Source organism: Buteo buteo, chromosome 3, assembly GCF_964188355.1.
Source record: "Buteo buteo chromosome 3, bButBut1.hap1.1, whole genome shotgun sequence".
Lineage (NCBI taxonomy): Eukaryota > Metazoa > Chordata > Aves > Accipitriformes > Accipitridae > Buteo > Buteo buteo.
Window position 1 is genome coordinate 74,383,094 of NC_134173.1, and position 144,179 is coordinate 74,527,272.

Genomic DNA, 144,179 nt, shown 5'->3' on the forward strand with positions numbered 1-144,179 from the left:
CCTTATGACCTTAAAGGTCATTAACATAAATCTTTGAGCCTATGATGTTCTTCTATCACTTCTTCAAAGTGATCCCTGCATTTCCAGGTTTTCAAGAATTTCCTTCTTTTAGTCAGTGCTATAAGAACATAGTTTCCTATATTCTGCATTTGTGACTTCCTCTAAATTTGAGAACGCTGGAGGCCATATAATTCTGAGCTTTAACACCACAAAAATTCAAACAATAAAATCCCCATGAAGACCACACATTGTGTTTCTGACGTTCTTTGTACTTGTTGAAGAAGTTTGTTCTGAACCCTGGACTGATAACAAACTCGTGAAAGCCTGGAGCCATTTATACTGGGGTTTTTTTGCATTTAAAATAAGTGAACACTAGTCCGCAAAAGAAGTTTGTGGCCGTGATGAAACTATCATACCTTCAGTTTCAGTAAGACTCCCCTCTACAGTTTTGGGTACTTTATGCACCGGTTCCAGAAGAAACACATTTCTCTCAGTCAAGATCTACACAGAGCCAACACATACAGAGTGACTCATTGTCTATTTAGATTAAACAGCTCAAAAAGAAATCCCGGAATCCCCTATGTCGTTTCTCTACTGTGCAGGCAGCTCCACCGAGAACCCTGCTGCTCCGGAGGTGAAAGCACCACGCAGTCTGCCACCAGCTCTGTGCTTACAGTTAATTGAAACTATTACCCATGATAAATTTAAGACTCTTACTTAGTGGCTGTCACATACCCCTGCTGAGTCACCTGGAGCAAACAGGAGGGAATGGCACCACTTATCAAAGCACCAAGCCACGACTTCACCCAGTTCTCTGACGCGCGGGCGACGGGCAGCCCTGAGGCACTTCAGCCCCTCTGGGCCAACAACCCCACCGGGAAATAAGCCCGTAGCTGGCCGGGAGAAAAATGAACTCCCCCTTGGGTCGGGAAGTGTCTTCCCCGGGGCGGGGGGGGTTATCCCGGCGAGGCAGAGAGACGCGGTGAGGAGACAGGGACTCATGGAAACCCCGGACCGCCGCGCAGCGCTGAGGCGGGCAGTACCTCAGCCCTCAGCTCACGCGCCCCGCCTTCCAACGGGCGGTGGGGGCCGACGGCCCGCCGCGGCCACGCGCTGCCGTTCTGATTGGTCCTAGGTCCTCAGAGCGACGGGAGAGACAGCCAATCAGAGCGTGAGATGCGGTGAGGGGGCGGGGAGGGCTGCTGTGTAACGCGCCTGCCTGTGTGAGGGAGAGGGCGCTTTGCTCCCCTCCCCCCCCTCCCCCCCCCGCCCGTCTGAAGCGCGGTCCGGCCCGTGGGGAGGGACCGAGCGGCCCTGCGGGAAGGAGTCGCCGCGTCCCGGCTGCCGCTGCCCCGCTGTGCCATGGAGGACGTGCTGCCCCCGGGCCTGCTGGAGATCTGCCTGCTGGTCGGTGTGCCCAGGGAGCGGGTGAGGGCGCTCCTCCAGGTGAGAGGGGGTTCGGTGCGGGGAAGGGAGAGCGGGGCGGGGGGGGGGGGGGGGCTCGGCGCTGACCCGGCTGGTCTGTGGGGCAGCTTCTGTCAGCGCGGTTCTCTCCTCGGAGGTCTAAACGGAGTCTGAGCCCCGTCAGCTCCTCCCTGGACGGACCTCTTTTACCCCCCCGTACGGACTTGAGTAAAACTATTGGGTTGCGTTGCTGTTATCATTGGATAGAGCTGACGTACTTTAAAGAAAACTTGTTTTGGCAGGCGATCATCAGCAAAGTAGGGATAGTTTGCTAGTGGGGTTAAGTAATTGCACTTTTTCAAAGGTCTGAGCTTAGATGAAGAATGCAGTATAACTTTACATAAGCAGGAACAACACAATGCTTGAACAATGCATATCCTTTACTGGATGATGTCCCATTTCCCATCTTCCGTTGGAGATAAAAGCTAAAGATAGGGGAATAAAGCCTGGTAATTTGTATCCTGAGGGTAACAAGAGGTCTAAATCCCTGTGAGCTTAGTGCTCTACTTTGGCACAACCCGAGTAATTCAGATACAGCAGAAGTTGATGGGTTGGTTTCTCTTTTGAATATGTGGTTTGTAATTTGCTTATGACTATAGCCGCTTCACATGTGAGTTAACAAAATCCTCTTCCTGATTTTGCTTTGTTAAAATGTGCTGATGGTTTTGTTAGATACCTGTGAGCTGCCCCGCTGTGGGAGTAGCTGTGGTGCCAGCACCTGCTGAAAAGCCAAGCTGCTCCCAGGGATCTCGGTTGTCTTGCTTGAACTTGAATTTGATTGCGCGCTCTAATAGCATTAGATAAAGAAGTCTTTGTTAAACTTGTTGCTGCTCACTCGCTCAGGAGATGGCTTTTGCTGATGTCAGCTTCTTAAGTAATATCAGCTAAGCAGAGGCTCAAATTCCAGCATCTCATTCATGTATACATTCAACTTGGGAAAACAGTTGTGCCATAAATGTCACCACCAGACTTCTGAAATCAGTGTGTATGTGTTGTTTCAGCATCTGCGTGAGAAGTAAACCCAGAAGAAGGTGAATTTCTTTTTCATTCCAGTCTGCTCAGTTGGATCTCATTGCTTCCAAAAAACCTGTAGAAGCCATTCCGATCACGCTACAGGTTTTGAATTGTTTCTTTGCTCAAGGTATAAAATGGAGTGTCAGAAAGGAAAGTAGTCCCTACGCTTGTCAATATTAACTGTAGTAACGTCCCTGCAAGCTGTTAAACCACAGGGATTTCAATCACTGTCTTAGGGCAATTGTATAGATTTGCTCCACTTCCTTTTCCTTCTGCAGAACTATCTACATGATGAAATGGTGGAATATGTTTTGTGTCTAATTTCAGTGAATGTAGAAAGAAGAGACCTTGTTGACAGAAAATAACATTTCGATGGAAAGTAGGAGACCTCTGATGATATTTACAGATGAAACAGCAGGGTGAAAATCTTGATAGTACTTCATATCTTGGTCTTGAAAGAGTGTTTGTGCATTCTTAACTCTATTGCATTATGGAGTAATAAAGTCAATTAAGTCAGTGGGAACATATAACCCACTCCCAAAGTAGGGTGGGGATTCCAGAGAAAAAGATACAGTTTTGCACTGAAGCTCATGAAACTGGAGTTCCTGTCATCCATCAATTGTCCTTATTGCTGAGATAATTGTCACTCCAAGATTTCAGTTTGAAGAGATGACAGGCCACTATTTTCAGCTAGAGATTACTTTTTCAGTGTTGGAAGTGTGTATTTTGTAAGAATGAGGTGTATAATGGTGAGGATCATACAGCCGTCTTTGCTGAGACTTCTTTCCCCTAAGTTATCTTCATTTATAAAGCTGGGGTTTGATATGGCAAGTATGATGTGCAAGTTGTCTGTGAGATGTCTCAGATCTTCCTGTTGGCTCCATCGCTGGGTTCTGTATCTACCTACCACAGTCAGTGGTACAGATCTTATCTCTTACAATGTCTGCGTCATGCTTTCTGGCCCTGCTAATGCAGACATAACCACCAAACCAATTTTTCCTTCTTCTGTAATGCCCCCCTTGGGTGTCAAGTTGTGTGAAAGAAATGAGGTGTGATCAAGTTAAGCATTATTTAGCAGTGTGTACTTGTGGCAGTGAAAAATAACTGTGTAATGGCCTGCATCATCAGGACCATAGCTCACAGGTGAAGGGAAGAGATTATTTCTATTATTGTAATTACTCAACACTCTCAAGGTCATATCTGGAATACTGTCCCACATTTGGGTGCCTTGATACCAGAGAACTGCTGACAAATGGGAGCAAGACCAGAAGAAGCTAAGCTATATGAGCGCTGGAGCACAAGGGGGGAAGAATCTCCTTCCTAAGGGATTTCTGAAACTTTGCTGGATGACACCCAGAGCAACCTAATCTAACTTAAAAGTTGTCATTGCTTTGAGCAAAGGGTTGCACTAGAACCTCCAGAGGTTCCTCCCAACCTAATTTTTCTAAGGCTTCATACTTTTCCCTGCCCAATTATTCCTTAAAGAAGCCAGTTCTTTCATGACATTCAAAATGAAATTAACTTCTTCAGTGATGGGAAGAGGAGAATGAGATCAAGGAAACAACAAATAGCTGAGGTCACACTCTGATCTGTGGTTTCAACACACTATTTCTTGTTTGTGTCTAAAATAGCGCAGTCGTCATAAAAAGTCTGTCTCTTATCTGTGTCCTATACAGCACCATTGTTACAGGAACATAATCAGTAAATAGGGATGGAATAAATCCCTGATTTGTGGAATCTTGAAGAATTACAGGAAAGAAAATGCATTAGTGTTTATAAGAAGCTATGTGTGATGCAAGGACATTTGATAGTAAAAAGCATCAGAAGAGAAGCATTTCAAATTGAAAAAGTAACAGGAGAAGCAGAGAATATACATGTTCAAAGAATATTAGAAACAAATGAATATTGTTGTGTTGCTGCCTATTCATTATCCCTGAACTGAAAGGGTAAGAAAATATGACTTCGGCTGTAGACATTAATATGAGCTGACTTGAATGCTGATGACTGAGTCACTGGGTCAGTGACAGTGCTGACAGTGCTGTTCTGTGGAAAAAAAAAAAAGGTGTTTAATGCCTCTGTTGTAGTTCAAGACATCAAGGACCTGGCATTTTAGAGGCTGTTACACTGTGAGGCTATTAAATCACTGGCTGTCGTCCAGCTCTTTGTAGCACAGAGATGCCTTCAGTTAAGTCAGGGATTGCCCTGTCAAAGCAACTTTGTATGAAGACCTCTGCAGGGTAAATCTGCCAAGTTAAGATTGCTACTGTTTGAGTAGGTCTGTGTTTTTCTTGCATGACAGCCTCAGGGCTGAGCCTTAATTCTTAATTTCTTTCTGAAATGTTTAGCTGCATGTTGTTTTGAGAGTAATTGTGTTTGATTTATCTGCATTTCCAGTTTCTTCACGTGAAATGGATGTCTGCTTCCAGCTAAGGAAAATGACAGTTGAAATTTTTAGCATGGCAAGATGTCACACTCAGTACCCCAAACTGTAACGTGCTTTTTGAAGTCATTCCTATCTTTTGAATATCCCAGTGGATACTTATCTGAACTTTTATCTTTTTCACTCTGAGTTCTTTCTACTTCAGACACTGTGTTCATTAAGAGTGTTTTTTCACTTATTTTTATTGAAACACTTTCTTTCAAGTATGCTATTATAGAATATGGTGGAGCTTAAGGTACAGTAACTAATATGTCATGAAGGTAAATATTCCTTCTCATTTTTCCTGATGCTCAAATGTGAAGAAGACAACTGGTGGACTTACCTACTAGGACAAATAAGCTGAGACTTTCTGTTCCAAAATTTGGATGGTGGAAGATTGGCTTCAGTAAAGCAATAGAGCTTTGTGTTTTGTAGCTACTTTAAAAAGTAGGGAAATGATGAGAGATGCCAGCATTGGTTCTCAAGGAATATCTTAAATACAAGTAATACTGATGCATCATGTCTAAAGGTAGAAGCAGCATGTATGCTTCATCTGTCTTTGAATCAGTTAGCAAAAAGTTGAAACAGCTTTTTAGCCACAGTGAGGCTCAGCTTTCCTGTTTCCAAATATCCGTTGACTAAACAAAGCTTTTACTTGCTGTTTTGACCTTGCAGGAAGAATTAAAATTGCAGTGAAGTAATTGAAAATGCAGCTGCTTGTCTCTACTATATGGTCAAGAATACAAAAAGAGTTCCCAAGTACAAGGAAATCTCCTCTTTTGATCACATCCTCCACAGGTTTTTCATAGCAAGGCAGCAAGGGCTTTCAGTGCAGTAATACTTTTCAAAGCTGCCTACTAAAAAAATGTGATTTTGTATATGCTCTTGGGATGCCTGTTCCACTTAGTCACCATTGTATGGAGAAATTTTCATGGCTTCATGTTGTATAGTGTCTTAAAATTGTGTTTATTGTAACAGTGATTGCTATTTTTAGTTGTACTTTCCTAATTGCCTTATAAAGTTAAAAGTTGTCTTGTGAAGGCTTGTGTAGTGTTTTGTTTTTTTTTTCTTGTTGATGTTATTTTGAGTAAAAATGTAGCTTTTCCTAAAGTTGAACAATGACTTTTCTAGGGAGTTCAGCTGTTTTTCTTTGTTTTTATTTATTTGTTGCCTGGTTTCTCTTCCTACCAGTGTTTTAAGTACAGCTTAAGTATATCCTAACGGTTCAATGGAGGAAATATTGTATTTGATGTTTGTTAGGTTTTTTTATGCCAAAGGCATAATATTGATATGGTGCATTTTGAATGATGAAGAATGATTCTTTGCCTACTGAAAATGCCCAGACTGTTCCCCTTGCATTAACATATGTAAAGCAAGAAATTAGAGGGAAAACCCCATTATTTAGGAAGAGGAAAAAATGTATTCTAAACCCACAATTTTAGGGGTAGAGAGAAAACAGGGCTAAAAATAGTTTAAAAAAAACTATCAGGAGGAGGAGTGTCAACTTAGTGTTGGTTTGTTTGTTTGTTTGGTTTTTTTTAGGGTACTCAAAGAAAGCCCAAAAGTCTTCCTCCCCTTGATCCAGAAGTTCTTTCTGTATTTGTGCCTCCATTTATCAGCAGAGATGATATTCAGGTGATTAATGCTGGTAATAACTTGAATAAAAGTAAACGCCGGTCTTTCCGAAAGAAAAAAGAGAGGCCAAAGATTGAAAATGTCAAAAGTCTCAATGGGGAGCAGAAAGCAACTGACACTGAAGACATTACAGTTCCAGTGGACATTGATCTTATTGGTTTGCCACAGCTATGCTTCCCAGGTATGGTAGAGTTCACACTTCTTAATGACAACTGTTTTATTATATATTTGTTGACCCATAGTACAGCCAAATGTGTTTTGTTTGGTTTTTTTTAAGATCATCTTCTCTATCTCTTGTATTTCACAGTATAAAAATTGTGTCTGCTTGTGTGATGAAAGTAGCTGTTAACCTGAAGGGGATGCCCTTACTCTGTATGGTTATGTTGTGTGAAACAGATCTATTAGCAATAGTAGCTGCAACACCTGCAAGAGTGGGAAGCTGAAAGTTACTTTAGCCCTTATTGGTAAATCTTGGTTTAAGTGAAGTGCACACATGCACACACTTTTAAAATTCTTTTTTCCCCCCAGAATGACTAAGTACTCTTTCACTTTTCATTTGGTATTAAGATATACCTGAAGTAGTGACTGTCTCCTCCAGGTTTAGTTGCAGGAATTTTAACATGCCTGTCACTATTGCAGACCTTATAAATACCTTGAAAGAAAAAAAAAAGTGAACAAAACTGATCTGTTTTATTTTGCTACTTAAAATGCAGAATAATTATATAGTATTTTTGCTGCTTCAGTAACGTGCAGCTTACAGCCTTTGTAACAACCCTTAGATCAAATGGACTGTATATGTGCATTTTAATCCCTTTAAAATGAGTAATTTCTCTTGAAATTAAGTGGAAATGTGCAGTATTTGTCATGAATTGCTTTTCAAGCAGCTGTAGTTAAATATGTAGTTAAAAAAGAGGTTTCTGCCTTCATTGCAGGAGGACTTTATATAACTTCTGAATCAAAAGAGGACCACATTCATTTCCTGGTCTTCACAGACGTTTGTGGTAACAGAACATACGGTGTTGTTGCACAGTACTACCAGCCTCTGCAAGTATGTTGTTTAGCCTATGCTTTTATTAAAATGTATTAAAAGATATAAAATAAAACAAAACACTTTGAGAATAATGTCAGGTTTAATTTATGAAATTAGTTAACAGATGTGTTTTTATGTTAGTAGGAATACAGAACAAATCATACTTTATATTGCCATTGTAAATTAAGTCCATTGGAACAGCGTTGCATAAGGAAAAACTGTTTCGGATTTCAGTTAGGAGTTTTGAATATTTAAGAGCAGACTTTGTCCCTTGGACATTTTTTTTGGTGAAGATTGTACCCTGTGTTCTTTCTAAATATCTTTTGCGCTGAAATTCTTTTTAATACGTATGTCTAACTCTTGTAGGCTGACATTTTTCTGAAGAGCTTAAGGGAGCTAGACATCCAAATACCCTTCAAATTCAGAGCAAATTGGGTGTCACATCTCTTGGGTTCTCAAGAAAATATCAGCCATAAATTCATGATTAACATAAACACATTAATCTGTAGTTTTCTTGCAGGATGGCTGTACTTCCTTGAATGGACAGGCCCACTGGGACTCTGCGCAGACTGGGAAGATGCCTGTCTGTTTTGTACCATTCGCTATTTGTGTTATATCCAGATATCCATATTTTAATGCCCTTAAGGATTGTCTCTCCTGGTAAGACTTGCTATCCTGTGTGTTTCTCCTGGAAATAACTGTGCAGGTTTTAATACATTAATTTTCATTATGTGGTCAGGATAGTTATGGTGGTGTGAGATGTGTGGGAGAGGAAAAGAAGAAATGTAATGTGAATGTTACCCAGACAGTAAGTGCAAGTTCTAAATATCAAGTAAATTAGTTATGATGTGGTCTTCATTTTCTTTTAGGTTTTTGGTAAGTCTAGAAAATACTAATTTGCAGGGAACAGATTTCTCAAAGATTTTGGTTTTTTTGGAAGAGGGTTAACTATAATTTTGCCATGCTGGTGAAAATCACTTTGAAAGCACAAAAACCTCTTTATAATGCACCAAATATATATTCATGACCTTATTTGCATTAATAAGGAGTTAATTACACTTTATTCTTTAACTAAATAATCCAAGTCATCTGAGTGAGTATAATAGTTACTTGGCTGTCGTAGAACTAGGAGAGAAAATCTTAGGATACAGAGTACTTCACTGGTTAGAAACACTCAAATACTCTGCAGTGTAGACGAGTTAAAAGGTAAGTGAACATGGATCTGTCTTATTGTTTAGTAATTTAATTTATTTTGAGGTTGTGTTTTGCTTTATCGTTAAAGTGTATGTGACTGGCAGGAAAGGGGGAATGCAAGTGACAAAGCTGCATTTGGTGCTGGCATTTCTCACCATACTGGAAACTCAACTGATTAAGTTTTCATAATATCTTCTTCTGGATTGTTTGGTTTTGTTTGTTTGTTTGTTTGTTTGTTTGTTTTTAAATCTCATAATCACCACATATTTTCCTTGATACTGTTTGATAGATGATTTCAGAATATCTGCCCTTCTGTTTTGTTTTTTGTTTTTTGTTTTTTTTTTATTTTTTAGAAAAGGTATTTTACTGTGCCAGAGTATACTTAAGTGGGAGGAAAGGAAGGGGTGGAGAGGTACCATTTTTTTCTTATTTTGGTTGCGTTACTGAAATTTTTCTATATGGCCTGAAACTGCTGCTGGGATGTGTGGCTGTTCTGAATGGAATATAAGCAATTGCAGTAAAGACACCTATTATATACTTTGAGCACAGTACCCTGTACAGCTGGGGATGTTTCAGCTGTTTGTAACATTACAGAACATTGACATTGTTTTCCTGTAAGCCAGAAAGGGAGTAATTTTCATTTTGGTTGCCTTAGCTGTAATCAGGTGGCCAATGGGTTAAAAATCTAATTAAATGTTTTCGTTGACTGAGTGTACTCAAGTAGTAGTGCCTCCTATACTTAACAAATAATAACACATTCAACAGCGCACTTGTATCCTTGGTATGCTTCAGTGGTGGTTTGCAGGATGCTTCAACTGATTAATCATTCTGCGAGTCTGTGGATTTGAAAACACTTGCTGGTGGACCTCGAACCACCTATTTCTAGTGTGTAGTCCTTTTCTCATGAGAACTAGTAGAAAAATGCTATTTGTTAGTGCTAATGAAGGCCTCATGTTGAAGTAGGATCTGAAGGGGTTCTGTTTCCATTCAGGACCTTTTTGCAGCAAAACATTTCATTTTCCTCCAGAATACTGCTGTGTGTAGCTTATTTTCCCCAGGACCTGCAATGCACAGGACTGCTTATAGGTGAGGTGGTACTTGTTTTAATTCAGAACAGTCCTCAAAGGTATTTTATCATCATAAGTATTCCCAGATAAAACCTGGGTTCCTAAACTTTTTCAAATGGCAGATTATAGTAGAAATCATAACTGAAAACTGAGAGCAAACTGAGGTATAAAGGCAAGGTCAAACTATAAATCCACATAGGTGCTTTGAACTGCAAGGGAAACTTGCAAACTTTCATCATAGTAACGAAGGTCTTCATATTCTGTGCAAATAATTTTATAACTAATTCACATATTACTAATGTACAGTGCTTCCAAATCTGGAACAATTTGAATGGACCGTGTCTGTCTCTCTCCAAAGCAAGAAGATATGCATCTAGACTGTTTCACAATACTGCGGCTGTTGGATTGTTCTACATCATTATTTGAAAAGGTTCAGTTTTAAATTGAGAAGTTTTGGCACTTTGCACAGGTAGTTTTACCTCAGTCTGTTACCCTATATGAAAAGTGAAATATTCCTGACAGTAATATCTTTCTGGATAAACTCCTGTCTTGGGTGGATGAATAGGCTCCATTCAAAGGGTAAATCTTCCAACCTGTTATTAGTCCTTTCAGATGTCTTGAGAAAAGGTAGAAGTGTGCAAATAGCTCACAGCATTGAGGCAGTACAAAGGACCTATTCTTAGATGTTTTTGCTTTCTGAAACATCTGTCTGTGGACAGTTAATAGCGGTAATGGAAGGTTCATAAACTCCTTAGCTCTCCGCTTTAATGTTTCAGAGATTACTTCATTTATTTCAGCAGACATTTGCAGTGCAGAGCTGTCAGCTACTATTAAGTTGCATTAATGGGCACAGTGTACTGATTAGGGAGCTCTTACTGTCCTTTCTGTACATCTGCTGCTTTTTCAGCATCCGGGTCAGGTTGTTCCTGTTGTTAACATTTACCAGATGTGTTGATATGTGCTTTTTGTCTCACCTCCCCCCCCCCCCCCCCCCAGCCCCCCCAAAACAACAAAAAAACCCAGGTCTTAGGCCACATCTAAGGCATTGCCAAGGGTGACAGCATATGTGTTTAAATTGATGACTCTACCGTCTGGTTTTCTTTGGTAATTCTTAAAGTCCCCTCAGCCTGCCTTCACTGTACCCCTGAATAGCTGATGGGCTTTTTGGGGATATGGGCAACAGCCTAGTACACAGCCCAGGGTAGTTTCCAAATGTGAATTTAGTGAACTTAAATGCCTTATTAATGCAGTTAAAAGTTCAGTAATATATGACAGAATATTTTTATTCTGGAATCTAAATGCAATACCTGAATATGATGTCCTGGATTCTAGTATATCTCTTGACCTTTTCAGTTCCTTTCTAGACCACTTTCTTCCTGAAGAGCAGCTATTATTCTGCAGGAAACCGGTAAAACTGCAAACTGAAATAAAACCTCAAGGGAGAATATAACCATATTAAGTTCCTGGTTTCTATATATATAGTTTTGCAGACTTAAATTTCTGATTTTGTAAAGGTTTGGTTTTTGGTTTTTTTTGCTATAAATAGGCACATGGATCTTACATTGAACAAAATGCCCTTTTTGACTACAAGTATCTAACTTCTTAATTGTTAAATTTCAGAAATGCTGTTGGACTTAACAGTTTGCAGTCTTAATAGTGTGTATGTTTAAATGTTCATTAATTGATCTGGCGTACAATATAAACTGCATGACCTTTGTGGCTCTGACACAGCTACGGTAATGCAGTTCTCAAACAGAAACATTTGGCAAGTTTGCACAACTGTATTTGTTCTTCGTATGGGTGGGAACAATAGCAAAGAGCAGTGTTCATGCAGGCCTTACACTAAATATGGCTCTTGCTTCACATTCCTCTGCAGTTAAGCCCATGTCTACAACCTCTCTTTTCCTCTGATACTCCATCCCAGAGCTGATGTTTGGTGCTTGGGATGGGAGAAACACCATGGCACTATGTTGCAGCTGTGGGTGTTTAGTTCCTCAAGCAATCTCTGTAGGACACTTCCTTTAGCTGCATTTCACCTCTAGGTTTTCTTTGCCATCATGAGACCCAGTGTGCTATCTGTATCCTCTGATATATATGATACAGCAGTATTTTATGCATGGAAGTAAAAAACCCACCTGCTTCTGACACAGCAGTATCATTAAAATTAAATGGAGCTGCTAAAGTATCTAATAAACTAGAAATTAATTAGCTGGAATAATAGCTTCATTGCTCCTAATAATTTTTTTTTAATTCTTGGTTATCAGCAAAAAGGCTTTTTTTTCTGTCTGCATGTTACTATTTATAAGTTATTTTCTATAATTTAATTTCAGCTTGCTAGTGCAACTGCGACCTTTCAAGGATTTAGATGTTGAGGAGCACATAAAAGAATTCGCAGCAAAGTTATTTTTAATACCCAGCCCGCCACCAGGACCACTCCACTTGGTAATTACTGATGCTGAATTTCATAATTACTTTAACATTATGTCTTAGAAAGCACTAAGATGTTGTTTTCTATAAACTGGGGGACGTTCACTGTCAGGTCGGAGGTTGTACTTGCTGATATAAAACTGATGTCAATACCTGTGCTTTGAAAATAAGGCTATGCATTATTAGTACATAAAATAACAGTGTGACCAAGGTGCAGGCTTGGGCACTGGCACGCCAGTTGGTTATGCTGTTTAATTTTTAATACTCTGCTGGGAAGGATTTGGCTCATGCCAACTATTTAGTGTCTGAGATGATGCCTGGGTAGGTCTGGGGACAGCATAATCTAGCTTCTGGTTTCTTGAGGGGCAGCCCACAGAATCTCTACTACAAGCAGTTGGAAGCTCCAGTCTGTAACTACTCTATAAGAATGGAAGCTTACCTTTCACCTGAACAGTATGGCATTGCCATCTCACTAAATACACATGTAAAAACTCCAGTAAATCATGTAACTATCACTCAAAGTGTGGGAGTTCCCTTTCTTGTGTCTGATACCAAGACATGCTGCCTGATGTGGATGCTCATGGCTGTCATCCTGATTGTGTGATGGGTGGACGTGCAGCTGTGTGACTGAGAAGTAGTGCAGTCCCTGTGAGAGAAAAGAGGCCAAGGAAATCAGTTGCTGGAACAACACGTACAGCTCTGGACTTGTTCTTTTCTTCTGTCTGAATGACTCTGGGGAAGCAGAACAGTGTGTAGTGGATTTAATGTTCTGCTGAGCAGATTAAATGTTCTGGATTGGCTGCTGCCTGCATAAGGCCTAGCTGAGAGGAGAAACTCACATAAACATTTGTGTTTAGTGTAGAAGCTGAGATGTGTGGGCTGTGTTTTCTTCTTTATAACCCTTCCCAAGTCAAGCTAGATGTTAGCTGAGTCAGTGATTTCACCACACTCTTTTGTCTACTGAAATGGCTTCTAGGGAGGCAGTGCTTCAGCCATGGACTTCTCTTTAGCTGCTTTCCTTGACCTTGGTATGAGGGGTTAGGAGCAGAGGAAGAAATAGCGTAGCTGGAAAATTGTCTGAATGACTGGCTAAACCAGCTGCTAAGTGCTGGAATATGCAGCATGTGCAGGATCTGGCCCCCAGAGATTTGAGCTGGAGTATTTGAAACACTGAAAGAGCTCATTCATTTTGGCTTGTTCTATCTTCTTAACATGAGCACCTATGCTCAGTTATTTTGTTCATATCTTTTCTATTTCCTGTATGAGTTTTATCAATACTTTTATTTCCCAGTTTTATCTACAAATATAAATTCCGTTATTTGATTATGCTTATAACAAAGCAAGTTTAATTCTCTTAAAAGAATATATATATATTTGAAGTTTTATTCCCTAAACAACCTATGAGAATGAAAGGAGATAAAGTCCATGCTAATCTTTCAAACTAGTTATTATGTCTTTTCCTATTTCCCCTCTCTTTCTATTTCAGTTTTCTGCAGTATGCAAATACCCGTCTTCTTGTTCTCAATGTTAGTATTTTATAGTTGGAACTGAAATCCCGAATTAAATGTGTTGTGGGAACGTTTTCATTAAGAAATAAATGGAAAACATCTGTTATTACAGGTATTTAATATGAAACCACTTCAAATAATAATTCCTTCACGAGAGGATCCAGACAGTCCAATTATTGACTTGGATCTTCATCTTCCGTTGCTGTGTTTCAAGCCAGAGCAGGTGCTGCAGGTAAAACTAACTGATGCTTTAAAATGTATTAGAGATTGACAGTACTGGTAATTTGTGGTTTAGAAAAAATCAAGATGTTTAGTTACCCAAAAAACATTATAAACCCAGGAATTCAGAATAGTGCTAGTTCTGCATATTAGAGATATGGCACAATAAAATACAGTTCTTATTAAGATATTTTGTTGTGTATAGACCAGATTAGATTAAGGCATATTGGATTTTTTTCTCCTGTGGCTCAGCAATAAGTGCTAAATTTCTTAAGAGTATATTTTAAAATATAAAGACCCAAGCTGATTGGCAGATTTTGTTTTGAATTCTCATTACATGCATTTCTACAAGATTCATAAGAACCTTTTTCATGTGTAAGAAAGGGACCTGCAGGATGGATTGATAACAGTTGGCACTCTCATATAAATAAAGTGTAAATGGTGTAGAAAGACAAGAAAATACAAAAAGCTATTTGCAAAGAATTTTTTCGGTGCTTCATAGCATCTTACAATAATTTTGGCTTGGAGTGTCCTTTGTATGTTTCCTGATCCAATTCCCTGCTCAAAGGCCACCTGTGAAGTTAAATTAGGTTGCTCAAGGTCATCAGTATTACTGGTGCCACTTCCTCTAAAAAGAGCACATTGGAGGCTTCTTTCCAGGGATGATTGTAAACCTCCTCAGTCCTAAGAGTAGGCAGTACTGGCTTATTTTTTTGGATTCTGCCCACATGTGTACATTATGAATGAAATTATCTCAAATCCTAAATGGTCCTCTGCAATTGGTGCATCTTGAGCATGGAGTTTTACATGTTAGTACCTCTGTGAGATGTCCCATGTATGCTGTTAGTTGTCTTGGCTCGAATTCATCCCACCTAAGTTGAGGCATCTGAATTTGGTGGTTAGATACCATTGGGTCCCTTTCTATCAGTGGCAAACAGTGGGCGTCTCCAGATAGCTTCCTGAATTGTTCTGTGAAAGTACTGCTCTCCAGCAGCACTATGAGGAACCTGACTAGCTATCATTTGGAACAGATGTTTGGCTGAGATGTCTAAAACCTAGATTGTCTTTGTGTTCACCATCAAAGACAGGTTTGTTTATATTCTTCATCTGGGTACTTTTTACAGGCATTTTATGGTCTAATACCGTGGAAGAAAGGTGACAGGTCTTCTCAGTAATTCTAGCTAAATCCTGACTTAGTTGACATTGGTGGCAAAACTCTCAATGACTTCCACTGTTACTTAAATTTTCTCTCCTTTTCTGTTTTCTTCTCTTAGTTTTGTAAGAATCCTTAAGTGGACATTATTTCCATTTATAAACATGTAAGGTAGCTATTAAAAAATAACTTGTGAGGCTGAGTTTCACAAGCTGATGAAATATTTGTGCATATCTATTATGTTCTAGATATAACTCTTTGTAAACATTTAGCATTTTGTTTTTTTCCAGATTATGACCTGTATTTTGACTGAGCAGAGAATAGTTTTCTTCTCTTCCGACTGGGCTCTGTTGACACTCATTGCTGAATGCTTTATGTTGTACCTTCATCCTCTTCAGTGGCAACATACTTTTGTGCCTCTTCTGTCTCGTCAAATGCTGGATTTTGTAATGGCCCCAACATCTTTCCTTATGGGATGTCATATTGATCATTTTGAAGAAGTTAGCACGGTATGTTTTAGACTATTACTAGTCTTGCTGTTCACTTGCAGTGCATTTGACCCCTTACTTCTTTCAGATGCATCTAGAAACTTGCTTTTGTTATTTAGGTGTGTGAGAAGTGAAGAAATTAGAGGTAATGGAACCATACTGATGTGACCACTGGCTTATTGGAAAAAGCTTATTGTTGTATTCCTTACCTTTCTTTTCTTTGCAGGATAATATCATGATTTTTGCGAGTTCAAGTTCCATTTGGGGAAAAATTTTACTTGCGTGTCATTTGTATAGTATAAATAGTTTCCCTTCAGACCAGTGAGGTTATTTTTTGCCCAGAGTTGTGTGGGATGAATTAGGTGTCTTTTCCAGGCATTTGGCTTAAGAATTTTCAAGCATGCACTTGAAAATACTCTAATGATGCTGCTGTTCCCCATAGTGGAGTTAAGTATGTAATAAAATAAGAAAAAGCAATGTAAAGAATATAATTCACAATTTTTCTGAAGGTTTTTTGGTCTTATTTTTTCAGAATCTTATTTAACTAAGCCTCTTTCAGTGGGTAACATTAATCTTGGTTACCCAAAAAGATTTAAGAAAAACAGCTTCATAGTGGAGTGCTAATGTGAATATACTTTTGAGAGTGTCACATAGGGTTTCTGTGAGTATTCAAAATCAAACACAGCAAAATTGTGTAAATTTGTATTGGATGAATCCATCTGTTTATAAGCCAAAGTGAAACGGGTCCATCTAGGCAAGTCCAAAATGAAGCAGATAAATGTTTTATTTTAGTTAGCAGTAAGATGACGTTGCTATAAGAAATAAGTACAGATTAGAGAATGCACTTTTCTTTGATATAATTTGAAAGAATTTGTTTGCTTATATATACACTGTTTTGCAGACTCATCTTTAAGGTTATTAAAATTGCAAACTGAGAGATCAGCATGGGCTTTACCTCTATGTGACTTTTTGTGCATTAGCATGTGTTTTGGTGTTTGAGGCTAATATATAAACCCTCCCTCTCCCTGTCATTCCGTGGGCTAAGTAAGGAGTAAATGCTGAATAGAGAAAGCTTTCCAGGAGCTGCTTTGTGTACATATATATAGTTTTATACATATCCTCATAATGTATAGCTTTTCAAGGATGGGCTTAGAGATCCAGTATTAATTTAATACCACATGAAGAGCATATTAGGTTCCTAAATGTTTATGTACTGAGATTAATATATATTAATTTAATGACATTTATTTTTCTTGAAAGTAATTGTTTAATTTTCCATACAATCTTTTAGTTGTGGGAAAAAGTCAGTCCTTTTCTGCTTTACCTCCTTGCTGAAATAATTCATTGTCTGAAGAGTACATAAAGGAGAAGTAAATGTTTTTGCAATATAAGTGTATTTACAGTCATTCTATTTTCTTTTGTTAAAAGGAAACTGAAGATTTAATTTTAATTAATATAGATAATGGAGATATTACACATTCAAAAATGGCCGAAGAGGAACTTGAAATTCCAGATGTTCCAGCACAAGCAGCGGAAACTTTCATAAAAAGGTGAAAAGATGTTGAAGTTGTGTTTATCCTGGTGCATAAATCACGCTTGACACTCTAAGTTTTTATTTTGTATTATTTATTATTATATTATTTCATTCATATAAAACCCATTGTATTTGATAAGGGCAAACTGAAAATTTCAATTAATTAATATACAGTAACTTCAGTCATAATCATAACCATATTATTTTGCAACACCTGGAATGCTTGTTTCTTTTATATTACTGATATGGATTATTCCCTGAACTTTACTGTTCTTTACAAAGAAAACTGAGTGCACTGTGATTTACATGTACTAGTAGGACTTCCAGGAATCTTGTTAGCTTGTCAACACTTGCAAATCAATCTTGCACTTGCTCTAACTGTAAGATGCATGAGGCCTGAATGACTTGTTTCTTTAAAAGGTATGAAAAAAATTGTTGGTGTTAGCATTTAACTTGATAATTTTCTTTTCTGTGTAGAGTGGAGAGTCTTCAGCTGCATTATGATCTAGAGCTCTGCCATCTCCGAGCCAGCACAGATCTTGGTGAACTCCAAATGCGTAGAAGGGCTTGGCAACAGAAACTGAATACGGAAGTTCAGCAAATGACTTTGCAGTTAATTGTTAATATCTTCAGGTGAGGGATAGAGTATTTTTTATTATAAGAGCATATGGTGCTGGTTAAGACACTTCCACTGTCACTGAAATATTCTTATTTTGTCTTTCTTTATAGATATTTAGTATATCTCTTAAGTTTTGTGGGGGAATATGAGAAGGAGGTCCTGCTAGCATATCAATAATTAATGTATTCAGGTACATACACATTGCTAGGACATGTTAGATAAAACTGTTCTAATTTTGAACTTGCATGTCTTTTGTGTGAAGATTTCAGGAAGAGAATTGCAGTCCTCATATTTCATAATTAGGAAAAGCTTTTAAGGCCCAGTAAGGGATATCAGTTTCTAACTGGACATAGTCTTGGTCACTGTTGTTAGAGGAAAATGAATTCAAACCAGGACAGAGTAGAAGAGCTGAAAACAGGATCAGAGTTCAGAACACCTGGGTGTGTTTTGGCTAACTGAACAAATGCTGAGAATGGATGAAATATTTGGAGAGTGCAACCACATGAGAATGAAGGGGAGAGGAGCTGTTTAAACTCAAGGACAGAGTGTTGGCACAAGAAATGCTGGGTATTGGGTGTGGTTGAGACTGACATTTTAATAAGAATGTGGAGTAGGGTTTGTTGGTGTTTTTTTTTTTTTTCTTTTCCTTTTGAAAAACATCCAACTGTGCTAATTTTCCTTGTTCTTAATCTAATGTAGTATGTTGATACCCGCAGTTGCTTCATCTTATCAGTCTGGGTACTGGTTATAAATCCTGCTATTATTTGCTTGTATTTAGGGAGGGAATGGAAGTGTGGTAGGTGATTTGTACAAAAAAGTGCAGCAAACAGATGGCTGGTTTGCATATGCTTCGTTTCTTTTTACATAGATACTAACATACTTGACCGTGAAAATGAAACTGCCTATCTGGCATTTCTAAAGAATCTGATTATATGGACAAAGTTGTGCAAATAGTTGTGCTGATAACCATCCCCACCTATTTCTTGCTGCCTCTTGCAGGAGATGGTGCTCCCTTTTGGATCAGCTACCGAATTGCTCACACGCATGCTCCCTAGCATGTTCAGTTGGACTATTTATATAGTCCAAATACTGGGTCTCCATTAACCTACTCGATTTTGTTGGATCAGCTTAGGGAGTGTTCATACAAGTGACTGGGCCCTCCAGGAGGACAATAGCTGCTGTGTGTGGAGGATAGAACAGACTTTATAGCTAGCTGGATGTGGAAACTGAAATGCATTTACAACCTGATGTGCTACCACTGGGATTTGGTGGATTTCAGTGTGTGGCAACAATATGTTCCAGATAAAGATGAGGAGAAATGCATTTTGCTGCTAACAGCTTGAACTATTTAATGCACTAAATGCTTGGCTACAAAAAATGAACAGATGCTTTGTTCTCTAAGCAGTAATATATTTTGTGAAGTGGTTGATTCTTGTCGTACTTTCTTTCTCCTTTCCTTCAAACTTTCTTTCTTTGTTCTTTTTTTCAGCCTTGTTTCTTCTATCTTCTAATGCTATATCTACCAGCGTCCAGGAGTGAAGGAAAGTAAAATCTCTGATGCAATTGTGCTGGCACTTGTTACTGTCTTCAGTGAAGCACTGTAGTATTTTTGTGTGCATGGAGGTTCCATGTTTAAAGCAAACAATGCTAAATTATGTAGAATTATATAGAACTATGTACTTTTACTAACCATCTTCTTTATGAACCCATATGGCTTGATAAACTGTTAATGGGCTTTTATCACTGATCTGTGAAAAGCAAGTGATGTAGAGACCTGTCAGTTCTCTGCATGGGTATGAGATTCCCCTTTTGTGCTTATATTCAAATTTTAGCTCACCAACTTATTTTCTTCATCCATGTATTTTCATGGGAATTCCTTATTCCTCAATATCCAGCATGAGTAGATGAAATAAGATGTAATAATAAAAGGAGCCCTGATTTTAGCCACTTGCACATATCTAGCTTAAATAACTTACCATTTCTTACTCACAGACTTCATTTCAGAGAACAGCTTGTTTCTGAAAAACTCCCACGTTCTGCTCCTGAAACAATTTTTTCTGGCTCACCTTTAGGGCACAGAAGTTACTATTGAGGTCTGGTTTTCCAAGGATAGTATAGGGCTTCTGCTGCCTGCTGTGACCATGCATATACTAAATATGCATCAGTTCCTTATCTTGCTTTCTCTTTTATTTCAATAGTTCTGTCTCTCTTTAGTTTAACACAATTTCCGGTTGTTGCTGGCTTTATGAGCCAAGTTTGAGAGTGCAGGAAAAAAATACCTAATCTATAATATTTCACGTGCATGTTACAGATGCAATGTAATGGGATAGTGTGAGGTCAGATCACATCTTTCAAATTGCCTATGTGGATAGGTACGCTTGTCTTTTTAGTACTCCAGATGGGTTGTATGTGATTCAGGAACTGTGTATGTAAATGTAATTCTAGGGTTAGAGCCTAAGTCATGACTTAAATATATAGGTTCTCCTCTGTGGGTTACTAAAATTGATCCCACAGACTCTAAGTGAATTGCTGATTGGAAATGGCAGTCGCAGCAGGTAGCCTGTCTTCTTGTAAGAGTTTGCATTCTTTTTCTATGATTCGGTAACTCAGACTTGTTCATTAAAACTGAGTTTGTCTTCTGATACTGCAGCATATTTCTGTTTTGCCTTCTGATGCTGCAGCGTATTTCTAGTAGTAACAGTGGGCTGCTGCTACTGCAAAATTGCGACTTGCTTACAAATCTCCAAGCATATTTATCTATGTATTTATTTTTGTCTCCAGGGAGGTAAAAGACCATCTAAATTATGAACATAGAGTGTTTAACAGTGAAGAATTTCTGAAAACAAGGGCAACTGGAGACCAGCCATTTTACAAAAAGGTAAATTCAGTATTAAATATGTTGTGATTCTCTGTTATTAATCTGTATTTTAGGATTAATGCCAAATATTAATAGAATGGTCACAGTTCAGTCTGTGTGGTGGTGTTGAACCACCAACTTTCACAGAATGCTTTACGAAATTTATTTGATTTACTATAAACAGGTAAAATAGTAGACAGCATTTTGGAGAGCAAGGTACTATGTAATTCCAGAGCAAATTAAATGTAATTCCTCGGGGGTGAGATTAACCTATGGCAGATGGTCAGTAAAGCTACATCTAAATTGTATTTTAAGCACAGGCACTTGTCCAAACTGTTTGGACTGAAGCCCATACGTAGACAGGAGTTTTCAGCAAGCCTGTGAGCACAGCAGAAGGGAGCTCACGTGACAGAAATTGAAGTACCTGCTCTATCTGCAGCCTGAGCAACAGGGCATGGAGTTGGCGGTGCCTGCTTGACGCCAGCCTGTGAACCTGTTTCTCACAATGTGTCACAGCGAATGCATGCGGCTGACTCTGAGCACGTGAGTGGCACTGGTGTCCTTTAGGGCCTGCAGTGTAACAGGGCATATGGGACATAGGTTGATTTAGCTTACATGTGCTTTACCAGGTAGTATAACTGTAGCTTACTTTTATGTGCTGGTAAAGCCCATGAAGTAGTACTCAAATAGTGCATAGCCTCAGGCCAGGCCCAATAGTGCCAGAGGCTAAAGGACAACCTGAAATCTTCACATAGTTTTTCTTAGCCTTCCTGCTAACTCACCTTATTAGGTACTTATCTGAGTTTGAAACCCTGTACGGGTGTGGAGTTTTTCTGTACAAGCCCTGAGTCCCTTTTACACCTGCCCTGATAAGCTTTATCCTTATGTTAGTGTAAGCTTGATCTGCTGAAGCTCCAAAATGACTCAATTTTCGCCCAGTGTATACAGTGAACCAGGCTTTTATGAAGGATGCAGGTCTGTTGTCCTCTGGAACACAGACAGTACTGGTGCATGAGCCTGCCTTTTATGTAATGGCTTTGTATATCCTAAGGAAATGGTGTGGGTTTAATTTCTCATTAAAAGAAGAGTGTCTTGGTCACCAGGCTGTAGGATTTAGAGTGATTCTCCATGCCTTTGGTGTAGGACTGTCACTGACCATCAAAGGTTGGATATCCTTTGGGTGAGAAGGAAGGAGAAAGGAAGGGGGAACAGAAGGAAAGGAGCAGGGAGAGAGAGAGACTAAGAGTACACAGGTTCCTGTGAGAGGATCTTACAGTGTCAGGGTACTTTACCCAGAAGTGGGAAGGTTGAGAATTTCATCCTGGCAGTTGAGACTGTTGTTTTACATTAAATTGTTTGCACCTAATTAAATTAATATTTGCCTTCAAAGAATTAAACTAAACTGTTGTGTATGTGAGAAACAGAATTTACATGTTTTAAGGGTTTGTGTCTAGCCACATACAGTGTTCTAGGAGAATTCCGTCTTGACACAGCAAGCCAAAGTCCAAAGTTATAAACTCCTGTGATGTTTTTCAGTGTCATGATTATTAACCAAATAAAAAGTTTAGCTTAGTTAAATGAAAAAAATAATTGTTTGGAAGATTGTTACCCTGAACTGGGAGTGTCTATGGTCAATACCTAATTTCTGAAGGGATGCCAGACATCTTTCTCAGCTTCTTGCACCCTTTGATGCAATTTACAGAGTAGTTTTTAACACATGCTTTATGAAGTAGCTTCTTATTTTAACCAACTGTAAGACATGTGCTGTTATTTAAGTTTCTCAAAAGTAAAATATTATCTTTGCTTTTTGGGTGATACTATAGCTTGTTTAATAAACCTGTGGGTCAAAGCAAAGGTTTAACAAGGACTGTAAGAAAGTGCATCTGCCATTTTACATTTACTTTTAATTATGTTCTATGGGTGCATATGAAAGTTACAGAGGTTTCCTTTGCCTCTAGAATTTGGCAGTTGGCTCTCTGGAGTAACTGTTTTATATCTGGCAAAAAGATCTGTTAATTAGTATCAACAGGCTGTGGTTGATAACACCTTTTTTGTTTCCTGTTTTGTTTGCTACTTCAAACATATAAGAAAAGTTTCTGAACATCCATTTAAAGGAGATGTCAGTGTGTGAACGAAATGATCAGAAAAGTGTCTCATTTTGCCTAAGTGGTAGTTGCCAAACTTTGCAGACTATCTGGCAATTCAAAGATAACAAACTGATGAATCCTCAATAGGAAGCAGTGTTTGTTGGATAAAACTTCCAACACTAGCAACCATTCTTAAAAACAAACAAATAAAAAGGAAAAATTAAAAAGAACCTATTAATATGTCATCAGGAAAGCAATTAATCGGAAATGTTCTGACCAGGATTTCAAATTAATAGAAATAATTAAAATATTTTCAGTAGCACTTTCTAATGTTATAAATGAAATAGTGGCAATTTTATGAATGGAAATTTAAAATTCATTTAGAATTCAGATGTGCACATTTAAGAGCTTTGAGCAGCTGACTCACTTAAATACTATAACACATTTTGGCAGCTTTGCTTTCAAGTAAATCTTAGAAGATAACACAATATGGAGTAGTTACTAGTTGTATCTAGAATTATATTAAGAGAACTCCAGAAGCTATTACAAAGGACTCTTTCAGTTCCTGCAGCTTGTCATCTCTTGTACATAAAATTGCCAACAAAATATGCCATCTACTGGAGAAATACTTAAAAGCAGAAATCTTGATGCTTTTGCAGATGCCATTTTACAGGATGCGTTGCAAATGGATTGATAAGAGGCACCTTGAATAAGAATAACCTATTTGTTTGTGAAATATTTCTATTAATTTCAGAATACCTAGATTACTTATGAATCTTTCTCATTTGCTTTTTAAAAACATCATAGAACTACACTGATGTCTGATCAGTGGGTATTTTGGGTTGTTGGCATGGTTTTCTTTTTTTCGGTCCTGTGATAAACTCCAAGACTAACAAGGGTACTTTAGGCAAGCCTCTGGGATATATCATTCATCAAAGTAATTTTTCATAGTTACATTCAAAGATACAACTGTCTTTCTGTTAGTAAGTTTGTAGAGGCTGGAGGTTGTATAAACATAAAGACAGGATTCCTGGTTATAACAATATTGTCTCCTGATGAAGTTTGCATTTGATTTGCTGAATGGATTAGTTTTCTGAATTGTTTATTGCAAACAATACTAAAAGCCCTGTGCTAGAACTAACATTTGTATAGTCCACATGTTGTATTGCCTCAAATCCTAGCTTTCATCTTGTTCTAATTTGTGGTGGTGGGAGATGGTAGCTTTCCACTCTTTTTAATTCACACTTCGCATTTTTTATGGTGTCCTCTATCCTAAAAGTAGCAATTTGACCTTTTAGAAATTATTTCTGGATGACACCACGATAATTATGTGAGCAGGGAACAATTTTGGGGGTTACCAGGAGAAAAAATGACTCACTTGTCTTTTCAGTTTGATGGCATAATGTTAATTTAGAGTGCCACAAACTTCTTATTCCAAACCATAGACAATATTATCAGCACTTAGTTGTAGGCAGAAAACATACTGTTAAACTTGTAGCTAAAACTCTCTGTTTTGCTCAGTATTTCTCATTTTTGTTTGGTTTCATCTTTTGGAGGGCCATCTGAGACTACTGTTTGCCACTGAGCAAATATCATGAAAGTACAGAAGGTGAATGGAAACTGAGTTAGTCTTCTGTTGTTGAAGCTTTCAAATATTTTTGGTTTTGTGATTGCTAAATTGGAAGTTCTCAGCTTTGCATGTGTAAAGGTAATAAAAATGAGCAAAACATGATAATAAAAATGTAATTGTAAATGATCCACAGTTAACCAGTTTGTGTTTCACAGGTTCTAGAGACCTACATGTTTCACTCTTTTCTTAAAGCTCGTCTGAACAGAAAGATGGATGCTTTTGCTCGACTTGAGTTGAGCACCCAGTCTGAAGAGGATCGGTAAATTTTTCTCATTCCTTTTTTCTGGTTTTGAACCTCCTGTTGATGTCAGTGATAAAAGTCCTTTTGACTCTATTGGTATGAGATCAGGTCATCTATGAATAAGATTGACTAATTGATAGGCCATTTTATTAAGCTTACTGTAGAAGGGTGATATGAACATGTCTAGCCATGGCTGTTGAAATTGTAAATTGGTACTATAATTGTAACTTAACGCTATTGTACAAAAAAAAATAAATCAGTAATTTAGTGTGTATGTATACTGAATTTTAAAACTAGTTATATATTATTTTTATTTTTCTCAGATTAAATTTGATGTTTCATACTCCAAGGAGACTGACTATGGAGAAAATGGCTTCTAAACAATTTAATCCACAGTACATGATTAGTAGGCGTATGGTAATCAGTATGCCTAATCTACAAGATATCAAGCTGCCAGAGGGCCCTGCTAGAAATTCCTCACTTCGAAGAATAGAAACAAGTGTTGGTAAGGGAAGAATGTGTTGAACAAATACAGTGTCTTTTCTGTTGTCTTTATGGGTGACATCACAGAATAATTTTCACAGAAACAGTGTCAGATGCTGGAAAAAAATGGTGAGCTGAGTCATCTTGAGTTGGGGCTTATCTGTGCTGCTTCTTGCATGTTAACTCAGTCTGTAGCCTGCTCTAAGTTTTGCTGTACCAGAAAAGACTGATTGGTCACAATAGGATTGATATTGGAGAATTACTTCCTGAGTTGGTAACCATGTTCAGTCCTCACCCACCTTATGTCCAGGTCTCTACTACCTTTAAACATAGGTGTGGTGGGTTGACCCTGGCTGGACGGCAGGTGCCCACCAAAGCTGCTCTGTCACTCCCTCCCTCGCTGGACAGGGGAGAGAAAATATAACAAAGGGCTCATAGGTCGAGATAAGGACAAGGAGAGATCACTCGCCAATTACTGTCATGGGTAAAACAGACTTGACTTGGGGAAAATTAATTTAATTTATTACCAGTCAGATCAGAGTAGGGTAATGAGAAATAAAACTAAATCTTAAAACACTTTCCCTCCACCCCTTCCTTCTTCCCAGGCATAACTTCACTCCTGAATTCTCTACCTCTTCCCCCCGAGCAGCACAGGGGGATAGGGAATGGAGGTTGAGGTCAGTTCTCTGCCTCAGCTGTTTCTGCTGTTCCTTCCTCCTCAGGGGCATGACTCCTCACGGGGGAAGACCCTGCTCCAGCATGGGGTCCCTCCCACAGGAGATGGTTCTCCATGAAGTTCTCCTACATGAGTGCTTCCCACAGGCTGCAGTTCTTCACGAACTGCTCCAGTGTGGGTCCCTTCCATGGCGTGCAGTCCTTCAGACACAGACTGCTCCAGCGTGGGTCCCCTGTGGGGTCACAAGTCCTGCCAGCAAACCTGCTCCAGCGCGGGCTCCTCTCTTCACGGGTCTTGCCAGGACCCTGCTCCAGCACGGGCTCTCCCATGGGGTCACAGCCTCCTTTGGGCATCCCCCTGCTCTGGCACAGGGTCCTCTCCAGGCTGCAGGTGGAGATCTGCTCCACCATGGACCTCCCTGGGCTGCAGGGGGACAGCCTGCCTCACCATGGTCTTCCCCACGGGCTGCAGGGGAATCTCTGCTCTGGTGCCTGGAGCATCTCCTCCCCCTCCTTCTGCACTGACCTGGGGGTCTGCAGAGTTGTTTCTCTCACATATTCTCACTCCTCTCTCCAGCTGCAGTTTCTGTTCTGCAACAACTTTTTCCCCTTCTTAAAACTGTTAGCCCAGAGGCGCTGCCACTGTTGGTGATGGGCTATGCCTTGACCAGCGGTGGGTTTGTCGTGGAGCCAGCTGGCATTGGCTCTGTCGGACATAGGGGAAGCTTCTAGCAGCTTCTCACAGAAGCCATCCCTCTAGCACCCACCCCCACCCCCACCCCCCCCCCCCGCTACCAAAACCTTGCCATGCAAACCCGATCCAGTAGGCTTAGGCTTATCACTGTTTAACAAAGCAAGTCCTATAGAAACTGCACAGGGGCAGGGGGTTCCCTTCTTTTTTCTTTTCCTTTTTTTTTTTCTTTTTTTGGGTTTGGTTTTGTTTTGTTTTGTTTTGTTTCCCAGCATTGATATTATCAGATTAGGGAATATGCTGATAATGAGGATGATGAACATAGAAATATATCTGTGTCCCTAGCACACCTGTAATCTTACTTGAATTTCATGCAATGTAATTACTTGTTGCTGTGATGGGGATTCTTTTTGTTTGTAGTATTGCTGGTTGTAAAGATACTCACGCTTTTACTCACTGCTTATACTAATCAATACAGTTTTTGTTTGTTTGTTTTTAGCTGTGAAAATGCCCTCCAAATCAGTCAGTACATTCAAAATCCCAGAAATTCACTTTCCTCTGATGTTCCAGTGTGTTCACTCCTACTATACAGACTTCTTCAACCATCTCAGCAAAGCTATAAATACCTTACCACCTGATAACTCAGCATTGCTGGCAAGGTACTTCTACCTCCGGGGACTTATTAGCTTGATGCAAGGGAAACTACTAAATGCGCTTTCTGACTTTCAGAACCTAGATAAAACAGACTTAAGAATTTTTCCTACTGATCTTGTAAGAAAAATAGTGGAAACTATGCCTCCTTCTGAGCGTTTGCAAGCAGACCGCAAACCTGAGCTGAAAAAGCTGATAAGTCGAGTGATGGAAAAACAAAGAGAAGTTATGAAAATAGATGACCATGTAAAAAATTTTGAATTGCCAAAAACACATATGCAACTGGATGATTTTGTGAAGCGAATCCAGGAATCTGGGATTGTCAAAGATATAGACACTATACATCGGTTATTTGATGCCCTAACAGTAGGTGAGTATAAGATACGTTTTTAGTGACCATCTACATTGGTGCAATGACAACTTCAAACTGTTTTTTTATGAACCAAAATAAAATTTTTGTCTCCAGTTGTTTTTAATTATTATTCAGTATTTTCTGGGCCTCTAAAGACTCACAATATGTGAGCTGTATGGACAATTTTATTTAATTAGGATAATTACAGAGAATAGATTTAATGCATACAAGAATGTCTATATTTGCATCCACAATAAGGACAAGGAATCTACTTAAATGTGGGCACACAATTTATAATTTTTCACGTTGTGTAGGTGAGATAGTTTTGTGATCTGATGGTGTGTGGTTCTGCTTTGGCTTAGATTATGAGTACAGTGAATACAAGACTGTCCTAACTGCTAATGGAAAATACCTCTGTGTTACAGAACGACGAGGTAACATGGCAAGGTGGCCTTTGGTTAAAAATAAACTAACAAAATCCAGAATTAAGTAATTACAGTTAAATTCCTCTTGGATGGTCATCATAGCAAAAGGAGAGGTTACATTTATATTTGAGAGAACTTTCTTCTCTCCTGAGTGAGATTTGAATCTTGTGATTGATTTCTAAAAACATAGTTTGAGAGTGCTTTTATAAAATGCGATTCAATTCTCTTTCTGTGCCTAGTTACTCTAGTAACTGTTATGTTTTGTGGCCATAAAGCATTAAACATTGGTCAAAATAGCAAAAATATAGCAAGACTTTCTGAAGGCAGAGGTAGCATACATCTCACAAGAATTTGTGTGTGTTTGAGATTCTACTGTCTAAACAGTTGAATTCTTAGAATAATTAATTACTCAGAATACTGGTTGCTCAAGTCTTTAAATGTTACAACTTTAGCTTTTATCCCATGTTGGTAAGTATATGATATAGTAGTATTCAACAGAATAAAGAACTGGAAAGTCATAATGAAAAGTATTCAGTTCAGTAGGGAAGTACAAATCCTTTCCCATTGGCTGACTGGATTTTTGGCATTAGTTTAAAAAAGCAAGACTGACACAGTGTTTGCTCCCTCCCTCCGCAGAGCAGGGTGGAAGGGAGGATGCCAGATGCATGGGACCTGTGGCCTAGGCTAACTGCAGAGGAATCTTTCTATGTCAAGAGAAGAATTTTATCTCTTAACTGTTTTCCAGGCCTATTTTTTTTGTAGTTTTTGCACCTTGCTTACCCATTATGCTGTTAGAGGCTCGATTAGAAAGTTAGTATCTTTTTAAAGCTATCTTTCTGTGTAAATCTGTATAATAGTTTCTCACAGTAAACAGGTTTTAAAAATTTTTTAGGACATCAGAAACAAATTGATCCTGAAACATTCAGAGATTTCTACAACTACTGGAAAGAAACTGAAGCAGAAGCTCAGGAGGTGAATCTGCCACCAACAGTTATAGAGCATCTAGATAAAAATGAATGTGTCTACAAATTATCCTGCTCAGTTAAAACTAACTATGGTGTAGGAAAAATAGCTCTGACCCAAAAGCGCTTGTTCCTTTTGACTGAAGGAGGACGTCCTGGCTATGTCCAGATTGCTGCTTTCAGGGACATAGAGGTGAGCATCAAGTAACTTGTTGTTCTCATGCATGCTTATGGATATAGGCCATGTTCCATTCTGCAAAAAGATCTGTCTCTCAACTTAAAGTTTCGGTAACGAGTGTAGGAAACACCTCTGAAATCGGTAACTTATGAGTGATTAGATAAAATTCTGGGTCTTTACACCAAAAATTTCAGAGCGGTAGTACGGTTTGCTAGGTGCTAAGATGACATAGAATAAAAATCTAGAGATCATAACCTATAGATGTACAGAAATGTGTGAAGTGCAGCACATGGCGTACAGAGCTGGAGAAGTTTAATAACATGAGCATTAAGTGTGCTTATTTGACTGTGGTGCCAGGGAGCCAGCTTGTATCCACTGTGGAGCAAAGGCTATACGATGTTGTTTGGAACTTACATTTTCATAAAACCGTCTCTGCTTAACAGTGTGTATGGACAATTGAAATATTTAGTTGTAGTTAGAAATCGAGAAAGTTGCCCTGTAAGATGAGTGCTGCACCTTATCTGTGATTGCATGGTACAGTCTCCTTGTTTTCTCTTTTTCATACCTTTCCAGGATGTTAAGAGCACAACTGTAGCTTTCCTTCTTTTGAGAATACCTACTCTGAGGATTAAAACATTATCTAAAAAAGAAGTCTTTGAAGCTAACCTTAAAACTGAGTGTGATCTTTGGTACCTGATAGTGAAAGAAATGTGGGCTGGAAAGAAAATGGCAGATGATCACAAGGTATAAATATGGGAATTTCTAACCAAATTAGTATGAAGTATGTGCTTTCTGTCTCTGTTCTAAATAATTCATGCACCAATCTTAGAATTTCTAGGTGTCAGCAAACAATAGCTAAGTAATACACTTTTATTTTTGCTGTTACTTCTAAATATACTACTTCTGGAATAATAATAATGAAAAAGATTACATTTAAAAATATAGGATATTTTTTCTCATCCATTGGCATGGAACTTTTAGTTTAGTTAGTAGTTCTGTGAAATAGTTTCTGAAGTCCATAATGTATGAGAATAGTGATCTTAACGAACAGAAATTTTTCCCCACCTTGCTTCAAAACATAATGCATAGAAAGTGTTTTGCCATGCTGGAAGCCTGGTGACTATAGATCCTTTCAATGAATAGAGCAAAATATATTCTTCTGCCACAGAAACCTTGAGAAAAAGGATAATTTCAGCAGGTTTTCCATTTAAACCACATAATTCTTCATGACTGCTGAATTTAATAGTGAAAATGTAGCTCGGTGGTTCTTCAGGAAGCATTTGAATCGTTTTAGCCAAGATAAAGCATAATGCATACTTCCCTCCCATGAAGAAAGATCCAGTCTGAAAATGGGTATCCATCCTATGTCTGCTGTATGTTTTCCATCACTGCCATTCATGTGGGGTTTTTTTGCATATCCTGTATCAAGATTGTGTCAGATCTGAAGTATTCTTTCAGTGTAATGAATTAACACTGGCTCCTGGCTGTCTGCTCTGTGACCTTGCTTGAGAGTGGAACATGTGATGTGGGAGTGGGGTTTGACTGCAAGCAGCATGTATTATGCTGCAGGGCAGCAACTGGCTAGTGCTTGTGCTAAGCATGACGTGTTGTGATTATTGAACATGGAGACTTGTAAGAATAAAGAGCAATAGATAAACTACAGTAAGACTTTTGTCTTCAGGATCCTCAGTATATTCAGCAAGCACTGACAAATGTTCTCCTGATGGATGCTGTGGTTGGTGCCCTGCAGTCCTCCAAAACCATATATGCAGCCTCTAAGCTGTCTTATTTTGACAGGATGAAAAATGAAGGTCAGTCACATAGCAGTGCTACAAAGCCTGCTGTTGTTGCATCATCTGTCTCATCTTTTTCTGTTTATATTCTGGTTTTCAAACTGATTATCTGTAGAAATACAAAACCACGTTAGTCTGATTGCACTTTCACAGATGTAGCCTATTGAATAGTACTAGAAAGCTTAGGTTTTTGTTTTGTTGGGTTTTGTTTGTTTGTTTTTGTTTTTTGCTTCTGTGCATCAGAACCTTAGTTGGTATGTCTGTCTCTGTGTTGGATACTGTGTTTTTGTTTCGGTTGTTTAGACTGCTTGGGTGTTGTATGCATGCTTCTGCTACCAAAATTCATACAAATGGTGTTTGGGCTCTCCTAGTCAGGCTAGAGGGAAAGAAAAGTGAGAAATGTGAATAAATGGTGCAGAATTCTTATTTTGTAAGAATTACAGATATATTTTCAGTTTAAGTGTGTACTTCATGACCTTTTAACAAATCTATTTTAGTGCCTATGATGGTCCCCAAAACAACTTCAGAGACATTAAAGCACAAGATCAACCCCTCAGCTGGTGAGACATTTCCACAGGCAATAGATGTCTTGCTTTATACGCCAGGTAAGGTGATGTATTGCTTGCTTTGTTAGCCCAGCTTTAATTAGCCTATAAAGCATGTTATCTCCTAACACCTGGTATTATGACTGCCTGATTTTGTTCACATTCTGACATGCTTTGGTAGTGTGTTGAATACTAAAACAGAAAATCATTAAAAAAGAACAGTAATATTGCACATTAAGATACTCCAAGGCATAGCTTTCACAGTCTTAATTTGTCTTCCTGTGTGTATATGCCTTATAATAGACTTCAATTATGTGTTAATGTGCCAATTTCCCATTAAGACTTCTGCCTCATTTATTGAGCAGGGTGGATGAATGATGCTCCACCATTGATCACTATTCATTGTTATTTTTTTATTTTTCAGTAGAGTCATATGGGGTGTTTGGTTGAACCACAGTCCAGGGAATAGTGTACCACCTCTTGAAATCCCAGCCAGACCTATAAGCCTGTCACTCTCATTGTATAGTATGTGACCTAATGTACTATTCATCGCATGTAATTTAAGTCCATCCCTGAAGAAAGCAACATCAATATCCGTGTGAGCTTTTCTGTGATACTTGGCACATTTATATCTGACTAATTCAAAAAACATTGGAGAAAAAAGAAAAAGTTAAAGACTGTGTGCAATGGGCATGAATTTAGGTAGCAGATATGTTAGTTCTGGGAGTTCCTAACTCTCAACTTCATAACCTTACTAGTCTTCTGATGTAAGTTCGTACATAATTCCTAGTATTTGGGCAATTTGAGACAAAAGGGGAAAGTTAGTGGAATTCCAAAGTTAAGGAAGTGGGCAGGAGCAACTCTGTGTGGGTGGGTGGTGGTGCTTTTCTTTCTTTGTAATATGAGGTTTCTAAGTGGAGCTCTAATGGAGCAGATAGAATCCATGGATTTATTAGTTGTATTTCATAGGGCTTAAAAGCCTTCCTGCAATGCTAGTTAGCTAAGTACTTAGTCATCAATGAAAAAGGTTATCTCTGCTCTGTAAGATTAAATCATCAAGTGAGCTCAATAAATAGATGAGAGCGAGCACGAATTCATTGTGAAAATTGTGTCATTCATTAACTGGTGATGCAAGTTCCAGAACACGGATGTGTTTTGGTAGAAAGCTGCTCTGCCTAATAATGGTTTTCCCACGTGTCCCCAAAAGTGGTTTATTTTCTTTTACCTCTCTCATCTTCTCTGCTTCATTTCTAGGGCATCTTGACCCTTCAGAAAGACCTGGCAATGCTCATCCAAAACTATGGTGTGCTTTAAATGAGGGGAAGGTGGTGGTCTTTGATGCATCTAGCTGGTCTATTCAACAGCACTGTTTCAAAATGGGCCGCTCTAAGCTGGTAAGACTGACACACATACCACAATTGCTGCTTTAGCTTGATGTTTTTGTTGCTATAGCGTATATGACCCTGCACTGCCATTCCCTAAAAGTTGTAGAAAGACACTTGAGTTCCTTGGGCTTTAGTTAACTTGGAGAAATGGAGGTTTTTGAGAAAAAGGGAGAGGAGAGAAAATGAATTCATAATGAAACAAGTCAACTGGTGAGAAGTGATGGATTGGATGTTGGGAGGGCCTGCTGGCCTAATAGTCTGGGTTCTTGGGGCAGGAAGTCAGGCTTGAAACAGTTGAGGAGAAAGAGTAAGAGAATCAATATAAAGAGAAGATGAGAAGGGGACCCCTAAGAATAGATGAAAAGTCACCTGTGCTGAAGAATTGGAAATTGGGGAAAGGTGTAAGGAAACCAGATGGATGATACTGAAAGAGAGAGCGAGCACTCTAAAAGATGGCGGCTCAACCAGCAGGTTAAAGAGAGTTGTTGCCTGTTACACCTGGAAAGAGTAACTCACTTGATGAAAGGGGAAGCTGAACCAGAGCTGCAGACTGAATGAAAAACACACAGTACAGAGAACATGCAGGAAAACAGATTGGATAGGTCACTTCTGTGAAAGCTGAGAAACATTGTTGTAGATGAGTGTGGGAGAGAGTCCAAAAGGGAGAGGTAAAGCTGATGGTGAAGAGCTGGGTGAAGGGAAGATGGAAATCCAGAAGAGTCAGATACCAACTTATTCTAAAGAAGATAAAGAAAAGAGGAGGAAAGTTTGGAACTGATGGGACTCAAGAGGGAGAGAAATAAAGAGCTTCTGAATGAGGGAAGGATGTTCCAGAGACAGTAGAGAAGGCAGTATTTTCTTAGACACTACTTCTAGTTGAAGTAGGAAGTATGTTTGTATGAGACGACTGGGACGGCTTCCAATCCGGAAAAGAGAACTACACTAACTTCTGTGGTTTCCCCTGATGCCCTTTGTAACTTTTACTTTGTTTCAGCCAGGAAACACAGCTTTGAGTCAGTTACCAAGATATATTATTAATGCTATTTAATGAAGGATAAACTCGGCAAAGAGATCTGTCCTCTCTCATTATTTATAGAGCAAAGGATAGGATATTGGAGTGAGCACCAAGTCTTGATCTTGTACTGTAATCACAGAAAACTGCAGCATCTTAATATAGCCTTTTTCCATGTTACATTAAAGAGTGATTTTTTTTTTTTTCTAGATTTTATTTAATCCTACTTTTTCTCCCCAGACTTGTATGATCATGGTAGAACAGAGTCATGTGTGGATCGGTTCTCAAGACTCCATTATTTACATAATCAACACCCATAGTATGTCTTGTAATAAGCAACTAAATGATCATCGTTCTGATGTTACAGACATCATTGTGGAGAAGAAGAATGGAATACCCAGGTATATTTAATTACAATGTTTTCTTCTTAAAAATACATATAGAAGCAAACGTGAAGGACGTCTGTACCACCAGAAGAGTCATGGACAGGTGGAGAATCTTCCTGTGGGTAAACAGAAAGCCATTTTATGTAGCTAGAACAGTATTCACCAGCCTTAGAGAATTTGGCCCGCAGTGAGCAGATCCAAATTACATAGTATTATGCTTTAATTATTTGACTGAATCAAAGGTGAAAAGTTAACTTGTGCTCAAGGAAAAGGAGCCCATAGAGGAAATCAGTGAGTGATTTTCCTAGATGTTGGAAAGAATTTATTGTTTTAAATGGTGGCAAGGGGAGTTTATCCTGCTAACATAAGCCTTCATTTAACTTGTTTTTGTAGCTCTCATATTGTATGTGGTAAACTAAGAATTTCGTTTTTAAAGAAAGAGCATTATTTACTTTAGAACAAAGAGGATAAAGGAATGCTTTTTTGGACAAGGATGAGAGCAGCCAGGAGTTGGCAGCATCCAATGATGAATCAATACAGATGCAGTCTAAAGACCACTTCATTTTTGCTTTGAGCACATCATCGACTAGATGTTTACAGCATGCTTCTGGATTTTTCTTGCCTGTTTGTTTGTAAAACAAATAACACATTTATTGTTTTGTTCAGACAAAATGCTTTTGATCTTTTGGTAGTACTAGGAAGAGTGTTGGCTGGAGGCCTTAACCTGCTGTCTTCCCATGGGAGTGGCAACTCCCGGGTCAGACCAGACATCAGCCATAGCTCTGCCAGTGGTGCAGCAGGTGTGACTGGGTTTCAGGGAGAATTTGCTTGGGTGTTGTTGGAACCTTCTGAAAAAGGTTTTCTCATCTGAAGACAACACATGTTAAAGGATAAACAAAAAAAAAGATAGTACAATTTGTTTTCTCAGGTGCAGTAGCAAAGAAAAACAGTTTTGAGATATTTTTGTCATAACTTGAGAGGAAAACAGAGAAAATCCAACAGGCAACAACGTTCAGGAGAATTATAGGGAAAGTTTTTGTTCTACTTAATTCCTCATGCATGATGTAACACATGCTCTAGTTCACTTAGAGCCAGATCCTTCTTTAGGCGTCTTGGTGGGCACAGGATGGATATGCTCCTTTCCACTCAAGACTCTGGTCACCTTGTTTAAAAGAATTGAACCTGTCTAATTGTTTGCTGTTAAAGTAATGGTAGTGTCTGGCCTTGAAGCCTTTTGGACTTCAGTCCATTTTTTGTTGGAAATCATTACTGTGCTTTACTCTTCCAGTCTCTGAGATGAAGGAACATTAATTTGGCTTACCGTAAAATTGGTTATTTTGGAAGTCTCTTCTGTCTATGCACTCTGTTCTGAACATGAACGTATGCTATACTATTGTTACTATTTTTTTTAATCTGTACCAACAGTGAAGCATACTCAAGCAGTTTAGATGGAACAGTGATTGCTTGGAATATCAGCACTCTGAAAGTTAACCGTGTCTTTCAGCTGCCCTGCCAAAATCTCACTTCTATCAAGCTTCATAATGACCAACTGTGGTGCTGTAAGTTCATTCTTCAAATAATATTAAAAAAAAACCCCAAACCTTCATGTAATATGCTGTTTTATTAGACGAAACAATACATTGATCTCAAACTCAGACTTATGTGTACATGATGTTCTTCCCCCATTCTCCACTTGGTCTGTTTTGTTTAAGCAGCCTTCTGTAGGTGAGGCCTCTAAAACATTTATATAGATGGCTAGTTTGGATCACTCCTGGAGGTATTGCCTCTGCTGCAGGATGTGACTTCTGGCCACGCTGTATTTGTCTGACCTCCCCTGGCAATGCCTGTAAATTGGAATGGAAACCTTTGAGAAAGTCCTTTTAAAGTCTAGAGGGGCAATATTGGCTGCAAATTCTTTTTGGTATTTGAGCTAGACTTTACAGTATTGGTCTGACCTGGTAATCCCCAGGCCTGCATTTTGGCCACTTCTAGAAATTTGTTGTCCCCTCTGTAGCAGTTTAGATGAATAATGTAAAGCTTTGTGTTAGAGTAAAGGGTCATCTTGAAGTTGTTCCATGAATGGTGACCGATTCAAGAATTTTGCATTGATTCTCAGTATTGCCATACATAAGAGCCTGGATCCAAACATATTTTAACAGAACAGCAGCTAAAGCCTTGGGAAATTCCTGGTCCTGCTGTGGGCAGTAGCGATGCTGGCATTGCTGTGGTGGGGTAAGGATTCAGCCCTGTTAACTTTGTAGCACAGACACTTGGTCTCAGTTCTGTAAATTAAAGTAATTATGTACTTGAGAACCTAAGTATGAGATGTCCTATTTTTAAGGTGTTCGGTTTTTCTCCTCTCATGATTTTTGGACTCTAAACTAACGGGTGTATGCACTGCAGAATAGCAACTAGCATCTGGAGAAAGAACAGATCTAAAAACTAGATACTGTGGGAAAACAGGAAGAAGTACCTCAAAGATTTCGCTGTTGGTTGAGAAACAAGACAGTTGTTAGATGCATCCATTTATTTTGTCTCTTTTCTCCATGATTTATAGAGATGGAGGAAGTAGTAGGCACTTCTGTTACTAACCCTTTATCTTTAATATTGAAGGTACTGGAAGTTGCATACTTGTAGCGTCAACTCATGAATTTCAACTACAGATGAAAATTGAGCATCACCTGAAGGATGTGTGTTCCTATTTTCTCTGCTTCCAGCTCTTTCCTGAGGTATTACATTTAAATTGTTAATAGAGGTTAAAGGAAGCATGACTATGTGGCATTACAAGCCATAGTTACTTAATGCAATATACTTCCTGTCAGCAGTGCTCATGTTAAACATATCTTTCTGTGCTTTAGAGAGATGAAGTGTGGGCATCTTATTCGGGGAGTAGTGACCTGTATATTTGGAACACCAAAGACTTTTCAAGTACACCTCAAAAGATTCATCTTCAAGATTGCTCCGAGATTACGTGTATGATAAGAGTTAAAAATCAGGTGAGACACATTTGGACTGTTTTTACCTGTTGTGGAATTCTTTACTAAAGTTTTGTTTGTTTGCAGCTTTCATGGGCTGTCATTGGTTAGCTTCCTTACTGGGTGTTTGCATAGGTACTGGTTTGAAACATTGATTCTTCTTTGAAATCAGCGAAGCTAGTGACTGCCCAGCACAACTCGCTGTTACAGGTATACCCCAAAATGCATGTTAAGGCAGAAGCCTCATCAGTAATTAAATGCATGGTGACTTTTATTAACCATTGACATTTTCAGGAAACTGTAGAAACTGAAAGTTTAGGTCCCTTGATATTTAGTCTCAGGGCTCCTTAGACTAAGCCTTGGAAAAGGTTAATAGACAAACAATAAATGCCAATTAGCTGGCCTATTTTTGTAGATGACCTTTTTATTGTTTAGTTACCACATTCCTAACTCAACAGAGACCAAAGGAGCCAATGGCTTCCTGTCTTAGCATCTTGTGTCCCTGTCATTATTGGCCTCAAGCTGAGTACCTGCTTTTTCTGCATGGTGTCGGTAGCTGTGCAAATGATTGTAGTTGTGATACCACGCGGACAGGTTTAGGGTTAATTTGCAAATAAATAGCTAATATATACCTATTGGGAAAGCAACTTTCTGAATCTTTTTCTCAGGTTTCCCCTTCTCCTTTCCTTCCTCAAAAATGACTTTTTTTTCACGAAGTGCCTCATGAAATAGGGAAGCTTTCTGTGTATTCAACTCTTGGTTAGATCTGTGAACTAAAATGGAAAAACTTTTTGAGATATCCTTCCCCAGAGTAGAGATGGATATATTTAACCCCTGTTTTAAGGGAATTAAAGGATTGTTTGGAAACCCCAAGGCATTAAGCTCTCTTTTGTTCTACTTAAGAACTTTGTTCCTTTTCTTTTCCACTTATTCCTTGCTCAGCTCCACCTTAACTAACATTGTAGTTCAACTCATTGATACAAAAGGAACAATTGGAAAATATTCCTGTGTGATCCATCTCCTGAACCTGAGTGTTCAATGCACCATCTTTCAGCCTGCCAACAGCTCAGCAGCCTTGGTTGTCCAAGGGGACTGTGGAGCCTGTTGTAGTAGCTGGAGCACCCATACTCCTCTTCCACACAGCATTACAGTTACTGAGAATGAACCTGCAGCCTGGTAAAGGCTACCAACAACGCTGGTAGAGTTGTCTGCCACAGGCTTGCTTTTAAGTGCTTTAATTAAAAACAAGCCATTGTTTGTCTTTAGGAAACCTGAGACAAAACCTATTGCATGTGTCTATCTGAAATAGGATGCTTTCTGGCTGGTTAAGCGTTACTGATACACAACAGTGAGTGCTTACCCAGTACAAAACTATGCACCAGAAGACCACAGCTGTTTTCTGTTGCGCTGGACCAGGTGCATCTAACCCCATATTCTGACTCTTAACAGTGGCAATAGCAGTGCTATATAGGGAGAGCGTGTGAACCTGGCCTGTATCTGCAGTCCATTCCCCTTAAGCTTCCTCACTGTCTATGGTTCTTGTTTAGGGGAACTAAAGTGTGCACCTCTGCCTCAGTCTTTTATTATCTATTTTTGGACCCAATCTCTGTGGATCGCATCTCATTTTGAACTTGCTGGTGCCACAGTTTCCTGTAGCAGAAGTTTCCAGAAGTTCACTGCCAGCCATGTACAGGGAAGTACTTTCTTCTAAGTGAAACTGAACTCTTACTGGTTTCCACATGTGTCCCTTACTTCTCTAATTGCAGGATGTGTTGAACAGTGGTTCTACATTCTGCTTATCTGCACTTTTCTGATTTTGTAAACCTTAATGTGATCCCTCCTTAGCTATCTTCTCTCCAGCCTAAGGAGTCCTGGCTTTTTTCATCTTTGTTCATATGACAGCTGTTCCTTTCTCTCGATAGTTTTAGTTACTCTTCCCTGGATTTTCTCTGCTCTTGCAGTGCAGAGAGCAGAACTGCACACAGCACTTGATAGGGGCATGCTGTGGTTTATACAGTGGTAAAGTGACACCTTCTGTCTTATTCTCTTCATTGGGTCTGTGGAGCCAAAGGCAAGTTGAGTTGCCAAGGCAAACGGTTCTGGTTCTGGCATGATCATAGAATCATAGAATCGTTTAGGTTGGATAAGACCTTTAAGATCATCGAGTCCAACCGTCAACTCAACACCACCATGCCCACTAAACCATGTCCTGAAGTGCCACATCTATGTGGTTTTTGAACACTTTCAGAGATGGTGACTCCACCACTTCCCTGGGCAGCCTGTTCCAATGCCTGACAACCCTTTTGGTAAAGAAATTTTTCCTAATATCCAATCTAAACCTCCCTTGGTGCAACTTGAGGCCATTTCCTCTTGTCCTATCACTAGTTACTTGACAGAAGAGACCAGCACCCACCTCGCTACAACCTCCTTTCAGGTAGTTGTAGAGAGCAATAATGTCTCCACTCAGCCTCCTTTTCTCCAGGTTAAACAACCCCAGTTCCTTCAGCTGCTCCTCATAAGACTTGTGCTCTAGACCCTTCACCAGCTTTGTTGCCCTTCTCTGGACACGCTCCAGCACCTCCATGTCTTTCCTGTAGTGAGGGGCCCAAAACTGAACACAGTACTCAAGGTGCGGCCTCACCAGTGCCGAGTACAGGGGAACAATCACCTCCCTGCTCCTGCTGGCCACACTATTTCTGATACAGGCCAGGATGCTAGTGGCCTTCTTGGCCACCTGGGCACACTGCTGGCTCATATTCAGCCAGCTGTCGACCAGCACTCCCAGGTCCTTTTTTCCACCGGACAGCTTTCCAGCCACTCTTCCCCAAGCCTGTAGCGCTGCATGGGGTGGTTGTGACCGAATTGCAGGACCCGGCACTTGGCCTTGTTGATCGGCAGCGGAATGCAGGGTTTCCTCAAGTGGGGAAACCTGAGGGGAGTGGAGAGACCCGCCAGGAGCCGGCAGCTCCTGCCACAGCGGCTGAGGAGAGCAGCGTGAGGCCAGGAGCAATGGCGGCCAAGCCCCCCACACCTATAAAAGAAGCTCCAGAGGAGCGCTAGCAGCCAGAGCGGGCAAACGGGGCTCGGCATGGCAGTTGGTGTGCAGGGAGGATGCTCTAACTCTGCCGGTTTGACCAGGGAGCAATGGTATCTACCCAACAGAAGACCTTGTTCTCTCTAAACTCTGCACCTTCCTCAACTGACGCAGCTTCCCAGGCAGAGCTCCGGTGGAAGATGCTGCCATCCGGGTGTCCGTCTGCAGGCCGTGCCCTGCTCTGACACCAGTGCAGGACGGCAGCAGTGAGCACACCTGCGGGAGGTGTGCCCAGGGAGAGGAACTCCTCCGCTGAGGGACAGAGCTCGGGGAGGGGGGGAGTAGGTTAAAGAGTGTCAGGGAGTCGGAGAGGGAGGTAGATGTGAACTCCAACAGATACATATGTATAGGAAATTTTCAGTGTTCCACTTTTCCAGCTTAGCAAGAGAGAAACCTCAGTGTATCAATGTGGCACATAAAACTTCTCGACTGTGTCCTTAGACTGAAATGTAAAGTAGTGAAAATGATTTTGTTTTGGTTTGTTTGTATTCCAGATGTGGGTTGGCAGCAGCGGAAGATCGCAAGGCAAAAGCAAAGGGAAGATCTATGTGATCAGTACTGAGAAGAAGACTGTGGAGAAAGAGTTGGTTGGTCATGCTGATACAGTAAAGGCACTGTGCTCAGCAGAGGACAGGTACGTCCTTAGCGGCTCTGGAAAGGAAGAAGGGAAGATTGCCATTTGGAAAGCTGAATAGTTAAGCTATTCAACACATGTCTGCCTGTGCCAGAAAAAAGTGAAGACCTCAGGCTGTGTTTATTTCAGCATTTTGCATATATTTCAACCACCTGTCAGTGTTACTGTTTTGTATTTATTGAGTTATTTTAGTCCCTACGTTGTTGTAGAAATCCAAAATAGAAGTGAATCTCTCCTTGCACCTTGTGCTGCTCCTGCACTTTTGATAAAGAAACAGAAATGTGAATAGAGGGGTCACTGACTGTAAACCTGATGTGTGTTGTTGTGAAGGGTCAGGGTTATAGGCCGGACTGTGTGGTGCAGATTGCATTGAGAGAACTGAAGTCAGCTCAGTAATTCCACTGGAGCACTTTTTGGGCAGTGCATGGGTTGCCTGAAAAGCAGGATTCGCTACTGTCTTTACAGCTGGAAATGGTCACTGAAAAGAAAAAGCTAAGTGCATTTGTTGGATTTATGGAGTTACTGTAAATGCTGAGAATCTTTCTGAACTAGCAGCTAGATTTAGCTGGGAAGACTGTCCATTACCCCTGTATGTATATCTGTGGTGCTGTATTATTTAAAATGTAGACACAGGCTCTCCCTGATAGCACTGAAAACTCCCTGCTGGTGAAACAAGATACTTGGATATTCTTGATGACTGTTTTACTTTTTAAACTTGTCTTTTCCTTTAAAAACAATGCACAGCACTTGACATTTGTAACAGTTTGTGAAACTGATTTTTTTTTTTTTCCATTTGAAGTACTTAATTTATTTAATTTCCGTATATATTATACTTGCTTTTGGAAGCAACCTTTCAGTTACTGTACAAGCAAACCTCTGCCACTCTTCCCTTCAGTCGCAGTTTCTGTAATCAGAGCAACTGCTGTTATTTTGTGTAGAACCTACTTTATTTTTAAGTACTGCAGAGTCATCAAACTACTCCATAATTACTGAAGTGAGCATCATCAGATTGCGGTCTAGAGGATTGTCTTGAGCAGCATTTCCTAATCATTTCCTCATGTACCTTGTTTTTTCCATTGATGACAATTATCTACAACTAAAACAATAAATCTATGCAGAGTAGTTTTATCTGTATCAGTGCTGAGTAAAGTGGAATACCATATTTAAAATATTGTAAATAGAAAGAAAAAATGGGCTGCTGCTTTTGTTAATAAATATAAAACAGTGCAGGCCTAACAGAAGTGTAAGTTACTGGAAATGTACTCCATGTAATATTTCTAACTCTTTCAATGTGCTGATGAAAGGTTTTATCATATGATAGTAACAGAAATTTTAACTTGGTTGTTTTTTTTTTTTTTCCAATTTAAAATATTAAACACTATATTGATACTCTGGCCTCTTTGTACTTTGTTCTTTTTCCTGTGTAACTCAATACACAATACAAGAATGATGATTTTTAGCATTGACTTGCATCCTGTCTGTGTACTATGCAGAATAATTGCCTGGGATTTTCTCTTTACACATTCTTTATAAAACCAGCTTCTGTGGATAATGTGTCCTCCTTTGAGCCCCTCATCTGTAACTTTCAGGTTCCTTATTTCCTCCCCTGACAGCTGGCTGGCTGGTGGTGGTAAGTGAAATGAATCATTTACTGAATTAAAGGATTTCTCTGTACAGAGACACACAAGTGCTGCTAATGAAATTTCACTTGCTGCACAGATGAACCCAGCTATACCATCCTGCCACCTGCCTGTTGTTGCCTTCATTGATTTTTTCATTCCTGCCAGACTTTTTAAACCTGTTTTTGCCTTCTCAACTGCTTTGTACCCAGCTTGTGAAAATGTCAGATGACAAAATTAGCAAATGTCTATTTTTATGCTTGTAAATTCTTTTATTGATAAGACTCCAAAGTATTTTATTGAATAGGAACATAATGTATCGAGTAGATGCCTCCTTTTTAAAAACACTGCTTTAATACCAGCTGTTGAACACCAGTATATAGGAGAAGAGTTTAACCACATCAGAACCAACCGTGAGATACGAAGATCCTTCAAGAAAACTAACCCATCCTCAAGAGCAGGAGGACCAGCAATACCAATTCAGCTGACTTGAGGAGCACAATGGCATGCTGGTTTGTCTCTCCTGGTGTGACGAGAAAGCTCAGGTATGTGTTCACTTACCATTTCAGCTTTGCTCCAGCATTCCAGCTGTAGAAATGAGCCTGCAGGAACAGCGCTGCAGGATTTTGTTCAGTTTTCAGTGGATTTTCAGTTACTTCTCGTGGGCCCCCTTGGTGGTGGGAAGGCACAGGGGGAGGGATCCTCAAATCCCTAGTGGTCTTCAGAGCTCCTCTTTGCCACGATGCCTACTAACAGCTTGCCAGGTCTGGTTGCCAGTGTGCAGCCTGCACTGATCCTGCTGACTGATGCTGGCTCGTGACATCTGTGTACTTGTCTCTGTCCGGCTGCTGTTTCATGCTGGGGTAAGCTGTTTGAGGCCGAGACCATGCTTCTCGTTGTGCTCATGTAATGCTTGGCATGACGCTGTGTTGGCCCATAGCAAGGACTACTGCAAATTGCAACACTATAAATACTGGTGCTTGATGGCTTGGATTTTGTAAACCTTTTGTTGAGCCTTTCAGTTAAAAAGCAGATTGTCAGGACTCCAAACAGGCTGCCAAACAGTGGGAAAGTTTTATGCCCTACCTGAAATGGTCTCACTCTCAAAACAGTGTTTAGAGGTTGTTACCTGAATAGAAAACAGAAGTTTTATAAATATATATAAATTTATTGATCAGCCAGACAGAGCTCCTGCATCCTGCCAGCTTGTTCTCTTTTTCTCTTGCTCAGAGATTTTGGTTCCTCTCTGCCTGTCTCCAAGTAATTGCCTCCTAGAGAAGGGATAAAGTCCTTCCAAGCAGTAGGATGCCCCTTGCAGAGAAGAGAGACAGTATAAGTAAGTGAGCGATGGGTCTGAGCACACTCCGTCCCTCTCTTGTCCTAACACTGAGCTGCTGTTGGGGTTAGTCAGCCTCCGCCTGAGCCTCCGGCCAGATCCTCCCGGAGTCCAGCTTGGGCCATTGTCCCCTTTTCCTCTGCCTCTGTGAAGTGTTGCCCATTTCTTCGAAGCCAGTTGAAGTTCAAGGCTAATGTTTGTTCAACTCCTTTTTGTTGTTGATTTTTCCCCCGTCTCCTCAAGCAGGGACACTTGAGGGGAGCGGAGAGACCTGCCAGGAGCCGGCAGCTCACACCACAGCGGCTGAGGAGACCGGGGTGGTGGGGCCAGAAGCAACAGCAGCCAAGCCCCCCCCACCTATAAAAGAAGTCCCTGGGGAGCGCTAACAGCCAGAGTGGGCAAACGGGGCTCGGCATGGCAGTTGGTGTGCAGGGAGGATGCTCTAACTCTGCCGGTTTGACCAGGGAGCAATGGTATCTACCCAACAGAAGGCCATGTTCTCTCTAAACTCTGCACCCACCTCGACTGACGCAGCTTCCCAGGCAGAGCTCCGGTGGAAGGTGCTGCCATCCGGGTGTCCGTCTGCAGGCCGTGCCCTGCTCTGACACCAGTGCAGGACGGCAGCAGTGAGCACACCTGCGGGAGGTGTGCCCAGGGAGAGGAACTCCTCCGCTGAGGGACAGAGCTCGGGGAGGGGGCAGTAGGGTGAGGAGTGTCAGGGAGTCTGGGAGGGAGACGGACTACGGGAACTGCACCCTGCCTTCCTTGGGACAGACCTGTCGGGCAGACAGGACACAAGGTGTGGAGGATTCCCTGTCCTCTCCCCACCCGGCAGAAGGCGGTGACTGAAGGGATAGGGGGCAATGCTGACAAGGTCCTGCCTGGTGCAGCAGGTGTGTCTCCTCCATGACTTCCCCACCTTCCCAGGCGCCCTTGCATTATAGGTACGAGGCTCTGCAAGTGGAACCGAACAACAATGAGAATGATGGTTCATCTAGGTTGGAGGTGTCGCCAAGGTTAAGTCGGCCTATGCCCTGCGTCAAAACTGCTTCCATAAAGAAAAAAGGGCAGGTCATTGGGAATCTGCTTTTGAATGGGGATCCATGAATGTTGGTCACTTTTTAAGACCCCTGTCTTAAGAGTCAGGAGCAGACAATTCCAAAGTGTTGGAAGCCAAGCAAGTGGGGCAGAAGGCTGGCTTAGCTGAGCAGGGATCTTCTTCTAGAACTTAGGTGGGAAAGGAAAGTGTACGGACATTGGAAGCAAGGACAGGCAACATGGGAGAACGCCAGAGAGCAGCCCCGCAGGAAGAGATCTGGGGGTTTGGATTGATGGCAAGTTGAATATGAGCCAACAGTGTGCCCTGGCAGCCAAAAGGGCCAACCGTGCCCTGGGGTGCATCAAGCACAGCATAGCCTGCCGGTTCAGGGAGGTGACTGTCCCACTCCACACGGCACTGGTCCCACCTCGAGTACTGTGTGTAATTTTGGGTGCCTCAATATAAGAAGGACATCAGACTATTAGAGTGTGTCCAGAGAAGGGTGACCAAGATGGTGAAGGGCCTCGAGGGCAAGACTTAGGAGGAGTGGCTGAGGTCAGTGGGTTTGTTCAGCTTGGAGAAGAGAAGGCTGAGGGGTGACCTCATTGCAGTCCACAACTTCCTCGAGGGGAGCAGCAGAGGGGTGGGTGCTGATGTCTCTCTGGTGACCAGTGACAGGACATGAGGAAATGGAATAAAGTGGCATCAGGGAAAGTTCAGACTGGATATTAGGAAAAGATTCTTCACTGGGAGGGTGCTCAGTCACTGGAACAGGCTCCCCAGGGAAGTGATCACAGCACCAAGCTTGTCAAGAGTTCAAGGAGCATCTGGATGACGCTTTTAGTCATGTGGTTTAGTATTCGGTAGCCCTGTGAGGAGCAGGGAGTTGGACTCGGTGATCCTTATGTGTCCCTTCCAACTTGAGATATTCTGTTGATTCTATGATTCAAACCAAGGGATGGCAGTATTTACTTCTAGAAATAACCCAGCTGCGGAAATGGAAGCTGCTTGGAAATTCAGGCTGTCTTGTGCTAGCTGTGATCTCCCTGATGGGCTCCTGAGGTGAGGTAGGAAACAACCCTTCCTCTGCCTTCCAGCCTCTGTTCATGAGTTACTTTGGGTCTATTCGTAGGACTAGGCCCCTTTTTCCACCAGTACCGATTGAATCCTGCCTTTTGCTGTCAGCCTTTTAGAGCGAATGAAGCAAAAAGCCAGCATCACCCCCCTCTGCCATCAATTAATTCCTTCTGTTGCTCTTTCTGCATCCATTTCAGCTGCTGCCGTTCCCAGCCCTCTCGCCACGACTGCCCAGGGGTGCGTCACACCCCACGGCGGGGGCTGCTGTTTGCCGTGTGACATGGACGGGGGTCCTAGCTGCTGGTTGGGGGCTGAGGATGAGGTAGGACGTAACCTGCAGGATTCCCCCTGGTGTCTGGCTTTCCCCTCCACGGTGCTTTACCCCCGTGCCTCGGTACAGGTCCCCCGCTCTCGGCAGCGGGTGGGTGGCCTCGGTGCCACCCCTGGTGCCAGGATGGGGAGAATGCTGCTCAAACGCCACTTGGTACCAAGTACAGCCTCCCAGGCCCAGAAACAGAGGCAAACGCTGCCTGCTCGGGGCTAGGAGCTGGATTGGCAGCTGCCCACCACCCTCGACCCCAGGATTTGGGTCCCTGTCCTGCCGCAACGCCCCTTTCATCGCTGTGGTCCTCCAGGGCTGGTTCCCTGCTAGGTGGCTGCCCCTTTTCGGGGTCCACATGGGACCCCAACTCGAGAGTGTGTGCCCTGTATCACCCCCTGGAAGATGGTGACACCCTACGGGCACATCCCACGTCCCCAGCGAGCTCTGTGCTCGCGAGTGTGTCACGCAGCAAGGCTGGAGCTGCTGGGGAGTGGGCGGCAGTGGGTCTGGGAGCGCACGAAGTCTCAGCTCTGCCTGATGCCTGCCACCCCCCCCACTATGGGAGAGATGATACCCCGGCTGCTGCAAAACCTGAGGGATGCAAGGACTGACCCCACTGGGGCAGATTGGGGCAGGGGGGGAGATACCGGTTCATGGGTTGTTCCATCCTCTGTCCAGACTGGAAAGCAGGGGCAGCGCTGGCGTGGGCTCCTCTCTGAACTATTCCCAGCTGCTCCAAGGCCACTGCGAGCTATTTTTTAAGTGACGCAGCTCCTCTGTCCTCACCCCTTCCACACAATGCTCCGGCCAGCTCAGACCTGGCACCCTGCTCCCAACCCCGAGGAGGGACCCGGTGCCTCTGGCCAGGGATCACAGCGTCCGGGGGATGAGTCACATCTCCTGAGCCGGGCAATGTGTTTTCTCACCTCTCCTCCTCGCTAGGGACCACCCCGCAGGAACAACAGCACCAGGGAGGTTTCTGTTTCCCGCTGCTCAATCCCGGCCGCATCCTGCCACGACACTGGAAAGGATGAAGAGGGCTGCCCGTCTCTTGGCACAGGGGATAGGGCTGATACGCAGATACTCGGGAGGAGATGCGTGGGCAGAGCGGGGCTCAGTGTCATGCCTTGCAAGACCCAGCCCCAGGGAGGTTCAGGTTTATTTCTTTGGTGCTTTCACAGCCCTCTGGCCTCTTTGCTTTTAATTGTGCCAGGAGAGGACAGGGATGTAGGACAGTCCCTGCCACTTAATCCCCACTTCATTTTGGGCTCTGCCAGGTGGTTGGAGTCTCCCAGGGTGAGGACAAGCAGCCAGGGTTCTGCTGAGTGAAGTGGGATAAGAAGAGGAGGCTTTTGCCCTTTTTGCCCTTTTCCCTCAGACTTCACAGTAGCCCTCTACTAGCTACTCTGAAGAAAATTAACTCTATCCCAGCCAAAACCAGCACAACCCTTTTCTGGGTTGTCTGTAGGTATTTGGAGTGGCTCCTTCCCTGGCGAGGCAGGGTCCACGCTCTCCTCTTGGTGCTGGTGAAAAAGCAAGTTCATAGCCCAGGCCGAAAGTCACATTTATTGCATTTTATGTTTTCACTTCTTCCTCCAATCCAGTGAGAAAAGAGCACAGCTGAGCTGTGTTTAGTCAAAAACAACTTCTTTGAGCTGCTGCTACTGATTCTGAAATGCCTTCAGAAGTCACAGACCAAATCCATCAAGTAAACTGCTAGAAATCAAAGCAGGACAACCAAGTTCTTCACACTGCAAATTTAACCCTGTCAGCTGGCCTTTGTAATCTGATAGAGGTCCCTCCAGCTTTCCCCTCTCTTGTCACTCACGACAGCCCAAGCAGTTAATTGGTTTGGGTGTTAACTGCTTATGGTTATGCTTATTGGGTAGCGCTCTCGTTGATGGCATGAGAGATGATGGATTTTGGCAGCCACCACCCCTTGTGTCCTCCTGGGAATGGGTCAGAGCAACCAGGGAAAGAGCAGAGTCCGCAGTCAGGGACATACACCTCTCCCAGACATCACCAGTTTGCGCTTCCATCTGCGCTCCCTCCTCTGTTACACCTGAACCCTGCGAGTGTCAGGCGAGTTGATCAAGCGTTTGCAAACTCTACTACTTGGGGGTTTTTTCATCAGCTAACCTTTGGTAGTAGCATTTTTAGAAATATTAATTAAGCTTTGGGAAGCAGGTGAATATTATTTGTCTTGGGGACAAGGAGAAGCAGCAGCAGTGTTCAGCCTGTAGCAGGGAGCCTGCATCACTGCCAGCCCCGTAGGTGCATCACAGAAAGGCCGCGTGCCTCTGCTCACGTTCCCTACAAACAACACAGGAACGCGAGCCACCAACTCTTACTGAAATGTTTATTAAGATCGAACTTCAGAACAACGGATCGGAACACAATGTTTTGTGGAGTAGAATATTTCTAAATTGATTTTTCTTTTCTATGCATAAATGAAAAAAAATCAAGATTATACAAAAAGAACAGAAAGTGCAGAACACAATAAAACAGTTCTCATGCAACAAATCTTTTTTTTAACCTTAAAACAGAAAATAAGCTCAACAGTGTAGAAATAAAAATCATACATACATTATGCCGTCTACACACTCAAACATTCATCTGTGACATTACTTTTCTTTATCCCTTTTTCCTCAAAAAACAACATTATGTGTTTAACACATGCTTATAAACATTGCTAAACTCAGCAAGAGCTATTATAGTGCCCCAACTTAATAAGTTGATAAAAAAGTAGTTGTCATATGGCCAGTTCACAAAGGAACTAAATATTCTCTCTTTTTTTTTCCGCTATGAGATGCCTATATGCAGCTTTCTATTAATATGAGGCATTTAAAATAAGCTGGTCATTTAGCTACCGAAAGGGCTTAGTGTTCATGTTACATCAGAAAGAAAAATTAATATTGGGAACCGCCAATTTGTTGAGAGGAAAGTCTTTCTGGTTTTGGGGGCTATTTACTACAATTTGGCTATCACTAAGGATTGAATAGGTGCAGGCTAAATGAGGTGATGCCTAGTTTGGCTAAACGCTGCTAGAGCTTCACCCACAAATTCAAAATTTAAGAAAAAATGTGTCAGAGCATGTCAAATTGAACCACGTCCTGGGTTTTCACTAAAGTTTTAGCAGGTCACAAGGGCATCAAAAGCCTTTTAATGTTAGCAGATGCTCTCTTCTGGGGGTGGAAGGTATTTGTCCCTCCTGGGCACCCCTTGCTGTCCCCTGTGCTCCCTGGGGCGAGGGAAGGTGAGGTTGAAAGACAGGTGAGCCGCAGGGCTGCGGGGGTTGAGGAACCAAACAAAAATCAGTTTTCCAGGAGGTGATCTTAATTTAAATTACAGGAAAAACTGGAACATCTTAATGAGCTGATGAATGAGCTTGGCAGATGTCAGCGCCACATTATGAAAAGGCAATTAAGCCTTTTTGTTATTACCTAACATAATTTCCTAGCTGTCCGGGCTGCTGAGCCTTGAAATCAAAACGCCAGTTGATATTTGAGCTTCTGCAGCTTGCCACTGCCAATGGCTTGTTCTGGATGCAACATGAGAAACAGAAAACTTTGGGTAGCTCCACTTTTTAAAAATGACCATTTTCGATGCACTTTACAAACGTTCAGCTTTGTCGTTTAAGGAAGAATAACAGCTAGAGGACTCTCTGTAACCATAAAGTTTCTGCAAAGAAAAATAAAATTTGGTATTTCTTCTACACAGTCATTAATAACATTTCTGTGCAACATTTGGTGTTCGTTACATTTATTTGGCCTATTAAAAGGAAACAAGGACAAAACAGCTGCAAATAAAACCAACTTCTCTTTCACAATAGATACTTCAGATGCCGAAGCTGCTACATGTGCTTGGAATATCATGCAGGAGTTTACTTATTCATTTAAATAGGATACATATTTATAGCTGAGCTCGTCTCACATCGGACTAAGATGAGGGAAACCTGGAAGAACTCAGTTGAAAACATTGAGTACAGTGACGACGAGCACACAACCACCAAAGATATTTTGGCCCGAGTAGTGTGTATATAAATGTACATACACACAGATACATATACACATACATACGCACACACTTAAAAACCCCCAACTCTCAAGTGACTGAACCACAGTTTGCCGCAGGGACCGAACAACAGAGTGTTGCACAACCTGGCTACGTGTCTGGGCAAAATTGCTGAAAACGTGAGCAACCACCAAAAACAAACGCTGACCCCTGCGACACGCCTCTGGGAAGGAAGCCCCCCTGAACTCTCCTCCTGCCCGGATGCGGAAGAAGCTCTCCCAGGAACAAACTGTGACTTTTTCCACCTTTTTTTGTAAATGCGACCTCAACCCACACGGCTGCAAGACCCCGCTGGCAGCCACGAAAATCCTGCCATTAATAGTGGACGTCTGAGGAAGGCCAAGCTCACCACAAACCAAGGGTGGGCAGATGCGTTTCTAACGATGAAACTGGCGTTTTAACGAGGTACCTGGCAATAATCACTGCTGTTGTCACTGTCATTCCAAGCGTGGGGGGATTCTGATCAGACGGGAGAGGAACGAGAAAGGCTCAGCCCTCGCTTCCATGCCTCCGTGGAAAACCTCACGCAAGCCTGTTTCTTCACAGGGTCAGCATGCCAGCATCAGCACTGGCAAGAAAACCAGGAGGCTAAATTTGCAGCTGCCTCCTTTTCAGCCCGCTGTGCTGGGAATATTTCATAGTCTAGAAAAAAGGCTCCAAGTGAAAGGGGAAAAGGACATTGTGTGTTTCAAGGAGCACTAACCTCCGTTGGATTTACTGGCTTCCTCCCTCCTGATGATGAACAACCCACATCTTTCCATAACTGCTTACTGCCAGCGCTAGCAAACGACCAGATTCATGTTATTAAAAGGCTATTTAGGTAATAAATCTCTATGAAAGTCATCTAACCAGCAGGAAGAGAAACATTCCTAAGAAATTATTGCTTCTGGAGTCTCAAATTGCCATCCATGAACAGCACAGATCCGACTGGACTCTTGCAATAACCCAACGGTGCCAAATCCATGCTATGCTTTTCCGAGCGGTTAAAGTTTGAGCTTCTCTGCTCTCGTGTAAAATATTACTAGATGTGCAGCTTACTGACTACAGCACTCGAGAATCTGAGCACTAATGGTGTCTCATGTCTGAGGTGTGACACGTTACCAGGACGACTGCAGCAGAGTATGTTAAAATTGCTTACAGTATAGAGCAACACAGAATGAAACCACTAAACCTTCAGCCTACTGCAGTAAAGGTCCAAAGAGATGAATGAAGCACGCAGGATGATTTTGACCATACAGTAATATCGACAAACAAAGTATTATGCTTATTGTCACCAGGAATAAAGCCCCTTCAACTCTCTCTTGCCACAACTTCTGCAATAAACACATAAAATCTTACTACTTTACCTTTTAGTCATGACAAAAAAAATTTCTATATCAAAAGATAAGGTAAGGGACACAAAGAAATAAATCAGTGCCCACTCTACCCTGAGAAGTGCCAGGGCTAGAAAGAAAACTCTCTCAAATTCAAGAAGAAACATTACTATGAAAGTTCTCGTGAGCCCTCACTGGCAAGCACTGGAAGCCAGCACAGTGGTTTTACAGGCTGGCCAAGGTACAGAGGAGATACTTTGGCTGGGGCTCCCCCAAGTTAATTCTTCTGGCAATACTACAAATACTTGAGCGCGTTTACAATGGATAATTATTTCCTTCAGCTTTACAGGGGAGTGAAATAGAGCTTCCTGCTACAAGGCAGCGTGCATATTCATGCATTACAAATGGTAATTAAACAGCCCTATAAACAATTCCAAATACAGATTTTAACATCCAGTTCTTAGAAATGAGGCTACGCCAAATGCTGGCTAGGACAAAATGGGACCTGCCCTGCCTTCGATTGAAACCCTCTGGGTTCAAAACGTCCTTCCTCCTCCTCGCTGTCCCCCTGACTGAGAAAGCTAAAAAAGTGTTTGAGCTCATCCCCCCAAACCGTTTCAGATTCCCTCTGCTGGGCGTGAAGCGAGAAGGAACTTCAACTTCTCCTCCCTCTTTGCAGCTAGACTTTGGTCAGCTGGATGGTGCTCTGAAAGAAATCTTGGCTTACGAAGAAGGTGCTGTGTGGAATAATGGTGATTTGAAACCACACTGATCCATAAAATTCATGGGGAAGTGGGTAATTATGGCTGGCACCAGCCAGAAGATGCAGATTTTTAAACCATAGAAGAACCTTTCCAGAAATAGAGATTAAAATAAGGAGTACTTGACAGCATTTGTTTCACCAAAAGCACAATCTTCAAGGAGCTTTAAAGATAAAATATTAAAGCCACTTTAACATGTCTAATTCAGTGTGTATTTTACATGAATGCCAGTTATAGGGTGAAATACAACTCATCTCTGTTATATATGAACATCACCAGAATATATTAAATATAATTGAGATGATAAAATTCATGGCAGAAGTTCAGTTAAAGTATTTCTCCCAACTGATTTCTTCAATAAGGTCTCATATTCTTCAGTAGTATTATTCCCCTGTCTGAACACAGTTCACAGTATGTGTTCTAAATAAAAAAAATATTCACCTTAAAGGAAAAAAAAAAAAGAAAAGAAAAGAAAAAAAGACTTTCTCAAGACACTTAAAAAAAAGAAACCAAAACCAAACCCTAAATCCTGTGTGATTACATGTACTTTAGTGCTTGGTGATTTCACCAGCCTAAAAACATTGTCACCCTTGATAGCATAGGACATCAGCACCGACTGAAAGCCTTCAGCTAAGAAACCCACATATGCCACCAGGAATTCGTCAATGATGCTGGCCAAGACTGCGCATTAACTTCAAATATACCAAAACATACATTTCTTAAATACATTGACAGTTCAAGTAATTTATTAAAAAACCTGCTTTTCATTTTGAAATATATATTCTTCTTTTGAATGACTATATTGCAGCATGATTTACACATGCATTTTAAAGTACTGTAGTATGAGAAGTTTGAGGCAGCAGAAATCTTACAACGAGCTGTGGTTTGTCTGTTTAAGCACACAGATTGACTGCAGCCCACAGGCCCATGCGAAAATGAGTAAATAGCATCACAAACACTTCTTATAAGACGACAAACGGAAGTTCGGTTTCTAAAGTTGCTTTAAGTGGCTGCTGGATCTCTGAGCTGCCCATGGATTGGGGCACACTGCTAGTGATCCAAACGCTGTTCCAAATCAGATTAGCAGAACTCTTTTAAGCTCTTCACAAAAAAAAAAAAAAAAAAAAAAGTCTTTGCACTGCAGCTATGTCCTGAATCAAGGAAGGGGGCATGGAGGTTGCGCTGATGACATTGGTACAGCAGCTCAGAAGAGCTCCAGCCTACAATTCCTCCAACACAGGGACTGGAACAGCAACACATGCTAGTGGATTGAATTTTAAGGTCTAAAACCTGTTTCTGATGCAGATTTTGATATACCCAGACTGTGCCATAAAGTGACGGAGGTAGGCCTTCGGTTTACCTTGTTGTACTGACACCGTGCCTTTACCTTGGCTGCTGTGTTCCCAGCCAGGAGGTTAAACGATCATAAAAAGTGCAATTAATCAACGACTTCCTTTCCCTATGAAAGAGAATCCACACGCCCCCTCCCACAAAGCTGACCCCAGAGATGCCCTTTCTCCATGGCAGCTTCATCCAGAGATGATCAGGTTTAAATGCCAAGAAAACCCCCAAGTTCACCAGCACGCAAAACTCTCAGCTAAAAATTGTCACAGCATATTCCAATGACATTCATAAAATGCAGCACTTGTGATAAAAACCTGCGAGTGCTGGTCACCTCTCCCAATTGCTGCTCTTTCCATCTACAGTTCACATCATGCACCCAATGTCACCCTCTCTTGACAAGCAGCAGGCTTGGGAGTAGTTGTTGAACAGTATGACTAAAAGGTTTCACAGCAGTTTCTTAGAAACCGCAGCAATTGCTTTTGTTTTCCTTGAAAATGATTGCAAATAAAACTATTCTGTAGTAATTGCACTAACAAAAACATGAAGTCTAAAATTAATGTTAAAGAACTGTAGCTGTCAGACCAATAATATCATGCTTATGAAAAAAATCAATCGAGATGTCTAAGCGTTTGATTCAGCTGTTACACTAGTGAAATCTGAAATGATCAGACAAAAAAAAGCAAGAGACTATAAGTCAAGATAGCTTCCATTTTCAGTTAGTTTAAAAACAGCCGAAAACTTAATTTTTCTAACTGCTAATTGTATACACTGTGAGTCTCATGCAGATTAATAAAACTTATTTGAAATCTAAATGTATTCTTAATAAAAAAGTGTTCAGAAATGACGTTTCTAAGTTGTAGAGAAAGCAATTAGCATCATAGCTACCTGTTCAAACCTATATTAAGGACTACAGAATTTCATTTACACTTTTGCACGAAACTGCCTTTTCTTCTGCAATTTTAGCTACGAGTAGTGAAGATCCTAATTTGTTTTCCTGGAAAAAAAAAAAAGTTCTTGATCCTGCACCTGCACTCCCTGGAATGTGGGTGAACAACAAGCAACAGCCTCACACGGCTGACTCACTCTCCAGCTCCGACACAGCAGCTCCTTTGCGTGTGAGCTTCAGCACAGTTGGCTTCTCTGCACTTGTGCCGTTGCCCTCGGTTGTCTCTGGAGGACCTAGTCCTTTCTGTTCTTCCTTTGGCTCTTCGTTAACTTCGGGGTAAATCACCAAGAAGGTAGCTGTCAAAAAACCCAGGAAGGATCCCACTGAAGCCACCATGGGAATGACTCTGACCGTGCCAACCGCATCCACCACGCCACCAAGCGCAGAGGCCACGAGGATCTGGGAGATGTAAACCTGACACGACAGAATAGCGCAGTCTATGCCAAATCCTCGCTTTGAGTTCCCGGGGCTATGGTGAATGTACTGGAAAAAGACAAGCAGCGTGTTAGGAGGTAAAACCATGGATGAAATCAAATAATTAAACACTAGTATCTTCCTCAAATTTCTCAGCCACGTGGTCAACTTTACGCCATCCTTGTGCATCACACAGGCTATACAAAGTCCAGAGCAACAGCCTCCTTATCTACTTATCAGTGGCCTCCTCGTCTTACACCAAGAGGCAGATATTTACTGGGGCACTCCTAGCGTGAATTAGCTCCAAGATATGGTTTTGTAAAAAAAAATTTACATGAAACAGTGGAAATTATTTTTATGATTATAAAAAGGAATCCCCCTCCCAATCCCAATGCAGAAATATGTTAAAATAAATGATCCCCCTGTAATTTGTAATCCAAATAGAACAGTGCCAAAGAGTGGAAAATAAATCTGTCCTTGTTTCCAGCAGAATCAGTTTGCCTTACATCTTCCCGGACTTAAAGCTGCATTTCCAGACCCACCTCAATATCGAAGACTGTGAAGAACCTGAGTAATGCTAACATAACACATCAGAAACAGTAGTAACAACTAGGTATATAATAAAAACTCCAACAATTATTTCATCTCTCTTCATCTACCATATGCACCCACAAATCCTTTTATACCTCCTCAGCACGGGGTAAAGTAATCATGACCCCACTGAGCCAGCTTGATGCTAATACCACCTGATTTAAGTAGCAGCTCTTGTTATTTACTATCAAGGATGAATTTGTGCTTTGGTAACAAAGCAGGTATCTCAAATAATGGGATTTATTAAATATACTTTGCCACTGTGATCTTCAGAGAAACGTGACCGCTCTGCCTTGATTAAAATACTCAAAATATTCCACGTACCTGTTTAATATCGTGGTATTGTCCCAAAAGCGCATAGGGGCAGTAGGAGATACTCATAGAGACTATTCCCATAGTGCTGATCATTATCATGGTGACATACACGTTGGGGAACATAGCCATCACTGCAGTCCCCACAGAAAAACCCAGCGTGCCCAGGATGTAGATCACTTTTATGCTAAGGTCATAGTTGTCCAAGTATTTCTGCAACAAGGCTGCACAGGTTAAGAATAAAACATAAATATCAGTTTACTTGGTGAAGTTTTATGGTATTGATGCAGCTGTGACAGCTCAATATGCCATTTAGGACTTGGATGCTCACTGCATATTTGGCTTAGCAGCATAGCTCGGGCCTCATCGGGAAAAGGATGCGTTGCTACTCCAGAAACCAGGGAACAAATGAGCTCAAGAGACTTGCCTAAACCACACTACAAGTCTAAGGCAGAATAAAATACTCTGAAACTCAAACGTATCATGGTCCACTCAGTCCATTCATTAATTCTACCTATTTATTAACTTTATCAATGCAGGTACACTCTGAGCACAGCAGAGATTCTGTTTCTAATGCAAGCACATTCGCTAAACAAAGTGATCAGATAATTGATGTTTATAGCCACGTTTCAGTTTGTGTTCAGAAACAAGCTGCCCACCTGAACTTCAGTTTGACATGTCTCAACAAAGAGGCTGTCCCCATGATACTGATCTGTGCAGACACGCCTGCACACGTGCTGCGCAAGGCAGAATTTAGGTTTGGCAAAAGCTCTCTATTTCAGAGTCTGTATTCCAAGCCTAAATCATCTGCAGTTGGTTTATCCGTTATTAGAGAGCACAAGACTTTCAGAAATTTAGATTTATAATTTTGATTTTAAAAGCAGTTTTTGCAAAAACCCTCTTACATATGCTTGAATCTTCTAACAAGCATATTTTTAGTTTCCTGATCACTAGCTAAATGCCATTCAATATCCTTTGGTATCTTTTTGTGCTTTACGCCACTTAACCAATCTGTTTGTACTCCCACATCCACATTTGGAGGAATTTTTTAATACTGATTCTTAAAGAAGCCCCTCCCATTATGACCACATGAAATGCTTTTCCAAAATACCCTTCACTCCAAACAAGGAGGCAGATGCTAACTGAAGCAAAACTATTTTTACCTTGCAAATACATATATGAGGTGCATTCCACCGTCTAATTGTGCAGAATCTCTCACCTGAACAAACGGCAGCAGTAGCAGCATAGATTACCAGTCCCCAGCATCCCATCTGAACTCCAGCATTATAGGCATGTAACTCAGTTGAATTAGAAGGGGCCTGCAACAAACACAAACGCAAAGCCATTTTCTTGTAACGAGCACATCTCAGAAACGAGTAACTATAAGCAGGTCTGCCAATGGTAACTGTTCTCTTACCTTTGGATCACCCTGGAAGATGACCTGTCCCATGAAATCTGTATAGAACACAGCTTCAGCAATGATCGAAAACCAAGTTAAGAGGTGACAGACGCACAGTCTCAGCAGCTCCTTTGGCATCTTTAGCATTGACAACCACAAGAGTCTGACAGTAGTTTCAGTTTCCCCCTCTTCGCTCTCTGTGTCTCCACTTGAATTTGTTGTGCCACTCTGATTCCTGTGTCTGTACCTCTGTCGCTGCCGCTTCTGCATGTCGTAGATATCATTCATACTGCGTGAGGACTTTATCAAGACGATGGCGTTGGCCCGACGAAAGCGATAGCGGTGAGAGCCAATTTTTCCATAGTATGAGAAGGTGTAAGATGGCTGACGGTAGAACATGTGCCTCCGCCTTCGCATGGAGTTTGAAGTACTAGATTGCTTCATGCCTATTCTAGCATGTCCATTGAGGAACTCTTTTGGTAGGGAGCCATTCACGTTTGGGACTTTATCTTCATTTAAGTGATTATCAAGCAACATTTCTTCCTCTTTCTCATTGTCCCTGAGGAAAGCAGACAGGTGGTTGAGTTTGGACTTCATGATCTCTTGGCTTGTATTGTGGGGAGTGTTTGGATATGAAGCATCCTGAAAAATGGAGGGTTCGATGTCATGCAGAAAAAGCAGCTCCGATTCAATTTCCAACGTAGCATCGGGCATGTGCAGAACCGAGTCGCTCTTACTTCTTACAATGTTCACCTCAAGGAACTCCATATTGAGATCATGCTCTGACTGAACCTCGTCATGGAACATAGAGGCTCCATACGGCTCTTCCTCACTAATTACATTCAGTCGATTCAGAGGGGGGAGACTACCACTGAATTTGACACTGGAAAGTGTGTCTCCTTCATCATCAATCCTGTCCTGCTGAGGGTTATATTGCTCTTCTTCAATGCTAAAAAGGTGGAGAGCAACTGAAACAGAGAAAATAATGGCTGCAAAGAAGAAAAGGACTTGCTCTTGAGATTTAAAAATACTACCCAAGAAGGTCTGTGTCCAGTCCAGCCCTCCTAACATATAACCAATTGCTCCTCCGAGACCTGTGGAAGAGAAAAAATGAGAAGTGAGTTCAGGAAACATCCATTCAGTCACAACTTGGTCATCAGGAAGACTTGACAGCTGTGAAAAACATATCCACTAACTCCATACCAGCTGAAAACGCATGGATGTTAAGGGCCATGTCTTGTTCTTCACTGTCCACCACATCCAACAAGTAGGCCCGAATTGGTCCTTCTGTTGCATCAGCGCAAAAGTCCAACACCACAACACCAAGCACCGTGAGAACTATACCAATGGGCTGCTTGTCTGGGACATCACCAATAGCCAGACCTGAGGAAAAACAGAAGAGGAATCTGAGCATGTCAGTCAAAAAGGGAAAACTACTAAGAGCAAGGTTAAGCTCCTTAAGAGAAAGGTGGTCAACACACTTACTAGAAACATTCCTTTACATAATAAAATGCCAATTTCAACTCTGGCACAACTTCATAGGTGGTCTGGGACAAAGTTTTTATTTTTACATTTGTTATTTTTCAAAAAGAATTTTTTTTAAAGTATCTCTTAAACCTTTGAGACCATTTGATATTATTTCATGTTTCTCACATGCGTTTTCCTTCAAATGCTGAAGGCTGTTTTTATAAAAGACAGCCATGGTGAGAGAGGAGAGCCTCCAAAAACAAAATTACAAACTTCATCTGTCAGTTACAAACACAGGGAACTGCACTGCTGACAGCATTCCTGACATGGTGCCTAACATACAATGGTCACAGTACACCAGGTTAAAGTGAAATTTAACCCCTTCACTTTTCTCTTTGATTTTCTTAAACATTCATATTTTCTAAATCACTTTTATAAGCAAAACTTTTAAGGATGAAGTAACATGAAGGTATTTTGCATTGCAAAAAGCATCAGTCAGCTTCTGTTGATAGCACAGGATGAAATGCTTTTTGTCTACAGAGTAGAAAGGCAGCATTAGTATATAGCTGGAGAATTTTTCATGAAACGAACCATTGACAAAAGCATGAATTACTTGAATCAGAGAGATTTAGAAGTTACACATGCAAGACTGATAAAACCATTAGCATAACTGATGAAAATGACTGTGGAAGAGATGAATTGGCTAGGCCACCAAAATTCATCTAAATCTCAAGTGCTACGATTCCTGCATATTCAATCCTCACTTATACCAAGTCCTCTGAATGCTAAAGAAATTTATACATATTCCATGCTTGGCTGAATCTTACAGCAGAAAACACCAACAATGTCAGCGCTTTAGATTTGTTGGAAACCTGAACAGTGCATACAGTGAAGAGAACAAGAGTTGAGTAAGATCTATATACAGCTGTTCTCCCAGGACATCGTTGTATTACAATTAGGATTAGCAAACCTCTTTTTTAGCATGCTCTTGTGCTCCTTGTCGCCCTCCTTAAGACTGCTATTGCCAGAGGCCAGGTTATGAAAAAGGGTATGATACAATGACCACCTCAGTTTTTGTAGCATGTCCTATAGCCCCAAAGTGAAATTAGGATTGCAAGTAACTGGAAAGTAAGGATAGGAAAGTGTGAACATAAAATGGGAGGAAGACAAGACAATGAACGCATACAGGGTCCATCTAGAAGAAAATCTGGTTACAAATAAGGCCTTTTCCTGCAAACCACTGGACACCCCCTTTTGCGAGAGACTGGTAAGCAATGCCATTTCTCTCCGAAAAGTGACACAAGCCACCATTTCAAAAACATCAATTAAAGCGAGACTAATATTGCTTTATCATATTGTGCATCTGCTCTAAATAGTGGCTCAAGCGCTGTCTTACGCTGATGTCAAGTGCTATCTTATGCTGATATAAATTGAATGTTAGTGGCAAATCTCTATCTTCTAGCATGGAACAGGACTCACTTCAGTTCACTCCAGGCCCCCTTGGGAGAGGCACAGCATTGTTTAAAGTGTTTTTCAGAATGGGTTTTCATTCAAAATCTAGCACAACCACATCCCAGGAACAGATGCATAAAGCACAGAGCTCACTTTTGCAGTGCGTTGCAACAACCTCTGTGTTTCAAAGAAGTTTCATTGCACAAAAGCATCACTGGAGTATCTGGAAAGCACAGGTTTTCCAGAGAGCTATGCAACAGACTGTATTACTGTGCAACAAAGAATTAGAGAAAAATCAAAACCAATATTTTGTGCTGATTTATTAGAAGGCGAGATACTTCAAAATAACCCTATAGACTGCATACGAGGTTTGCTTGCCAGTAACAGTGGTTACTGACCTAAACTACTGTGTGGAAGTAAGAGCTTCCTATCAATGAAAATCTTGTAAGAAGGCTGCAGCCTAACATCTTGCATACATCTGGAGGAGGAGGGAGAAGTCTTGGAGACACAACAACAAAGTAGAATTGATACCATATGATAGCAATTCAAATAATTAATATTTATTGCTTGGGTAAATTAAAAAAGCATAAGCTAAATGTCATTCATCTGAACAGTTTGTCCACTGCAGTTTGCAGAAAACTGAAAACCATCATATGGCATCCCAATCTGGCTTTAAAAAGCTAACATGCTGAGCCAAGATAATGTTCCACTCATTTCCCTCAATTAGTAAAACTTTTTCACAATAGAGCTGCATCTAACCCAAAAAAAAGAGAGCCAAGAGGATATTATTAGGTGCTAAGTTCCTTTCATTTGCATCAGTCCAACCATGATGTAAACATTTCCCCGAATGTACTTTCTGTCACCTCTCCTACACTAAATTTACAAAGAGATTGTAGATTGTAGATTAAGTTCTGTAGTAAACTATGTTCAAGGGAAACTATTTTTACCAGCTTTGATGGGGGCTCAGGAAAAATTATTTTCCCACATAGTTTTTGATAAACAAATATTAACTGTGTTCTGGACTTTTTCAATACCAGGTCTAAGAAAAGCACAAGAAAAAGTGAAAAGATAATTTTTGAAATAATGCTGGAAACAGGATGTGTTGCCAGATATGCATTAAAGGGAAAATGGATCACAACAGGAAACATTTCCCTGTGAACAGGTTGCTACAATTTTCCCATGTCAAGGATCGACCAAATTCATCTCAGTGACTGCAAACATTATGCTGGCAACCATTGTATTAATAACACTGTATTACGAGTTACAGCTATGATTGCACAATACGTAGCACAGCACCGTAACTTTTGAATAAAAACATGCAAGATGGATAGCTCAAATGCAGTGTTGCAGAGATTTCTAATGATTTTAACACTAAACCTAAGTTAAATCAACTGCATATCATTATCTTTACTGCCTACATAAAAGTCTTAAAGCAGATATGTTAGCAGGAGATATACGCAGGTGATTTCCTCATTATTTACCTATAACAGAACCATTAAGGAAAAGTGCAACTCCAAAGAGGACACCAATGCAGAGAGCAAGAATAAAAGGCCGCCGGCGGCCCCAGCTCAGTGTGCAGCGGTCACTAGCCGAACCTATAAGCGGAGTGAAGATCAAACCCAGGATAGGGCTAAGGAACCAAGTGAGGCTGTAGTATTGTTCAGGAAGACCTAAAACAAAGACAAAAATTATTTAAAGGTTATGTGGTACACACCAAACATTTCACTTTATACACGAAATTTTCTTATACCTTTGAAAACTCTAAATTGATCAGTAATTTATCTATGGTAAATTCTCTCCCAAATGAACAACTTAGTTAAGATTTCTTATAAAAGGTTAAAAAAAACAGCTAAGGAAAGCACAGATCATTTATCTTTCAAATACCCAGGCAATGAGAAGGTAACAATAGGTATATTTAAGCTACTGAAATACAAGTTTAAAAAATATATCTAACAGTGGAATCACTAGTCTAGATTAGTTACTACTGTCCAAAAAAAAAAAAAAAAAAAATCACTTTTGCTGAAATTTGCTGAAGTGTGCAGAATTCTTTTTCGCAGGGGTTGGTCTCCATGAAGAAGTAGCAGCTGAGGTCTGCTGTGTAAAAGCCAAATAGCTTTGTTGCATCCTCTATCCATTTGTGGACTATAAAAACAAACATCTTTGGGATGCTTGGAAAGCTACCTGGTTGTCACAGACACATATCCCCTTCTCAACAAAACTTTTAACATTCAACAGCAGTTGAACATTATAGTGGTACTGTTCATTTAAGATCACCACCGTAAAGAGTTATTAAAGATTTAATGGACTGAGAGTGATAGACAGAATTTGACTGTCATATGAAGTGTCCCATTTCTAAGCACAAATATGTTTACTTATAAAATTGAACAATAGACAATAAAAGAAAAAAGCAATTATTCATTAACCTCTAGAGAAATCTAAGGAGGCTTGCTTATCTCTACTATCCTTGCTTTTTTTTTTTTTTTTTGAGAACTAAGGTGACTATTCATAGGATCAGATGGAAACAAATTTTTCTAGGTAATATTTACCTAGAAAAAACCACCTTGTTAAGAATAATAATTTCTGGAGAAGGAAAGAAACCCCCAAATCCCTGCTTCACACCTCTCCAGCATGGAGAGCATTGGCCTGCAGATGGCAGACTGGCTCAGAAGAGCAGCTACACTCGGGGCCTTGGAGATCTGCCTCCCTCTGGGTTTATCAGCACAGATCAGGTTAACCACTTTGACATGTTTCTTAGCAAAGCATTAAAAACAAAACAATCAATTTCTTGCAGTCCAACTGATGCCAAGACTGAAAAACTCAGTGTCTTTACCCTAGGAAGGAAAACCATTTATTATTCAAAACCATATATTGTAAGCGTGAGTAGTATTCGACATTTGCTGGTGAGATCAACCTGTACCTTGTGCTCCCTGTTCAGCACGCTGAGGCATCCATTACCCAGCAGGATTATACCAATCCCTGCCCAAAATAGCTTATGTTGCAAATTTGGAAGTCTAATCTCCTGCTGTTTAAAGTACCATCAAATCTTGACTAAGAATGCTGACTTCTTCCATGAGATAAATCAGATTTTCCTGAGACTGTTGCACGCTCTGTGGTGATACAGAGATTATATTACAGGAAAATAAGCTATTTTTTTGCCATAAATAACCAGTTTCATCATCAAGATTCAAAATCCAGGTCTGAAGCCAAGGTCTATGTGATTTGACTCACCTTTGGCTAACGAACAAGCTAACGGCCACAGCTGCCTTGACAAGTACAGAGTTATTGGAAGAGACTTGCCTCTTCTGAACTCACCTGACCTGTGTTTTTGGACAAAATATGCCCATGAACACCCTGCCCATGGGGATGGGTGGGTGAGCATCATGGTTTAGCTATCTTTCCTTGTTACAGGCAGCTGAAGACCTACACCGGAGGCCAATACTCTACATCAGCACTTACCATAGAACTATTGACTCCTTTCACGGCAGGTTTTAGATCTCCAGGAAAGGGCTGTGTCTGTACAGATGCCACCTCGTTCACATCATGGCTCAAACCATTACCTCTTGCTTAGCTTTTCCAACTGTTTGGTGATGTCTTGGCTGACACGGAAGTTTTAGCTGAGACATACTTAGTGGGGGGGAATATTAGGTTTAAAACTCTTGTTCAAGAAGCCATGGTTGTTAGCACCATTCCTCCGGACTGCAACATTTATTTGCACCACCCAGCTTCTCTTAATGACTTCTATCCTAATCATAGGTGCAAATCAGCAAGCCAGTAATCCAAATAAGGGTGCAGAGAAAACCTCCATCTCCGTGGGGTTTTAACACTCTCTTTAACTTCACCAAGTTCCACAGCCTTCCCAAGCACACAAGCAGGTTCAGGCACTGTGCATTTTAACTGGTACCTCTCCCGCTCCAGGACACTAACGCTTATCAATGCCTGAGCTGGCATATAGATGGGGTGGGAGGGGAGGTGTCTGCTTAAAAAAACCCATTAACGATGGGAAAGAGGAAACATTTAGTTCAAGGCAACAAAACTAAATGAAAGGGAGGTTATGATTCATTTAGGATGAACAATTTTTCTGCAGGACACCGAAGAAATGGCAACATGCAAATAGTCATCCCATTTTGCCTCCAGAGCCATCTTGTTGAGCAGCAGTTACGTAGCAGAAGTTGTTATTGTGTGATGTCAAGTCAGTGCAGCGAGTCTGTTTTCAAGTTAGAAGCTATAGCTTAACCAAAATCACTGATCTTCATCGTAGCGTTCACCAACATCTGAAATAATCTGATGTCATATCATTGCAAGAGGGCTGTATGTTGAGAACAGAAGTTTCTTTTCTGAATTATGTTGTGACTTGTGAATTATGAGCTGGAACAGCTCAATCGAGCTCATCCATCAGGAAACACTTGAGAGACATTGGGAAGGTTATACAGTAAATCATACAGTTGCTTTAAATAAACGCAGGGGATGAAGGCTAGCAAGAGCTCTGTGACTAGCATTACAAGCATCATCCTATCTTATATGAATAAACAACCTTAAAGAGATAGATGTAAGTAAAATGGACACAATTAAGAGACTCTCTTTTAATTTTCCAATATCCATGAGACAACAAACTTGTTTTAATGGAGACTATGAACAGAAACAACAAGAAAATGCTAGTACAGGAGGGACAAGCAATAGGGGTGTATATCCAGTGACACCAGGGGCTTGCACAGCTCACTGTCCCTCTGTCCTTGTGGCCACCACTTTTTCTGTCTCCAGTCTACAATGGCACTTCTGTGGTGTATACAAATTTTAACAAAAAAAGTTCTGGAAACACTTAACCATTCAAAATGATGACTCAGAATGACTTCTGCAGAGAATTAAAACCTGTTTACAAACATTTTTCCTCCAACTGTAAAAACTGCACATTTCTAAATTGGAAAGATAGTTATTTTTTATGCTTTATAGACACAGTTAACCAACTGTCATAAAAATGTCCTAAGATTATTTAAAAAACACAACAATTTTTACTGCCAGCGTTACTTTGACTTCAGTACTTTCAAGATCAACTTTGCATGTAATAACTCAAAATCAGATTAAGGCCTGCATTCTGGTTTGATTTTACAGGCCAGTAAAAGAAAGGAAGAAAGGGTTTTTACCCAACCTCTGTTACATGCCTACAATTAGGGAGTCTTATCTTTCCATGTATGAGTTAGAGGAGAAATTGAAATGCTTTCTTGAGAAGGCTTTATTTTCACTGATTGAAAAGGGTGATCTTCCTAACATCTAAGTATTATAAATAAAAGCCTAAATCCAAATATTTACATTGAAAATGGCTTACTTTGCAAAAGACATGAATCTCAATGATTTCAGAACGGAGCTAGGGATATAGGTTTTATGGAAGGACACTTAAAAAAACCAAGAACATTATGTTTGGAGATCCTTCTCGAGACAAACCACTTTGATATTTTTTATTGAACTACTCTTTAGTAGCCAAAATATCTATCTTTAGAAAAAGAGGCCATGATAAAAATCTATACAAGAATTAATAGCCCCATAGTAAGAAAAATGGAAGAATTTCTAAAAAGCTTTCAGTGCTCCTCCAAGTAAACAGAAAAGGGATAACTTTCAAGAGAAACACGAGCAATTCCCACAGATTCTGTAATTGTAGGAGCCATCAAGATGAGCACAACCTGCTTTTTTCTCTTGCTGGAGAAATCATGCTATATGACTACTTCTGCAACCTAAGTGGCAGGGCTTTTATAAATTGCATTCCAAGTGTAACCTAGCAGTTTGTAAAATCATCATGCGTGTTTTATGTAGTTATGCAGAATTCAAAATAGTTATCATTTATTAAGTGAAGTGTATGACTTTTCTTTACTGTAAGTATGTAAACCGTGATATCATTACATTAGAATTTAGTTGGTTACTCAAGTGGAAAACTACTGAGTGGGGTTAGAGAAGATTCCTGGCGGGAAGCTGGTGCACATGCAAGCTAAAATATAACAGCACACGAAAAATTTATTTGCTGGCTGGAGAATTCCCTCCTGAACCTGTCTGACAGACAGCAGACTCCTCACCTGAACAATGTATGGGCAGGCAAGCAAAGCAATCATTTTAGCAATGGGTAGTAGAGTTAGTTACCCAAAGCTTCCTTTTGCATTTGCTTTCTATATCTGAAAGTTGAGATGTGTTATTGATAAGCTGTAGTCTACCCAGTCAACCAGAACTCTGTGAGACAACAGTTCTGGTGCCTAGAAGAGCCTTTTCTCTCTGTATAGATTTAGCTGTCACCTCTGATGTCTGCACTCAGCACTGTTGCTGGAAACTCAGATTTTGTAAAGCTCACGGCCACGTTCTACCATGGGTCTTCCAGGAAAGAGCTTTCCGAGACACTGAGCACTACCTCCACTGTCCCAGGAAGCAAGACTTCAAAACATACCTTGCAGATGTTCTTCATAAAATTCATGCTTCATACTCACAGAGTCTACAGGACCTTGAGCATTTCAACAGTAGGTTTTCTTTAGTGCTAAGTATTTTCATATAAATGAGAAAGTTCTAGACAGACAAGGAGAACTCCAACCCAAAATACTTTTTTTCCCCTTAAAAGATGCTGTTCTGGTTTTAGTATCTTGAATGTCTGCATACATAATATGCATATTTAGGTTGGCATGTATGATTTGGCAGTAGAAGCAAAATAAGATGACTGAAAACTGAAATACTTAAAGAGATTGTGTGTATATATATACACACACACCACAACCCCCCAAGTTTTCCAGAGCTTGCTGCCTCACAAGAATAAGCTCCAATAATGAAACTTTATAGAAGTTATATCTGTGAAGGGCACTAGGCCACTGAGGAAGGTAATTATATATCCTAATGATTCCTTTCTCTGTATATACATATGCTGCTGTACCTAGAGAACTTCACCATTTTAGACAATATTTTAAAATGGGAAGACAGTTAAGAAGGCATCCAAGCCAGGACAAGACAATGATAAGCAGAAATGAAGAGGCAAAGGGAACATTTTGACACCAAGAAGTTCCTTCTGATACTCCCATCTAGTGGCAAGGACTCAGATGCAGCATGCATTTTAAATAAACTTGGCTACGGTGATGTGCCCAGCTACCAGCCCTGCAGCATCCAGTCTTTGATGTGCAGAACAGATGTACGGATGCTGGTTTTGACTAGATTTCAAGGCAGTACCGCACAGCAAGCTTGTCATCCATATGACTGCCTTGCCACAACCTCTTACAGCCAAATGTAAAATGTCCCAACTGCTGAGAGCTGCTATACCCACCTGGAACAGGCTATAACTAGGCTGGGACTGATTTTGTATGGCCAAGAGAAGTATCACACAGCATATGCCTTTACCAAAGGCTTCTGAGACTCACATGCAGACTCTAAGGCCAAAGCAGCTGTGTCCCATTACCAGTTTAATGCTGTTCCTTTATTTTGTCTGTAGTTTTCCACCACCATGCCTGCCTTGCCAGGTGAGCAGCTCTAACAGCAAACTGCCATCCACCAACTTGGAAAAGTAACCTGGTGGCCTCTTGGGGGAGGAATAACAACTGGAGGATTATTATTTAGCCTTTAACGGACAGCTAATCTGAGGAAACACCAAAGAGGAAAAAAACATATTGGATAAACAAGGTTAGTATTTGTGCTGTGAACTGAATCTGGAGCAGGTCACAAGGCAGACTCAGAAGTCTCATACAAATCAGTGAGAAAAAAAGCAAAACACAACAACAGCTTCTGTTAGCAGCGACAACTGCCACTGAGACCCTTGTAATATGGCATTTCCCAGCCAGCTACAAACAAACAGGACACTGGCTTCTAGTAAATAAGGGTTTGTTTTTTCCCAGACAAAAAAAGTGCCCAACAATAGTGGGACCAGCACTGCTCACGGTTCACAGGAAATGCTCACTGTGTCACCATCAGTCTAAGGGCTGTGTGAGGTCACGAGTTACATGGAAGAAAGATTAAGTCACATGCAGCAGTTTCTATTCAAAACCTCTTTTTGATAAGTCCTATTGGGGGAAAAATAGTTCTTTATAAGCTTAACAATAAGATCTGATATGGGAATAGGATGCTAAGCTCCTATTTTCATTTGTCAGAAATCATCACCTACAGACTTGTTTATACACTTAAAGTAAACACCATACAAATTTCTGAACTAACATAAGCTGTCATGCCCTGCAAATACTTTGTATTCCACAATTTCGTTGCTGTATAAAGTACTGCATGTTGCTAAAAATATTTCACATTGATCTGTTGAAAAATGCACTGCTTATACAAGTTGCTTTGTTTAGACTATCTTTTTAAAGAGTGTAGCAAGCAAAACCAATACTTGTCAAAAAGCTGTGAAAAAGTTAGAACCCCCAGTATCTGCTCTTCATTTTGTTACAACAGAATCGTAGAAACCATTGCAGACTCAACCATTTTAGCTTTGGAGTGTCTATATGAGGAATAGGGATTTCAGAATGCAGCTGCAATCATTTCATAAATGCACCCTGATATCCACTCCCTTATATTTAAAATAAAAATACAGAGTTGCCACACGTTTGGGTCCCACAGAGAAACTACAAACAAGCTGCGTGCCTATTTTGACAAGTGTATGACCACAAAACTTGAACCACAAATCCTTTTGCTTCTAGCTATCTCCCCTCAGATTTTAAGGCTTCCAATGGCTTAGAGCTCATGTGGGACTCCGAGCTGCCAAAAAAACCATACCTGAGCCAATGTATGTTGAACCAACACACTGGAATAGGCTTGACTGGTGGTCTGAGTACTATTGCAGTACAGTCAGCACTTGTACATTGAGTTTATTGCACCCATGAGAAACCACCTTCTACCTTCTGAATTGAAATAGGAACTCTGACCAACAGGGAAGGGATATGAAAAAGCACAGTAATTTCTCCTGGTGCCCATTACCACTATTTGAGCAGCTACCAAATGTGGGACTACAAGCTTTTAAGGAGGAAATTTTAAGTACTACTTGAAAACAAAGTCTGATATCACATGAGATGAAAGCACCTCTAATTTACACCTGTAATGCTACAGTATCTTACAGCTGCTGGTGTGAGAAGAAATGAAGCCTTATACTGGACTTCATTTTTATGTGAAAATTTTGCTCTTCATTAAGTTACACCTGCCCAGCCTGTATGACAAGACAACACCTGCTCAAGCCAAGCACTAGTTTAGAAGTCACTCTGAACAAGCAACAAAGAGCACAACAACACTGGAGAAAAATTGTACTGACTAATATGTGTGATCACAAGACTCCATTTAGTTGCAGGAGCGCAGGTGGAAAGACTCAGAACAAAATCGGTACTGTGAGGTTTTTAATTGCTGCTAGCTTTCTACAGAAAATGATAGCCTATCAAGTTGTCAGGCATCTTTATTCACTCAGTATCTTAGAAATGACCTATTGCAATAAACACCATATAAAATAAGAGCAGCATCAAAACTGTGGCTTCAATCTTCCCACTGGTAGAATTCACATCCTGAAAATTCTTCTTGTGCCTGTCAAATAAGAGCTCCTCTGCTTAGCCTGCAACATTCACAAGCTGTCAGCACCTTATATACACCTTACAGGCAGGAATATGCGCGCTCTACAATCTGAACATACTTTTCTGGAGCACAAACTATCACCCACTTGCAAGAAGTCTATCTTCTCCTTCCCTCTCCTGTTTCACTCTTGTCAGCAGGGATGTCTGCACAACGGCTGGGAGTGCTGGGATCTGCCTCACTCAGCTGGTCTGTTACTGCTCCAGATGGTATGAAGCAAGGATAGGACTGCCTCCGTGGTGCAAACGAGGAATCAGCTGTGGGACGCGAGAGTGGAGGGATAAAGCACGATTCCTCCATTTGGATGGGGTTATTAGCACTGAGAGGAGTGATAATCAAGAGAACAAATTAACAGGAATATTACAAGGACATAAAAAGTATGGTACTTCGAAGAACTGACATCCAAGGGCAAAATGCAGAATATTCTTTCCAAAGCTACCAGCAAAAGTCAGCTGCAGCCCAGCCTGAATGCATCAGGAAAAATCCACAGGACCAAAGAGACACTTTGCAGGGGAGAAGACTAGAGCACTGTCTGTCTTCCTCTTCCAGGACACGGATCCGCTACCTGCATTGCTGTGACATCCAAGACTTTTGCAGCAGAATCATGTCTTTAAAAAGTGCCTACATTTCTGCTTTAGTCATTCCCTGTCTTAAGGACAAGATTATAGATGAAAGCTGGATCTAGATTCAAGATATATGAACAAATAATTAATAGGCATATTAAAAGGATGAAATTAGGTTAGAGATGCTGGAAAAAATGTTCCATATTTCCTTAAAACTTGTATTTCAAATTTTAAATTTCCTTAGTAGTTGGATGCAAACAAGTCACACTTTCACAGCAGAAAAAACTTCCAAAATTTGGAAACCATTACAACTGTTACACACCATGCCTACAACTAGAGCCACCCATTTTGAAAGAACAACTAAACTGGTAATAAAGCAACGCTCTTGCTCTTCAACAGCTTCAGTACAGAAATATTAGTGCGGTGTTTCACGTACAGAGTTCTGGAGGTGTTTTTAAGCTGTAGAAGAGTAATATCCCCTTCTGGCAAAGCCATTCTGCCTTTCGGTACAGCAATAGCTTTTGAAATTACCCAGGCAATAGCATGCCAGCAGCAACCACGTTGGGTTAAATAACACTTCTGAAAAATGGAATTAAGGAAATAAGTGACAGGCCTCTTAAAGGATTTCATCATCCAGTTTTCCCATTTTCTGTCTCTGCTCAATTACTGCTTCTCAACCTCCTACGACTGTCCTCCCCTTCTCATATTTGGCAACCATGGGAGTCATCAGTGTTTCATTAAGCTCTGCTGCTATACTGCCATTCTGCCAAAGTTGCAGAAAGGTTTATGTGGCTTCCCTGACAATTTCTAGTTTATAACCCAGTTTTATGGTGCTGTGTCAGGAAAGAGAAGCATATGTTAACAGAAGCGAGCCAAAGGTACGTGTGGAAGGGGGAGAGTGGGAGCAAAAGCCTGAGAACAGCTGAGGTCTGAGGCATCAGAGAAAGAACACATGCCCTGATCTGCAAGCAGGCAAATATGATTTTCTTTTTAGTGTGATCACAAATGCTGTCAAGTAAAGCTTTTAAAACTTTAATTATTTATTTTAAAGTTTCTAACCCTCCTACTAACCTACCTCCATAGGCGTAACCTGTAGTAATTCAGGTAGAAGATTATTTCTAGCTTACTGCCCTTATAGCAATCCAGTTTTCTACTTCCTTATCCAACATATCAAGCAATTGCTAATAGACATATATGCCAACATTAGCTACTCCTGCTGCTGCTGAAGAGGAGGACTCAAAGGCAACACATATGACACACCCTGCTCAAGGAAAGACCAAAGAATCAATTGCTATTGTAGATTTTTTACTATAGTAAAAATGCTTAGCAATTCCTATAGGTTGCACAGAATCATATCCTTACTAAACTATGGTATTTATTTTTGCCAGAGTACGTACATTCAGACCAGTGAAAAGTGCCAAGTTTGCTTAAGCCAGAAGCCGAACCTTTTATACTCAAACACTGACAGTGCCAAACAAGCTTTCTCCATGCTGCAGAAGGTAAGGTCACTCCAGAGAGAGCAAGGGAACAGAACATTGCCAAGAGCTCCTATCAACTGCTGAAACTGATTCACTGGAGTTTTCTGGGTTATCTGTGCTGTCCTTGTTGGCTCTTGGGAAACTTGTTTTTAACTTTTCTTCCTCTCTCACTTATTAACCAATATTTAGAAATATATCACTTTGACACTAATAAGAAATTTGCATCACAGTGCTTAACGAGCCGAAACTGAATATAAATTAAATCTGATGCAACTTCCAATGTGCTGAACCAGCAGTAATAAAAGAATTTCCTTTTTAACCTCCACCAAAGAGCAGGTTTAGGGATATAAGAAAGGTGTTTACACCAAATAAAAAGCTGAGAACTTTCCTCGTGGTCCCAGAAAAACACAAGTTATATTCAACTATACATATGTATCGGTATAACCAGCCAAGGCTAACTTCACAACATCAGTGTATTTATTCCCAGGCTGTAAATGCTGTCTCCTGTTGCTGGCCAGTTAAGCACGCTGCAGATACAGAAGGACTCAAAGGTCACACGCAACTACACCAGCGTCCATTTCCCATCACTCACAAGTGTCTAAATGTATGCGGACATATATGAATGCAGCAATCAATAAATTCTTTTGCCACACTAATCCTTCCCTTGCCTTTACGGGATGTAATTAAAATGCATCAGCTGTACATGATGCCCCACTTCGACTCCCTGCGCATTACGTAACACTGCAGCACTTCACCGCCCCGTCTCACTGCGAGATTAGACATCAATTACAGTGACGTGTGTCGCCTGAAGATATGCAGCATCCCAGTTTATCCAAAGCTCAATAGGGTTTTTCGTCACCACTTCTAGAGTATTGGCAAATTTATAAACAAAGGCACTTCAGCTCAAATGCACTTTAAAATCCCCGTACTCAAGAGACTCTTACATATACAATAGAAAATCTTTCAGCACCAACTCGCAAGCCTGTTACTGTTAATCAACAGTGGAGCTTTTGTTGCACCGATTAACACATTAATACCCCAGAATATGACTATCTACTTATACAGCTGAATCAAATCCTAACCAAAACCTGGTGTTAACACCTATTTTTACGTCCAAGTAGAGCCAAACCTGAACTGTTAACTCTGGGTGTTCAACCCAGACTGAACTGACCCCTTCCCACTCCCTAAAAAAATCTGGTTAACGAACAACTTTTCTGTTCTGCTTAAGAAATTTTCAATTAAAATCATACTTGCTTAATGGGGACCTATTCAATATGGGGCTGCAGGCAGCTGGGAAGGGGCTGCCCAGGAGCTTCACAAGGCAGCAGTAGGTGCAGCCTGAGCCCTTGCTTGGGTGCTCTGGTCCTGTGCTGCTCTGCAGTGCAAGGATTTTGTGTCTCAGGGAAACTCTGACTACCCTTCCGAACTGCTCTAACCAGCCCTCGAGCGGAGGGAGAAGCATGATTAACATAACTAAGCAAGGGCAAGACGAAGAGCACGGCTAGGACATCCCAAATTTTATGAGACCCGCTCAAGGTTAAGACTTTTGAAATACCATTCTAGCAAACAATGGGCTAGAAGGCATCACCTAAACCCCCGTTCACTCCAGCAGAAGTTTATTCCTGATGTGTCCGTTCTACAACACCAACCCCCAAGCCCTAGGAAACCATAAAGAATCTGGTTCACACCGCCAAACAAATGACTGGCATACATGTAGCCCAGCATGGCATCTGGTCAGTGTATCCAGGAACAGAACTTGAAAAGGAAGGCAAACAGACTTGAAAGTAGCCAAAAAAGTATTTTTTGTTGAGCAGGCAGCCAGGCAGAGTATGGTCAGCACAACATTCGCACCCTTGAATTGCAAGCAGCAAAGAAAACAGTTCATTTCCAGCCTCAAGTTGCATATATTAGAAAATACAGTAAGTGCACAGCAGAGTAAAATGCAAGGAGTTGGTCTTTGCACATTGAGAAAAATCAACCTCTTCTTCCTCAATTTTTAGGCTTGACTACACACTTGGAAGCCATGTGAAAACAGTGACTCAAGAAGGTGTTTTCTGGCCTGCGTACCCTTGCAGCTACCATCTGAGATCCTTCACCTTCCCAGGGATTACTGACCAGACAGTTGATCTTTAAATTTCAGCCGGGATCACATTTGCATAGTCCTTTTAAGGGTCAGTAAACGGTGCAGGCATCTGCTTCTATAATTACCCTAAGCTGACCTAATGCAAAAAAATATAATAGCTAATAAACATTATAGGTACCTCAAACTTCATATGCTAAAAGCCATTTTTTCCAGCTAGAAATGCTCAAAGTAGTCAAAGGGGAAAAAAGCTGAATTGATCCTACCTACACTCCTTAGGCCATTCAAGTCATGCAGTCTCAAAGTGCTTTACTCCCCTTTTCAATACTCAAAGCCTCTCAAAAAGCCACCATTCCCATAACAGGCTTACAAAAAGTTTATTGTTAATTGTTACTACACTGCAAAATCAACCTTCTGGCCCTTCTAAAGTCTTTAGGACTATAGGTTTGTTTATGATAGGTATAAACACTCTGTCTGCGATCATTTTTGTCACAACTGTGCTACTGGGAAGCCCTACCAGCTAAACATCAGCAAAGAACAGTAACACTGCATTCACTTTTAAATTATTTGCTATTTTAAAAGTGTTGCTGGATTATACATAAACACACTGATTCTTCTAACTCATTATTCATTGTTTACTTTAAAAAAAGAGGAATTTTGAAAATAACCCATACTAAGCTCCTAAAGAGAAACTGCATGCCTCTACGCAGTTGCCTTTATTGAGGTTAATTCCTCATGTGGCTATATCAAGAGAAACATAAATCCTATTAGCGCTTTTCCTATTTGCTTCAACAAATCAACTGCAGGTTGTAGTTTGCAGGCATGGTTTTCCATGCAGACCATTGCTCCAGGAAAAACCCTGCAGTTCACCAGTTGTTTCAACAATCTCCAGACATACGAATGCTGGTAACAGGACTACGCAGAGAATTTTAATCAACTGAGGGTTCCCTCGACGCCCCAACCGCCCCCCCCCCCCCAAAAAAAAGGTGGTCCTCCTCTATAGCTATTTGTGCTACCAACTGCCTGCCTTGTAGGTAAAGCATTACAGAAAACCATCTCTCAGTTGAAATTATGGGGGCTGATTAAAAAGATGGTGTTGGTGTTTATGTAGCCTGCCTCAAACTTTCCTACACGCCTTCTCCTGTAAACTTGTATGTTTTGGCTTGAACATTAACTTACATGAAACACGTTCTACACGTGTACCAGAGAGATTTAAAAGCAGAGCTGTTCTCATATTGAAGTCTTCTATGCTTTAGCTATATAAAAATTTTGATCATAGTATTTTGAGCTTGCAGGATCACACTACGAATTTGCAGACACAGGAAATTTTGGTAACTAGAGCAGAACTGAACCCCCAAGTCTCAGGCAGCACTCCAAATAACACACTGCGTCCCGGAGGAGCGGCTCCCCCACCCTTACTGAGCTGTTTAAAAATTATACAACTTCCATTTCTACATGACGGATAATGAGATCCATGGAGTCACTTTGCACCAAATAACTGGAATTGATAGTTTAGAATAAAATGTAATCATACAAGATGAAAAAGACTTCCTACTGCAGACTTTTATATGCAGTCCTTACTCGCACATGTTACGTTTCACAATCAGTGAGGCTATGCATGGAAAGATAAATTTACCAATAAAATCTGAAGTTAAACAAGCAGAGCACACCAGCAAATAAGTCAGCAAACATTTCCTTTCCAAATGTGCAAATTATGAGAATTAGGCCCTCATGGGGACAAAGTAGAACAGAACTCTTCTCCAGACCACCAGACAAGTATTTTTATCGTATTGTGAAAAGCAGTTTTACATCACTCTGCTTGTAACCTTTTTCTTGTCATTTGAATTTATAAGAGAATGGAACGAGTTACATACGAGTCGCAGGTCTAGTCAGCAATACAGCATTATTCAGTCATCCAACAAAAGAAACCTAAATAGTTTTTAAGATTGAAACCTAAATAATTTTCAAGATTGAATTTGGCAATACTTTCATATCTGAAGGCAAGGAAGTTGTACCAAACCCCTCTCCTGAAGGTTACAGCTTAAAACCTTTGAAAACTTATTTTAAACACATTTGCCATGTCAACGAGGTAGGAATCTATAGTGCAGAAAAAATAACCTTCCCCTTCATTTATCTGAATAACCTCTCACAGACGGTGACTGCTATCCAAACGAATGGAGTCCCTGGCACAAGATTTATGACCCATGACTTTGACTACTTCAGAGAAGGGGAAAGCACTTACTGGACTATTCCTTAATTAAATTACAGAGAAAGAGGCACCCTCAGCTTTTTAACTGATTATATAATCTTATTTTCTCATTCTATCCCCAAATATCCTGAAACATTCCCCATGCACTTCTTGAGCTTCTCCACTGTTATAGAGCGTGTCTGTATCTGGAGAGAACCAGCAAATCACTAGGGAAGGGATGTCAAGACCACTGCTCACCACAGGTCACTAGCAATAACCTCTGAGATGCTAGCCAGTTCAGGTTTGACAACTGTGTTTCTTGCCCACTGTTATTTGTTGAACCAAAAAAAGGAAAGAAAAATTTTTAAACTCAGTTTTCATTTCAGACAGATGACAGTTTCCTTCTGCTCTTATTTAAAGTCATATAAAGTAAGCATCATTCGATTTATGTTGCAAAGGCATTAATATTAGGAATATATCCCTCAGTGAAAAAAACCAAACCCTCCGAATAAGCACTTTTTCTAAAGAGGCAGATACAGTGCAGAACCACTACAGAAGTGATAAACTGACACCAAAGTCTAGCAACCAGAAACCTATTTTTGTAAAGTTTTTGGAATAATGATTCAAGGGGAAAAAGGAGCAGAACACAGTGCATCTGTTCCTCATTTCTGTTGTAGCTTGGAACAAAACACCAGATCAGATGTTTCCAAGGTTGCAGCAGCATCCCATCACTACATAAATTGTTTAATTTGCATCTGAGTATGATAAACAATCATTTAAGTCACCTGATATAGTCCATGTAAGACAGCAGGTATGCCTGTAATGACTCTTCCTTGCCAGAAAATGTCTGGCTTGGTAAGACACTATGCCTGACTTTCCAAATGAGGCAAGGAAAACACAGTGAATGCTGCAACTGTATTCACTACAACTAATTAACCCTGGTAAACAATCATTTATCTGAATACCCAAGGCATTTTGTTCGGTTTAGATGTGTCAAGATTTCTCCTAAAGTGTCAAAGTTTAATACTAATTTTAGAATATGTAATTTAATATTAATTTTCCTGCCACCTACATGAACTCTGAAGTGTGTGAAATTGATCTCCATTCTCCAAAGAAATACTTTAATTTCCAGAAGTGTCCAGATATAACATTTCTAAGAGGTATTAAAACACCTCCAGATCAAGAGCTCATTTAAAGTCAGCAGGATATTTTGGGAATTTGCAGATTATCCTGGGGAGCCTCAATTCTGATAGACTGAATTATTGAAAGACTATTGTTTACAGAGCAGCACAACTGATAATTGGAGGAAATTTATGTTTTTAAACAGTCTATACATGAGAACACATAGAAAATGATTCAGGTCAGTTTACCACTTGAGCCAGAAAGAACATAAATCAGGATCCAGAGGAGGATAGAAATTCAAGGTTAAGACGATCTGAGCAGAAGCTGTACAAAATTTATCGGCATATTAAAAGAGATTGCACTGCCTCATGGTGGGACACTTGCCAAAGATGAAACTGATACTGAGGACAGAACCAGGCCACTGTACAGACTGATCCTTTCTATTCATCACTCTCCATATCAGCACTTCCATGGGGAAAAGTAGTCTTGCTCTGGAAGTGTGGTAAGGCTTCTTGAGCTGGATGTGGAAGCTGTTTCTGAAGACTGCCTGCCACAGTAATATCTATGTTTTGACATTACTTTATTGCCACAGTTCTGGCTTCCAGGTAATTCAGTCTCTGTTTGCAAAAAGTTTGCTTCGCTAAAATGCTTTTTACTTCGTAAAGTAATCTGGAGGTAGATGACGAAGTTGCAAGTCTGGCATTCAATGGCTGTACCTCTGAAGTTTAAGCTCATCTGACTTTTCTCCAAAGTCTCCCTCCAGCTACTATGCAAAATGTTTGCAGGGTCACGGGCAGGAGTACCTGAGCAGTTCCAGCTGCCCAGGACCTGCGTCTTCACAAAACATCAGCTCTGTCCTCACGCGGAGCACTCCTCGCAGCCCAGCGGGACGGCACCTGACTTTGCTGTAGAGCAGTGTAATGCAGCAGTCACCCTTCCCTAGATATAACAGACTTAGACTCAAATCCTTCTGTTTACCCAATCCCAAGAAGCTATTTGCATCCAGATCTTTACTTTTCAGAACACCACATGGACACAGGATATTTCAAGGTTGAAACAACTTTATAAAGCACCTACTTTACAAAGGGATTCAATATGAGACAGCTGAGACGGATGCTACAGTGACAGCACAGTTACTTAGAAGACCTACTTTCATAAGCTTGTACACTATTTTACACAAAGTGGAACAGTTTCCAATGACAGCAACTGGAAGGGGGAAACCTCGTTTGCTAGACATCCTCCCCAACAGTGGGAATGCGGATTACACATTTTTCCCCAAATGAGGGGTGACGATAAAGGACTCTAATCTCTTCTCCGTTTCAAAGCACAAGTGGAATCACCTACCAGGTCTAGCAGCACTCGAGTACTTCAGTGCTCTTGCCAGCCACTTCCTACCCATCACTGCCCCAGCTAAAAGTCTTTCCCTCTCCTTTGCTACCTACTCACTCTATTCTTTGCAGAGTTTAGGCTTTCAGGTCATTCTGACTGTGGGCAAGTTATGCTTGCTTGTCTGATGAAAGCCTTTTAAATCCTATTTATTTCTGTAGAAAAACAAGTTGTATTCAATTTACATGCTCTGCATCTACTACACTGCAAAAAATCCGCCATGAGGCTCCCCAACTGAAGATCACCAAGTGTTAATACAGTATATTGCTGGGTTTATCTACTCATGGAAAAATCTGCATCTGTGCTGCTTTGTGCCCACCGTTACTCAAGACTTCGGAGAGAAGAATATGTTTGAGGGACATAGCTATTACAGATTTATCCAAACCAATGTAAATAAAATCTATGACCTGTTTTTCCCTGTTTAGTTAAATAGACTTGTATTAAATTTTATTGTCAAACTGAATCAGCAGCTCAAAACTTTTTCAATATTTTCTTGCAAAATAGCCTGCAGGAAGCATATCTGAAACCTTCTCAACTGTTGTTTGGTTCAAAGAGGATGATTAAAATGGAGTCCCAGAGGGTGCATCACAACAGAAATACTGTTGCAACAAGCACACAGGAGACTCTGATGAGAATAGAGCTTAAGGGGCTGCAGCTTTGACAATCCTCTTGAAGCAAGCTTTATTAAAGCATTACGTGATTTGGCAACAGCCTGTTGACATTCTTTTCATTTCAAAAGTGGCCTTAATTTTATTTCCTTGAAAAGTAAGACTCCTGTTCAGTACGGAGTTCTCAGCCATTCCCTTTTCATAACCTGTTTCACAATCCACGTTCAACAGAAAACCATTTATTTGAGTCTTGGCATTGCAAGTTTCAAAAGCTGGGTGCCCAAATCTTGGTTCTGCATCTGCAAGTCTCCACCACCAGAACCCCATCCAAAGAGCTGAAAGGTTTCTTTTTACAGTAAAGAGGAGGCAATTGCCTGCTGGAAAATTGCCCTGGTGGCAATTACTTCGTAATCAAGAGCATGGAAGCACTATCATGTTTCACCTGTTATCACTATGGCAAAGTTACCTCTCAGTCAGAGTTGAGGGTCAAACTCAAATTCTGAGCAGAAAACTGAAACGCAGCTGTTGTGCATGCACATAGACTCACAGGTTCACCTGACATCTTGCTCTCCTAGAGGGTGTTTAGACAGAAGTATAAAAAGATGTGGGCTGTGTAAATTTGGCTGAGAGTATGTGGGTGGAAAGCAGATTAAGAGGAAGGGTTTTGGCTAGGAAAGAGGTTGTGTAAAGGTGCATATTTAAAACCACTCAATTTTAGCATATTTTCAGGAGGCTGAAGTCTGTTCCTACTTCTCCCATCCTTTCCCCACTACCCACAGGAAATCTTAGTAAGGAAGCACTAAAATTACAGGGATCCTGTAGTTCCTTCAGTCCTGTACGTGCCCCTTTCTACTCCACAGCTGCCCTTCAAAGCAGAAGAAAACGTATAGGCTTGTCTTGGCTACAGCAAGGTGGGTCCAATATGTGTGAGAGGGAAGAACTGCAAGACAGTTCAGTGACCCAATGTTAAAAGAGAAGTAAAAAGCACATTTATAGTAGAGTGAAAGAAAATTTAAAAGCTATTGGCTGATATGCAAATTAGAAACAAAAACCCCTTCTTATAATTTAGTGGGCGTGGTTGATGGTTGGACTCAATGATCTTGAAGGCCTTTTCCAACCTAAATGATTCTATGATTTAATATAGTCCCATAACCAGTTCACCACTATTAGCCTGTAGCAGCGTTATTAACTGGTCCTTATTTCTACTGCTTTACTAGATCTCCTTGGGGCAGAAGAGAACAAGAGATTTGGGAAAGAAGGGGAACACAGATGTCAAAGTACTCCTAAGTCATACCAAAATGTTTAGCCTCTCTTAAACTTTGGCTACTCAAGATAAAAAGGAGATGGCGTGCTGGACAGCAAAGATTTACTGGTAGAAAGAAGCATCTACGTAAGGGTAAAGATGTCCATTTCCTTCTTAGGAAGTGATTATTTTTGGAGGCCTCAAGCTCTTTCCACAAATCACAGACTAAAATGTCTATTGCTGCAGAAAACAAAAAAGAAGGATTTGAGCAGAGATGACAATGAAATAAAAAAAATGCTTTTAAACCTCCATCCTTATATAAGAGCTGACAGTCTGCATTTTTATACACTTTGCTTTGTCTTGCAGCATGCCTTTTCTATTGATCCACAGTTCTCAGACCTGTTAGCGTTTCTTTTATGTCATATACGGTCACTCGCACTAACCTCAGATCACACAAGCTCTCAAAAGGAAATCTTCTGAGGATTCATAGTAGTGTTTTCACACACAGTTTTTACTGTGAACACTCTTTATGCTAGGGGGATAAAAAAGGTATTAACATTCCCATAGTAAACAATTAAAAGATCAAGTACTTTTGTTAAAGATTTTGAATGAAAACAGCACCAGAGCAAGTATGAGACTTATTTTAGAAGTAGCTTCTTCAGCAGATCTTACTCAGCCAAAAAAAAAGGGAACAAAAAGTTACCTCCTGCTAAGTAATAGGAAACACGTTTTATGCCATGGGAGAAGCCTCTGAATTCCTTCGCACTCAACTTCCCTTTCCTAGTAAGGCTATTTATCCAAAGTCACACAGTCTGTATAATCCCAAAGCCAGCATGAATCCTCATGTTACCCCAGCTGAAAATCTGCCACGTGTTATCAGTTGTGCCTCTGAAGGCCAGAGTCAGTGTTACTTAAACAAAAACAGAACATTGATATAAAAACAGTTACTGCACAACTGCCAGACCACGTGGCATTTGCCTTGATATGAAAATAAAGCATGTGTTCCTACTGCCCCAGGATTAGAAAAATCTTAATAGTTGCATAGCATCTTTCTTTTAGAGGTGCCTTAAACATATTCTTAACCAAACCTTCCACTAAGGACTACATGTGTTCAAAAAATGTGCTGCTAGTGGTTTGAGGTCAAAAGATATTTTATGTAAGAGAACAGGGATACATGATATGAAAGCCTTACTGACCTGCTTGTTGGTTAAAAAAAGAACAGTAAAATTAGTCTTACACAACCCCGTAGTGGGCATAAAACTAGTCAATAAATAAAAAAGGATGGGTGGGGAGGTTTTATAGGGCAATTAACATGTGCCTCAGGCACAATATTTGCAGTTTTATACATTCCACCACTGGAGATGTGAATACAAACTTTACATGATCTTAAAGACTAACTTCAAAGCTAACAAGGCTGAAAAATGTATTTAAGTGTTTTGTTCTTCTAGGTTTTCTGCATCCACTGTAAATTCAGTTCTTGTCCTTAGATTAGCCACGTTACAGTCCCCTCTTGGGACAGGTCAGCTCTCAAGCCATTCATTCTTCCAAGGAGGAATTCAGATCCTGCAATTCACTCTCAGCATCAAATACAGCTACGCCTGGGAACTCAGATGAAGCTGGATTGTACAGGAATTTAACTTTGAGAGTCAAAGAGCAGGTTACAGCAACTCAAACAGTTTCTTCCTGGTTAGACAAGGTAAAGTAAGGCACAACTCAAATGGTAAGATGCAGTTTTGTAGAAAGACAATTATAAATACATATAGCCTTCACATAAATGTAACCTCTGGCAGAGATGAGGAATAAACTTGACTACTTGAGCTGAGCTGAAATAAAGTCAGTGCTGCTTTACGTTGAAGAGCTTCCTTGCCTGTGACAGTTTTTTCAGCCAGTCAGCCTTTTTTTCAGTCGAATTACAGGGAGCCTCCAAAAGCTCATCCAATCCCTTTGTTCCATTCTCTCCCACCACATCTTTAAGGTTTTTAGATTTCCTTTGATCTTGGGCTTAGCCTTAGGAAGGCTATCCCCTTCCTCACTGTATTGAGTCAGCAATTGATACCTTAATTCCTTTGAAGAAACATACCTAGAAGCTAATTTATCTATAACATTTCATGCTTGGTTTCTAAATACATCTCCATAATCTCCTCTTTACCTACATGCATTCTTCTCAGACAGGTATCAACACTAAATTTCAATGGGGAGATTCACTACTTCATACTAAAAGTTCACTCTATAATATTAAATCTCTTCAGCATAATGACTTCTCAGCTACCACTTTGAGATTTCTCAGAATCAGCAGTTTGAATTACTGCTTAACACATTTTTTCCATACTGGCAATTTCACATGAACTAGATTTCAAGACCCTTTAAGCATGGGCTGCTAAGCTTTAGGCTGGAAGAATTTTGAATGTTAGATAATTTTTTTTTCCTGAGATATTATGTCTAAATGCTTTGACTGAGAAATGACAGCCCAAACCGCCGAACAGCTTTTCTACGTGTATGAGACACATAGGAAACGTGTCTCATGTGAGACATGAGCAACTGCAGTATCTTGCTGATTGGAAAGCATATGAGAGAAGTAATTTCTTTTCCAAATAAAAATAACGTATGGTGTTCTGCTCTGCTTAGCTCAGCCTTTCTCTTTATTAAAATCTATTAATTAGCACTGAAATACACAGTTTCCAGAAATGCTATTCCTTGGTGTTATTGCCTAAAAAGAATACCATGCTCAGGGTTAAGCTTAAAATGACCAACTTCAATATTTAATGCTAGACTAGCTAATGTTTACTACAAGAGCCCATTAGCTCTCACAGCAAAACAGCGTAATGCCATCACAGATAGGCACTCAGATATGAAATGCGTAAGAGTCAAGGCTATTCCCGTACTGTACCAGAGAAACATCCCCAAATTTAAGTGACATTATAAGGGTAGGCAGCACACATGTAAACTCTTCATGTTTTTCCTTATTTAAATGTACATAGTTTCTTTTTAAAAGCACTAGTGTAATATATTTAATTTATGCAGGAGAATGAGGAACAGTTCCGGTGCTGACAGTCACTTCTGTGCCTATTAACTATTCATAAAACACTCAATAGCACTGGAAAGAGCCTTTGAAGCAACAGTAAAGGCTTGGCAAAGCTTTTATCATATTAAATATAAAACATGAAACTTCATGTTTACAGCTACCACTACTCATTAGTCAGACAGCAAGTTTTTCATGCTGAAAGCAGCAGCCACCCCAAGTCACAAGAGTACAGATTTTTTTTCTTCCATAGTCCTAATGAAACAGGCACATGGATCAAACCTTTCAGAAGAACTAAAATGGATTTACTGGTTGTGTTACAACCCAAATTGTGCTTGCATTACAACTGAAATAATCTAAAATTACCAAATTATGTTATTAATTGTTTAAAGTGTTAACAGAAGCCGTGTATTCTAATTTCACTGGACAAGTTTCTTCAAAAAGCTATAAGTTTCTCTAAGTTTACACTATACCAGTCATCAGTTTCTCCTCACTTTTTTCACTCAAAATCCCTTGCAAATTTAAAATGTACCCAAATTTTCCACAAACAGTTATGAACTGGAAGTAGTTTTAGAGATTCAATCCTTAGAAGCCAAGTTTAATGATGGAAGAAAATACACTGTCATTTATAAACAATAGCAGGGACTTTAATTCCCTCTCACAGATAGGCAGCATTAAGTACCAGATGTTTCAGAAGACAAAGGCCTCATCCTGCTCCTATGGAGTTTACAATACATGGCTGAAATGTGACAGGGGAAGCAAACAGTAGTGTTAATGCACAGAACATACTCAAGACTAATACAAAATCACTCAGTTTCTCAAAAACCTTGGACTGATGAACAAGTAAACCTAGAGTGCTGAAGGCACTGACAGTTCATTTTCTAGTAAAGTTTTAATGCTGTCTAGGAGGAACTGCTGATTGAACGGGTCTCTAAAAAAGGTTAATGAAGATTTCTAGATATCAAAACTTGTGAAAGTGCCAACTAATATAATCTGGAGTCAGCCTGCCACTTCTTATATTTGGCATATTTTTATATCCTACAAATTCTTCTAAACAAGTTAGCTGCTTCATTTTGAATTCTTAAGCTGCAGATAGCAAGAAATCAAAGATCAAGTTAGAATTAAAAAAACCCATGTAATATGTATTTGGCTTGTTCTTGTTGCTAAGCTACTAAAGCACAGTTATGACTACAAGGCTGTTACAGATTTGTAGCTGCATTTCTGTCAACGCAATGTAACATAAATCTCAGCATAGCAATAAAGACAAAGATTAAAAGTCACAAACCAGAACTTATTTCGGTAGGGGCATAGCAACTCAGGCACTTCCAGACCTTTCCAATTCCCAGTATGCATCGATCCAAGCAGCTCTCACCTCACTGCTGCCTGTAGTTCTTAAGAATTTAAAACTTCAGGAAATTTAAACACATCAAGAATACAACCACTGCTGAATTGGAAAGGGACTATCCAAAGGACTATCTCCTCCAGTTGCTGAAATCTTGTGGCTTACGGAACGAGTAGGACAGGTCGTTCATCTGCCATGTCATAACTACACCTCTGATCCAGGGTACACAAACAGCTAGGAAAGCCAAATACCTGCAAGCAGAAAGTGTGTAACATCAACATGCCTACAGTTTTAATGGTGGTCTCCGATAAGACTCTTGGATGATTTCAGTGACCAAAGTTTTCTCCAAGATATAGAACACAAGCGCACACCGTAAAGCTTAGTTGTTAATATTCAACATAGATCTGTAAAGGAAGTCTTTTTTGCATACCCAAAAGGCTTCTAGTTATTCCATTTATTACAAGCAAAGTTAGTTGGTTGAGTCATCACACTTCCCCATGTGCCACTTCTCAAAAATAGTTTCTCAAGCCAATTTAATCTCACAGAAAACAACTGAACATTGCGTTTACCAAAACAAGCAGCAAAGGGAATATTACAGCAGTTTGACAGCTATATGCAACCCCTTCCAGTGAGGAATAAATATAGCTCATGTTGAGGCAGACAGATGTTGAGGTTGATAAAGGTAAACAGAACCATGTAAGAGGTAATTACCAAAGAGGCTAGATAAGTCACCCATGAATAACTTAACCCTTCAGTGAATCCAACATTGTTTAATCCCCTGCAGAGGGAACATGAGCCAGAGCACAAAAGATTTCAATTAGTTCCCAAAGCACTAACATTCATAACCAGCTACCTCCATTTCTTATCTCTATGGCATGGATCATCATCATTGCAACCCGACAGCCTTTTGTATCGCTTCGTTCATTTGCCAGCTTTTCTAGAAGCGAGAGCTCTTTTCTTTCCTTCCCCCAAATCCCAATGTTATTTTGGTCACTGGGGTTAGGGAAGGAAGGGAAGAGATTTCTCAATTATCTGGAGGAAACAGATCTGCTAGAAGAGATCACAAAAGAAATGTAAACTAGTAGACTGGTCAGTAATTAAGAGGACAGTTTATTTACACTGTCTGACCTTACTCTATGGTAAGGTAAAGTCAGCTTAGCCAGCTATACATTTTAAACATCCAAGTGCCAGCACAAACAAGAAAGTCAACAAAAAAGGACAGGTCACTTACAAAACTGGGGGTCTTCCCCATGCAAAGTAGGATGCAAGTTTTTGCATTCATAGTAGACAGTAATTGAACCAATGCCACTAATACAAATTACTTGCATGTCTAAATCTCAACTTACCCAAAAGACAAAACCTCAAAATGAGTTATGGACATTATAAACATTCCTAGATGAAGTTGCATGTGTTTTACTAAGCAGGGCAGTTTGATCAGAAAGCTCCTATTTGGGAAACACTTACCTATTTTAACTATGCCACCAATAGATCCAAAAAGGACATTTGATGAGCTCTGAAAATGAAAATTTTCAGGAAAACTTGGAGGCATAACTCATCAGCATCTCTCATGGCACTAACTGCACTGATTGACCCCTCTGATTCAAAATAAACCAACTAGTAACTTCACATGAAAACACATTTTTAACTATAGAAAGACTGTGTGAAAGAATTTGTACATTACATGCATACAAGTTCAATCTCTTATGCCCTTTCGTCATAACAAATATAAAAATACAGATGTTTCATTTGAGATGCTAACCTTGAAATTTTTAAACAATGTTGTAAATAGTATTCAATGAACATTAGAGTTGTTTTTGAGTGCTTCTGTTTGGCCACAACTGAGCATGCTGTAAGGCACAACTGCATGTAGGAGCCAAAGCAAACATTAGCAAACATATAATATGCATATATTATATATACACTTATACAGTGCACACACATCATTGATTTATTCATTCATGGAAGCACACTCAGTCTGGTACTTCCATTCAGTTTCATGTAATATTTTCTGAGATCTGATAGAGAACATGATTTTCTGGATTTGATAAAGGTAATACCAGATACTGTTAATACTGTAAACAGTTTATTGGAAACCTAATTACAGTACTCACCATGAAATTTTAACACTGTCTACTCCTATTCTAAACCTCACTACCCCCTCCCATTATTATCTAAAGCTACTGGTATCATGGTTTATTCATATCTATTCATGTGTTATAAGCTAGACAGATTAATCACATAAAATGAGACTGACTAGTGGTTTGAAATAAATGCAGTATTTCACTACTAGTCGGAAAAGCCAGTTTATCTGTATATTCTAAAGTACTGTAACCTGAAGCATTTCTCCATAAAAAAAGCTTCGTTGCAATCCTAATGTTGTTTCTAGGACACTTAGCTTTTAGTAAAGAAGTTTAGACTTAAATCAGGTTAACATTTTTACAGAGGGAAGCAATATTAGACAGAAGATGAATGTATATAGAAATCCTTCCCACTTAAACATGGTCATACAATTGAACCTGTGGCACAGCCAATAACAAAAAACCCAAAATCCTTTTTACCTTGTGTATTTTTAGTTGGCACTAAAAATCTTCCACTTCCCTCTTCCTCTGACTTCAATCAATGCAAAGATACAGAAAGTTTCAATTAACAGAAATGAGAATCACTTACCAATTTGTAACAATACAGGTGTTACCAAAGCTGTCTCCATGGCATAACAAAATTCCCTGCCAAACATTACTGCACCATGCATCACCCACAGGCGTATTGGTATCCGGTCTATGGATCCTTCACTAATGGTCTCCTCCCTACTTTCATTCTCCTTGTTCTCTGGTTTCTGAAGCTGTGCCACAGGTAGATCTTGAACTTGCATAGATTCCGAGTCAGCATTCTGGGGAGCCATTTTCATTACCATAAAAAATATATATTTGTTATATCTATATAAATAATACTACCATAACTCCACGAACAAGTTAGGGTGTCTTCTCTTTCAGCTTCTGTTCCTCAGGCAAGTAATGCTTATATTCCTCTTGTACAAACAGGTGTCTTGCAACTTCTTGTATATATACGAGACATTAAGAACGAAAAGCTATTTGGTAGGAATTTCAACATATGGCTTGCTGGTTTACTGTGAGTTAGAGTTAAAAATCCATAATTGCCATTCAGTTAATACCAGTTTCATAATTATTATTGAAGAAGTGCTGAAGTTGTTATTCTTGCTACAGAGAGGTGGAAAGGCGACACAAAGAGGTGCTCCACTGTTAATCCCCATCGAGTGGCTGATTAATCTGCAACAAAAAGCAAGCATTTAAAAATTTCAATAGCGTTTTCCAGGATATTGTGCCACCCCCCTTAACCATATACCCCATTTCCTGCTTAATGCTTTCCATTGTCCTTGCCTAGTGTAGGGTCTTTTATTGCACATTCCCTCCTACCTCTAGACTTTCCATTGAAATGCAGTTACTCCTCATATTTAAATGATGCCTTACTCCTAAGTTCCTCCAGTTTGTGGTCTTACATGAAGCCACAGAATAATATATCAGTGTATTTGTCCAAGATCCTCAGAACATCGAGAACAAGACTAACAAATTCTGGGAAATTTAATGCAGGTTCCATTTCAGAAACAGCGTAGGATATTCCAGTACTATGCCAGGAAGATGATTCATCGATTACCATTTACTCACTGGCCACACAGACATCTCCGTTTAAACTTTTGGAACTTGCCAGTTACTTTGCAGTAACCATCACACCATCTTATAATGAAGATATTCCTCAAGCAAGCATAAGCAAAAATAAGCCATTAGGAATATAACTTTAAGGATTGATATTTAAACATTTAAACTTCTAATGAAGATATATACAGCATATGCATCCATCTTCACTTTCTGCACACAAGACCAGAGCATCTTACTCCCACATCCTATGACGCTTCTGAAGTCCACGAAAATAGAATGGTACAGTATCTTCCAACATACTTTAAAATTACTAAAATATATTCCAACCAGGTAAGACAAGCTTCTCCTGTATTTCCCCCTCCTTTGTGCCACAGAAAGTCTAAGCAGACGCACATACTGTACCACGTCAATCAAAATGTGTTTAAGCATTTAGGAGAAAAAAGAAAGCATTTTATAAAAAGTCAGATTACATAATGTTTGTACTAGAAGTGTGACTGAACTTGTATCCCAGAACAAAACCCCTCGGGGTACGGTTCCACAACATGCTGGCTTTGGCAGCAAAGCTGGCCTAAGAAGTCCCCACACTGCATCTCCCTGCCCCTTCAGTTGTGGCAACAAAAACTTTGTGGGCTAGAGCATAAACCAGATCATTAAGCGGCAAATGAGCCTTAAGAAAAAGAAGACATATTTGGGGTTTAAAGCACATCACAACAGCAACTTTGTTTCGGCATGAGCCCACATGCTGCTCTGGAAGTGCAGCACAGGAACATCACCTTGAGAACTCCCTCCAGCTGATACCTTCCTTCGAGCTGTACCCCCAGTGGGTTTATTGCGTGTATTTTGTTCTTCCATTCAAAAGCATCTTTTTGGGTCTGGGCTTTTTCTCCTCCCAGGCTCCCCAAGATTACTGGAGTTCTCTGATTTGATCACCTCAATAACAACTTAATATAATTTGCTTTCGAGCTAGTCAAACCTTTAAATCATGAGAGAAGTTAAAATAACTTCCTGAACTGAAGTGCTATAAACTGAGGCTTAAGTTCAAAGTTTCAATCTATAAGCATTAAATAGCTCAGAACAGAAAGGACTTGAGAAAGCATTACTCCACCCTCTTAGAGTAACAGGAAGAATTGAGATGCACTGCCTGGGATTATTGAATTACAGCACACACACAGGTACTTATTCAAGTTCTTCATAAGCACGTTGCTTTTATAGAGGTTTTCCTTTCCACCAGACAGAGTTTGGATTTGCTAAGCTCCTGCATGCAGCAGAGTTCATTTACCTCATCCCAGTAGTTACTGCAGTACTGAACTCACATCAGCAGGCGAAAGGATGTGATTCTCTTACCTTGCTTTAGTGTCTGAGGTTTCAACTCAATCCTTCAAGGGCTATTAGTTTATCAAATATGAAGTTAAGTACTGTATGTATTAAAAAACACACATCCACTTTTCATAACACAACTTCTGGGTGAGTAAAACCTACAAAATACAGGTTCCAGAGTAGCAGCAATTATTTTAATTACAGACTAGTCATAAAATGTTTAATTGCTGGCAGACTCAGGCAAAATTACATTCAGTAGAATTTAAAAGTTTACATATCAGCTCTTATTATTCAGAAATCACTCAGAACGTGTGTTGTATTACAGACTAAAGGTCATAGGTAACACTCCTGTACAAGATGGCTTTAAAGTCTCTAGCATTTTCTTATGCGTAATTTCCCCTCCTGTCACTGTCTGTGAAGGATTTAACTCAATTTCCCTAAACACCTCCTTTAATATGCAGTTACAGAGTAGCAGAATGAGGCAGGGAGAGGAAGGCAGTTCATCACACCAGAATGTTTTATGATGCATTGGGGCAGCCAGCATACGCAAGCAGGATGACACCAGGCTGGGAGCATTTGTTACTGGAAAGGATAAAGAGGCAGGACAAAAGAGGCTATCTGAGATTTAGCCCATTTGAGCAAGACCCTTAAGGGATGACTGAAAAAGTTATTCTTAAAGTGGAAGATGATGGGGAGTGATCAGATAATTTAAGAGACAGGAATAATGGATGATAGATAGAGGTAGACTTTGAAGCTGTAATTGACGCAGATAAGAAGAACAGTATATTTTAAACATGCCAGAAAAAGCAGTTACAGTATTCAAGTGCAATATCAAGACACACAATGGACAGGTTTTATCTAAAGGAACAGAGAATTACTGTTCCATTATGCCAATTTTGTGGTAAGCATAACACTAGTCTTCCTACAGCACTTTCATCTGACTCCAAGTGCATGTCTAATACAAGAGCCAGAGATTAACAAGAGCCTCTCAGAAAGGTCTTCCAGTTCTTTTGTAAGTCCTGCTAGGTTGTGTTCATACTCATTTTAGACCAATCCAGATTCTGCTGCTGCTTTTTCCAAGTTCATTTTGAATTTGGCAAGTTTGAATAGTGGCATTCTTCCTTACCGAAAAGGGAGACAAATTCATTTACCTGCTAGAAGTAAACATTACAGAAGCTTTTATGCAGCAAAGAACTCCAAAGTAAATGGCATCTAAAGATGAGCTGCATTAAAATACCAGAGAGGGCATGTTCCCATGTCTGCATCTTACACAATTTTTTTTTTCATGTTCGTTGGCTAGTAAAACCAAACCTTAAAATTGACAATATGTTTTTTAATTGTAGTATTGAATATCCATGGTAATTTCCAATACAGTCCCTTTACTCATGCAGTTCAAAGACTTTATTACATGGAGTCCACCTAAGAAATAGGGCAGCTTTATTACTATCATTTTTTAAGAAGTGATGCATTAGGCTGACATTTTATCTGTCATTCAAGCAGACTAGGTACTAAGAGAGCTGGCATCCCTTCCTCAAACAGACATTAAGAGGCACGGTGGCAAAAGATTTCAGAAAGACAGCTTCCCTTTCATCTTCTTGTTGTTTAACCCCAGCCAGCAACTAAGCACCATGCAGCTACTCACTCACTTCCCCCTCACCTGGTGGGATGGGGGAGAGAATTGGGGAAAAAACGTAAAACTCATGGGTTGAGATAAGAACAGTTTAATAGGGCAGAAAGGAAGAAAATATTAATGATTATAACAATAAAACAACAACAATAATAAAAGTATTGGAATATACAAAACAAGCGATGCACAATGCAATTACTGATGCCCAGTTAGCTCCTAAGCAGCAATCCCTTCCCAGGCCAACTCCCCCCATTTTATATACTAGGTATGACATCCCATGGTATGGAATACCCCTTTGGCCAGTTTGGGTCAGCTGCCCTGGCTGTGTCCCCTCCCAACTTCTTGTGCCCCTCCAGCCTTCTTGCTGGCTGGGCATGAGAAGCTGAACTCTTGGTATAAACACTACTTAGCAACAACTGAAAACATAGTGTGTTATCAACATTCTTCTCCTACTAAATCCAAAACATAACACTATACCAGCTACTAGAAAGAAAATTAACTCTATCCCAGCCAAAACCAGGACACATCTGCACCTTTCTGACCACCCAGCCATGTAGCAGCTAGATGAAGTAATTTGAAAATATAAACTGGCACGAGACAGCATTTCTCAGGAAGCTGAGACCATGCCCCTCATTCTGCCATGCACTCTCACTGTAATTTCCATAAAGTTTTAAAAGGCATTTTCATGACTAACAAAGAGTAAGGAAGTAGAATGAAGAATTTCAGCCATGGAAAGAGGTTCATGTTGGGCATTGTACAGAGGTTGGGTATGAAGAGAAGTTTAAACACAGAAACATTCCTATCTTGAGAAGCGTTTATGGGAGGAGGGGACTGATTACACTCACTCTTCAATCTAATTGCACATTTTACTTTTACCTTTGGCCACATTGCAACAGTGACAAAACCTATAAAGAGGTAGTTAATATTTTAACAAAACAGGCAAGTAATACATTCTGAAAACTAATCTGTAAGCAAAATTTTATAAAAGCTGCTCAAATTGCTTGTAATCTTATCCATTATACTTTTACTATCTATCTACAATCTAGGCGTAAGTCATAACATGACTATATGAAGCACAAAACATGTTACAGGCTGGGCAAGGCTATATCACAATAATCCTGTGCCTCAAATAGGTAGCATTCACAGACAAAGCACTTGAACCATTCAAGAACCAGAGGAAAATTACTGCCTTTCTTCAGGGTTTCCAAAGAGGAAGAGCTATATAAGGTCATATTTGTGGCCCACAAAATTCAGTGGTTTTCTTTTCCCTAGCGAGCACTAAGATGCTAGAGATGCACAAAAAGCTCACACTAGACAATTATACAACACAGTGCCTCTGGCAAATGACTTCTATCACACTTCTCGGCATGTTTTGTAAGTTTAGGACTTAGACGTTGACAAGCAGTGTTTTCTGCATTTGTGATACCATCATCTGGAGGTCAGAAAATTGGTAGTACACCCACCAATACCAAAATAAATGGGGTTAACAGTGATCCTGGCCAAATCCTTTAAGACTGAACTATTTTTAATGCATGTTTCCAGATATCTCTTGCTAACAAGGAATAGGAATGTACTGTTCAACAAGCAACTAGATTTTCTGAACCAGTGCCAAAGCATATGACTTTAATTAAGCTATGGAGTATGCAGCAAGTTACAGGTAATCACACATGTACTTTATTAAGCAGTATAAAACTTGGCAAGTAGATAACAGTTAAATGGCCCCAACTGGATACCATGAGAAAATTTCAAATCTTTAGGAGGGCTTTCTTCCTCTGAAGCCATTAGGCCATCCTTAAGGCATTTATTGGTGTAAGGAACAATTCATTTCAACACGGTAGGTGTGTACTAGTTACAAAATCCCAAGTCCTGAAGGGAAAAATAAGCACAGCGTAAGAAAACCTGGAATGAGCAAACTGAAAAGGATGGAAACCGTTCTGTCCAAACACTATTTATTGAATATCTAAGGGAACAAGGGCAGGATTGAGCAGAGGCAAACTACCCCCTTCTCTCATGCTGGTCTTCAAAGTTTATTGCATTAACTTCCAATCACTTATCTAGCCATCTCTTATCTTCAAGATCTGCCTCTCACATTATCATTGCTTTCTTTTACATGCCAGTGTACAGACTGATCAAAGTCTCCTCAAATCATGGTGAAGAGCTGCATTCAGTTTTGCTTCACAGGAATTGTTTTCTAGTGGTGTAGGAAATACTCTAGCTCAAACAACAATTCTACAGTTTAAAAGATTTCTACCTTCTTGACACTGAAAGGAAGATGATACACCTTGAGCCATCATTGCATACAAATGTCTTTTCATTGTTTACCACTAACTTCATAAGGGAAAACAGCTAAGAACCAATTCTTACAGAATTTAACAAGGTTTTAATGATTCTTGTCACAGTTGTCATTGGATCACTAACAGACCCTAATGTGACATTCTGCACAACACAGGGAGAAAGCCATAAACAAAAACCCAAGCTAGGTATACTTCTACTTCATGAAATATTCAAATGTTTGACTGGGAAAAAAAGTATAAGAATCCAGAAGCTGCCAGTCTAATAGGACAAGATTTTTTTTCCTCCCAGAGCCTTACACCTTACCCTCCTTCAATTCTTCAGTGAGTACGTCCCACAGACATACACATTAGTAACCATACTATTTCACCTGTGAATCACATTAAGCTGGCAAGCCTATAATTGCCCAGTCATTCCATTTATTTGTCAAATATTTAACTTTTCTGCCAAGTTGGTTTACACTAAGGTTATCAAGTAATCTGGCCATCTCTTGAAAAGTTATCTAGAATGATTTAAGTATACTTTTAATATTAGCATTGGAAAGAAAGGCATTCTGAGTTTATCTGGCTTTTCCTCAGACTGTTTGGCTGAACGCTTCTATCCATGTGTTGCAGACTTATTATTCCTTCCATGATTAAATGCAAAAAGGATAGTGGGTCCTGCTTCAGCATCTGACTGGCTTGCAAAACAATACATCATTTGGGACTTGTGCATCTTCAAGAGTAAAATGGCATTTGCCTAAGGATAATTACTAACATTTTGAGTTCAAATCCTCTGGTGCTCCACCACACCAATAGACAAATATCATGTTGCTGTGAAAGAGCAGCTCTTAAAGGCAAGGCTGACCTTAATCCCCCTCTAAGCATGGCTACACCATCTTACAAAAATTTGTTGGTTCTCAAGAGACATTAAAAATTATTCCTTAAGATGCCAATCCAACCGATTTTGTACAGATGACTCCCCCACAATTAATGCTGTTCTACAGATCTGCAATAGGGATAGTAGCTTCCACTACAGAGGTAATAGCAGCTGAAACCAGAGAGATACTCCTTGCAGTACAAACCTGATTGCAGCTTCGAGTTGTAGCAGCAAACTATACTTTTGCTAGGATAGCCTGTTTTGCTAGCAAGGGTAGTTTTGTTTTACAGTCAGCTGCTTGTACAGGAATACCACATAAAATACATTACCAGATTATTATACTGCTTACACTATAGGTTTCTCAATCACTTTAAGCTGGCATAAACAAGTACTTCCTCTAAAAGCAGCAGTCTGTTCTTCCTTTTCTTTGCCCCAGGTTCCTTACTCCCACCGCTTCCTGCACAGCCACACATCATCATATGGTGGTGAACCAGACAGTGTAACTGATCTAAGTTGGAAAACTACTCTGACAAAAACACGTCCAAGAAGCTAGAAAAATCCTTTATAAAGTCAGACTGGTTTTATCTGATTGCATAGCTGCATGGATCCATACCAACGTAACGGGGGAAGGGAGGAATAGGGGCAGCTACAAGTATTACTTTGGGTAGCAATACCCAAAGCAAGCGTAAAATTGCAGCTCACAGAGAAAAGTTGTCAGTGGATCCCTGCAGCTACAAGGTCAAAAAGCAGACTCACCTGCCCAGCTCAAGATACCTCCTTCTCAGAAGGCAGAAGAAGTATCTTCAGTCATGCTGTGAGCACTGTCATGTATTCTGCCTCCTAGTACTTGCCAGATACAAGACAGAATACCACTTGCTTAGCCAACAGGCAGCTATTTTCTCCCCGGTTGTTTTGCGGCTCTGTTGCTAATTATTAAAGCAGCTGTTTATAGTAACAGAACTGGCCACAGGGGAAGTTTCTTTGGCCCATGTCAAGACTCAAGTGTTCAGCCACTGCAGTAGGAAGAAAAGCATCTAGAAAACATACCTGGAGTTTTTGGCCCAGCTGCATAAATGTGCTCAACTAATCTACTTGAAGTTCAGCACAGGCGCTGCATCCTTCCATGGTCTGATTAAGTTCCTTCATAAAAATTTAGACTCAAAAAATCCTGCGACTTTCTAGAAGCACCATCATATAAGTGAGTCATGCCTTTGGTTCAAAAAGGCAGCAATTACAGGCAGGTAGTTGTTTAAATTCCCATTAAGACTTCTCACATAGTTAAATGCAAACATAAGAGAGATTTTTAGCTACTGCTTTCTAAAACCAGAACTACATTAACCCTATGAGAACGGGAAGACTATACTTGTTGAGGAATAGTTCAAAAAGGCAATTATACCACATACTACTAAACAGTTCCATCTGTATGTGAGCAACGTTACTCCAGATCCTGAGAGGAAAGTCAACCTCTAATTTTAAAATAGTCTTACATTAAACTGGACTAACCTGTTTTGAATCACTAAAAGCCTGCCAAAGGAAAAAGGTTAAGGCTAACTGGGTGCAATAAAGAACCACATTTGACATGTCCTAACATTTAATTCATCATTCAGGTGATCAAAGGCATTGAAACACAACAGCTTGTTCTACAAGGATACCATGCATAAGCAACCCTAAGACTGATACCAAATGAAGGCTTAGATGAGACTTATAACAACATCTTGAAACCTGAGATTGAAGGAAAAGAAAAAACAGCAGCCACTGGAACCAGCACAGTGCTTTTGCATCATGACCTACTTTTGAGGCTACCACACAACTTCGGCCACTGAAGCAAGGTCTGGGAGGGGGGAAGTAATTCTGCAGCACATTGCGAATGAAGATGATATGGAGCAATCCACCTCACATGGAGAAGCAGCATTTTTTCCACTTCTTGCAATGCAAACTCTTGCCTGCCCTCAGGACTCTTCACACACTATAATCCAGTTAAACAACAGAAAGGCAGAGGTTGTACAAGCTGGGGTATAACTTTTCAAAAATACACTCATCTAAGAGAAGCAAACGGTTCTGGCAGCTCTCCTACCAGTAAGGCTGAACATCTGACATTCTCAACTCCCCCAACAAAACCATAACAATATCCAAACAACAATCCTCCCCAAAATACAAGAGCAAGGGTGTGTGCTGCTTCATTTTGAAAGGGTTAATGAAGACTTGTTGCACCCTTTCCTCAGTATGTATACAACATTCCAGAAATTATTAAAACCTGACATAAACAGGCTTCCAACTCCAGCCCTGCCAGTATTAAATCTTTCATAGGGTTTCCTGCCTACTTCTTTCCATAAAGCATGGCCTTGACTAGAAGCCCCCATGCTTTCTTGGGACCCTCTTTCTGCCCCCTTCCAGTTTACTTGGAAAGTGACCAAGAGTAAGATTTTGGCTCATGCTGGAAGATGTGGTGATGCAGTCACAGGTGGCAATCTGTGCATGACAAACTCCCCTGATGGGCTTTTTCTTGCCCAGACACACAGGGAGGAATGGAAAGCTTAAGACATAAGGTGGAGAGATGAAGGTCCTCATGACATCAGGGAGAACATCTTTGTAAGACAGCCCTATTTCCACCTTTATATTTTGGGGGCCAATGTCATTTCCCCAGCCTCATCATATTACTGGGAAAAAGATGTAGGAAACCATGGGACTTTATGAAATTACTGAAACAATTCTGGGAAGCCATCTTATTAAAAGGGATCCAGAATTTAATGCGAGACAGACTTTATTCAGTGGATTGGATATTATACTGCTCCCTAAAGGCACAGGCTGTTACTAATATTAGATCAGATTACATTGTTAAATCACTGCTGCTGCTGTTTTTAGTAGGAAATACTTCATTTTCTTAAACTGGGGAGGTAGCATTATCTGATTAAACTTATTTTTTGTTCTACTGCTAGGTAAAAAAGCTTCATATATGCTCTCATTATCCTCATGTTTATTAATACAGGTACATTAAACAAGTAAACAGCTAAGGTGGTATGGGCATAAATAGCAATAGAGAAGCCTTCCCAGCTAGCAGAAAACATAACAGCTAGGATCAGTGATGCTGGTAAAACAGGCACTAAGAAGTAGTTTCACACTACACCAAAGACACAGGCATGCCTTATTCCTGACAGCTGGATCTCCAAGGAGCAGGTTCTAACCCCAAAACTAGATAAAGGTTAAGAGCAAGATAGCAAGCACTAACAGCTAAGTACTTTCAAAAACAAACAACAACAACCTAGTCACCACATAAGCACAAAGAACTCAAACTTATGGGGATGGAGATCCCTCAGGCCACTGTGTAAACACGCTGTTTTGGTCTGACACTGATGCAAAAAACTTTTACTAAGAAAATCCACTGATTTGGTCAGACAGTCGCAGTTAAACTTCAGTCTGAATGAGCTAAGTATGGCCCAGCCTACTAAAGGATCCTCATGTTTTTAAACCATGTTGAACATGAGAGATATCCCATCAGAATTAAACTGATTCATTCCCTCTGTCTCAATAAGGTAGGACAACAGGGGAAAACAAAATTAAGGCTATCATCACAGAACATCTTAATACATTACCATGTGGGTTAACTGGAACAATCTTACTTTCCTGCAGAAGGAAGGCCTATGTCTAACCCAGTGGGGCTGGTGGTGCAAGAATAATCCTATCAGTACATCGTTGCCACTAGCATTTTTTTTTGCAAGTTCTTTCACCAAGGCTGTCCTTCTGATTGCACGCTGTGGGAAGTGAAGTATACTAGCACAACCATTAGCAAATGACTCTCCAGAATAAGCAATACTTACTATAGAAAGTTAAGACTAGTGTTTTGCATGAATATTCATCCATTAAAAAAAATAGTCAAGCCAGGACCTATTACTTAATCTGTATGTGCAAAGTTAGATACTCCTTGCAGATGTTACTGTACCTATGATGAAGAGTGCAATACTTTATTTTCACATACTGGCATTTGAACTAATTATATTCACTGCTCTGAAAATTTGCAGGCTGGTTTCTTCAGGCTGCAAATGCTTAAGAAACCCAAATACTGCCAGAATATGTATTAGACAATTACAGAAGCCATTCAATAGATCACGACAAAAAAGAGCACAGCATAGATCTTAAGCTGACTTCCTCTAGCATATCATTAACATCTGCAAAGTCTAATTCATTAGAATTATCTCCAATTACCAGTCCCTAAACACATTACCATCATTCAATCTCAGAAGACTCTGTTAAAGTAAGCTTTTGAAAGCATCCATAGAATTTTGTTCACCCTCCAACAAAGATGGACAAGTTAGGTTTTGGCCGGATTTTACTAAGTCTGAGGAAATAGTTACTCCCTCAGAGAAAAACCAAAACAACGCAGAAGAGCATTTCTCACATTTCAGATTCTCCAAAGGGTTTGTAAACAACTATATATAACTGGTTATATCATCTTGCACTAAATCTTCTCATTTTGCCTTCTTTGAGTGGACTCACAGATCAAACTGGTACATCATCACTGTGATAGCTTGGTAATAAGCAGCCATTCACAGCCTAACCTGCAGTTTGAGCCCACACTGATTCAGCACGATTGCTGGAAACTGTGTCTTGTTAGCGTAAAGGAGAGAGATCTTTTCCCTTCCACCTCTTCCCCACCCCAGCATTGCATAGCTTCCCTCCATCTGGGCCAAGTAAAATATTCTAACATCCCCTGATGACGTGTTAAATGGAGCTGACCACTACAGTATTGAAAGAAAGGAATAAAGGTGTTTAGAGATAATTTTTTATTTCTTACTTCCTCCCTGCCATCCAAGGAGGCCTGCTGCCTCCTAATGCACTGCAAAAGGTGTGGTAAAATAGCTGCTTCTCAGCCATATGACCCCAAGCCTGTGATGCATTAGGTAGTGCTAATAGAGGAAACAGCTATAGGTTAGAGCAGCAGTTTTATGGTGCAGAACCCTTCGGTAAACATCTTCAGAGCCTCCCTTTTGAAGTACAAGTGACTACAAACAAGTGTTGAAAAAGCACACTCCATAAAAAGTATAGCTAGAGCACTTGAGCAGATCCCTGCTCCAGTTTTTCAGACTGTCCCAAATAGCAGCACAATAGACATGTTTACATTCATTGCCATGAAGTATAGCTATCTACTTTCTCAATTATTTAAATAAACATTTGAACTGACCTAGCAGTGATGCATAGCCCATATATTTTAAGTAAGGTGTAAGATAAAGAACGAAAATTAAGAATCCCTTCTTAACACAATAATTAATAAAATCAATAAATCTTAAGAACACCAGATAAATACTGTTTGGCCAATAATAAGGACAAATCACTGCTTAGAAGGGTTGCATCACCACACTGATTTCAGACTGTATCTACAGCATTTAGGAACTTCTGAAAACAGTACTTTAAGCAAAGTATGTGAAATGTAGCATTTAAGAGTTACACCTTCTAGGAGAAAGAAATACAGGTAATGAACAGACAACACTTTGGCCAATATTGTGTATTTACAAATCATCCATTTTAGAAAATTTTAGCACAAGTAATACGATTTAGACAGCTGGTTTATAAACAGCTCTGTAGAAAGCTGGTGGCCACATTTAAGAGCGGCTTGATTTTGGAATATGAACAAATGCTATTTTAGTAACGTGTTTTGCCAAGCTGTAACCCTGTTAGAACTGGCAGGATAAGATATTTACTGACACACACGGTAAAATAATAAGAGGCTACAAGTGCTTGGCAGTTAGACTCGATACATAAAGACCTGCTAGCAGGGAAATATTTAGAGGACATAGACCTCTTCCATTTGTGACTTTGTAGATCTATGAAACATTTGGCAAAGGCTTGTCAGAATTTGGCATTTTTACCTAATTTGGGAGTGACTGTCAGCCACTCTCCTCTTACAGGATGCACAAGTTCCAGCGCCCATGCCACTTTAACAGCATACATCTGGACCACGACGGGATGAGACTTGCAGCAGTTCTGTACCAAAGCTGAAGTGCTTTTATAGTCTGCCATCATATCAGTGCAATCACTACAGCAGTTCTTACAGCTGACAGTCACCTTCAGCAGGTGAAAATGAAAGTAAACATATCTCACAGTCTAGGCTTAGTCCTGTTGCATTCAGACAATTTGATCATGCTCTGACAGTCCATCAACTTTTCCTGTATGTTTGCTGCAAAAATATACAGCTGCCATCCTTCAAGGGAAGTTTTACATATGACCTAAGGAATCCTTTAGGGCCAAAGCTGCACTGTGAGATGGGGCAGATCTCATCCATGCAACTGCAAGCATTATCATATGATCTACAGCATAGATCTTGTGCCCCTTTAAATTCCCACAGAGACATTTTCCAGGGGCAGAGTGGTTAAGAGGAATCAGCATAATGGTTTTGTCAGCTGCACTATCACTATTTGTTACAAGCCAGCTAGTGCTACCACAAGCAGGCCATGCAGGCAGTAGAGATGCTAACCTACATTTAACTAGCTTGAATGTTGGTTAGCCTTACAAACTATCCCCCCCCCCCCAAAAAAAATCAAAGCCACCACCAAATGCTCTTTGAAAAGCATCTAGTCTATCACAAGCATTTTCTGTTGGAGGTTACTGTCAGATATGCAGTCTTAGATTACCTAAAACATGCTCTGTGAATCAATCTTACACACACTAAAGCAGCTTTTCTTGGACGTCCATAAGGACAAAATAGTGTTGCAATAGTTTCTACTGGACTAGGCAGGCTTCTTCTAATAGAGTTTCTTTGCATAAAAAGGGTACTTAAAGTCAACAAATCATAGCTAACATTTAGTTGTAAGATTTAAAGTGATTGCACTTGAGTCATTTTCTAGATACAGCATTGCTGGCATAAAGAACATAGCAGTGAGAAGTTCAGCCTATACAAGCATGACTGATTGTTTAGAAAACAAAGCTAATCTAGTGGTTGGTTGTTTTTGCACAGCTAATTGCATACCAGCTAGAGTACCTTTCGAGATCATTCTCAGAGGCAGAATGAATTTGTGGTCAGATAGTATCACAGGTATTTCTGTAGGTAGGTAGAGCTGCTTAAATACTTGCAGGCACTGAAAGCAGCCTATGAGAAGAGCAGGACAATGAGGGAAATGCCAGAATGTCAACATACAGAATAGCATGATACTGAACTACAACTGAGTTAGCAGGTTATCCTACTAGACATCTAATATCCTCAGAAAGGCATCAGATCCTCTACTCAGAAGTGCATTCACTAGAGTTAGAGAACAAGCAATAATTTTTCTCATTCTATTACCCTGGATAGATCCTGAAGTCTTAATCCAAGTAGGACATTCAGCTGGGAGATAGGGAAAGAAGTAGCAATCTGAACACCAGACAAAATAGGTTTGGTTTTGTGCCTTTATTGTTTAAAGAGATACCAAAATACAAATGCAGTTAGCATAAGCCATCTTCAAGGAAGTAAAATGAAAGGGACTCCATAGTCTATATGAGTATACTTTCAATGTAAATAACAGCTACAGCTTAAATTCAGGACTCCAGAATTGGTGAATATAGATGAAGACTTGAGTATCTCCTTTACATTTTTTAAAATGCATACCAACTACAGCTTAGAGAGTAGCAAGTGAAATTTGTTGAGCAGTGATGTGAAGGATAAACAGGAACAGCAGCATCTTGCTCAGAGAAGTCTGAGATTAGTCTAACATCCACCTAACTTTAAGGGACCTCTTATCTCAGGGGCTGTATGGCTATTCACAGAACATATCAGAGGAAGAACTGACCAAATTGAGAGCTGATCAATGAATGCTGCCTTTAATGCACTGAAGCTATCTGCTTACACATCTCAACAGTTTGACATGAGCCTTCTCTAAACTATTAGTCCATTCTTGAGTAATAACACATAGCAATAGCATGGCTTTCATGAAGACAGCTAAATAGCTCTCCATCTTCTGTCATCCACACACATTTATGCTTCTTAAAGTTTGTGATTACACCACTGACTTTTCCTCATCTTTCTCCACTCGTGTTCAGTCTGGTTTCACCTCTGCTGTTCTCCTCGTATAGTAGAAGAAATACTGGTACAAGATTTTTAGCCTCTACTCTTTGCTCTGGTTTAATAATCTTTGTGGTTCAGCAGAAGCTGTTGAGAACAAGCATAGCACAAGCTAAGGCATTCAGCTCTTTGCTTTGAACTTTCATTGCTTTCAGTTCTCTGATCCTAAAAGTAACAGATGCAGTCTTCTCACTGCTCCTCTGGAAAGTTGAGCCTGACCTTACAGTATTCTAGATGTTACATTTCCAGCTCCCTGATCTGTCACTCCTGATGACTTCTACTTGCTATAATATACCAATTTCTCCATTTTCAAAACTGATTTGATGTTCATCTTCCAGGAGATGACAACTGCCCACATCAGCAATCCAAGCAAGGAGCATCACTAATCACATACAGAGGTCAGATAAAGTATGATATGAACACACATACACCTGGTTGATGCTGCTAGATGTTTTTGACTAGATAAATTTCAGAAAGGGATGCTTTATTTCTGTGGTGCAGAGGAAATCACAGGCTTACATCTGGGGGGGGGGGGGGGGAACAGGAGGACAGTCATAATTCCTACAAAGGACTGAGTTGAAGTTGCAAACCCAAAGTCAAGTACTTGAATGAATACTGCATAATATTACCTAATATCATCTTTCCAAAAGACCTTTAGGTCTTCAGATTATTTCTTGAAAGAACTGCTCTTTTAACTGAATACTTTCTCTTATCAGTTTATTCTGCTACAAGATAGTGGCTTGGCTTCCAACCCAGTTCCCATGAATATAGTTAACACTTACAGGATTCCTTTCTCTAAAATCAGAACTAGCTAAATCCATTTATCACACATGGAGTTGATAAGGGATAGCACATTTGCCCCTTAATTATTTCACTGCTTGGGCTGGTTCTCTCACTGTTTGCAAGGTGTTTATAGGCAACAGTTTGTTGGAATTAACAGACTTGTCATTCAGGTTAAGGAACAACTTTACCATGTCCTTAGCCAAGTCCCTGAAGAGTAAAGCTGTTACCTTGATATAGTGAAGTACATATTAATCATAAGTATTTGAAGTGTTACACCTGCTTAAAGTATATGGCTGTTAAGAGCAGGCAAACCAAAAATATTAAGTGAATGAGGCTTAGAGCAACTGTCGGAGTTATCCAGGTCAGACTGTGGTGACATTAATTTTGCCTAGAATTTCTAAAAAGCCTGTTGAAAGCACTTAGGCACATTGGATGGCTTGTTATAGGCCTTCTCTGGTTTCAGTTAGATACTTTTAGAATCAATTCAAGACAACTAGAATTGCCTGAATTTGGTCACTCAAGAAGTCTTCCAGAAAAAATCCTACTCTGAAACACATGAAGGTTTTAATAAATTAGTAGTTATGTAGGATTTCAGAGGTCTAATTAATAAGCAGGAGTAAGTGCTATGCATCCCTATATTAAGGCTCTGGCAACCTTAGATGAAAACACCACAGAAGTGGGTAGGACACTCAGATGGACTTAGAGAACATTACAACAGCTTCCGCAACTTTTGCTATGAAGACTAGCTGACTCCAAAAATAGTATTTCTAAGCAGGGTTTCAGGAGCTTTCTAGTGTTGGTCCAGAAGTATCACCAGCTCATGCACTGAGAGCAGGCTTACTGAACAGAGATATGCAAGGACTGCAAAGGACAGTCTGAAATAAAAACAAAACCCCCGGCAAGTATTTATTCAAACACTGCTTCTGCTAGCAGGTTACTAGAGAAGGGTTTACATATTTTTCAGGAAGACCTGTGGATTATAGCAGAGAAGCAGAACCAAAACCAGTTTCCTGTTGAAAGCAGATATTCTTACTTTTGTCCTAGTGTTACACTAGAGCTGAGGATCACCTCACACAAGTAATGATTCCTCAAACACAACAACATTTAATCAGAACACTTCAGTGAGCAAAGCATGCTGTACGTAAGCAAACTGAGCCAACTAGAAAAAGCTGGGGGAGGAAATAATAGAAAGGACAAGAGCCAGAAGACCCAAGTTGTAACCAGGATTATAGCATATTCTCTACATGCTATCAGTAACAGAAGTGTCACTATACATCATGAGAAAGACAAAAAGTAGGTTCACTCCCTCCTTGCCAAACTCATTGATAACTTTCTCGTGGTTACAAGCTGAGGTTGCTCCTTGCAATTCTTGCATCTTCAGCTGTGAGCACACACACACACAATTGCCTAGCTACCAAGTTCCACAAAGGCACAGACATTTACATGTGCTGCATGTGTAGTTGTGCATCTTCAGTGATAACACAAGAAGCTGAGGAAGGAAACTATTTGGTTCTTGTAGCTTGTTAAAAAGAAGGTACATTTAGTATTTGACTAACAACGATCTTGAAGTTGGTGCAAGTTATTGGTCAGCACATGAAGGTATTTGACATTTTACATTTTAGTCACTTGTCAGAGTGAGGAAGCCCTTAGGGTGAAAAATTTCATGGTTGTTAAAGCTTATTTTCATGAAAAGCATAGATTGCCCTTCTAGGCTGTATTTTATTTTGGCAGCTTTACTAAGAACACTGCTTAGTCATTTTACTTTTCCAATTACAGTACCAGCTTATGCAATAAACTAATGTGTTTACTGTTTGAACAATCACTTGCCAGATTTTTGGGAGGAATAAAATTTGATTAAAGCAATGCGCAGTTAAGCATAATATATACTTAAGCATTTTAGGTTTTAAGAGCCTAAATAGACTTGAAGTTTCTTAATATTGCTTTGTGTAGCAGCCAAAATTTAATAGACAAAACAGCGGCACCACAACCCTGTTATCCCATTTCAGCAAGATGCATTTATTATGCTTTAAGGGCTTTAAGTTTCTGTTCTTCCAGTAGCAAATGCCTACTGTCAACATATTTCCTCTATACAAATTTCTAAAAGAAAAAAAAAGCAGACTTTTGACCCATGAACTTCTCTGGAGAAATACAGATCACCATGGAGTAAAACAGACATAGTTCAAAAGGTCACTCCCATTTTGTTTTAAACTTTTATTTTTAAGCCAAAAGATACTTAAATTTCTAGGTTGCAATTCCACATTAAAACAGCCATGATGTAACACATTGCAATCCTTAACTTGCATTCTGGTTTTCAATCAAGTGTCAGTAAATTTAAGATAACTTAACTGGGGTAGACAATTAGGGGACAACAAATTATTTACTAGCAAAAAAATAAACCCTGCAGTAAAATAATTAATGTGATATCTGTAAAGTTCTTCCTACTTATACACACTGCAGTTTGCACTGACTGCAGATTGCCAAAAAGTTTTGGCTAGGAAAACTCTCAGCACACCTTCAAGAACTTACTATGCCCTTGCTCCCCACTCATCATACATGAAGTCTGGAGAAACAAGATGAACATAGAATGTGCAACTCTATCCTGTATTTCCCTGATGAAAGAATACTTGTCTTGTAAAAATAAGCTTCAGCCAGGTTTAAGCCTTCACTCACGTGGAGTGCAAAATTCTGCAAATAGGACAAGAGGAAATGGCCTCAAGTTGCACTAGGGGAGGTTTAGATTGGGTATTAGAAAAAGTTTCTTTACTGAAAGGGTTGTCAGGCATTGGAACAGGCTGTCCAGGAAAGTGGTAGAGTCACCATCTCTGGAGGTGTTAAAAAAATGTGTAGATATGGCACTTCAGGACATGGTTTAGTGGGCATGGTGGTGTTGGGTTGACAGTTGGACTCAATGATCTTAAAGGTCTTTTCCAACCTAAACAATTCTATAATTCTATGAAATAAAGTGTTATCAGCCTTCAGAACATGGAACTGAAATTAGCATAGACAAATTTCCCAGGTTCAGTATGAAATGTTAATTCCTACTGAAGAAACTAGTGTAATCCAAACAGACTCCAGTTTACTTTAGGACAGACATGGGGTAACATACCCAGCTACCTGGGTAGGATCTTGAGTGACCTGATCCCAGATTTCTTCACTATACAAAAATAAACTGAACACATGTATGTGCCTTCTCACATGTTTTCTGTTAAACACTTTCTAAGATGAGGAGCAGGTGTGACTACCATTTGCTATGATTAAGCTGATTTCAGAAGTGTTGGCAGTTATACACTAAAGCCATACTCTGAATCCCACTAGATCACGAACAGTGACACTTGTCTGTCACTCTAGATACATCCTCCCCACATATGCCATGAGTGAAACTGCACACCTAACTGATGAGAAAAGCAACCCAGACCTTCAGGCTTTCCCTGCACAATCTGCAGTTTAAGTCTGTGCCTAACCTTCTACTTAGAAGTCTGGGGAATGCAGATCTAACATGCAACTACCAGCTCAGATATAAACAATTTGAGATGTATTCATTGGTCATGTAAGCATTCTATATTTTCATTCTTTCCTGCAAGGTTGGAAGGGCAATAGCATTACTAGAAGCCTAAACCCTTTCATATGCAAAAAGACACACTTGTGTAGCTTTAGTCTTAGCTGCTCGCATCAAACAACTTATAGAGCTACAGTTTGTCCAGTGAGGCTAACAAATCAATGAAGAAAAAGTTCTGGGTTCTTGCTTGCTTTAATCAGATACAATGGAGCCTAGAAGTTTCCAGCCTTGGCTTCCTGGTTTGCTCTCAGTCTTGTCCAGTAACTTAAAAATTTCTTCAGTGAAAGCCAAGAATTAGCCAGTATTCTTATTTTTATTTGAAAAGATATCACTATTACTCAGACAATTAAAAAGTTATTTAATCCCTACATCAACAGTGAACAAGAAAATGGAGCATTATAATGGCACTAGTATAACTACACCAGGTAAGAATTAGAAATTATGCTGGACAGTCACTGAAGCAAAAATAAGGCACCCATTTTTATTTAATATTTGTCACTGGCAGGCTTCCACTCATTTTCCAAGTTACAGGTAGATGCAATATTAATGTACTGAATGCTGTTACTGGAGATAAAGCATTGCTTTCATTTGCACAGTGCTTCCACCCCAACCACACTAATTTAGATGCAAGACGGACAGTATATCACATGGTGGAGATGTTATAAATACAGAGCTAAAGTGTTTAAAGACATTAGCATTAGACTCTGCTCTTATTAGACAATATACCCTTAGTATTAAAGCTTCAGGAACTATTACCAACACCTCCTCTAGAACACCTCTCTAGTTCAGACTATTTTTTTTAAAGTACAAAGCAATTTTACTGAGAATGTTTGAAGCTCAGAACTGCAGCAGGTTTCTTAACCCATTTCCTAGAGGAAAGATCTCCAAATCATTTGGACTGCACCAATTTCTGCATGTAATGCTGAAATCTTATTTCCTAATTAAAAGAATTTGTCTTTTGTAAGCTATGGTGTATACATTCAGTCTTAATACAGTAACTGCTATGTACAGACTTAAAGCTTTCTCTAGTAGGGATGCTTGACCATGGGCTACTTACCAGCCTGTGTCTTTGTCAGTGGGAAAGCCCCTAAAACTTCAACAATTGGTAAAGGCCATCAGGGACACATCAATTGCTAAATTCCAAGTAGGCAGAATGAAGTTGTGATCCACAATCAAGGCAACTTGTTGTCAAGTTCACTGAAGGATCCTGCAAGTGAGATATTTAGAACTACCTACACAGACTCCTTAGAGCACCACACAGACAGCGAGTCTGTTGACCAAAAGCTTCTGAAAGGGGCTGAAGTTAAGGGAACAGTGTAGCTATTATTGTACCAGTGACAAATTTAGGCATTAATTACAACCAGTTATTCAGTAACCAGCCTTAACAAGAACTGGAACTGATCTGTTGGAAAGAGTGTTAATTTAGGAGTGTAGTTAATGAGGAAGAGAAAGCTACTAAGTGCAGCTTAGGGAAATGCCGTGCCATGTTGGGCTGCTGGAGTGAGCTGGAAGTTTGTAGTCTGATAAACATGTATGTTTAGTATTTTGCAGTTACTGAGCACTGGGGTTTTTGTGTAAGTGTAGCTTACCACGAAGTGACTTGTGCAGAGGTGGGAAGATGCAAAGAAATCTGTTCAAGGAGTACAGAGTCAAGTTTATACTGAACATCCCTGAGACACATTAGGCTTTACGTAGACAGTGGTATTAATTTGATCTAGCCATGAACAGGCTAAGAATACCCTGAAACAAAGCAGTAAGACTATCTAAAGTCATCACACCAAAGACTATTACTTGCTCACAAGTATATCCTATTGTTCCTAACAAGTAAAAGAATTGCTAACAATATCACACCCACTAGATGAATAGGCATCTATGGAAGATGCTAGCATAAGATTCACTGGATGGGAACTCAAACCCCTTTTATATACAGCTTAGCTCAGGACTACTACACTGTTGAAAGGCCATGACAGATATACTTTTATCTAGCACTCCAGTCCAGCTCATATGCATACAAAGAAGATTAGAGATTCCACTAGTACTACAGGGTCAAAAGGCCTATTTTCAAATGGCATCCTGAATTGTCACACAAACTATCCCAGAGTGACCATCTGGAAGAGGACACATGTTATCTGGTTCAATGCCATTTCTCCACTAGACTGAGAGATCTGCTACTGTGCAGCTGCATATTGAGAGTTTTGAACAGACCATACCTGGAAGATGACGAATTGGACAGGTGATTTGAAAGCAAAACAGCAGGAAAAAAGCTCCAACTGTAAGGCTAGCAATAATTGTAAGAGCACAAAGGGTACAGATAACTGTCAGATCGCTCCCCTTTTCAGCCCATGTAAGTAGCTAAGTATTTTGACTTTATGGCTGTGACAAGCAATGTGAATGGCAACCGGAGCCACAGAAGTGCTACGATGTTGGAAACAGGATAATTCCTGCACTGAGAAGTGTAAGCCCTTTCCCTCTCTACACCAAAGTTAGGAGTAGAACAAGAGCCAAGAAAAAGAACAAGAACAAACCTACATCACAAGCTGATTCCCCCAGATACATTTTTAGACAGCAAACAGGACATGTGCACTAGATGTGTTAGTGTTAAAGCAAGTTGTACATTTGTTTGGGGTTATTTTTTGAACTCTTGGGAGTTAGCCGGCCAGCCACACTACTCTAAGGAGCAATAGTTCAGAGTCTCAAATCACTCCTCTGGGAGTACCCAGAGCCAGACTGAACAGGCCAGTATACTTGCTCAGATATTCCCCTCGTAAAAGGGGAGGAGCATTTTTACCCTGTATGCATGCCTTCTCCCTCCCCACAAATAAAACCCAAACCACAAAGCCTGAAGCTCTTTTGTTACCTGGAAGCAAAGATCCAGCGTCAAGACTATTTGATTAGTTGATTCCTGTTCTTCCTGTTTGTATGCCCATATGATTGATAAGCAAGTTGTAGGTTAAACAGCACTCAAGATTAAGTGTATTCTGAAAGACTATTTGCTGTGTATAAGTGATGATAGGAAATTAAGTGGCACAGAAATCTGACTGTTCTGTAGTCATTGCTTGTTGGGTTAAGCCACTGGTTTCTGGATGTGGTCCAGGAAGACTGATCATACATTCAAGGACAGAATGAAGATGATAAGTGTGACATGCAGTTGTGCTTTTGTAAAAGAGCACTTTGGGTTCAGCCACCAGTTAGATCATTTATTTATCTAGCACCAAAGGGTGATAATGGCTTGTTTTCAAGTCTCCAAAATAAATGAACTATACTGCATGCAGAAGTAGTCCAGGCCAGCCAGCAGAGGATAGAAAATATGCAGGGTCAGCATAACACTGGTTTCAATTTCAGTTACAAAAACATTAGCGCTCTCATTTAAAACAAGATGAGGAAGCTAGGTTCTCTCTCTGCTCTGCTAAGAGCGCCAGTCTTGCTCTCCCAGAACATTGATAAAATCCACCTCAGATATAGTTTAACAAAATAATTCAGGGGTAATGCTTTCCTGCTGCTGTTTACACACCAAGATTTTAAAAAGCATCTTCAGTCTATTCCTTTGGGCTAAGTTTTGTTCATCTCCTCCTACCCTTTTATGCCTTGCTACATGAATAGCAGCTGTTGACTGACAATTTCAGTCTTACAAGGAAAGTAGGTCTCAGTCCACTCCCAGAGCACCTCAGGCCCCCAGATTAATCATCTTCATGTAACACTGCAAGAGCCTGCCAGTCAAGCCTAAAGTGTCAAGGCAGCCAGGTGTCCTAAAGCTAAAGAGAATAGTTTAATAGCCTATATCCTTCATAGATGGGAATCCTGGAAAGCAAGTCCTCCCCAGCTCTAAGTGGGTTTTAAGAGTTTTATTAGTTGTCCACATTGTGGAGACCAACTTCCCATCACCTATATGTTGAGATTCATGTTTGAGCAGACTATGTGCCAGTAAGAACCAAACCAAGGCCAGAAGCAGCTCCTATGCCAAACCAAATCATTACCCAATGAAAGCCTTGTGTCCTGGTGCTTGCCAGGAGCAAGTTTGATGAGAAAACCTGGCTGCTTCTCCTGAGTTGTTATAACACAGTATGCCAGTTGCAGCCTAAATGACTTTACAGTACTTGTTGGAAATACCAGCACTAAGGGGCTTTAGTCAAGCTACTGTGAGCCAGTCTCCCTAAGATGGCAGTTCACAGCACACAAACCATTGACTCAGACTCTGCAGTGCTCCGAAGCCATTGCTGAGATGCCTAAAGTTCAGCTTTTAACTTGAGGCAAATTCAGTCTCCAGCAACTCTATCGGAGGTCTAGATTTAATAGTATGAACTCAGATCTTTTTCACGCAGAGTATCTTATTCCACTTGAAGGAGTGAACTGTGATACAGAAGCATAATAGAATAACCAGTTTATTCAGGATAGCAATAATTATTCAGTGCTTGGATTCAAGAGACCCTCACAGTCCCAGCTGGAGGACATAATATCCTTTACCACTGGAAGTTCTGGGTGGTTACTCCAAGTAGGGCTGTGACCCAAGTGCAAGATGTGTGGGTAACTGATAAGCTGCTGACCATAAAACAGTCACCTGACCAGCAGCAGCTTACCAAAAACATGTAAAGTCTTTAGTTCACAGCACAGAGCTCCACAGTTTAACACTGTCTGCTTCCAGGCCTGGTTTCTGGACTGTCCAGGATCTCCTGTCTGGAAGGAAACTCTCAAACACCAGCTATCTGTCAAGCTAACAAATGGTGTCACTCATCCTGACAGCAGGCATTCTGCTTCAACTTTCTGGCAACTGGATTTGCCAGAATCATTTGTATTTTCAGCTTCTGTATGGCAACTTAAATACACAGCTCTGCTCTAAAGCTTATTGGACTTGTTAACTAGCAGGAGTAACGCTCTACTTAAGGAAGTATTGTTTCAAACACTCATATAGTTTTAGCACTGGTATATTAAGCCAAGTGACAATCATCGCACTCTGTATTCCCCGAATTAACCCCACTGTTGAATGGAAGCTGTTTAGTAAGGCTGACAGTGTGTCACAAATTGAAAGACCAGGAGCTCTAACAGAATAGATATCAAATAAGTTAAGCCTTCTCTAGTGGCAACAACTGCACACAAGGCTATGCCATTGTCAGCACAGTTTTGATGAATCTTATGGCTACAGCTGGAACAGGTCACAGGCTGGGATCTTGCAAGTATTACAGGTAAAGGTCATGGGACCAACCCTTGCAAAACTAAAATGCAGCACAAAGTTCTTCATGTTACCAGTTAACTCTGCAAGCTGCTAAAGCTTCCCCCTCCATCATGTGACAGCCTCATCGCTTCCACAGCAGCTCTCCCTGCAGATCGACTGGAAAGCCCCATTTCAACTCAAGTAGCTTTACCTTTGTTCAGCAAGCTTTTACACTAACCATCACATTAAAGTCAGTCTGAAGTGCAAGTGAAGCTTGTTTATCTCAGTCATGACGCCACCACATGTGCTCAGTTGCTCAACACACACTGCTTGATCATTTGATGCAAGTATTTTAGTGTGGCATTTACTGGTAGGAGTAACACTAGAGGTACAGACTGCTAGTTAAACTTAAAAAGAGTTTCTCATGACGGGCAATGTGAAAGGATTTCATTGTTTTTGCCTAACATGCAAGTAGAGGTGCCCACATACTGCGAGTGAAACTGGCTACCTACTCTAGGAGTTGAAGCTTGAAGTCATGAGGTGTTCAACTAAGAACAACAGCAGTACATCACAGGCAGATTTTACAGATTAAGTGAGACAAGATCCCATGCTACCATGTAAAGGAAATGTTTATTTCTTAAAATCAGTGTCTGCTGAAAGTACAGAAGTGTTACATGCAACTGTATTCACAACTGCAAGCATTATCTAGCAGCTAGCAGGTCATTTCAGCCACCAGCTTCCCACCTAGGCATTTAACATGCCTCTCAAAGCTTAAGCATCTTTTCTACACTACTCAGTTGGCAGCACATTTTTACTTCAAGAAGGTTTTTTTAATGTAAGATACAGTCTCACTGGTGAAATACACTGCAACTACCATCCAATGTTAATATTCTCACAGCTTTTAGAAATGATCCATTTAAAACAAGTTTATACAAGGATAGAGGCAGAGTCCACACATTCCAGCCTCAGCACACAAGCAGAGCAATATTAAATTACCAAGACCTAACTTCCTAGCTGTCAGTGAATCCAGGACTGGAGTGAGTTTAAAGGTAATTAACCTCTGATGTCACAGCCTTGTGAGATGTGTCCAAATTCAGTCTGCTTTCTCTAAGCTCCTCAGAGCCTGTATTTCCACATGGCAGAATAAAGGCCACTGGTTCAGAAAGGCCCTCAGATAGGCCACACTTTTGCTTCAATGTGAAAAATTAAGGTCACATGTACTCAGACATACAAGCATGTGTATTGTTTCAGAGTTATACCATGCTTCATTGGAAGCCAGGTAAATATTTCACTTGTGTTGCCCCACTGAAAAGGCACATGAACAAAGCTGCACTTCATGAATTTTGCTGTAACATGACACAGAAGGAGTAGCAAGTTCACCAGCTATGTCAGTCTAACCACCTTCTCACGGCTAATCAAGTACACCTCCAGCAGAAGACATCCTCCCTTGTCAGCTTAAGGCAGTACAATACAAGTGTATTTAGAACAGGCTGAATTGCTAAGTCACATTTCAGCTTTGAGGGAGAGGATTGCTTTCATTTGCAAGCAGTCCCCATAGCATCCAAACATGATCATGTCAGCAGATACTGCTCATTCCTTTCGGTGACAAACTCCCAGAGAACAGCAGGTTCCAGCAGGAGTTAACAGACATTACGCAAGAGGGTTATCTATAGAACCATACATTTTCAGTTTTACTGAAGGTGCCTCAGTTGTACACAATTGAGTGCAAGAACTGCTATCATTTGCTTGCTCAGAGAGGCATGAGCCAACCCATGTAAATTGGCCTGACATTACAAATAGCAAACTAAAATAGAAGTTGTTCCACTGATCCCATCCATTACATCATGGAAACTGTTATTTTGTCATGAAAACTCCCTTAAATACCCAATTTAATCTCATTAATACGGGAATGAAGCTCTCATTTCCAAAACAGCAGCTGCCACTACCTGACAGACACAGGAGCTCACAGATGTTTTTGGATGCCTCAGAGACTACTGGATGCACTTTTAAGAGCTTAAGGTAGTGTCAGCTTTTCAAACTTACAGTAAAAAGTACTTCTGGAAGCATTTATAGCCAGAGTGTCAACTAAATACCTTAATCTCTTGTCTGAAACTCCTTTATTTAGGAAGGGAAAAATTAGGCCAGTTGAACATTTCAACAATCCAGTATGATCATTAAACAAACCAAGCAAGGAAGACCTTATCTTTTGCAATACTGCTGTGGGGGAAGAAGGCATACACAAGCTATGTCAGTGCAATCACATCAGCAACCACTTCTGCCAGGTATTTATGAAAAAGCCTGACTTCTAGAGGAAAACAAAGTATTCACCTGCTCACTCTTTGAGCTCAAACACCTGCTCAAGCCATATTTCATTAAATATTTTAGTAGTACTATCTGATCAAGGCAGTGGAACATGACACAGATCACACTGGAACTGTTTTTACAGAGCAGTAAGAATATATGCTGTAACAGCACAATTTCTTCTCCTAAATCCTCATAACATTGCAGTTATCTGTCTGTGCTCTGCACTCACAGTGCTGCCTATCCCTGTAGGTCCACTTCTTGCAACATCTCTCCTTTCCTGAAGGAGAGATCACCTCTTCTGTCCAACATTCAACATCCTGCAATATCTTCCCTATCCTTTCCCATTTGTAATTCATTGCATTAGCCAAGTTCTAGCAACATTGATTCACTCACTGCACCCAGTGCCAAGTCAGAGCCTTGGCTAGATCTTTTCCTCCCCTCCTTTTTTCCTCTATACATAGAGGATACTGGAGGCCAATCACTACAATAGAAAACTGCCCCACAGGGAGAGAGTATTTTTCAAGGTCAAACAGTTTCCGCACCTGCTGAGGGTGCTAAATTAGGGCATCTTAGAGTTGCAAATCACTGATAACATGATCTTTAGGAAAACTGCAGCTTTCATGGGAGATCTAAGTGCTAAGTAATTTCTTCCCCAGTACTCTCCCACCATCATATCAGACTAGGTGAGGGTGAGACTCAACTGTTTTATGGTAAAACACTAAGATCAAGTTACAGATTAAGTGTGGAATTATTCACATTGCAGACTAGTGAAGTTTAAGCCTGAAAAGCTATGCTCTAATTTCCATCTTTGACCCCTCTGTCAAGTCCTCTTCCAGCATACTCACCACCCTACTTAATCCCAAAGGGGCACTCAGCCACCTTTCTCATCCCATCTTCACCTCATTAGGATTCACTATCAGAGACACCCCAATCAAGCCTCTCTAACCTCACCTTACTCATCATACCATTCCTTCCTCATCCCTTCCCAACCTCTGCAGCCCCACACCTCCTCTGTCCCAATCCCTCACCATAGAGCTCAATCCTTTCCAATTTCCACCTCTGCAGCCCTATGTCTCCCTCACTTCACTCTCCCCTTATTTCTCATCCCTTTATCACCTCTCCAGCCTCACACCTCCCTCATTCTAAAGTTCCTCACCCTCTTCCCATCTTCACAGCCCCATACACCCCTCACCCTAAAGCTCCTCATCCCCTTCCTCACCTTCTCCAGCCCCTCACCCCCAACCCTTCCTCCCCTTCTCCAGCCCCTCACCTCCCTCACCCCAACCCTTCCTCCCCTTCTCCAGCCCCTCACCCCCCTCACCCCCAACCCTTCCTCACCTTCTCCAGCCCCTCACCCCCAACCCTTCCTCACCTTCTCCAGCCCCTCACCTCCCTCACCCCCAACCCTTCCTCACCTTCTCCAGCCCCTCACCTCCCTCACCCCCAACCCTTCCTCACCTTCTCCAGCCCCTCACCCCCAACCCTTCCTCACCTTCTCCAGCCCCTCACCTCCCTCACCCCCAACCCTTCCTCACTTTCTCCAGCCCCTCACCCCCCTCACCCCAACCCTTCCTCACCTTCTCCAGCCCCTCACCCCCCCTCACCCCCAACCCTTCCTCACCTTCTCCAGCCCCTCACCCCCCTCACCCCCAACCCTTCCTCACCTTCTCCAGCCCCTCACCTCCCTCACCCCCAACCCTTCCTCACCTTCTCCAGCCCCTCACCTCCCTCACCCCCAACCCTTCCTCACCTTCTCCAGCCCCTCACCCCAAACCTCCCCAACCGCTCCTTACCTTCACGCCCCCTCCCCACCTCTCTACACCTCAGCCGCCCCCGACCCCCGAGGCCCAGTCGTCGCCCCCCCCCAAGCCCCTCGCCCACCGTCCCCCTTACCTGCCCCCGGGTCTCCCCCTGCACCCGGGACCTGCTCCGTGCGGCGGGGGAGGCGGCGGTGCCGGGAGGTGGCCGCGGCGGCCGGCGGGGAGGGTGGGGGGGGAGGGGGAAGGAGAAGGAGGAGGAAGAGGAGGAGGGAGGGGTGAGGTCACTCACGGCGGCACGAGCGCGGCGGGCGACACCGGGCACCGGCGGCCGCTTTATACCGGGCTCCTCGGAAACCGTCTCTCGCTTCCGCTTCCGCCCCCCCCTCCCCGCGCCGGGGGTCATGAATATGCAGCGAGGGGGGCGTGGCCGGGAGGGGAGGGGGGGGTTAGGGGCGGGGGCGGGCGGGGGGCGTTGCTAGGGCGACGGGCGGGCGGGCTACGGGGGCGACCGGGCATCCCTCCAGGGCGCTGCCACCTGAGGCGAGGCGAGGCGAGGCGGGACGGGGAGGGCAGCGGGCGGCTGCCGGGGGCCGGTCAGGTGTAGCGGCCGTTCCCGCTGTCCGGGGTTGGGGGGGGGGGAAGGACGAGCCCGCCGGCACCTTTCCCGGGGCCGAAGGGGAGCTCCTGGGCGGAAAGGGAGCCCCTTTCCTCTCCCGAGGGCGGTTGGAGGCCGCCACCTGATCTGCCCCCACCGAGTTTGCGCGCGTTTTCCACAGAAACTCGGCGGCGACGTGGCGCTGAGCCCCTCTCCCCTGCCCGAAAAAGTTGTGTCAAGTACAGCTCCAAACTAACAACTTGGAAAGTGCAGGAACGGACGCCCTTCTCTACCTGAGATACCCCAAACGCGTTGGCCCCAAATTACCAAAATTTTCCTTCGTCGTGAGGAAAAAATAACACCTTTTCTTCAGGTTTGGCCACACACGAGGTCCCATCCTGCCTCCCCACCTCGCCTCTGCTGAGGCCGCGAGATGACTCTCCGCACATCCAGCCCAGCGCTTCAACGGGGTGTGCCGTGCCAGGCAACCATCGCGTTCATCACGTCTACAATGGACAACGCTCGGTATACAACGTGCAGCGACCTCCAGGAAATTACAACGCTTCGGTCCTGACTGCAGCCATGGTCCTGCTGCATTGTAAGCACCCCCTGCAAACTTGCCATAAAAGACTGCATTTTGTTTAGCTCAGACATGTGGGTTTTTATTCCCAATTACTTACGTCTCCTAGCCTTAATTGTGCTGACAGCATTGGGCAGGGTAGCGTAATATTTAATTTTCATTACTTACATAAACTGGGGATGCATAAAGTAGTCTGTGAGTGGCATGTAAAAATGCACATTATGTTACGTAAGTGTAATTGTTTTCTGTTTCTTGACACGCCGTTAACTGTATATTCCAAAACAATTTTTTATTATCGTGAACTTCTTTCTCTGCAGCTCATGAATAAATAAACCACGAAGCATACCAGACTTAAGAAAAAGGAAAACCACAGAAGGCAAAATGGAAGAACTGTAGAAGTCTATGCACTATTAAAAAGCAATATGAATCTTGACTCTAACAAAAATACTGCAATTGCAAGCCCTAAAGAAACAAACAAAAAAAGGCATTAGTGTTTTATTCTAGAATGCTATTATCAATATGTATTTATTTTTAAGCTAATTCAGACCAAGGACTGAAAAGTGTGCATGACCACAATCATGCACAACTCACTAAATTAATCATCCTCTGGTGAGGATTCCCAAAGTCTATTCAAAGAATGATGGGGTTTTTTACATACTACTGATGCTTATAAATATTGTAATGATATTGCTAGCTTTTTGGAAAAAAAAAAAAAAAAGTAGCAAAATAATTCTCTTAATTAGCCAAATGGTAAAGATAAAGGTACCATACCAACGATAGCCCAGTGTAACACCTACTCTTGACAGTAAAACAACATCCATTGTATCACAACTGAATGTATGTAGTATAGCTTAATAAAACATTAAAGTCTGTTCCACAGAAGAAACAAAATATACCTATATTTATAGTAGTAGAAAAGTCTGATGACTTGTGGTAACAGAAAAGATTTTAGTGGAAATTATATGAGACTCTAACACAACTGAAAACACCGAGATCTCAGGATGTGGGTGTAGTTACAGCTTCCAAGATGTGCTTCTTGTTATCCATAGATTTGTGGCAGCCTGGGCTACCTGATGTTTTGACACCTCGCTTTAAAGTAACTGAAAAAGATTACTATTTTTTTGTCCTTTTGTTGCCTGCTGTTGTGGTGAAGCGTGGTCCTTACCTCACCGTGACATTTTAGACCTGTTCTGGCAATGTCCAGACATGTCCAGACATGTCCAGATATTTCTCCATTGTATTTCTTCATGTGATTTTCGCTTGAGAGTTGTTAACTGTCAGCCCTTAGCTGAGCCTAGAGTCAGAAAGGGTAATTTTCCATAAACCAAACATTTTAGTTTAAAAAATCCAATTTTTTATAATGAGAGTGAGGGGGTGGAAAACATAAATCCAAGGAAACAGACCCACCTTTTCCCTCTGAGGTTCTTACTCAACTCCAAATATTTAACCCATAATAAATAAACGCATCCTCAAGTCTCGGCAGGGGAGAAATGAGTGTCAGTCAAGAGACTAATGTGCTGTCCAGACGTGTGCTGCGTTTGCCTGGGAGAGGGACTGATGTTTGTGGGACTGGGAGAAAAGCCCCTAAACTGTGGTTGGGAGTGAGGTTGGAGACACGCTTTGATTCCCAGCTTTCGTGAGGGTCAACCTTTAGCAGGTCTCTCCTTGGCAGGGTGGTGTTTGTCAGTCCTGTTCCTTGGTGCGTCCCTAGGCAACGTGTAGCAAGAGCTTTCCCTAGCGAAAGCATTCAGAAGTCACCTTAAAATCTCTCTGTGACTCTTATTATGCATGTTTCCATTTTGTGAGTCACGTAGTTGGAGAAACCCCCAAGGTACTGATCCCTCACTTATCCTACTTCCACTGGTTTGTTTGGCATGCAGTACCAAGGACTTTAAAAAAAAATAAATCTACGGGACCTCTGAACACTGGAGAGCAATATCCTGCTCTAAAGGCCTTGCCCTTTGTCTTGGCATAGAAATCGGAGCAAGGGGTCTTACCTATTTAATGAGATATGTTAATTAACCAGCCGGCAGGATCATCAACAAGCTGCCCTGAGTTCTCTCTACTCCATTTCACAGGTACTTGGCTTACAAAATTGTTATGAAAATTTACCATCCAGCCAAGCCAAACAAACAACACCCCCAACGTTATTTTACATGCGTGTCAAAAGAAATAACTTGCCGCAGGCAAAGCGGGTGAAGGAATTTTACAAGGCTGCGTCTGATCCTCCCTCTCCCCTCCCTCAGACAGTTAAAGAAATGTTTGTATGATGAAAGGGGTAAGGGAGCAGAGGACAGCTGGTAAGGAATTAATGAAATGTTTGAGCATTATCATGCGATAATGGATTTAGCTGACTGTTTGCCAGTGTTCAGATGTAGTGTGAATTGCTTTATATGAAACGCGGGGATTCCTAGATTATCCAAACCTCATGAGACTGTTGCTGTTCCTAAATCCTTGAAACTGTGACTTTAAAAAAAGGTAGTTCTTCATCGGGATGGACAAAAGCCCATGGGATTGTTTTGACTTGCTTTCAGACTTAATGATGTTTGACACAGCCAACTCTTAGAGGTGTCTCCTCATGGGGAGTGGCCATGGGTTTGGGAAGCCTGAGGCTAGACTTGAAGCAAATCTGAGAACCCATAAGCCCAGGTGAGGTCTCCCAACCAGGACATTTGTAAACAGGACATGAAAAATGAGTCTCAACTTTTGCACATTTCGCCTGTAACTTATCCCCAGGGTATCTCTCACAAAGGGTGAGATATCTGATGGGAAACCTATGCTCTGGGCTTGAAACTGCTGTCTGTCCTTCTTCCCACCCTCCCCTAGTATATGCTGTCATTAAGCTGGAACTTTAATGGCTGTGTAAAATGGCCCATGTCCCTTGATGCTTCCTGTCTGCCACCCCCCCGCCAAAACCCCCAAAACATTGGGATGCTTCTGGTTACTGCCTGCCAGATGAGAGCTGTAGACTTGCTGCAAGCCAACCAAAGATATTTTGTCTGGATGCAGCCGAGTCTTAAGAAGGCCTTATGGACAGCAGGATACTGTGTGTGAGTTTGTGACTGGGACCCAGACAGGCAGATCTGCTGGTCAATTTAGGTTGCCTGTGGTAGCCAAAATTGACTTTGAATTCCGAGAGCCAAATGGCTTCAGGCAGGACCTGCAGATACGGAGTGTGACAGCCCTTTGCCTTGTCTTGTGCCCAAAGTTTACCTCTCTGGAGCCAGTTGGCTTGTGTCACCCTAGAGCAATGTTAACAGTCCTAACAAACAGGGTGGTGCAGGTGTAGGGTCTCTTTGCCTTTCCCCTGGGCTGAAACCTGGAGTAAAAGCAGTAGCTATACCTTCCCACACCATCCCCATATGGAAAAGAAATAGCTCATGGTGGAGACTCAAGCTGACAGCGGTTATGTTGGCAAGATGCTAATACAGACTGTAAGATGCATTTGCTGCTGCTGCCACTTGTGAGGTCTCGTCATGAGTTAATGCCTTGAAGAATGACAGTTCCCTATCATTATTTTCCTGGTTTGCACAGCTAAAAAGTGGTATTAACAGCTGCAAAAATTATCCCGCCTCTTGAATTTATGTGGTCTATAATTATCTTCACAATAAAACTGTGAGGAATTAAGCTCCAGTGCAGTTTATAGTTGACAAGGGATGACTTGACAGGCCTTCAAGAACTGTGGCTTTCAGTCCACACTTAAGTGCCAAAAGCAGTTAAAATGCTGGTAGACAGCATTTGAGAACAGCAGGGCTTGTTCATTTCGGTCACTTCTTCCCTTGCAATGGAGAGACCAGAACCTCTTTTTTTTTATGCTATTTACTCTTTCTGTTTCTCTCCGCTTGGCCAGTGAGTTGAGATTAGTCACTTTTCCTTCCAAGCTGCCTCATACTAAACCATGACTATGATGTTTATGAGGTTTCCATTGCTGCACAGGGATATTTGTACTTTGGTCTCTCTGTTTTTACTCAGAGTCAGATTGAAAAATGGATACATATTCATTGTATTGGGTTTGCAAAGAACCAAAATCCTGAACCAAAGCCTGAAGTACAGGAGGCTGTTTAAGTCTGAGATGATTTTCAAGTGACTTCACTCGCTTTAGCCTTACCCTGGTGAAAGCTGGCCAGCATTATTGCCAATTTACACTGGTGAATACAGAAAAAAAGACCAGTTAGTTTTCTGGCTGTACAGGCTCCCGCAGCCTGTCGGAAAACCAACTTTACTGAAGTTTCACCGGAGAGATCCTGGTTCCTTAATGCTTTCTCATGACAACACAACATTTCATGGATTAATTCATAGATGATAACCAGTTGGGCTAGTCCAGTGCAGAATAAAATACCGTATTTTATCTGGTCACAACACAAATGCTTAGTCTATAGCTCTAGACACTGAAACATGACCTCTAGTTAACTGAGCATTTATCCCTGTTCACGCTGCCTTCTTGTTTTGCAGCCTTTTAGCTACAGCTGGATTCAAACTATGCAGGTGTTATTGGGCACGTCTGTATTGATCACCCAGGTGGGACCTGAAGCCTCTATAGCCTTGCTGGAGGACTTGATTTACTCTTTGCTCTGCTAAGGCCTGTTACAACCACGTGTTGTGATTTATCTCATCTCTCCCCTTGCCTAATCGGTCACATACCTAATCGATGTTTGCAATATTCTGGGTCCCAGCATAGACAGGATTTCAAATTGTTTAGCCCTGTGTCATCAAAACTGCATCTGCAAAACCAGCAGCGTTCTCTGTATTTTTGGAAAATTCTGGGAAACAACTCAGAAGGAGCTACACCTAAGCTAGTGACTTCTACAGCTATGACTCAGTGTTAGCAGAGGTCCATGAGCAGTCACAAAAATAGACACTGTTGTGCTGACTATTTTCAGGGTTTTTTTACATTCCCTTGAAAACATGAGTAACACTCACCTGGGTGATGGAAAAGTGAGTTGGATTGGCACTGGTTGGCAATGGGATGGAAAATTAGTATGTAAAGAACTTAGTGATTAAGATAAGAAAAACAATGTTAAGTCTTAGGTAAAGCCAAGTTTTATAGCCCTCGAGCTTTTAATTGTGAAATTGTTGGCTCTCATTTTGTTTCTGAAATAGAAATCTATTTAAATGACTTAAGCAACCCAAGTTTCAAGAATAACCACGAGCAGTCTGTTGTTGTAGTTGTGACCGAGAAACTGAAATTAATTGGGTGAATACTTTTTATTCTAATTGCTTGAATTTCCAAACACAACCAAACAACTGCAGACCCCAAAGTGTTTCATATGAAAGTAATTTTAAACTTTGAGGAAAAGATAAAATGCATTTACAAAGTCCAAAGTTGATTGGAGTGGAAATAAAAATCCCCAGCAAAATACTGAGATTTTTTTAGGGTTCTTTTAATCACTCCACCCCTAAGATTTGCATGAAAACTGACAAATTCAGTTTTTGGAATTAACTTAGAACAGTTGTGTTCAACAATTTTTCCCTTTTCCTAGAACTGAATTATCAGCCCAGTCATCAGTTTTCATGCAGTGTTTGATTTGGGGAATTCCCTCTACCCGAAGCACAGTGTGGATACTGCACACTGCTGTTCTTGGGGTCTAGTTTCACTTCACAGCTAAAATGATTTAAAAGCTAGTTTCTCCCCAAAGAAAAAAAACTTTTCCTTTTTCATCTGCCGATTGTATAGGCTCAGCATGAGTCAGTTCATCTATCTGATTTGGTAGGAAACCCTACATAAAAAAAGGAGTAGTTTTCTGCTGGATAAACCACATTGACTCATGTGACAGTCCTAAACCTTGTTTCAGCTTGCAGAGGCTGGCAGATAATGGTCAGGCCCTTTCACATAATATTGTCTCTCCCAGGGTATCATAGAATCGTAGAATCATAGAATGGTTTGGGTTGGAAGGGACCTTTAAAGGTCATCTAGTCCAACCCCCCTGCCATAAGCAGGGACACCTTCAACTAGATCAGGTTGCTCAGAGTCCCGTCCAACCTGACTTTGAATGTTTCCAGGGAAAACCCTGGAAACCACCTCTCTGGGCAACCTGTTCAGTGTTTCACCACTCTCATCATAAAAAATTTCTTCCTTAGATCTAGTCTAGATCTGGCCTCTTTTAGTTTAAATCCATTACCCCTTGTCCAACAGACCCTGCTAAAAAGTTTGTCCCCATCTTTCTTGTAAGCCCCCTTTAAGTATTGAAAGGCTGCAATAAGGTCTCCCGTTCTCTCCCTTCTCTTCTCCAGGCTGAACAACCCCAATGCTCTCAGCCTTTCTTCACAGGAGAGGTGCTCCAGCCCTCTGATCATTTTTGTGGCCTCCTCTGCATCCGCTCCAACAGGACCATGTCTTTCCTGTGCTGAGGACTCCAGAGCTGGATGCAGTACTCAAGGGTAAGTCACCCTCCAGTTCTCACTTCTGACTTCTATAAAACCAGCTGCACTTTCCAGTTCCTTCTCAAGCAATTTCATAATCTTCCTCAAACACTTCCCAGAACTCTCCAGGGCTACAACTCAGCCTGCTGGAGGGGGACCCAGAGGTGGCACTGCTCTTTTGTAGAGCCATGTGTGTGAACACTGTGCCAACAGCAAAGAAACCCAGAACGTAATAGAGTCGTGCTTTCCTGCTGCTTTTCTCACTTGGACAATCCTATCGGTTCAGCAGCTTCTTTCCTTACTTATAAAGGGAGCCTGGCGACTAAGCTCCTAAGTACCTCAAAGACACAAGGCTGCTTTGGTAGGACCAGAAGTTCTGTATTACTGGTTTTTTTTCTCCTATTATTAGTGAATAAAATGCAGCAGGGAATATTTTCTGAATATGTCAGAATAGGAAGAGATCCTTTCTCCCTGAATGGGTCTCAGCCCATTTTTCTGGACTGGCAATGCATTTATGCCAGGTGCAGATGGATGCTCTCCATAAGGTTGTCTTAGCACTGACCTGGGCTGGAGCACAGAAGGACAACAGAAGCTCAGAAGGTGACTATTTAGAGATTATTTACACCCTTGAGAAGAGACTCGAGAGGTTATGGCTTAAGATAAAGAACTTAATAAAACTGAGAGGAGAGAAAGTTCCTAGCAATGAGGTTATTTGGGAGGTTTAACAAGCTCCCCAGGGAAGCACTGTTGCTGCAGAGAACTTTGAGAAGAGACCAGAAGAAATGTTTTTGGGAGTTTGGATTTTTCCTGTCAAGTAATCAGTTGTATTTCTGCCAAAAAAAAGGCCCTCCCCAGTCTCAATTAAACAAGAACTGGCCTGAATGGATTGCTCCAAATTTGAACGAAATATTTTTTTTCCAGCTGGCAAAAGTTTCATGTATTTTCCTCACTCTTTTTTTTCCCCTGTTAGTGGTTTTGGTCAGACCAGAAGCATATGTTGCAGAATCTGCCAGAAAAAACATTTTCACAATTGATATTTTCTGAAATGCCCTTCAAAAATTGCCAGCCAGTGCCCTTGGAGACAGAAATCCTCTCTTCAACAATACAACAGGTACAGAGCAGGCATCAGCCACATCCCATTTTTCTTATCATCTATCAGACCTGAACTGGATACCTGCTGGTGTTGGCTCTGTAGTTCACTCTGGTTTTCACCTCCCTTCTGAGATGCCCAACAAGGCCATGATGTTGCCTTTAGAGGTTTATTTTTTGACCCTTGATGAGCAACAGTGTTCTCCATGACCTTTTGGTGTGGTCTGGTGAGGCTGTGGTTGGAGCATGGCTGGAGAAATTCAGAAGAGTGTTTGAGGAATGTGGGACATCATTGACCTGAGCTGAAATTTATTTTGTTTCCTCCTAATAGAAAGTCCTGGAAATCACCTGTCAGATGGCCTGGTCCTTTCATATTGATCTTCAATCACCCTGCTGCAGAAACTCAGAAACTGCACACAGAGGGGCAACTGTGTTTTGTAGGGGATGTCAGCTTTATGACATCCCTTCTGGCTTGTTTTGAACTTCACTTCCCAGAAATGAGAGATGCTGCTGCACTGCTTCTCTTTCACTCCATTCCCCCCACCCTGCTCTGCTTACTGCTAATGAAGTATTCCCCCAAACTTTTTCTTCCTACAGGTCTGTGCCTTGCTAATGACTTCAACCAGAAGTTTTCTTGTGGTTTAAGCAGATACAAGGTCTCTCCACAAAGTGGATTTACTCATACCAAATACCACAAAATCCATATTCCAGATGAGCCACTTGCAAATATCCTCCTCTAAGCACTTATTTTAACAAACTTGAAGCATTTCATCCACTCTGTGATTTTGGTCTCCCTTTGAAATGCAGCTGAAGCCAAGATGTTTAAAAGTTGTCAGGAAAGGGGGCATACTGTTGGCCCAACCTCACATCCTTAGAAAACTGGCGTAAAATTCAGTGACAGGGACAAGCCTATAAATTGGAGTGCCCAGTATTTCCACAGCTTCGAGGCAGAGCCTGCATTTGCACACCTGGCGCTGTGTTTTGCCCCAGCCTTCTGAGCTCCATCTGGATTCTGCACTTGAAGCCAGCCCCTAGAAAACTTACAGCTGTTCAGACCTTTGCTTTCGATCTGTACGTGACAAAAAATACAGAGCTGGTTGTAGCAGACCTGGCAACCGTGCTGTTAATGACAGGAAGAAAGTGAAGCTGTTCAGCTGATCCATGACCATTTCCAACTCAGCCTGTGATATATTATTTGAACTGCAAAAAACTTCAAAAAGATTTCACGCATTGCAGGGATGGGTATTCCACGACCCATCTCACTGGCAGTTTGCATGATTTCCCTTTTTATAGATCAGAAATAGTGTGCAGGTGCAGAAATTCTCATTATTTTCAGAGTACAAAATAGGGGGTGTGGGGGGGTGTGTGTGTGTATGTTTTTTCCATTCATTGACTTTACTTTCTCTCTAATGACCTATGAGTATCTCTTGTCTCGTGGAATTGAGTGTTGTTTGCTTGTTCACAGTTTCCTTTCCTTCCGTTATCCAGCAAAGAAAGTTTGCTTAAGTGGCTTTTGTGAACTCTTTCAAGATCCCCACAAGGATGATACAGGAAACAGAGAGTTTCCTTTCTATACAAACTTCTGGGTGTTCCCATAATAGCCTGAAATTTATCTGCATTCAACAGCCTGCAATTGGACAAAAAATTAATGAACTGTCAAGGGATCAGGCAAAACACAATTAACATATCAGAAAGAGGAGAGCTTGCAATAAAAAAGAATCCTCCACTTACATAGCACCTTTTATCCCATGTTGCCAAACTCTTTCCTTTTTGTGTTTCCAATTACTTTACAAGTTGGCCATGCTTTGACCATTCAGCCTGAAATTTTCCATAATTGCTCCCTGCCTCAAGTTGAATACATTTTTTTGGAGAGAAGGGGGAAAAGTTGCACAAAAAAACCCTCTTAAAAAGGTCCAGTCATATTTCACTGAGATTAAAGCTAAAGAATTAATTTTATGAATGTTTAAGCTTTCTCCCTCTTTATTTTGAAAAGCCCTTGTGCACCGCAGGAGGCTGGAACAGGAATGAGACACTTGGCACAGAAGCAGTGCTGGGGATCAGTCTGTTGCAGTCTCTGTGAAACGCATTTGGATTTGTCCAAATAATAAACCACAGACAAACATCTATTTGAATGTATTAGAGGCAGGCTTGCACCTCATTTTTTATGTCTTCTGACTGCCATGCCCGTAGTTTCTGCAGCCCCCTAAACGCAGCCCCCGTAAGCAGAACATCTGGACAGGGCACCAACAAAATGGATTCTCATCTTTCACGATTTCACCCTGGGTGACCTGGCACAGTGGGTGAGATCTGGGAGGATTGTAGTACTGGGAGGGAGGGCAGGGCCTGTGTTGAAAGCTGACAAGGTAGAAATATGAGTCATTAAAAGGCAAAGACCAAACAGTAAAGAAACAATTACTTACATATTTAAAAAAAAAAAAAAAAATATCAGATCTGGAAGGCACGTTCGCCTGGTGGTTGACACTCCCTACAAAAGCACTGTGTTATTGCAGAAGTCTCCCATGAGATGAATAAACCTTGCCAGGAATAATCACAGATCTGGGATCATATAATTGCTCAACTAAATGCAGGCAGAGAACAGATAGGGAACCTGTGCTTTTCTTTTCCTGCCCACTTCCTTGATTTCAGGGCTGTGCAGTGCTCAGGACTGCTGTGGCTTATATTGGCCAGAGCAGTCAGGACACCAGAAAAAAAAAGCTTCTTAGCAACAGCTTCACAGCATCTGTTGTTTTTAACTCCATTCATAAAAGCAGTTAGCTGTGCTGTAGTGAGGCAGGCCGGTACGCTTAGCATACTCATGTCTGCAAGAGGCAGAAAGCTCTTGACTTGCTTTGAGCCGAGCTCCGGCAGAATTCTTACCCTCCCGGCACTAATCTAGCAATAAAAAAAGTCACTTTAAGCCACTTCAGACTCTAGTGCTCCCATTAGTATTCTCCGGTTATGGAGATCAAAGGACTACAAAGGGCAGTGCAGTGAGGGGAACGAGAAGATGCAGGCATCAGCTTTGCCTTCTCTCTTAGAGGGGTTTGGTCCATTTTCTCAAGCAGCAGAGACCAAGTTTGGGGAGCAGATGCTGTGGCAGCATGGCTTGGACACTTCAGCCACACACTGGCACTCCTTCGTCATGGGAGTCTGGGCATTGCATCAGACAGTGTTAATGGCAGGGCTGTGGTGCCTTTATTTTAGCGATAGTCCACGGCTAACCAAATATCAGATACTTAATCTGCTGTAGCCTGGAATGGCGAGTCTGTATGCAGAACAACCCGTATCTGTGTGGCCACAGGCAGGAGCTGATGTGAAAATTATTTGGGTAATAGCAATTAGTACAGCAAAAGTTTTTATTAATTTTCTAAAATGGCTTGGGGAATTTAATTTTTTTTTTAAACTAAAACCCTAACATTTGTCACTTTTAAAATCAAAAGCCTCATGTTTACTAAGAAAGTGTTGTCTTTAGTGATGAGAACCTATATTTTATTCAAGCTAAAAATTTCCTGTGAAACAGTACTATTTAAAAGTCTCTGAGAAAAAGTAAAGAGGTTCTGCTATAAAACCTCGTGATGCAGAGAAAGAAACTGAGGAGGATGGTTGATCTGGGACTTCACATACTTGGAAGGTTTGGAAACAAGAGTGTGGTGGAGCTCCAGTGTGTTTGCCTTGCAGAAGGGAAGGTTAAAATGGATTTGATCAGTCCCCAGAAATACCTGCGGCAGAAGAAGGTGCCAGGTTTGAGCAGGCTGCTAATCTATTTAGGCAAAGCTCTATAACAGCTATTTGCTAGAGACAGAAACAAGAGATGTTCCTGCTGGAAATAAAGATCAGAGGTTAATTAACTATAGGAACATCCTACCGAGGAAGCCATCCTGTGAATTCCTATATGACAGCTCGGGGGCATTACCATGAGATGTTTTAGGTGTCCAACTAAGCTGTTTGCCACGTTGTCGTGGAGATAACCTGCTTTTCTGCTTGTTACAGAGGGATGCCAGGGCTCCTGCCTCAGTTACCCAAACCTGAGCCAGGGCTGTGAACATGTTCTGGGTGCCTGCTGGAGGACTGTGCCCTACTTTTGTGTTCCTCAATGAAAGAGCCACCTCAAGTCTCTGGAAAAAAGCAAAACAAGGACAAATTTGTGCACTTCCACTACTCTGTTTTCATTTACAGCCAAATTCTGCCAAACTTTGAGTGTCTATTTAAAACTTCTATTTCCTCCCCACTGGCCTGTTTCCGTGCTGGGGTGCGTGTTCCTTTTTTTTTTTCTTTTTCTTTTAGTAACAGTTTTGCAGTTGTTTCACAGTCCACCTGATGATATACTCATCACTCCGGATACAACAGGACTCTGAGCTGAGCACAGTCTATGTGCAAACATTGCTACGTGAGGTTTTGGAGCCTGCCTCGCATCCAGGGGAGAAGGTGGAAGACTGCAACAGACTTTCCTTGGCCACGATACTATGGCTCAGCCTGTAACTGGTGGCTGTGGAAAATTAATTGATGAGCCCTGTTTCCGAGGAATAGCCAGCAAGGTCACGGTTTTGAGGCTGTAAGGGCAGAACCTTTTCCTACTTGCAGGCAGTACACATGCCAACTTTGCTTGTCCCTTCTTCGGTTGTCACCAGATCGCTGTCATATGAGCACACCGTGGGTGGGGGAATGCCCTGGCTGCTCTGAGCACAGTGCCATTGGCTGCCCAGCCTGTTTTCTTGCATGGTAAATCTATGAATACAGCCTGACGATTGCTTGAGGTGTAACTTAAACCCACTCTTCAGAGACACAGCTCCTGGCTGAACTCTTCTTGTCCCTTGCGACGATGAGCAAAGAAGTTTGTTTAAACCAGCCTTGAAGACAGCATTGTCCCATGTAGCAGTGTACAGGGAGGTACATGATGCTGCAGCTCTGCTGAGGGGACGGGCTTCTTTAGCTGCCCTTCTGCATCTGCTTGGTGGTCAGCCCAGTGGAATGGAGACAATTTGCATGCAAAGAAATGAATTTTTCCCAAGCATAGGAGCCAGAGCTGATTCCTTTTGGACATGGAGGGCTTGGCATACATTGAGCCCTGTCCCTGGGCAGTTTAATCTCGCCAGCCAGAAACCTGTATGGATTTACACTTCCATATGCAACTGTTTGATAGTCACGTTGCCATGGCTACATTTGAATCTTGCAATAAATGTGTAATTTCACACATTTACATCAAAAGGAACTCCAAGACAGACAACTGCGTAACAAAGCAAGCTGATCTCTCTCCATAAGCACTTTCCATTTTAACACCATATTATTGTACTCATTGGGGTTTTTTTGGAGGGGGGGTGAGGGTTATAGGGCAGGTTTGACTGCCTGGAGGTCAAGTTCTTGAGGTCTTTTCTACACTAAGGCTTCCCCAATTCTGGCATCAGGGCAGTTGCCCTGCTGGAGTCTAAGCAGCCATTTCCAGGGCAGCACTGGTTCAGTAGCCACTCCTGCTGCCAGTCTGCCTGGGAACTGCAGAGTACTGAGATCTTTTGTAATTAAAAAAAGACAAAGTTGACCACAAGGTCCTGGTATGCCCAAAATGCAGGGAGGACTGAGAAAGATGCCCACCTCTCTTCCCAGTTTGGTCCCTTCATCCCCTTTTCAGCGCAGTCCTCTCATATCTTCCTCCTTGGCTCCTTGTCTCCTCTCTTCCACCCTCTGCCATCAGGACTGCTCCTTACCTCACCAGCCACCTTGGCCCAGTCTCTTTGCCCCACTGCCTTCAGGCTACCTGCCCATCTGTCCCTGAGGTGCCTTCTCCCAAGTGCTTTCCTACTTCTGATGTCTCCTTGTCCCACAAACACCCTCCCTTAATCCCATGGGCAGGTCTTGTCTTGGTCCTTGCCTTCTTCTCTGCCTCTGACAAGAGGCAATGGGCAAATAAGGGTTATTTAGAGAGGGGCAGGTAGCAGGGGTAGCAGAGAAGAGGCTGTACCCAGGGTACAACTTCAACCAACAGCAGCTGAATGCAGTGGCGGATGGCAGAGATGCACCCACTGAGCATCAGCTCTAGAGAGGAGTTTGCATCCAGACTCTATCCCTGCTGATTTAAACAGATTTTTCAGGAACTCATAACTTGGACAGTTCTGCCTTTGGTTTTATTCCCTGTAGCAACGGCAGCTGGCACAGTGTCAGCACCAAGGCAGGGCTGCAGCTGGGCTCCTCCTCGCTCAGAAGCAAAAAGGTGCTGGAGAGTCTTTAGCACTAACAGAATATGGGCAAAGCAAACATTTTGCCTCACTTTATGAATTTACTGTTGTGTAGAGAGGAAATTTGACTGAGATGGGTACCCAATACTGACAATTTCTGTGTGAGAAACTGGAAAAGTAAAAAATATTGGAAAAGCTTAAGATTTTTTTTTTCTTTCCAGTTGTTTATACAATTGGAAAAGTTAAGTAAGCCTAATTATTGAGGTTATTGGTTTTAATGAGTCACCACCTTGCTATTATTATTCCTGGTTTCTGTTGCCATAGGACGAGAAGCTGCAGCTGGGCTAAGCTGTGCTACACAACAAACCCTTACGTTTGCTATTCCAAGATTGAGACATAGGAAAATGGGTGGGCTCAGGCAAACAGGAACATGGGGAAGGTTTGCCAGTATGTTGTGTGGCAACCTGACCACTGTGCAGATACTGGGGGCAAAGATGGGTTTCTACCAGGGACTGGAGGGGGGGCTGTCATGGGGTTGAATTTTGGATGTTTCTAAGTAGTCCTTCCAAAGACATGGTAGAAGGTACAAGGAGGGTGGCCACAGAGGTTGCCATCATGGATTGGTTGTTGGTGGGAATGGCCATGGTCAGAGAAGTCACAGGGCTTTGGGAGTGAAGACCTGAGTTTGATGTTATGGGAAGGGAGGACCCAGTAGAGGGATACAGACTGGGAAGCAAGACAAAAGGGAAAGGTTAGAAGAAAAATCTCCATGGTAGCATCCTGAATGGGTAAGAGCGAAGCATGATCAGGGTGCATGGAAGGTACTTTAGTAACAGAGGAAGGAAGAGGTATGCAAGAGATTTACCTGCAGGGCTGGAGAAGCTGGGCTTGAAAAAATCCACAAGGTTTAACTGCAACCTAGATTCATGGACCTTGAAAGAGAGGTATGAGGTGGCATTCAGGAGCTGTGTCTGCATGGCAGGTAACACATCGTGTTGCCCACTGTGTTTTTAGAAGATCTAGGGAGAACGCTTTGGAGGAAAGGGATGTCAAAAACTCTGTTTTATCCAGGCTGAGCTTTAGATAATAATTAGACATCCATGAGACGTCTTGTTACCCGGGATGATTGCTTTGAACTGGCCTTTTTGTACTGAGAGCCAAAACAAGCCTGCAGGACTTGGGATCTCACTGGAGGAGAGTGTGCTTATGCATGTGCTAGCATGTGTGCTAACTCATATCTCCTGTTCAGATCAGGTGGCACCACGAGCCCACGAGGCGGAGGCAGGAACATGCTAACCCGCGGTGTTTCATTGATTGGTTTCTATTGATCAGTTGTGTAGAAATAAAGCAAATGAAGTTTCTGGTCTCTTGAATGTTGCAGAGGGTGTCGGGTTTGCTTACAGCAAGTTTGTCTTTTCCAGCTGATCCTGCACTTTCGGTTCTCTCTCCAGGGTGGCAGAGAAAAGTATTTTTTGAGATGCCCGGCTGGCCTCAGAAACAAAATGGAAGATCTGCTAGAAAAATGGACTATCAGACAGATTTTCTTTCCTTCTCAAATGCATACAAGGACATCTACTAAAAATGCCACGGGAGCAAGCACAGGAGGGTTATGCACAGAAGTGAGCTGCCCCATGAATGCGAAAGTCATCCTTGAGCCATTGTGTTTTCTCCAGCACAGTCCCTCCATGTTAGCCTGACTAGAAGAGCGGCACAGTCTTTCATCTTCCAGTCTGCTGACCCACGTACCTTACTGTCCAAAGTCTGGGGAAATGCTCACCTTTGTCTCTATGCATGGGTAAAGTGTGCCTCTCCTTTTCACAGCTACCAAAATCTGGCCTTTCTTGCTCAATTATCCATTTCCCAATACTTCCCAGAGCTTGAATGCTGGACTCTGCCAAGGCCCCAGAGAAAGATTAGTATGGACTCGTGTTGGCCATGGATGACCTTCATTCTCTTTTGCATTTACTCCTCCTAGAGGAACAAGGAGGAGAAGGAAGGGGAGGGTAAGCTACAGCTAAATCCTGTTCTTGGATCTCCCTTCAGCCAGTGAAGCATGAGCTGTGTGCCTAAATGAACCCAAAAGGCACCGTGGTGTGAGGCACATCACATCCAAGCAAGACGTGGTGGCCTCTTCCCAAGTGCCTGAGCCGCCACACGCTCCGGCCATGCTCCAGCAGGCAGCACAGTCCAGGGACTCTGGGGACAGCGGCAGGGCTACTGCCAAGGCACCGAGCTCCCCTCCGGGCAACTGAAAGATGGCAAAAATGCAGGTCATGAATGCTGTCTGGAGCGAGTGACCTGGATGTGTCTGCCCAGACTTCATACAAAGAGGCAACGTGGTCTCGGCTCCATTGCTCACAGGGCTTTGTGCCGGAGGCCGAAGCGGATACCGTACAACGTGTGAAGAGCCACAGCTCTTGCCCAGTCGCAGAAGAGGCTACTGTTCTCCGTGGTACCCAGCGCAGCTCTGCGAACCCCTCTGCACAATAGACTTGTCAAAATGGATGCCAAGAGCATCCAGCCTCTCTGCCGTTACTGCCAAAGCTTCCTGATAGCAGGCTGCTCTGCAGCCTAATGCAGCTCACTAAGGGGGAAATTCAGATGCTTAGGATGTTCAGATGAGACCTGCATAATATATTAGCAGTTGACAATGTTTTTTCAGTCTTGGGGCCACTTAATTTTTGGACGTAAGCATGCCAAGCCCTGCTTGTGCTGCACCGCTGTTGTGGTTTTCATAGGTCGCTAAAGCAAAGTTAAGCTGTGTTTTCCTTTGTGTGTTTATCATTGTTTTCTCTGTTGGTTTGTGCATGTGAGAATTGTTATCTGAAACTCCCTCCCCTCCCTTCCAAAGCACAATGAATCCTCTGGCAGTGGTGAGTGGCCCACAGACCACAAACTGAGAAGAACCTGGCTCATCCTCTCCCTCTCCTAACAGGTATTTGCTTGATGTTCATGAACACAGGAATCAAATACAGGAGTCCCCAGCTAATGACACAGTCCTGATCCCAGCCAGAAGCTGCTCTTGTGCCAGATAATTAGCTAAGAATTATCTCAAACACCCTGAAATAGGTCTGACAGGACAAGTACAGGAGACCTGGAAGGTTACTCACTCTGCCTCCAGCATTTCACAGGGACAGGGCTCAATCCACCTTTGCATGATAATAGGAACTGCTTCTTCTCTCCCTTGTAAAACTGTATGATGAAACAATTTTCCCTAGGCATTTGCCACTTCTGAGCATTACTTAGTGCATCACATCACAAATAAAGGAAAATGCTCAATTTCTGCTCAAATTTTTGTTTGTTTGGGGCTCAAGTTTTATACCCCCCCAGTCCTTTTTTGGCAGGTTAAAATTAATGGACTTCTCAAGGTGATCAAGATCAAGGAAGAACTAGAATATCAGTCTCCGACTGAATGAGACAACACAGGGGAAATTTTCATTAGATCATCTTGGATAAATACCTTTTTTCCCCTGCTCTTCAAATCACGCCAATGTACAGGGTACCAAGAGGCAGACTAGCGGGAGAGGCAGCGCTGCTTTTGCTTTCTTCTCCCCCCTGCATACAGAAATGAGGGACTTGATGAGATTGCAAGCTTGGATCAAAAAGGAGGGGATGCCAAGGAGCAGAGCTGCTCACTTAGAAACATCCCTCCAGCTCTCCCATGTGGGAAGGGAGAGACTCTGGCCATTTCATTCTCTTAGTTAGGAACAAAGAGCACATGTCCATCACTTGCCACTAACCAATAAGTACACTTAATGTATCAGGTGATACATCCTGGCTGCTCCAAAGTACTGTTACGCAGTGAAAGTTGATAAATTGCGTCAAATAAGCCTTAAAACCTCCCTGTTTTCACAGTAGCACAAACTCCAGGTCAGGGTGGGCACAGGCTGTGGTGGGCCAGAATTGTGTGGGATGTCACCCCTGACTTTACAGACACTATCCCTTTTCCGTCCACGTCCCTTTTTTACCACCAAGAATTCAGCTAATTTAGCAAAGTATCATGGACACCAACAGCTAGCGCCAGTGTTGAAGGGTCAACGCCGCTTCTGCAGTGCAACCCGCTGCGTGCAAACTGGGAAGAGTCAACGTGCTCTTCATGGGAAGGCTGTTGCAGTGATGAGAAGACAAAGGACGTGTTATTAGACTGGTATATATGTGCCAGATTGATGGCCTCAGATTTCTGCGGAAAGGTGGGGTCTTGTCTGACTTCAGCAGAACTGGTCACATGAAATGGTTTAGTGCTGGATTTTGTGTCTGTGAGGATACACTGCTCAGACTCCGTGCTCACCAGCACAGAGACACTAAGTAATACGTGAGAGCCGTCCCACCCCTTACAATTAGGAAAAAAAAAAAAAAGCTGGCATGAGATGGTAAATGCTCCCGTGTGGTGTTCAAGGAAAACCTGTTTGCGTGGGATGTACTGGAAAAATTGCTCAAGAATGGTGCATTCTCATAAAAAATTATCTGGCTGCCGTTCAGGTCAGTGTTTTTGTATTGGAGCTGCGGGCTATGTGGTTGCTTCAGCATACGTGTGCAGCCGCTGGCAAGGTGTTTGCTTTGCATGTGATCTAATTGGCCTTGCTCTGGGGTGTTGGAGGTCTTTGCCCTCACCTAGTTTTGGGTCTGGATCCGTCTTCTCAGAGCAGCTTGCACTGATACATGGCTTCATGGCAGAGGGAGGGACGCTGTGGATGTCAGTCCAGGAGAGCAGCTCAGCCAAGATCGGTTTGCTAGTGGTCCCTTCACGGTGGGAAGGTGGGAGGGCTAAAATGCTACCCCCAGTTCAATAGCAGATCATAACTTCATTTCCAATCCCTGCCGAGCAAAGCAGTGACCATGCTTCAGAGGTGGACGAAGAGCTTCGTGGAGATCCAGATCGTGAATCAGCATTAGGTGCTGGAGGAAATAAATGACAGGAATGCCCAGTTGTTAGCTGGAGCCTCCTTCCAACCCCTGCTTGACAAACTGTCAACAAGCCGTGAAGGCACAGCCCTCACTCCATCTCCTTTTCCACCTTAGGTGAAGGTAGAAGACATCTGGAAGGTCTTCTGCAAGCCAGAGAGCTGTAAGCCTTCCCTCATGCACTGTTCTTGCTCTCCTACCACCAGACCTCCAGCCTTTCCGACAATAGCGAGGTTGTTCTATGCTCGGTTCCTGTAATCTTCAAGACTAGAAACACACGACTCCCACCAAAGTCTGCAGCAGTCAGCCCCCGTGGTTTCACGGGGTGAGGTTTAATAGGCATGTTTTAATATGGTTGCTCGGTACAGAGGGCCCTTTGTCCTCAACAGCATTAAACAAAATAATACAGACTATAAATTTAGTGCAAAAACTGTAGTGAAAGAAAATGAAGTAGCAATCCATAGCAGACTGCTGCTTCTGCAGAGGAAGTGCCCTCACACTGCTGAATAGTTTGGTTATGATCAATCCTGAAACAGCCACTGGGAATTAGAACAGAGTAAAGTTATGTAGGAGGAAGGTTGTGCTTTAGGTTCCTTGTGCTACTGCTTTTAAAAAATCAGCCTTCATAGCAACTGCTCTTTTCCCTCTGGAAGGAGAGCTCGAGCAGAGTTTGCAGTGTGAAGTTTGGTAGAGAAATGGGGAAGTAGCAAAGGTCCCTTTTCTCGCAAGCGCACAAAATCTCTCATTTGTGGCTTTGTGCACTCTCTGGCGAGCACAGACAGTGATGAGTTAGTGTAGGCAGCAGTCCCTGCCATCACACGCGTATGTACTTACATACCTTCACCCCCTCCACACCCCAGGAACTGTCCCAGCACACACAAATGCCATCTTTCCCATTTGATCCCTGGTCGCCTCCTCTCCAGGAGGATTCGCTGCTATTTGCCCTCCTTTCCGATCTCCATCCTGTCCAAATCAACACCGCCAAGTCTCCCTCCTTGGCATTTTCACCACGTCACTCCAGCCAGAGTTGCTTATCAACTCGGACCTCACATCCTTGCTGCAACCACACAGAAAGTCCCCTGGTAGCACTGGGCATTTGACACCAGCTTTTGAGAAACAGGCACCAGTTTTAGCTATGAGATGCCCAAGACTGTGAGCACTGAAAGCATCAGGAATGATCATCATGTTAAACCCAGTTGGGGCTCTCCTTTTAAAAGCACAGCCCTGCGTAATACCCGTCATCGCAACTACAGTAATACGATGGATGCAAAGTCAGACTCGGGGCATAACAAACAGTTCAAGCCTCTTTACCCCAAACAGACACACTTACGCACCCACCCACAAAACTGGGGCGTTAAAAAACTCCCCTGCGATTGAGCCGTTTTGCTTGCACAAACAGCATTTCTGGAAAGGCCTGGCATTCAGATGGCAGGCAAGACAGCTGGCTGCAGCAATGCCCATCATCATGGTGTCTGGGCTTTGCAAAACAGGCTCTGTCTTTGAAAATCCTTTTTTTTTTTTTTTTTATTAAGACAAGAGGAGCCCTCTAAGCTAAGGTCTCTCCCCTCCTGACTATCTCAGATAGTAAATCATACTGAACCACGTTCCCTTGGCTTGAGATTATTATATCGTTTTGAAACACCAGCCTGGTCTGGTAATTCTGCATCTTACCCAGTCTCCCAGGCTGCCTTCTTTAGCTGCCAGCAAACATCCTCTTCCCCAATTAACCTGACCAAAACGAGCTGCAGCAGAATCCGCATAATTGCTCTTCTTGCTCCAAACAACATGATTTACAAAGGGGACATTTCCTGCAGTAGCCAGACCTGCAATATTCATTATTCTTAAGCTAGGGGTTGCTGCGGTATCTTTATTCTCAGATACCGCCTTTAATCTCACATACTGCCTTTAGCAGCACCCACTGGCTGCAGCAATCCCGCAACATGCCCTCTTTCCATCCTCTCCCAGGCAAGCAAGGCAAGAGGCTCCAGAGAGAGAGCCGGCAGAGCAGGGGTGTTTTTCGGCAGTCACCCGGCAAGAGCTGCATCCCCCCTTGGAGACAGGCATGCAACTTCCACCTGCACTGGCACGCGTGGAGCACTCACGTTGGCGGCAGCGTGGATCCCTTTGAACAGCTTAGCTGGGATTCATTTTTAACCCCGGCCAGCGGATCTAAGCTGCTCTCCCCAGGGCTGAAACGGAGGTGCCTGCGTGACACCGAGGCATCCAGACGCCGGCTCGCCAGCTGACATGTCAAAGCAATGTCGTAGTTAGCAAATATATCAACAAACCAACCGACCAACCGAGCAGCCCACACATCGGTGCAAACAGCTCGCTCTGCGGTGTGTGGGATCTCTGCTACACGGGCAGGCAGCTCATGCCTCCGTCGCCGCTCTTGGCTTTGTGCAGCCCCGTCGAATTCAGTGTTGCTAGCTTGCGTTTTCTGCCGATGTTTAAAATAGCATCAGGAACGTTCCCTGTTGATTTCCTCAGCAGTGCTTGCTGAGCCATGCCGGGGACCACAGCTCTTGCAACCTGCCTCCATGCAGCACATCATTAAAAACATTTGCTTGCTTTCTCCCTCCAGGGGAGGTGGTGGGGAGAAAGCCCTGCAGACGTTTCTCGCCCAGCTACCAGCAAATCCCGACCTGAGCTAATTCTGCCACGGCTGAAAGCAGAGGATGTTTGCAGTGCATGAAGCTGATTTGCTGACTTACCCTTCATCTCTCTCAAGAATGCCAGGTGAAGAAGCCGGCCTCTCGCTCAAGAAATAAACCACAAGAAGCCCGGCAGCAGCCACTGCAGAGCTTGCTCAGAAGTTCGCTCCCTCTGTCACAGTGTATGCAGCTTGCCAGGTATAGCCTGGATGAGAACACCCTGTGCTTTTCCCAAGATGAATGAGATCAGCACATATTCAGGCAAGGAAAAAAAATAAAAAATAAAAATCCCCTCCTAATATATGTGATGGTTTATGACCCAGAGGTAAAGCGTTGGTCTACAAGTTCCTCTGCTTTACAACTCAGGATTTTCTGGAGTGAATTTCTCAGGGAGAGGAAGTTTCTCTTCTACCTTTGGTGGTGTTAGATGCATGTTAAAAAGCAAGCAAATGGTATATCCACGGGGTAGGCAGGAACCCCGTCCTCAGCAGCGTGAGATGGAGGGCACTTGAAGGGTACCGTTATGAGCAGCAGAGATGCCTTTATAACGTGCACGCTGATGCTTTTTGACTCAGTACCTTGCTGTTATAGACTCCACATGGTTTAAGCAGATCCTGACTCCGCAGGTCCTGGCTCTTCTGAGCAAGGTTTTTCAGATTAAGCTCTCTTCCATCTGGCTGCTTTGCAACTCCCCAGGTCGACAAAGTGCCTTTCTGCTGCCAGGTCCTTCGCATCAAGCGTTTCTCAAGCCTCATCATCTGCCTGTCGGGGACGGGGGGTGTCACTGTGCTGAAACTCTGGGGTGTCAGGGAGGCAGGGAAGGGGCATGAGCTGCTTGGAGAACTCAGATGGGCTGCAACCTTTTGGTAGCAGGGAGTGAGAGTCACGTACCTCTGGGGTCTCTGTCCTTGTGCTGGGGGGGATCCTGTACTCTTTTAGTGCAAGAGGACCGTGGCATGACCAGGAGTTTTAGTGTCTGCCTTGGCCTTAGCTAACAGTTGGGAACCTGAGTGGCACAAGGTTGTGGCAGTTTCCTTTAGTCACGGCTAGGTGAAAAATGACTGTGTTAGAGGAAAAAGGGAGAGGTTAGATTATTTGCTCAGGATCAGGCCCCAAGGCTTGCGTGGCTGGGAACCCAGCTCAGCTCTCCGAGTCTCTACCCATAGCTTTAGCCATGGCAAACCTCCTCCCTTTCCCTCTCCTGAAGCCCAGGGCTAGGAGTCACCTAGGTACTGACTTCTGCCACTGACTCTCTGTGTAACCTTGGGTGCATCCCTGCATCTCCCCAGCTCCTGTACAGCTTTTCCACGCAGGGAAGCGGGTTCCCTGCCTCCCACGCCTGGCCTCATTCCCTGCTGACAGCCGAGACTGGGACGTGGGTTTTGATATGGCTGAGACAGCCTATGTGAGTAGCCTTAATATGGCAGGCTGCGGGGAAAGCCTGGCTCCTTTTGGGTGGCACTTAAGCAGGATCGAGGAGAGGAGCGTGTTGTGCTCTCCTGTCACCATCCTGAAGGCCAGGTTTGTTCTCCTGCATCGGCAGGGCTTGTAGCTGGCTGCCAGCGGGACCCAGGGGAAGGTTTCTCCCACCTGTGCTCGAGGTCTGGCAGAACCTCAGGCAGCTCGTTGCTTGTCCGAGCAAGTTGACTTCAGCTGTTGGATGTGCAGGGTGCCCCGCTGGTGGTGGGAGAGCCAGGGAATGAAGCAACCATGCAGTACCAGAGAAGATGGAGGAGAAAAGCCCATTCAAAGGCAAGCTTTGCAAGAGTCCTGGGCTGGGGACATGGTCCCAGTGACCTCTGAAGTCGCAGCGGGTCCTACGACGCAGAGGGACGGTGCTGCATGGGTCCCTTGGAGGTGTGGGCAATGGGGATGGTGGATCTCCTATCGCTTCTGCAGACCTGCCTCTGCCTTCGACCCACGAGGCAGCCATGGGCATGTTTGGAAGCTACATGCAAGACTGAACTAACCTACCTCAGATAGGTGCTTGGATTAATTAGTCAATACATGTTAAGTGCTGCAAAGATGTGAGGCTTTGCTTAATTGTTAAGTAACTCAATCATCAGTGGCTGCGTGGGTTGCCTGAGGCAGACAGTGCATGAATCAGCCAGTATCTGGCAAGTGCAAGGTAAGGAGGGAGAAAACTTTCCAAGGCTGGGTGACAGGACAGTGGCTTGGTTAGGGGACAGCAGCAATTACTGAGGTTGCTGGGACTGGGAGCATTAGAAATACCTACAAGAGAGGTCAGATCCTGCACAGAGCAGCCTGCTCTGAGGGGAGCAGGGCTCTCTTAGGTGATGGAGAGGAAGGCAATGAATTCATAGCAGAAAGAGCTAAAAAGACCACGAGGAACTTCTCTGAGCTCTTTAGGCTTGTTATGGCCAAGCCACTCTGAAAAAGGTGGGTTTGGGACTGAACTGAAATGCTTTAGGGGGTGTGGGACTGATTTGGGTAAAATGGGGAGTACTTACGTGCCCTGGACTCACCTGTCCTCCCTGCAGGAACGGGTCCCATGTTATAGGCTTGGGTGGGCCATGAAGCTGCTGACAAGGGACCAGCTTGCACCTTGCAGGTCAGTTCTCCATGCAGTGATACAAGCTGAGAGGCCAAGGGCTCCCGACAGGAACATTGGTGCAGTACGGTCCATCCACCCGCCTGAGACATCTCTTCTCCTGCCACCACACAGCGTGTCCCATCACTCGGGGATGAGTTTCAGGCCTGGACCCATGTCCTTGTTTCTGTGCTACTAGATTCCAGCTTTCGCGGTCTCTCCATTTGCCCCTAGCCTTCCTGCTGAGCTTTGCCCTCTTCTTCTCTCCATGTGAGGGCTGCCCACGTATGCCATTGACTCTGCTCCCCGAGACCTCTGCACAAGTGAAGGAACGGCCTCAGGGTCACCTACGGTTTTCTCCACCTTCTTGTGAATAAGTGTCCCCCCGAAAGTGATACTCACTGATACTGAGTCTTTAATCCCACGGTTAAACCCTGTGTGGAGGTGACTTCCAGCCATCTACAACCACGGCTCCTCCAGCCAGGTAAGACAGGCAACTTTTTGGCACTGTGCCTCATCCACAGACACATTCCCAGGGCTTTCTGTGAGGCTGGATCTGGGAAGGACCTACCTGCCTGGCATCTGGCTGGCTGGAAAAAGCCTCTGAGCTCTGCCCTGGTGAAACATTCATATTTTGGGAAATGGGGAGTGGGCTGCAATGGCCTGCACTGTTGTGACAGAGCTGCCAGGGCTGGGACGGTTGCATGTGGCTCGTGTGGGATGAAGGTGTGAGCTCTGGAAGGGGACACAGGCAAACAGAAGCCCTGGGAAGGGCCAGCAGGACAGCACGGAGGCCTTGGAGGAATGCCATAACCATTGCCTGCTCTCTTACCAGCATCATAAATGCTTCCCTGCAGGCTCCTATACCATCATCCCATCCTTGCCCTGGAGCTCTCCTTACAGAGCAACACTACAAGAGGCAAGCAGCCCGGATAAGTTGCCTGGGTCTCAGATTAGACCTGCCTTAGTCTTGGAGAAGCTGGCATCACCAGCAGACAGCCCACTGTCCCAGCACCAGCTGTGGGGCTTGGCGTAGGTTTGCAAGGCACCCCCTGACCTCAGCTGTCGCCCACGTCCTTACAGCCTGCTTTAATCCTTTTTTAATTAAATGCGGAGGGGTGTGATGGTATCAGCAAGGTGGGAGGGGGCTGGCCTGGGGTGTTTTGGGCTTGGTGTGTGTGCCAGCCAGCTGGGTTTGTTATGAGCCTGTCAGATCTCACACGCTAGCTTTCCCTCTCTTGCTCCTCTTGAGATCCGGCTGCAGCTCAGGCATTACGTGGATCATCCCTGCGGCTCTTCCATTGCTCAGGGATCCCGCGGTGTCCCACCTGGCAGGAGCTGGCATATCAAAGACATCCACAAAATTGGCAGCTGAAAGGCAAAGTGGCTTCTCTGACGGCACTGAATACTGGGGAGGAGGTTCGACTTAAATCAGAAAACAGCATTGGTGAGATAACCAGACTAGAGATGAAATGGCCAAGGAGAAGTGCGAGACAGAAACTGGGGGTCAGGTCTCCAGCTGGTAGGTCACTGAGGTCATGCAAAAGGCTCTTAATGGGATTTGGGTTTATCAGCACTTGTGGCAGGGTTATCACAGGGATTCAACAACCTGCTTGCCTGGGGTTTGGACTCGAGAACAAGACAGACCCAGGCTTTCCCCCCCGCCACGCACCTCCAACGTGGGGAGCTGCAGATGCCCAGAGTGTCCCCAGGGATCTGATGGTCCCGGAGAGAACAAGCTGCACGGTGGCCCTGAATGCAATGACAATGTCTGTCTCCAGGCTGAAAGCAGTCTCTTGCTGGAAGGTTGAGATGCTCTGGGGACAGCTTACCTGCCTCTACCCATGGGCCAGCAAGAAGTCAGGATGGCTGGAACTGAGGGTGCAGGCTGCTGGCACTACCAGGATCACTGAAAATGTGTGTGCTGGGGGTCACTGGAGACTCTGACAGCACGCGATGTTGAGTTCTAATAAAAATACACCCACATATTAGCATCCACAGGAACTGTGTGTCTGTTCTGCACCCCCACTCTGATTTCTTTTAGAGAAACCTGCCTGGCAGAGGCAGGATGCTGGTTTGGCCTTTCCCAGCCCTAGGGTGGCTCTTCTGTTGTTTGAACATCTGAGAGGATCTTGTGTAACATGTGGCCTTGAGGGAAATCAAGGGGATCAGAGCAGGGAACAGAGCACAGCTCTTAGCCACTGGGGATGACCAGACACAGCTGCGCCCAAAGCAGTGGCAAAGTGCAATAGCGACGGAGCTGACCTGGACGAGGTCGATGCAAAGATGTGCCGAGGGGTGAACAACACCTCAGCCAAACTGAGAAAACTGAACCACGTCCAATGATCTGGAGCAGAGGCCCCATATGTTCAGACTCACTCACATGCCCTCCTGTTTTTAACTGGTGGAAGTGGTGAACCACTGTGACCAGCCACCTGGTGTAGCTGGTGGACAGCAGGTTCTCCATTGCTGGAAACCTCCAAATTAACACGGCAAAGTTATTGCTCAAAGGGAAATTGTGGGCTTGGCAGAGGTTGTTAGCGCTGGGTTTTGCAAGAGGGCAGATTGCTTAGCACTGCATACCCCATGTACCTTAAACTTCATGACTCTGTGAAACAGCAGCTGGTCACTGGTCCCTCTTAGCCAGAGTCACTTGAGAAATACAAATATATACAAATACAAATCCCATACAAATAAATGTGGGGAGAATTTGATACAGAGATGAGGGGGCCATCCTTATGCCTCGACTTTGAGCTGGCCACAAACCGCTGAGCAAAAGAGATGCTTGAAAGGAGGGAGACCTGTAGATGCGCAATGTCTCAGTCTGCAGCATACCTGTTTTCCTGCAAGAATATCTTGCAGGGGTCCTGTGCTTAACACATCCCTGTGTTTCCTGGACCCCTTCCCAAGCTGCTCCCTTGGCACTCGGATACACATACGCAAAGCAGAGCAGGGCCCGGCAGAAACGCCAGAGAGGTGCTTGGTGAGGGGAGCCTGGTCTTCGGGAAGCCGATGCTTAATCCTAATCAGCCCAGAAATTTTCCTACTTTGCAGTGCCATGGCAACCGCT

General features: G+C 41.9%; 2 protein-coding genes across 5 annotated transcripts; one reads left to right on the top strand and one right to left on the bottom strand.

Annotated features, from left to right (window-relative positions):
- The first annotated feature begins 1,286 nt into the window (after positions 1 to 1,286).
- On the top strand, positions 1,287 to 42,221 carry DENND3 (DENN domain containing 3). 2 transcript variants are annotated; one of them, XM_075024035.1, is made up of 23 exons: positions 1,287 to 1,446; positions 6,440 to 6,713; positions 7,465 to 7,580; positions 8,083 to 8,222; positions 12,154 to 12,265; positions 13,871 to 13,990; positions 15,421 to 15,639; positions 17,047 to 17,168; positions 17,630 to 17,785; positions 20,553 to 20,649; positions 24,501 to 24,604; positions 24,910 to 25,091; positions 26,935 to 27,456; positions 28,738 to 29,018; positions 29,577 to 29,747; positions 30,685 to 30,814; positions 31,294 to 31,401; positions 32,596 to 32,735; positions 33,979 to 34,139; positions 35,550 to 35,683; positions 36,738 to 36,853; positions 36,983 to 37,120; positions 40,688 to 42,221. In XM_075024035.1, exons 1-23 carry the CDS (start codon positions 1,363 to 1,365, stop codon positions 40,886 to 40,888), a joined length of 3,828 nt encoding a protein of 1,275 aa, XP_074880136.1. In that variant the 5' UTR covers positions 1,287 to 1,362; the 3' UTR covers positions 40,889 to 42,221. The 2 variants fall into 2 exon arrangements, with proteins under 2 accessions (XP_074880136.1, XP_074880137.1); XM_075024036.1 differs by having other exon boundaries at positions 28,756 to 29,018.
- A 6,329-nt stretch (positions 42,222 to 48,550) lies between these two features.
- SLC45A4 (solute carrier family 45 member 4) lies at positions 48,551 to 116,548 on the bottom strand. 3 transcript variants are annotated; one of them, XM_075024037.1, is made up of 8 exons: positions 116,345 to 116,548; positions 87,539 to 88,155; positions 61,775 to 61,963; positions 58,578 to 58,757; positions 57,393 to 58,468; positions 57,195 to 57,294; positions 55,988 to 56,199; positions 48,551 to 55,141 (listed from the first exon to the last, which is right to left on the bottom strand). In XM_075024037.1, exons 2-8 carry the CDS (start codon positions 87,780 to 87,782, stop codon positions 54,779 to 54,781), a joined length of 2,364 nt encoding a protein of 787 aa, XP_074880138.1. In that variant the 5' UTR covers positions 87,783 to 88,155; positions 116,345 to 116,548; the 3' UTR covers positions 48,551 to 54,778. The 3 variants fall into 3 exon arrangements, with proteins under 3 accessions (XP_074880138.1, XP_074880139.1, XP_074880140.1); XM_075024038.1 differs by lacking the exon at positions 116,345 to 116,548 and adding an exon at positions 108,059 to 108,152; XM_075024039.1 differs by lacking the exon at positions 61,775 to 61,963.
- Between the last annotated feature and the right edge of the window lie 27,631 nt (positions 116,549 to 144,179).

Excerpts from the sequence above, each read along its gene's own strand:
- DENND3 (XM_075024035.1), top strand. The coding sequence starts at position 1,363 with ATGGAGGACGTGCTGCCCCCGGGCCTGCTGGAGATCTGCCTGCTGGTC. Across the intron at positions 7,581-8,082 it reads AGTACTACCAGCCTCTGCAA|GATGGCTGTACTTCCTTGAA; the intron begins GTATGTTGTTTA and ends GTTTTCTTGCAG. Across the intron at positions 35,684-36,737 it reads TAATGACCAACTGTGGTGCT|GTACTGGAAGTTGCATACTT; the intron begins GTAAGTTCATTC and ends TTAATATTGAAG.
- SLC45A4 (XM_075024037.1), bottom strand. The coding sequence starts at position 87,782 with ATGGTAATGAAAATGGCTCCCCAGAATGCTGACTCGGAATCTATGCAA. Across the intron at positions 61,964-87,538 it reads ACCTGTATTGTTACAAATTG|GTCTTCCTGAACAATACTAC; the intron begins GTAAGTGATTCT and ends TCTTTGTTTTAG. Across the intron at positions 55,142-55,987 it reads AATACCACGATATTAAACAG|TACATTCACCATAGCCCCGG; the intron begins GTACGTGGAATA and ends GTCTTTTTCCAG.